Source organism: Mauremys reevesii, linkage group 24 (genome assembly GCF_016161935.1).
Source record: "Mauremys reevesii isolate NIE-2019 linkage group 24, ASM1616193v1, whole genome shotgun sequence".
NCBI classification, from domain to species: Eukaryota; Metazoa; Chordata; order Testudines; family Geoemydidae; genus Mauremys; species Mauremys reevesii.
Genome location: NC_052646.1, coordinates 4,533,858 through 4,666,426, shown reverse-complemented (window position 1 = coordinate 4,666,426; position 132,569 = coordinate 4,533,858). Strand labels below are relative to the sequence as shown.

At 52.0% G+C, this 132,569-nt stretch overlaps 6 protein-coding genes and 2 long non-coding RNA genes across 13 annotated transcripts; 4 read left to right on the top strand and 4 right to left on the bottom strand.

Moving 5' to 3' along the window:
- Positions 1-2,211: 2,211 nt before the first annotated feature.
- Positions 2,212-7,897, bottom strand: LAMTOR2 (late endosomal/lysosomal adaptor, MAPK and MTOR activator 2). 2 transcript variants are annotated; one of them, XM_039512951.1, is made up of 5 exons: positions 7,879-7,897; positions 5,320-5,412; positions 4,199-4,361; positions 3,105-3,194; positions 2,212-2,503 (listed from the first exon to the last, which is right to left on the bottom strand). In XM_039512951.1, the coding sequence occupies exons 2-5, from the start codon at positions 5,385-5,387 to the stop codon at positions 2,447-2,449; spliced, it is 378 nt and encodes a 125-aa protein (XP_039368885.1). In that variant the 5' UTR covers positions 5,388-5,412; positions 7,879-7,897; the 3' UTR covers positions 2,212-2,446. The 2 variants fall into 2 exon arrangements, with proteins under 2 accessions (XP_039368885.1, XP_039368884.1); XM_039512950.1 differs by lacking the exon at positions 7,879-7,897 and adding an exon at positions 7,161-7,283.
- Positions 7,898-9,260: 1,363 nt separating this feature from the next.
- Positions 9,261-23,997, top strand: UBQLN4 (ubiquilin 4). Of its 2 annotated transcripts, none has more exons than XM_039512948.1 (11): positions 9,261-9,425; positions 11,538-11,689; positions 14,824-15,041; positions 15,467-15,729; positions 17,130-17,288; positions 17,755-17,980; positions 18,658-18,797; positions 19,668-19,751; positions 20,218-20,333; positions 21,005-21,182; positions 22,955-23,997. In XM_039512948.1, exons 1-11 carry the CDS (start codon positions 9,261-9,263, stop codon positions 23,105-23,107), a joined length of 1,854 nt encoding a protein of 617 aa, XP_039368882.1. In that variant the 3' UTR covers positions 23,108-23,997. The 2 variants fall into 2 exon arrangements, with proteins under 2 accessions (XP_039368882.1, XP_039368883.1); XM_039512949.1 differs by lacking the exon at positions 9,261-9,425 and adding an exon at positions 10,292-10,428 and having other exon boundaries at positions 22,955-23,107.
- Positions 23,998-24,102: 105 nt separating this feature from the next.
- LOC120390350 lies at positions 24,103-35,110 on the bottom strand. 2 transcript variants are annotated; one of them, XR_005591068.1, is made up of 4 exons: positions 34,987-35,110; positions 29,563-29,757; positions 29,117-29,359; positions 24,103-26,386 (listed from the first exon to the last, which is right to left on the bottom strand). It is a non-coding gene; the product is annotated as an uncharacterized LOC120390350 (long non-coding RNA). The 2 variants fall into 2 exon arrangements; XR_005591067.1 differs by lacking the exon at positions 34,987-35,110 and adding an exon at positions 30,258-30,434.
- Positions 35,111-44,165: 9,055 nt separating this feature from the next.
- Positions 44,166-52,933, top strand: GPATCH4 (G-patch domain containing 4). 2 transcript variants are annotated; one of them, XM_039512884.1, is made up of 8 exons: positions 44,166-44,299; positions 45,450-45,624; positions 46,322-46,395; positions 47,440-47,532; positions 48,802-48,909; positions 49,998-50,101; positions 50,971-51,021; positions 51,878-52,933. In XM_039512884.1, the coding sequence occupies exons 2-8, from the start codon at positions 45,546-45,548 to the stop codon at positions 52,302-52,304; spliced, it is 936 nt and encodes a 311-aa protein (XP_039368818.1). In that variant the 5' UTR covers positions 44,166-44,299; positions 45,450-45,545; the 3' UTR covers positions 52,305-52,933. The 2 variants fall into 2 exon arrangements, with proteins under 2 accessions (XP_039368818.1, XP_039368819.1); XM_039512885.1 differs by having other exon boundaries at positions 44,251-44,363.
- A 643-nt stretch (positions 52,934-53,576) lies between these two features.
- NAXE (NAD(P)HX epimerase) lies at positions 53,577-60,928 on the bottom strand. Its single transcript, XM_039512886.1, has 6 exons — positions 60,577-60,928; positions 57,432-57,540; positions 56,798-56,908; positions 56,173-56,286; positions 55,078-55,225; positions 53,577-53,804 (listed from the first exon to the last, which is right to left on the bottom strand). The coding sequence occupies exons 1-6, from the start codon at positions 60,756-60,758 to the stop codon at positions 53,602-53,604; spliced, it is 867 nt and encodes a 288-aa protein (XP_039368820.1). The 5' UTR covers positions 60,759-60,928; the 3' UTR covers positions 53,577-53,601.
- A 55-nt stretch (positions 60,929-60,983) lies between these two features.
- LOC120390310 lies at positions 60,984-67,306 on the top strand. Its single transcript, XR_005591059.1, has 3 exons — positions 60,984-63,454; positions 66,126-66,191; positions 66,597-67,306. It is a non-coding gene; the product is annotated as an uncharacterized LOC120390310 (long non-coding RNA).
- On the bottom strand, positions 65,446-79,635 carry TTC24 (tetratricopeptide repeat domain 24). The gene is made up of 12 exons (XM_039512883.1): positions 79,452-79,635; positions 76,683-77,475; positions 75,553-75,768; positions 73,858-73,986; positions 73,411-73,532; positions 72,713-72,832; positions 71,599-71,705; positions 71,306-71,469; positions 69,646-69,799; positions 67,656-67,738; positions 66,446-66,503; positions 65,446-66,079 (listed from the first exon to the last, which is right to left on the bottom strand). The coding sequence occupies exons 2-12, from the start codon at positions 77,440-77,442 to the stop codon at positions 65,977-65,979; spliced, it is 2,016 nt and encodes a 671-aa protein (XP_039368817.1). The 5' UTR covers positions 77,443-77,475; positions 79,452-79,635; the 3' UTR covers positions 65,446-65,976.
- A 2,761-nt stretch (positions 79,636-82,396) lies between these two features.
- On the top strand, positions 82,397-123,344 carry IQGAP3 (IQ motif containing GTPase activating protein 3). 2 transcript variants are annotated; one of them, XM_039513103.1, is made up of 38 exons: positions 82,397-82,512; positions 84,607-84,694; positions 85,603-85,759; positions 88,150-88,227; positions 88,987-89,063; positions 90,795-90,862; positions 91,684-91,797; positions 92,418-92,596; positions 92,952-93,039; positions 94,523-94,686; positions 94,982-95,069; positions 96,142-96,305; positions 96,633-96,793; positions 97,473-97,597; positions 97,684-97,847; positions 98,294-98,384; positions 99,016-99,183; positions 100,028-100,170; positions 101,094-101,264; positions 101,931-102,014; positions 102,524-102,595; positions 104,326-104,395; positions 104,881-105,089; positions 105,827-105,979; positions 107,090-107,253; positions 107,944-108,168; positions 108,259-108,399; positions 109,571-109,655; positions 110,122-110,354; positions 113,387-113,519; positions 114,030-114,132; positions 115,505-115,652; positions 115,963-116,050; positions 117,073-117,285; positions 117,890-118,056; positions 118,541-118,642; positions 119,153-119,261; positions 120,251-123,344. In XM_039513103.1, the coding sequence occupies exons 1-38, from the start codon at positions 82,473-82,475 to the stop codon at positions 120,362-120,364; spliced, it is 4,941 nt and encodes a 1,646-aa protein (XP_039369037.1). In that variant the 5' UTR covers positions 82,397-82,472; the 3' UTR covers positions 120,365-123,344. The 2 variants fall into 2 exon arrangements, with proteins under 2 accessions (XP_039369037.1, XP_039369038.1); XM_039513104.1 differs by lacking the exons at positions 113,387-113,519; positions 114,030-114,132; positions 115,505-115,652; ... (1 more) ...; positions 117,073-117,285; positions 117,890-118,056.
- The last annotated feature ends 9,225 nt before the right edge of the window (positions 123,345-132,569 follow it).

Genomic DNA, 132,569 nt, shown 5'->3' with positions numbered 1-132,569 from the left:
AGCTGTGGGATAATCTGCCTCCAGCCCCTTGAAGATCTCCTTCAACTCCCTCATTGTTAGAGACTGAAGCCTTGAGGCTAAGGGTTTGCACTGTAGATGGGCTCGATCTGTCTTCACTAGTCTAATTGATCCTCTTGTGCGTGACGTTAGTCAGGCTGCTTAATGTACTAGAGCACAGTTATTAGAGTGATGACCTCACTACAAGAACCTATGTAAGCATAGTCCCTCTTTGCTAACTTCTTGCCCTCTGTATGATCTTGTGGCAGAGAGTTCCAAAGTCTAATTATACAGTGGGTTAAAGGTGGGGGGAATACTTGTGAGATTGTGGCACATAGGTCTATGTATTACAGGAATACCCAGAGGCACCAACCAAGATCTGGGCCCCAGTGTGCTAGGGTATATAGCGAAACATAGCAAGGGGTAGCCCTGCCCCAGAGCGTTTGCAATTAAAATAGAGAAGGTAGGAGGGGAAAACAGGAACAGAGAGGGGAAGTTACTTGCCCAATATCGCCCAGGCAAGTCAGTGGCAGTGCTGGGAATAGACCCCAGGACTCCCCATCCAACACTTCACCTTATGCTGGTTTCCCTGGACTCACAAAGTCGGCTTTGTGCTGGCTTTCTGCAAAGGGGCGAGTTTAGACCAAAGTGAACACCTCAGAGGCCTTAGCATGGGCAAAGCTAATTTAAAGATCCAGCCAAGTGGTGGTGGGAAAGCAGTTTGGGCTCCAGGCAGCTGTAGCCTGCACCTTGTTAAAAAAAAATGTATTAACGCCTATATCACTCAAGAGGGATGCAGCCGAAATCTGTCCCACTGGCTGAGCCGGGCTACTCCATCCAGTCACTGCTTCCGCTGGACAGAGCCTAGGATCACATGCAGGATGCCGCTCTGAGGTTGGGTGGAGGTGGAGCTCCAGATTGACAGGCCTCAGCTGTTACACCACCCTTGTCAGATTGCAGCCCCCATCCACAATGTGCTGATCCATCCATCAGCCTGTGGCTTCAGGACACAGCCTCTGTAGGAGCCCAGCCTAGGTTTAGATCAGGCCTGAGCCATGTGCCCTTGTTTGCACATCAGAACGGGAGGGTGTAGACCAGTGGTTCTCAACCAGGGGGACACGCACCCCAGGGGGTACACAGCGGTCTTGCAGGGGGTACCTCAACTCATCTAGATATTTGCCTAGTTTTACAACAGGCTACAGAAAAAGCACTAGCAAAGTCAGTGCAAACTAAAATTTCATATAGAACAGTATAAACAAGTCATTGTAAGTCCAATATTTATATTCCAAGTGATTTATTGTGTAAGTATATGGTAAAGAGGAGAAAATCAGCAATTTGTCAGCAACAGTGAGCTGTGACACTTCTGGGTTTTTATGGCTGATTTCTGTAAGCTCAGTTTTTAAGTGAGGTGAGACTTGGGGGACACAAGACAAATCAGACTCCTGAAAGGGGGACAGTCGTCTGGAAAGGGTGAGAGCCACAAGTGTAGACTAGAGCTGGTCAGGAGTTCTCAAAAATCACAAAACGCCCATTTATCAAAGACAAAATGTGGGGAAAAGGTTGATTGGGCCAAATCTCACTTCAAAAGAATTTTGAGAAGAGTTTCAGAGGGGTCAGGACGCTCCATTTTGGCTTCCCCCCCCCCCCTTGTAAATGAAAAGTTCTGTTTGAGTCAAAGTGACTGTTGCAAAAGTTGACATAGTAAAATAAATAAATAAAGGTTGAAATAGACAAAATGTTGCCATTGCCCCGATTGAAATTTGTTTGGAGATTTTTCATTCCACAGCAACTTGCAAGATTTTTTACACTTTTCCATCCCAATTTGCGATGGGAAAAAGTTTTGAATGTCACCATAGGACAGGAGACCTGTTTCTGACCCAGCTCTCGTACAGCCCTAGGCACCTCTCCTTGTCCTAACCACCCCCTCCATCCACACACTCCTTTCCCGCTCTTTTTAACCTCTCGCGTCTGGTCTACGCTAAAAACTTGAGTCAACCCAGCTGCACCCGAGTGATGTAATTAAGCCAACCTGACCCCGGCGTAGCCAGTGCTAGGTCGACTGAAGAACGCTATGACGACAGGAGAATCCTGCCCATCGGCGTACGTGGTGTCTGCTCTGCAGTGGTGCAGCGGTAGCGTTTCAAGTGTAGACAAGCCCTAGGATGAAAGTCTCCAGCCCCTTCCTCATCTGAAAGAGGCGAGACAGGACTCAAGTGTTAAATACTCAGTTTTATTTTCCTTTTTAACTATATATATAAAAAAGGCCCCCAAGTGCCCTCCACTGCAGGCAGGTAGTTTTCAGTGTGATGCCAATGCCTGGATTGCCCATGGAACCATTCACGTGCCCACTTCACCGGTTCTCCGTTGTAAGAGCTTTTGGGGGGAGGGTTCTTTGCTCCTGAGCTGCGATGGCCTCATTCATCCTCCGCTCTGCCCCGCCGTAGTTTGTTCAGGATGCTGCCACTTGCGTGAGAGGTTCTTCCAGATACTGGACAAGGGCCTGGGCCTGGGAACAGATTATTATGCAGCACAGCGAGACAAGCATTAATGAACGAGTAATAAGTTGCACTCAGCGTTGACTACAGCCGAACTGCTCAGAGGTAGGGAAATATTATCCAATTTTACAGCGGGGAAACTGAGGCAAACAGCCTGCCTGGGGGTACAGTGGCCCAGAATTGGGACTGCTGCGCTAGGTGCTGTACAAACACAAAAAAGACAACCCAGGCCCTACCCGGAAGTCACACGGATTTTGTAGGCTGTTATAAAATCTCCGCTATACACCACGGATCCCACTTTCACTAAGCTCTGGTAGTTTACAGAGGCCTTAAAATGTAAGCGCACTTTGTTCCCAAAGTTAGGCTCCCCCTTTTCTAGATTGGGGCCTTTGGGTAAAGTGAGAATGAGGCCCTTTGGTTCCCCAAAACTTCATCTAGGTTCTTCCCTCCCCCCCAAATGCCATTCTATAAACTCCCCCCGCCCCAACATCAGTTAGAGATCTGCTCATCCTATGCAGCGCTCACTAATCCACTTCTCAAACTGCAGCTACACAGCCTGCTACCAGCAGCCCCTGCCCTCCGCTCAGATGTGATCAGTCAGCTCAGCATCACCTTGGCTTTCAGCATCCCAAATCCAACGGTCTCTTTTGCATACATGCACAGCAAGAGATTCGCCACCCGGGTGATAGCAACACGGCCCTCCTGCAGAGGGGGAAGAAAAATGCATTTGATTGATAGGTTTGCAGAATTCTGCCCTCGCACCCCATGTCCCAGGGTCCATGGGTGCCCTAGAATAGCCATTGTGACCTTCTGCTTTTAGAGTCAAGATACTGAGGACATGGATTCTCTTCCCAGTTCTGCCACTGGCCTACTGGGTGACCTGAGAAACCCTCTGTAACACTGGAGACTCCAATGGGTGAGAGATCTACTGATGCCAGAGTAGATCAGAGCTAGGGACCACGTTCCTACAGCCCTGCACAAGGTGCTCAAAACGACTGTACAATGTTATCCAATCGGACTGTCCAGTCACACTTGAAAGTCTAGGTCATTCTTGAAAAGCAAGGCATTTGCTCAGAAATAAGTCCTTTCAACTGTGTGGGGGCGGGGAGAGGGGAATGGCAACCTTCGTAAAGTTTTGGCTTTAGATAACTTGCATTCTTATAGCACAGTGATTCTCAAACTATTGTACTGGTGACCCCTTTCACACAGCAAGCCTCTGAGTGCGACCCCCCCTTATAAATTAAAAACACTTTTTAAATATATTTAAGACCACTATAAATGCTGGATGCAAAGCAGGGTTTGGGGTGGAGGCTGACAGCTCACAACCCCCCCATGTAATAACCTCATGACCCCCCTGAGGGGTCCCGACCCCCAGTTTGAGAACCCTTGTTATAGCACCTTCCATTATAGGATCTCGGAGCACTTAATTTCAACCTCCACCCCACCCCATGACGCAGCTATTAGCCTTGTTTTACACCTGGGGAAACTGAGGCAGAAAGAGGCAGTTGCCCAATGTGAGTCGGTGGCAGAGCTGGGAACAGGAGTCTGTAGTCTTGTGTTCCAGTTCCACACTTGTTTCAGGGATCTATGGGTTAAACTGGGAGGAGCAGAGACCTGCAGCAGCATTCCTCCCCTCCTGCAGAGAAACTCAGCCTTCCTTGCCCCATTCCTCCCTCCCTCCCAACCCCTCCCCGCCCCCCATATACCATGCAGTCCATAAGGATGAATTTCAGATTGTCCTCGTTGAAAGCCTGGTGACCGTTCTTGTCATAGGCCACCCAAATGTTACTGGCAATGGCCGCAGTGACCCTGGCGTCTGTGTCTCCATAACCAGAATAAGCGAGCAGAGACCCCTCATTGTTCAGAAGCCTACAAAGGAGAAAGGAGGAGAATTTGAGCCAAACGCCCACAGGGCTTTACACCATGTCTGCTTAGGCATGGACTTTATTCATAGGGGTTTTTATGATGCTCCATCGCCTTAGTACCCGATCAGACAGATCATGCCCTGCCCTCCTGACACCCCCTCTGAGGCAGGTCTCACTCTCATTTTACTGAGAAGGAATCTGAGGCTCAAGGTGAAGTGACATGCCCAAGGTTAGATGGGGAGGCAGTGGCAGAGCTTTTCCTTTATCCACCAAACCATCCTTCCTCTCTAGCAGGGGTGCTCTTTTTCCATGGGTGCAGCTACTAGGAAGAAGGAGTTAAGGGGGAATGGACCCCCCCAATTTTTTACCATCTAGTGGATATTTCTCTGGATTCAGCCACAGCACTTGTGCAAGCTCAGGATTCCCCACCCCCAGTTCTCATGTGTCTGGAGCTCTGCCCGCTCTCAAACTCCAGCCCTGTCTACAGTGGGAAAGGGCGTATTAAACACCATATTTACACAGATCCCACTGTTACCTTCTCCCATTTCTTTGCACTGGTGTAGCTGCCCTCATGCAAACTCCCACCATGACTGGCCTAAACAAGGAACACAGGCGACTGCCATGCGATGATACTGCAACGGTGTCCCTCAACAGGGAGAATACTAGTAATCTGTTCCCCAAGCCCCCTCCCCACGATGCCTTTTGGTGGAGGGGTGTGTATTCCTTATTGGGGTGCACCGGGCTCCTCCCCACTTCTTTCAGGTAGGTTGTATTGCACAATTCCTTGGGGGGGGGTGTCACCGAGTGTGTGTGTGTGGGGGGGGAGATGGGGAGACCATTTGCACCCAGAGGGCACTAATCCTTAGCGGGACCACTGATCTGGCCACAATACTTTAGCATGAGGGCTCCCTGACCCATACCCAGCCACCCCACACTCCTCCCCCAAATACCTTTATACTCACAGGGTGCTCTGGACCCCTCCAGTGTTGGCCTGGCTCAGGACCTGGGTAAGGGCCTTGGGGCGCAGCATGGTCGCAGCAGACCCTCTCTCCTCCCTGCAGTGGTGGAAACACACAGCTCAGAGAGCCTACTTCCCCATCAGCTGATCAACCCAGGCGGGGGACCTCAGCCCAGAGCATGCTGGGAGTTGTAGTTCCTGCCCAGTTCTTTGCCTAGTCAGGCCCATGTGGAAGGACATGGCATTTCATTCACACAGATTGCTGTGTAATTTCTCTGTACGTCACACACATAGACAGTTTGTGCTGTACACCAAAGGAGCCCAATCCTTAGCAGTTCGCAGAACAGTATGTGACCTCCTGTAATCTCACTACAGGAAACAAACATAGCATTTACTGACAGACACGCTACAAATAGAACAGGAGTACTTGTGGCACCTTAAAGACTAAAAATTTGTTAGTCTTTAAGGTGCCACAAGTACTCCTGTTCTTTTTGCGGATACAGACTAACACGGCTGCTACTCTGAAACGCTACAAATAGTTAACACTGTGATCACGGAGGCAACTCACGCTATTTGTTTTTTAAAAACAAAAAACAAAACAACCACCATCCCCAGCCCCTGGAGTCAGGTGAATCTCAGCTTTTATTAAAACAAAGTTTCTAGCCTTCATGTTTGCAGCATAGCAAATCCCAAGCATTTAAAAAAGAAAAAGAAAGAAAAACTCATAGGCCAGACCCCGAGAAGTTATAATAGATTTTGGGTTCTTTTTATTTGCTTTCTGTATTTTGAGCCTTTAGGAACACCCAGGTCACATTTTCAAGGTTTTTTCCAGAACCAGGAGATCCATATCTATGTGTGATTCTAACGTGACTCCAGGAGCTTGCACCAAATATGGTGAGGCTTATGATTAAAAAAAACACAACAAAAACCAACCCCTACAGTTTGGTAACATTGCAGTTGCAGAGAAAAACTTACAAGCATGACAGCTAAAGACTCGGGGAAAAAAATACATGTTATTTTTGCAAGAGCTTGTGCTTAAGCCAATCTCATGGCTGGGGGGGGGGCTAACTCATGATTTCAATCATTTGGGGGTAACATTGCTGCCTCATCCATGCCATTTTCCCTACTGCTGTCCCATCAGTTTATAATTTTCCCCACTACTACCCCAGGTACTCCAAAATCCTGTGGGACCAATGGGAGAAAAGCCTAGGTGGCTGGATGAGTTAACTGGGAAACAGTTATAACTTTTGTCTTCTTAGCACTGCACCTTTTAACAGCAGAGAATTCTGGATCTATGCAAGGGCATCTGTCAATCTATGAGGCAGCAGGTTACTGCTGGTCACATTTCTTGCAAAATGTAGAGGTACAGCAGTTTTCACTCCACCACCATGATCACAGGGGGGGGGGGGGGGAAAGAGGATAAAAATGCAGTGGCCCTTCTTCAGGTTTCCAGAGGCACACACATCCCATTTTATACTCCAATGATGACTTTTTTCTTTTTAAAAAAAATAGAAGAGCTCAGCTGAGCTGGACACAGACACACATTACAGTAACACCTCAGAGCTTCAATCGTGGAGCAGGATCGATGCTGCAGCACCCCAAAGACTTTATGATTTACATAAGTCTAGCTATAAGTATCCCAGCAGAAGCTAGCCACTTTGACAAAGTCTGCCCCCAATCAAGAGAGCTGAATATCAGGGGATTGGGGTGGGGAGGAAGGGGAACTAGCTTCACACAAACTCTGCTTTAACAACATTGTACCCACAATATAACTACCTTTGTAGCACAGGTATCCCCTAAAATCAAGAATCAAATAACTAATTAAGTCACTTTCACACTACTTACATTAAGAGACTCATTTTCTATCAAACTACTATGATCACCCTCCTACTTCAGCTTTCCACAGGAGCACCTCACAGCAGGGCTTTTTATGGTTCCTCTACAACAGCAAACTAGTGTGAGTATGTGGGAGGAGCCTCTAAACCCTCCCTCTGATAGGCTTTATAGCTAATTAGAGTGGGACTTCGGGATTCCCTGCTCTGCTATAGACTTCCTGGGTGACCTTGGGCAAATCATTTAATCTTTCTGTGCCTCAGTTCCCCATGTGTAAAAACTGGGGACAACTGCCCTGCCCTGCCCTGCCCTGCCTTACAGGGGGTTATTTACAGGATAAATACACTATAACTTGGGAGGGACCCCGATACTAAGGCAGTGGGGCCAATGGGCCATGTAAGTACCCTAGATAGATCCACACATTAGAAGAAACAGCTGAGCTCTTGTCTTTACCTGCTGCTCAGCCCCAGGCCAACTGCCCCATTGTTGCGGTGACTGAAATATGGGTACCAGCATTGCTATGGTAGACATGTCCTACAAGGGCAACTTGTATTTCTCTCTGTGTTTTTGTTTCCATCTCAGCAAACCTACGGGTGGATCTTGAATAATAATAAAATGCTATCCCTTGCTGAGACCCCTAGGCCTGGCCCACAACAGCAGGATGAACAGCCATCATTAGCCACCCGCGCAGCTCTGGAAATGGACACTGTAGTACAGACAGGGCTCTCACCACACTTAATTCACACTTTTCCTTCTCACTGCAGATGCCCATTCCCAGCTACCAGTCAGAACTGTCCTCTCCTATCTGTTCCTTCCCAGCTGCCACGGATCCCTCTGATCCCGACATTCCATCCCCAGCTACCATGGAACCCTCTGATCCCGACATTCCATCCCCAGCTACCACGGAACCCTCTGATCCCAACATTCCGTCCCCGCTACAACGGAACCCTCTGAACCCAACAATCCGTCCCTGCTACCACAGAACCCTCTGATCCGGACATTCCATCCCCAGCTACCACGGAACCCTCTGATCCCAACATTCCGTTCCCGCTACCACGGAACCCTCTGATTCCGACATTCCATCCCTGCTACCACAGAACCCTCTTATCCCAACATTCTGTCCGTGCTACCATGGAACCCTCTGATCTCCACATTCCATCCCCAGCTACCACGGAACCCTCTGATCCCAACATTCCGTCCCCGCTACAACGGAACCCTCTGAACCCAACAATCCGTCCCTGCTACCACAGAACCCTCTGATCCGGACATTCCATCCCCAGCTACCACGGAACCCTCTGATCCCAACATTCCGTTCCCGCTACCACGGAACCCTCTGATTCCGACATTCCATCCCTGCTACCATGGAACCCTGTGATCTCCACATTCCATCCCCAGCTACCACGGAACCCTCTGATTCCGACATTCCATCCCTGCTACCACAGAACCCTCTTATCCCAACATTCTGTCCGTGCTACCATGGAACCCTCTAGCCATAGGTGCTGGAACTAGGGGGGCTGGCTGCTGGAGGTGCTGCTGTACCCCCTGGCTTGAAGTGGTCTCATTATATACAGGGTTTACAGTTTGGTTCAGTGGCTCTCAGCACCCCCAGTGTACAAATTGTTCCCGCAGCCCCGTCCCTAGCTGCCAGGGAACCCTCTGATCCCAGCATTCAGCGCTTCTCCTGTTAAAGGGACATCACCCAACCTATTCTGCCGGCTGTCAGAATAGGAACCCAAAGGAAAGAATGGCACACGGTCTACCCCACCGCCGCCCCAGTTACCCTCTCCTGCCCCGAGTCCTTCCCCCACCCTGCACCGTGAGTCTACCCCTCCCTCCCCCTGCAGCTCCCACTCCGGTCCGAACCTTCCGTGGCTCGCCCAGCACGGCAGTTCCCTCCCTGGTCCACCGCCCCGTGGGGCTCCCTCCCTGCCTCCCCTGTTGCCCCCACTGAGATCCCGCCACGGTCCGCTCCCTCCCCGACCCGTCTGCAGTTCCCCGCCTAGCCGCGTGGGGGCGCTGTGAGTCGGGCGCTCTCCCCCTGCAGCGGCCGGGCGCCGCTCTCCCCACGCCGGCTGCCCCCAGGCTGGCTGGCTGGCGGGGCGGGCGGCGAAGATGGCGGAGCTGAGCGGCGGCGGCGGCGGCGGCCCGGGCCCCGGCGGGGAGGGCGAGGCGGAGCTGGGCGGCTCCGGGCCCGGGGGGCTCCTCATCCGGGTCACGGTGAAGACCCCCAAGGACAAGGAGGAGATCGTCATCGGGGACGGCGCCTCCGTGCGGGAGGTGGGGCCGGGCCGGGGCCGGGGGGGTGAGACTGGCCTGGGGGCTGCGGGAGGGCGTGCAGCGGGGCTGCGGGCGGGAGGGGGGCCGGGCCGGGGCTGCGGGCGGGAGGGGCCGGGCCGGGGGCTGCGGGGGTGAGACTGGCCTGGGGCTGCGGGGGGGGGGCGTGCGGCGGGGGCTGCGGGCGGGAGGTGGGGCCGGGCCGGGGCTGCGGGAGGGGGCGTGCGGCAGGGCCGGGGTTGCTGCGGGCGGGAAGTGGGACCGGGCCGGGGGCTGCGGGAGGGGGGCGTGCGGCGGGGGTTGCGGCTGGGAAGTGGGGCCGGGCCGGGGGCGGTGTGGGGGGGTGAGACTGGGCTGGGGGGGGGCGTGCGGCGGGGCCGGGGGCTGAGTTTGGGGGCGGGGTCCGCAGGCGGGTAGTGGGGCTGGTGGGGGGCTGCGGGCGGGCGGGGGGTGCAGCCGGGGTGGGTTGGGGCCGGAGGGGAGTGAGGCTGGGGACAGATTTCTCTGGGCGGGAGGGTAAAGGGCCTGGGGCGTGTGAAACGGGGGAGCATTTGGGGAAAGTGAAAGGGCTGATGGGGGCGGGATTGGGAGTGGGGCGGGAGTGGGGGGTCTGGATCAGGAGAGGTTTGGGTGGGGGGACGGGAGAGAAGGGGATGGACTGAGACATGGGTTGTGGGTACTTGTAATGCGGGTGCCAGCAAGGCCCCCTGAGTGGAATCGCAGCTTGGGCGGCGGGGGGTCCCCTGGGCTGGGGAGTGGGGGTTGGAGGAGAGTGGCTGGGGTTCTGCTGGGACTGGGGGCGGACGGGGTTTTAGGGCACAGAAGCACAGGTTGTGAAAGGATTTAAAAGGCACATCCGGTGTTGCAGGAACATGTGGTCATGGCCACCAGGGCAAAGTATCCCTGGTGCTGCTTGTGGCAGCAGAGGCCATGGTTGGATGCTGGTGTAGGATATGGCGGCTGAGCTGACGGTGTCGTGGATGTGATGACTGTAGCAGAGTCCTTGGTATTAGAATTAGACACTTCTGGTCCCTTTGAGGCCACCACTTCCCCACATTCAATTCCTAGCAGCCCCTGAGTACAAACAAGGCATTAAGTGAATGTGGCATTCAGAGGAGGGTGTGAGGGATGCGTTTTTAGCTGTGTGCCCTGGAAGGCCTCAGGCTTCAGAGCTGTATGTTTGCTGGAGTTGAGTGCAGGGGCTGGGCGCCAGTGGCTTTTTGAATTTTGAGAACAACCCTTTCCCTTGCGAAGTCTTCCCCCATGGTCTGTGGCTACCAAAAAGCAAAGCTGAGGAATGCCCGCTGGCTGCATTAGCCGGGCAGGGGATAATCCCACTCCGTCCCAAAGAGTAGCTGTCAGGTAGTGTTATACAATATGGCACGCCAGAAAGGAATATGATGGTGGAAGTTAGACCTAAGAAAGACCATTTAGTCTGTTTCCCCTGGCTCATGCAGCGTTGTTCCCTGGTGTCTAGCCCTGTTTTAAAATCACTCAAGAGCTGGGTTTCCCTTTATGAAATTCAAATGAGCAGAGAGACAAAAACGTTGTAGACATTCAGCGGATAAGCAATGTCTTTGGATGAGATCAAAAAGAGACAACTGGCCTGGCTTTGTTAGCCCTCGTTTCTGTTTGAGGTAATTGCACTGTGGCTCCCTCCCTGCCCTTTCCCCAAACCTGAGCTGCGCTCCCCAAGTGGATACTGTTAAACAGCTCGGACAGAGGCACTATAGAAACGTCAGCTGTTGGGAGTGTCTGTGTAGTGAGTGTGATGTTCTGCTGCAGACACTTAGACATTTTAAAATCGCTGCTTTCATTCCTTTGCCTGCAAAAGAGAATTATAAAGTTCCTGGAGGATAGGTCCGTCAATGGCTATTAGTCAAGATGGTCAGGGATGCAACCCCATGCTCTGTGTCTTCAGACTCTAACTGCCAGAAGTTGGGAGTGGACGAAGGGGATGGATCACATGATAATTGCCCTGTTCTGTTCATTCTCTCTGAAGTATCTGGCATCGGTCGCTGTCCGAAGACGCGATACTGGGCTAGATGGACCATTCTGTATGACCCAGTGTGGCTTTTCTTACGTTCTTAAATCGCCTTGTTGTCTGTTTTCCAGTTCAAAGAAGAGATTTCCAGGCGGTTTAAAGCCAAACAGGATCAGCTGGTTCTGATCTTTGCTGGAAAGATCCTGAAGGATGGAGACACTTTGAATCAACACGGGATCAAAGACGGGCTGACTGTGCATTTGGTCATTAAGACCCCACAGAAGTAAGAAATCATTCCTTCCTGGTGCTTTCAGAAACTTACTTTGTAAAGAAAGTATGTTAGGAAGGCAGTGTTTTGTCCAGTGGCTAAAGCAGGGTACTGGGAGTCAAAACTCCTGGGTTCAATTTCTGGCTCTATGGTGGTGCTTGTTAGGACTTCTGGGTTCCGTTCCCCTTTCTCACACGAGTGTAAATCACGTAACCTGTTTTTGCCTCATTTTAACCATCTGTAGAATGGTTATTACTGCTACTTGGGGTTTGAGCGTTCGTCACTATAATTATTATGTAGAGCTTTACATTTGAAAAGAATTTACGATTGACAAGCATTAGAGTTAATGCTTGCGCCAACCCAGGCAAGTAGGTATCATCCCCATTTTACAGCTGGAGAGACTGACAGAGGTTGTGACTTTCCTAAAGCCAGACATATTGTCAGCACTGATGGCAAGGACCAGACCCCAGCTCTCCTGACTCCAGTTCCTTGACCTTTAGTTCATGCTGTCTCAAGTGCTTTGAGATCCGTTGATGAAAGACATGCAGTGAGTACAAAGCTTTATCCACAGTACATAGTTTGGGGAGGTAAGAAACATGTAGGAAAATCAACATTTCAGATGCCACCAGAGGAAACTTAAGTAAATGTCCTAGATGTCAAATGGTTCCAAGAGCAGTTGCTGCATTTTAGATGTGAACACGTGTTGTTGCTTTCTCGGTGCCCTTCGCAACAATTTCCTGGGTTCCCATTGCTGCCTGAGCAGCTGTGTGCTGGTGAACAAACCGGGCTGCGTGTCTTTGTGAAGCTGCACTGCCCCCTTGGGAGTCCTTGCTCACTGGCTCATTAAAGATCAATGTTTTTTGAAAAGAAGCCCGGGTATTGTCAGTCATTGCAGAAGGCCCGTATGCCAAATTCTGCATTTCTGTGTGTAGTGGTAGGTTGATGCCGTTTAGTGCTGTCTTTGCAGTGCTCACAAACTATTTCAGAGGGTGCAGTAAACATCTGGCCAGTGTCATTCATTTTATTCTGTGCGATGGTCATTGGTAAAGGTGCTGTAGTGCTTGCAAACATGACAGCTTCTTCCTGTGCAGAGCGGATCAAGTGATCTGTGTCCAACTACCCCCCTTCCTTTTTCTTTAAACTTCCTATTTCCCATCCGCTTTGCTTCCTACCCTGCCCTGCCTCCCTCTGAGTGAGAGCTGACGGTTCCTACCCTCCCACCAGCCTTGAGCTTGCTACCCGGGGAGTTATGCATCTAGCTCTGCTTCTGCTAGGTCTCTGAATCCAGTGTTTTATAACAGCTGGCTAGGCGCACTCTGCGTCAGTTGCTTTTGTTTGAGTGGTGGGAGGTGAAATGCCTAATAAACAGAGGTAGATGGTAGCACAGGGAGCTTTTGGAGGGCTGTGTGGAGAAGGACTCTACAGATAGTTTATCCTTAAGGAGATATCCAGCTAGTTGGGCATTCTTTAAAAGACAGTGGCTGTCTCTGCAAGCTTCAAGCCTCTGATCTCTAAAAGGAGGATGAGTCCAGATTACCCTTTCCTGGCCTGATCACTCCCCTCCCCCATTCTCAAATGTTCCCAGAATATTTTTGTCTTTAAAAAAAAAAAAACTGCATTCTTTTTTGCTCAGCTCAAGTGGCATTATTTGCCATCCACATGATTGAGTCACTTCCCAGCATACCTTGTTAAAGAACAAGGCAGCAGCAGCTGGAAATCTAGTCAATTTCAGAAAGTTCAAAGTAGTTTCAGGTTTGGCCCTGCATCCCCTAGTTGATTTTTGTGCCTTTGTAGATTTTCCAATTTTCAGAGACATTTCTTTCTCCTGCTGCTGTTAAAGACCCAAACAAAGAGGGGACACCAGACACAGAGCACAGTCAAATGCGCAAAGCCAAGCAGTAGTGAACCCTTTCCCCCTAATCTTGTAGTTATAACCGTAGTCCTGCAAACACTTGTGCATCTTAACTGTAGCCTTGACTTCAGCAGGTTCGCTCATGTGCTTAAAGTTAAACGTGTGTATAAGTGTTTGTGTAATTCACTGGTGAGTGTATGTTCCAGGTCCCCATTTGTGCCAGTCCACAGAGGATATGGCTTGTTACAGCCCCCTGTTTTTACAGAGCGTTAGCTCAAGCTGTAGCAGCTCATGCTTTTAGCTCTGCTGGTCCCTGGTTCAGTCCCTGGAGTGTCAGCCAAGATTGTGGCTGTCACATGTGCAGAATGGGGGCTGTAGTTATCTTCAGTTGTTTTTAACCCGCATAGTAGGGTAAAGAGAAGATCAGACAGTATAAATTGACTGTGTCTATTTAGCAATCAAAATGCTGGTAACTAAACAATGTAATATTAAACATTGACGTTTGTGACTCGTTAAACCAAAATGGGAAACAAACTAGAGAATATTTACTATTAGAGATGTTGCCAGAGTTCAGTGTGTGTATATATACACACTAAAAACCAAATTCTTTCCTTGATAAAGACTTCAGTTATTGAAACTGAAATTATTTTTCAAATTAACGTCAGTGACATATTTGCTTTTGCCCAGCCTGGAGAATGAAGATGAGATAATTGTGCTTGTTTGTAATTCACTATCAGTTGAAACCTCTAGTCCAATAATGTTGGGGTTGTAAACGCTCCAGGGAAGTTGAAAAAGAAAAACATGGGGGGAAAATCATGGTTCTAGGCTACCCGTTCAGGTTGGCTCTACAGATGGAAGGCATTACAGAAAAGCAAATGATTATTGCAGTAAGCATGGTTTAACCTGCTGAGGTTTCTAATGAGGCAGCAGGAGGCTTTTCCTGGTTGGAATGAACTCTGCTGCAGGGTATTATTGAGGCAAATAGCTTAGCATGATTCAAGAAGGGGTTAGACGTCATTCAGAATAAGACTAGTGCCTCCATTACACTGGCCAGGGATGTTGTAGAAGATCATGGCAGGAGCCTTGTCACCAGCTGGAGGTGGGGGGGATTTGAAAGCACACACACAGGGCTGGATGGAAGCATCCAGAGCAGATGTCCCATTGATCTGACATGGATATTCCGAAGTTCCTCTTAGGAGCTGCAGGTGGTGCTATTTAGATTAAAAAATAATAATAATAATAATAATAATAATTACTGAGCCCGAGGTGTGACCTGTTTTGTTTTGTTTTTTGGTAGGGTTCAAGATCCTGCGGCTGCTTCTGCCCCTGCCCCTGCCGCTCCTGCTGCCACCGCCGTCCCCACTACAACCCCTTCCTCTCCCGCTGCACCACCTCAGCCTTCCACCTCCAGCAGCGCCCTCTCTGACGCTGAGAGCAGCAGCAGGCGGAGCAGCGGTGCAGGGACCACGGCAGGTGCCGGAGATGGAGCACCCAGCAACGCTGCATCCATCCTCTGTAGGTGACAACTTTGGTTTCTTGGCATCCCAGTGCCTATTCTGTGAAGGGAGAGTTGCCCAGTGGTTAAAGAAAGGGGGGCACGCATTAGGGTTTCTGGGTCCTATTCTTGAGTCTGCCACTTGCTGGGTGACCTTGGGCAAGTCAGTTCTCCGCTCTGTGCCTCAGTGTCCCCATCTGTAAAATGGAGCTAATAGTACTGCCCTCCTTTATAAAGCACCTGGAGTTCTGTGGATAAGAAGCTTTCTGTCAGAGCTGGCTATTGCAGAACTGGAAGGTGGTGGTATTAGTAATGAAGTATCATTGGGTTGCAGTGGATAGAATTCAGCCAACCTCCCCACCCCCACCCCACCCTCTTTCTTTCCGGTTGCAGATAACTGCACTAACTGGCATGCATCTCTCTCCATGTCTTGTTCCCTCTCCAGCTGGCTTTGGTGGTGTCACCGGGCTCGGCAGCCTCGGGATGGGCTCTGCCAATTTCATGGAGCTCCAGCAGCAGATGCAACGGCAGCTGATGTCCAACCCAGAGATGCTTTCGCAGATTATGGAGAACCCCCTCGTGCAGAACATGATGTCCAACCCTGACCTCATGAGACAGATGATCATGGCCAATCCCCAAATGCAGCAACTGATGGAACGAAACCCTGAGATAAGCCACATGCTGAACAACCCTGAGCTCATGAGACAGGTGGGTGAGAGTTTACAGCTGAGAGCCTGTTTCAGGTGTCTCAGAGATCATCAGCGCGGACTCCCCAGCTTCTCGCTTCTCACTTCTCTTTGCTCCCATCAGTGTCCGTTCTGTAAAGGGAGCGAGCGGAGTCCAGAGCCAGTTGATTCAGAGATCAGATTCTTTAGCTACCTGCTGCAGGCTCCTCCCAGACACACAGTGGTCTGTGTGTAAACTCATGTATGTTGTGTGTACCACAGTCATGCACCCATGTGCTTCCAATCCTTCTACCCATGTCAGTGCTGCTGAACAGATCACATGCATAGGGGCAAAAAGGATCTAGAGTGTTCTATTGCAGGACCAGAAGCAAAAGGCGTCACTTTCCATAGGAATTAGAGATGGCAGAGAAAGATCTCATGGTCCATCTCCCACTGCCAGTGTAGGATTGTTCTCTACAGTGTGTTCTTCGGGGCTGTTCGTTTCATTATTTCTAAGTATTTTTATTACCATAGTGCCTACAAGCCCAGTCCTGGATCAGAACCCTCTCATACTAGGTGATACTTAGATTGTCTTTTGGTCTGTGCTTGTGTATTAGACAAGAGACAACAGATGGAATCAGGCGGGAGCACCAGGAAGCAATGAGAACTCTAGTTTTAAATACAGCAAGTGACAAGACTTCCATCATGTCCCTTGGGAGAAGAAGAGATCTCGTTGTCGGCAAATGTTTCTTGATATTCGGCCCGATGTTTTCTATGCCCAATTTCAGTCTGTTACTCCTAGTCTTACCCCTGCTTGGGCCACGCTAACCAATTCTTAGCTTCCAAACTCCCAGTCAATTGTCGCTGTGTGTTAGTTGGACTAAATCGTCTTGTGACTGACCTGTTCTTTGAGTTGGAGCTGGGCTTTCCCCAGAAAGGCAGAACCTATCTGAGATCTGGAGGACCTGTCGGAGGTCTGGAGCTACAAGATGGTTTTATTTTTACTGAGATGTGATGGAATCGTTTTCTCGTCAACCCTTGGACAGTTTTCAAATGCAGTCCATCCTGGGGGTGTTAGCCAGGCGTTTGGGCAGAGGTGACTTGATCTTGCATAGAAACTACATGATCCTAACCAGCTGAATTGAGATTGTAAAGAAAGGAAGGCATCGGAGCTTAGCAGCGATAGCAGGGAACTTGAGGGGTTAGGATCCTGGGTTCTCTTCCCTTGCTGTGCATTATCTTGGACAAATGATTTCCACTCTCTGTCTGTAAAATGGGTTTATTTATGCTTTTCTCCCAGGAGGTCGAGACTTATTTTTTTTCAGTGCTTGGATGTAGAACAGTGGTGGTACTGCTGGGGGCGGTGCCACCCATAGTTCAAGCCACTAGAATCTTTTGTGGTGTAAATGGGCCTGATCTCCCCAAATTTTCTCCTTCCCCCAGACAATGGAATTGGCCCGCAACCCCGCCATGATGCAGGAGATGATGCGGAACCAGGATCGAGCTCTGAGTAACCTAGAGAGCATCCCAGGAGGATACAACGCCCTGCGCCGGATGTACACCGACATCCAGGAGCCCATGTTTAGCGCAGCTAGGGAGCAGGTATGGAGCACTCCTGCTCCAGTTGGGGTAGATTGGTGGGTCTTATCCCCCCCGCCTGCAGGTGGTGGTAGAGCTCATTTGTCCAGCTGTCTGTATGGTCTGGTGCAGATTCCTCAGCAGGGAAACTGCACAGAGGGTGGCGCAAGTCCTGGTGTGTGATCTGTGCCCGTGTGTTCCATTGACTGGTTCAGGCACTAGTCTAAGACTTGAGAGACCTGGGTTCAGTTCCCTGCTTGCCACAGACTCCCTGTATGACCTTGGACAAGTCACGTAGCCTCTTTGTGCCTCAGTGAAAGCCGGGTATAACAGCACCGTCCCGTGAGGCTGAACGCATTAAAGCTTGTGAAACGCTTTGAGCACTGCTGGTGAGAAGGGCTATATAAGAGCCTGGTATTCTTGTGCGGTGGTGGGTTTAGTCTGCTCCGGTCCTTTACGGGGTCTGATTCAGCGATCTCTCTCTTTCTAGTTTGGCAACAATCCTTTCTCATCCTTGGCTGGGAACTCCGACAGCTCGAGCTCCCAGCCTTTACGGACGGAAAATAGAGAGCCTTTACCCAACCCCTGGAGCCCCACGCCGCCCGCCTCCCAAGCCCAGGTTCCCAGCAGCGAAGGGAGTACCGGATCAACGGCAACCCAGAGCACACCCACTGTATCCAATCCCTTTGGGATCAACGCTGCCAACCTGGGGACCGGTACGTACCCGGCAGCGAGGCGCCGGTGACAGGACAGACCGGTCAGATGTAGATAGCATCAGATTACTTCTAGCATTCGTATGTTTGCTGTAGCGGCCGCGTTCATCAGATTGGCCATTCTGGCCCTGTGGCAAACTAGAATGGGTTATTCCTCCTGTGCCTGCCCAAGGGCTGCACTGGGGTTCTCCACGGGCACAGGATGAGACAGGTAGCAGCTGTAGGGGGGAGCCCATGGAGACAAAGTACTCCCTGCCTAGCCACTCAAGATGGAGCATTGCATGCTGGGATTTGTAGTCTCCCTGGGCTGCTGCTGTTTAAGATGAGAGCATTTCCATGTGTTGGTCTAGTCCATCCTTGGCTTATTTACTTACCCAGCCTGAAAAGGGTTAACCGCTACTCTGCCGGATTTCCTCTCCAGCATCCACACCCCCTTGTCCCACTGGAAAATCTCAAATGGTCAGGAGCACATGTTGACTTGCCCTCTGACCCTTTCTCTTACGAAGAGCAGCTGGTGAGAAATGAACATCGAGATTGCTCGGTGTTGCTGTATGCTCCACCTTCTACCAACATTAAATTCAGACACGGCCTCCATCTTCTGTGTGTTTCGTGCTCGATTTTAGCTCCTGCGTTAGCTGCGATCAGGCTTGTAAGTTTTGCTCTCTCCTGTGTTGCTGCAGGGATGTTTAACAGCCCAGAGATGCAAGGTCTCCTGCAGCAGATTTCAGAAAACCCCCAGTTGATGCAAAACATGATCTCTGCCCCTTACATGCGCAGTATGATGCAGACTCTCTCCCAGAACCCAGACTTCGCAGCACAGGTAAAAACGTAGCAGCATCTTCCTCTGTCACAAACAAGCCCGGGACCCAGCACAGGTGCAGACGTTCTGTCACCATAGCATGAGACGTTGCTCATTTTAAGGAAGCAGAGTTCTGATAGACCAGGCTCGGAGCTCTGTTGTGCTTCTTAGTAGCATGAGCCCAACCACGGGACTGAGATCCCAAACGAATGAAGTCCTCTGCATATCCACACAGTGTGTACCACCTGGGCAGAGGGAGGGCAGGCACCAGCCGGACTGTGCTGTCTTCCTGACCTGGGAAGGATGAGAGGGGGAATTCAGATTCCAATGGCCCATTCAGTCCTCAGCCCCTCTGCTCAGACGGCCAGAAAAGGTGAGGTCAGCCAGTGCCAGTAGCTATTGTGAGTCAGATGCACATGCCCGCCGTGAACCTGGCTTGAGAGCCACCAACTCTCCTGGGTGACAGCTTCCCGCGGCTGCCATGCTGGGCTGTATTTCAACTTGGATCAGGGTGAGGGTGGGGAAGGCTGTGTATCTCAGCACCCCGGGAGCCGTGCAGTCATCTCTAAAGGAATGGGAGGTGGAGGGTCTTCACTGAAAAGCACTTCCACCCCTTCTGCTGGCTGCACCTCCCATTCATCTCTGATGGCAGGATCAGGCTGTCAATTCCTGTTGGAAGTGGAACATACCAAAGCCACCGGTGGCAAGGGGTGTTAAGGACCCAGTTAGACTCATAGACTTTAAGGTCAGAAGGGACCATTATGATCATCTAGTCTGACCTCCTGCACAATGCAGGCAGGCCACATGTTAACATGTTCTTCTATGGAACTAGGCCGTGAAGAGAGTTTAATAACCCCATTGACTCATGCTGTGTGTGCTGTCTCCTGGCAGATGATGGTAAACGTCCCACTCTTTGCCGGGAACCCGCAGCTTCAGGAGCAGCTACGGCTTCAGCTCCCCGTCTTTCTGCAGCAGGTAAGGAGCCTTGTCCCTCGCTCTGCGCTGGCCATCCTGTGGTCCAGAACTGTTCCATGGCTTTTGCAGCGGGGGAAGCCTTTGGTCCTTCAGCCAAAGGCTCGCAGGAGGTGCACAGTCCTATCGGTAAAAGCAGCAGAGTGTCCTGTGGCACCTTATAGACTAACAGACGTTTTGGAGCATGAGCATGAGTCCTATTGGGGTGGACTGTGATGCTGAAGGAACAGAGACTTTGCCTTGGTAGGTGATGCAACTAAGGCGTTGAGAGCTGACGGAGAAATGGATCCAGGAATCCACTCTCTTGCTGTAACTACTAGATCCTGGTGTGTCCCATTGGATGATCCCTAGAGCTCATGTTTAAAGGGCTTTGTCTGGCCAGGGCCCTCCTGCCTCTAATGCAAATCTTTGACTGAAGGAAACTCTGAATCTTTGGTAACTGTTGAATTTTACCTTCCTTGTTTCCAAGATGCAGAACCCAGACTCCCTCTCAATCCTGACGAACCCCAGAGCCATGCAGGCTCTCCTCCAGATCCAGCAGGGACTCCAGACGCTGCAAACGGAGGCCCCGGGACTAGTGCCAAGGTAACGAGGCCTTAGATCAGACTCAGACCTGCAAAACCTGTCGGGCAGGTCTGCCTTGGGGGAGGAGTGACAAATCCCCAGCTACTTTCCAGCACAGCTGTGTGCAGCCTTTCTGCTTGCTCACACTTGCTGAGGGCTCCCCCTGCAGTTCTCTTCCAGGAATTACAAGAGCCCCCTTCTGGTCTGCAGTTCAGAGTACTTAATATCGCCCGAATTTAGCACTGGGGAAAGGTTTGAGATGCACAGCCCTGGAGACAGATAGGCACATCGGGGCAAACAATCCTGCCAGCGCCCCTTAGTCCTTCCCTAGGGTGAGGATTCCCTGTATGGGCGAGGGGGGAGTGCAGTATTCACAGCCCTTTTAGTTCTTATCTTCTGCCTAGATTGCCAACAAGGGAACCCGATAATCCCAGTTCTGCATGATCTAGTGATGTAGGTACCTGCTCGGTAGGGCCAGGACTGGGACCGACCGGCTCGTTTCACAGAGGCCTTGGAACAGCCGTCCCATGGTAATGGCAGCCAGTTGCTCCTGCCCTTGGCTGGATTCGAACTGGTGACCTAGAAAAGGCTCCACACCCTGTTATTAGAATGCTTGTACCATGCAATCCGAGAGACAGGCAGGAGCGACCTTGTAGCATCTCCTGCAGCGAGCGTTCTGCTTTCATTCTCAGCCTCGGTTCCTTTGGAATGCCTCGAATCCCCCCACCCTCCGCAGGAGGAAGCACAATCCCAGAGAACCCTGTATCCTCCTCTTCGACGCCTGCCAGTGCCTCTCCAGCAGGGGGCAGTAACCCCCAACAGCAGCTCATGCAGCAGATGATCCAACTCTTGGCCGGAGGAAACTCTCAAGTATGTAATATGCAACCTGGTTGTGCCCCTGCAGCTGGGATTCTCCCAGTATCATACGATCGGCAAGGCATCCTAAGCCAGGTGCTTATTAGTTCCACCCATTACAGCAAGCTGCATGGTAAATATTGTGGGAGATTGGGAGCCAAACTGCAATACTCCCTGTGAACATTGACCCAATAATAGTCCTTTGAATACTGCATGCAGATGTCACCCCATCTCAAAAAAGATGTTATTGGAATTGGAAAAGGTTCAGAAAAGGGCAACAAAAATTAAGGGTATGGAACGGCTTCTGTATGAGGAGCGATTAATAAGACTGGGACTTCCCAGCTTGGAAAAGAGACACTAAGGGGGAATATGACAGGTCTATAGAATTATGACTGGTGTGGAGAAAGTAAATAAGGAAGTGCTATTTGCTCCTTCTCATAACACAAGAACTAGGGGTTCTCAAAAGGTTTAAAACGAACAAAAGCAAGTGTTTTTTCACACAACGCACAGTCGACCTGTGGAACTCCTTGCCAGAGGATGCTGTGAAGGCCAAGACTATAACAGGGTTCAAAAAAGCACTAGATAAGCTCATGGAGGACAGGTCCATCAATGGCCATTAGCCCAGGTGGACAGGGATGGTGTCCCTAGCCTCTGTTTGCCAGAAGCTCAGAATGGACGACAGGGGATGATTCACTTGATGATTCCCTGTTCTGTTCATTCCCTCTGGGGCACCTTGCATTGGCCACTGTCGGAAAACAGGATACTGGGCTAGATGGACCTTTGGTCTGACCCAATATGGCCGTTCTTATGTTCCCTAGCTCTTATCAGCCATAGATCTCAAAGCACTTCACAAAACAGTTCAGGATCACTACCCTCATTTTATAGATGGGGAACCGGAGGCACGGAGAGGAGTAGCTTGCCCAGGGTCACCCAGCAAGTGAGTGGCAGATCCGGGAAAAGCACCCAAGTCTCCTGAGCCCCATTCCTGTGCCCTGTCCACTAGGCCACACTGCCCAGTACCACAGCATCATGCTAGGAGGCGCGACGCCACTGGCGGTGCCATCTTTCTGAAAACGGCTCATACCGTGGCATCTTTTACAGGAATCGGGGGTGTTGTTGGTCACATCCCATCTGGAGACTGTGAGTGCCCACAGCAAGTTTTTCTTGGGCATGGTATTCCCCATCCAACACTGTGCCCTATGAAATGTGCCAGCCCAGAAGTGGCTGTATTTCGGCTGGAGCAAAGAGATTTTAGCATGTGACGATTACATGCCTATTGATCGTGGGAAGGAGCTTGGCCTGGTGACTCAGGCACCAGCCTGGAATTCAGGAGCCCTGGGTTCTCCTCCCAGTTCTGTCACCCAGGCACTGTGGGCAAGTCACTTCTTCTCTCTGTGCCTCGAGGGTGGATTGGGGTGGTGAGGCAAACTCGCCTCTGTCAAAGTGCTTTGAGATCCTCTAATGAAAAGCATCAAATAATGACCAAGGGTTTGCTACCCACTGGAAAGGGTTGGACCATATATACACCTACATCTATCAAGGTTACTTGTAGAGTCCAGTGATGAGGGTTGTACAAACCTCTGTTAATTCTTAATAGATTTTAACTGGCCCAGATCCTCAGCTCCCAGGCATGAGTGCAACTCCATTGCCTTCATCTGAGCTACTCTTGGGAGCTGGCCCCTTGACTTCAGTGGAGCTACTCCCATTTACACCAGCTGGGCATCTGGCCCTCTCTCTGTAGTGTTCTCTGTCCCAGTCTAAGATCTTTGATTCCCTTCCCCTGGCAGGTGCAGAGCCCCGAAGTGCGATTCCAACAGCAGCTGGAGCAGCTGAACGCTATGGGCTTCATTAACCGCGAGGCTAACCTCCAAGCGCTCATCGCCACCGGTGGAGACATCAACGCAGCTATTGAGAGACTGCTGGGCTCCCAGCCTTCTTAAACTCAGTCATGCTGTCCCACAGTCATCAAACACACACACACACAGGGGCCTTTCAGGAAGACCCACCATCGTTTTCATATCCTCTGACAGCTGCCCATGTATTTAAAACAAACAAACAAAGATACAGCTTCACCCCGACATTCCTACTAAGTTAAGATTTCATGTTGAAATGCTCTTTAACTGGCTTGTGTGTGGATCCCGATTCTCAGCAAGTGGCCACAGAGACTTCAGATGTGTATTTTTCCTAAATATGCCCTCTGTATCTCAGACACTCTTCCCTCTCTAGATGGTAGAGGCGATACTTCTAGTTACTTACCTGAATGATTGTGTTTGAGTAGTTTGATTTTAACTGTACGTTATTCCTCCCCATTCCTCCAGGCAAATATTTAAACCTAGGCTGAGTTTTTCTCCCCAGCGTCTTATCAGGAATGGATCAAAAGAGAGACTGAAATGACTTGGATGTTTCTGATGTCATTTGTCTTCAAATACTCCCATCAGACGCACTGGGCGTGATTTTCATTTACTCCACTATGGAAGTGTGTAAAGGGGGACATAACATTGGGTGTAAATTACATTTGCTTTGAGCCCCCTCCCCCCACCCCCCCATGCTGCCAGAGTGGTGTAAATGTGCCTTGATGTGATTGAGAATCAGGCCCATCCTCGTATTTTATTTTATTTTATTATTTTCAACCCAAGTTTTGGAAGTAGTGTCCCCTGCCTGCCAAGGGGAACTTTCGAGAAGCAGTTTTCTGTCCAGACACTACAGTTCTCTCGCACTGTGGCGTTACGGGGGTGGTGGCTCTTGTGTCTCTGCTGTCTGGTTTTTAAAAGTGTAAAAGCAAAATGGGGAGGAAAAAAAATTAACAAAGATCTTTCTCTCCACTGGAAAATGTTGAAAGTCCTCGTTCTTCTGTGTTTGTACATCTGCTCTCTAATTCAGGGGTACTCAAACCTCACAATGAGTCCACCCTCCTGAGGACCAGCGAGGTAGCTTCCCAGGAGCCAATACAGCTACGTCATTTGCATCTAAATTTGCATACCACTCTTACTGAAAAGAAATGAACTCAACCATCTGTCTCCCCTTGCGCCACGTATTTTCCTGGATGGCTGCATTTACCCTTTGGGACCCTGTGGCCCTTGAGTGACCTGCGGTTGATCAGATTTTTTCCCCCTGCCCTTATCCTGCAGATGGTGCAGACCATTGGCCTGTCTTTGTGGGCACCCTTGCTCTAGTTGTGGCATGAAGCTTTTTGATGCTGGCTGAGATGCACCAGGAAACCCATGCTGGCAACTTGACTAATGTCAGATGCTAGGGGTGACTTGTTAGAAACCTCCCATGTACTTAGAGCTCTGAGAGTGTGTACGACTTGTTAGCATCTCCTCTCTAGCAGGGTTACCTCATGTTTCATTTGACCACTTCTCTCCATTGACCTGATCCAAAGCTCACCAAAGGCCAGCGGCACTCTTTCCACTGACTTCAATAGGCTGTGGGTCAGAACTCCTGGTAGGAAGCTGAACCACCACCCAACGAGTGCCTCTCTTGTCTAGCTTCCTCCGGGGCTGGGGCGATCCTGAAGAGTACAGGTGGTTGGTCAGTTCCATACACAGATGATTAACCTCAGGATCGCAAAGCAACCCACTGGGCTGTGTTGTGATTGATCACAGACTGTTGACTTGGCCTTCAGCTGTTTGGAAGTTAGCACAGGCACTTGCTCTCGGCTTCATATTTGGTGGTGGACATGTATCAAGTCAGCTCTCTTATGGGGGGTGTGGGATGGTGAGTGATCCTGAGCTTTCCCTGATTCCTTCGCTTCTATTAAACCATTCCAGGCGAGTCCATCTCCGTTAGTCCGATGAGGGTATCCTACATCCTTTTGTCAGAGTGTAGCTGGGGCAGTGGCTGCTGGGAGAGAAGGAGAGAGAGGAAAAAGGAGGTTGCGTGTGTGATGGGGACAGAGATGCTGCCTCTTTTGCCACAGCATGTGCCCTATGGAGGCAGTGTGGACTGGGATTTAGGAGGCTTAGGTTCTAATCCTGACTCTGCCAAAGGTCTGCTGAGTGACTGGGCAAACCACTTCACCCCTCTCTGCCTTGGTTTCCCCACATGTAAAGGAGCTTGGAGATCTAAGGATACTAGTGCTATATAAAGGCAAGGTGGTGAAATTACTGCCCAGGAAGGTGAGGAGAGGAGAGTTCTCGTAATACTCTTGGTCAGCCCCCTTAGCAGCTCTGTGTTGGCTCGGAAGGCTGCCTGCGCAGTCCTTGGAGGGATTTTCTGCTCTGCCAGCGATCTAGCCTAGGAATGGGGCAGACTTCCTGAGGCAAGACAGGCCTCTTAACTGCGGGGAGCTCTGATCACTCAGCGCTGGGTTTACGTCCTCTCTGCTTGAGCCAGCGGATGCAAAGGAGCATATGCCTGCAGGATTTGAGGAAGGTGAGTGAGGGCAAGATATACTGGATGAGAGGATAAGGGGGGATAGAGGGAACTTAAATTCATCTAGTTTCAGGTGGATGATTAGAAGCAGGGAAGTATGTGCTGCAGAATCTCTTGCCTCAGATGTTTGCTCCAGAAGTGGACTGCTCTTGAAAACAAAATAGTCCCTATTTTTTATAGAGCCAAAGATTGCCTTAAGCCTCTGCAGCCACATCTTTGTGCATCTGCAGACAGCCTGAAACAGAGGTGCGAGCTGCCTCCGTGCATCTCCGTTGCAGTGTTGATTCTGAAGTCTAATGATTACATGTCAGCGCTGTTAAGTGTTTCGCTGCTGATCTCTTTAACAAGATGGTTCTGCTATTTATCCAGTTAAAGCCAAAAGTCCTAATTATCCCATGTCCAGCTGCCAACATCAGTCTAGGCCTCTTCCTAGTTTACCACGCTAAGCTGCACTGATGTACATCGTGTCTACGCAAGGGTTTTGCCGTGGTACAACTGCAGTAGTCTAGAATCTGAGTGTGGTTATAGTCTTGGTTTCCTGAAATCCCTAGGCCGTCTGTAAGCATAGATCCAAATTCTGGCAGGGTCAAGCCTAGCTTTGTATCATTTTTAGACAGATAAATTGAGTTCTACGTGGGTCGTGTGGAGGGGCCAGCGAGTTAGGGATGAAGTGGGAGCAATATATTTACTCTGTTTTTTGTTTGTTTGACCACTGGATGTCTCTGAATGCTACAGGGCAGGGTGGGTGGTCTCTGGTAAGCAGAGACATAGCTGGGGCTCGAGCTGCGTAGAAACCACGTGTTGTGTCTATAGCAGAGTTGATTGGAAACAGGTCTATTTCCCCCCTGTGGAATAATTTAGACAAAAATGAACATTATTTTTGGTTGAAAATTTTTGGTTGAAACCGTTCTGTTTGAATGTTCTTTAGGAAACCCCAAACATTTAATCGAAAACGTTTCCTGCACACACTTCTGTTTGGACAAAACTGTTGTTTTCCACTGGTAAAAAACATTGCTACAGGACAACTTTTTGACCGGCTGTAGGCTGGAGCTTGTACAATTTTTTTCTAACAGAGCCCTCCTATGTCCCAAGCCAGCGATCTGTCCCACTTCCCCAGGGGTTCAATCTCCACCGCCCAGGCAGACCTTGATGGCTCTTTGCTGGTTTAAGCAGAAAACACAAATCTCCCGTCTCTCCCTGACTGCGAAATCTGCCATCACATCAGCAGGAAGCCATCACTCACTCGTTGCAGGCCCAGCAACCAAGCTGCCAAAATACAGATAATAGGGCAGCTCGCTATCTCCCTTTGCAGCCCCTGTTTGCGTCCTGTGTTAGCTTACCGGCTTTCCAGTTTCTGGTGGCTAATTTGGCAAGGCTCCCATCCCCTGCGCTCCTCTTCCTGCTGCTCAGCAGGTGCATTTACTTGTCCAACACAACAGCACCACCACCGCACAGTGTTACTTGTCCCTTCAGCAACACAAAGGTTGGTCTTTGGCAGCCATGGTAGGCTGAGACAGGCCAACAGGTTTCCTCCATGCTGGACCGTGCTTGTCAAGTATGCGCACACGGCATCTAAGCCGGGGTGCACCGCAACGCAGGCGTGTCCAAGTGTTGGGGGTGGGCAAGCCCTGGGGGCTGCGTGGGCTGTATTCGCCGTTCGTGTGTTTGGGCAGGGACAGAGTGCAGGGGAAAGAAGGTTATGTCACGCCACCTTTGCACGCTCAGAGTCGCGGCCTTTGCAGGATCCTCCTTGAAGCTTAACATGTTCTGGTTCTCTATGGTCTCCAGGAAGCAGAACTAGCTACAGTACAGTGCACCCCGGCTACTGGGGCTGGGAGCAGGGAGCGTGCAGAGCACCTCCACCACTTCGGAAGGCCCCCTGTGCAGGGGGATTCTGGGCCAATTTCTCCCTACTTTTATGCCTGAGTTTAGCTGAGATCCAGACCCTCTATCCACTGGACAGGGGTGGCCCAGGCAGTGGTCATGAAAGATTTCCCCCATGCCAGCAAATCTTATCCGTGACCTCTCTGAGATGAGAAGAGATTTCAGTTCCATGGCCCATTCCGTCCTGGTCCTCTACTGGAGGCTCCTTGGGAGGCATGGATGCTTTCCCACTAGGGACCAGACTGAGCCTAAGAGAAACTACTAGCCCAGGATCCCACAGCTGGGAAGAGGATGCAGAGATGCACGGATCCAAGGGGCCCCTTGTCTGATCCCTTCCCAGTCTCTGGGGTCGTGCACAACACATGGCTTATCAATGGAGCAAGAGCTACTGCTAAGCACGTGCGTTCTATATTTGGGTCTTGCTGACAATCTGAGAACAGGCGAGGCCTCTAGGACACAGCAGCTGCACCTGGCCTCTCTGGAGAAGCCAGCGTGGCCTCACCTTTAATTAGCTGATGCTTTCAAGGAGGCCGCTTTGAAGAAGGGAGCTTCTTAGTAAGACTGAAGCCACTCAAGGGAGCTAGAATCAGCCTTAACGCTCAATAATGTGCTATTCTAGGGGCCTTTCTTAAAGGAACAATTACGTTCTTTCTATTTTTCCTTCCCATAGGAGCTGATCCTAAAGTGTTGCCTGCTGCCCTGAGTTCTGTTGTTAATGCCCATCAGACTTTACTCAGGTAAATAGATTTAATTCCCTTAAACCTGATTATACTTAATACAAAGAGAATTTCCCTAAAGTTGTTTGTGTGTTGGGAACACGAGGGTTGCTAAACCTGATCAGAGCTATTGTGCTACTAATCCAGTTGCCTGAAGCCGGATTCTCAGCTGATGTAAATAAGCATATTTCCAGCTGTTTCAGAGAGAGGTTGAAAGCTAGAAGTTGCATTAAAAAATCGTAAGTGTTTTCAGCAGAAGAACCTTCTGAATGAAACATACATTTCCTGGAAAATCCATCCAGTTTCGTAGGAAATGTTTCAAGGAATTGTCTGATGTAAATGACTTTTATTTCAGTTTTTCACTGAAAAGTTTAGTTTAGCTTTTTCAGTCCCCCACATTTCTCTTTTTTTTGAGGAAAGCCCCCCTCCCCCAAGCCTAAATTAAAAACTTTCCATTTGAAGCAACCCCCCCCCCCTCCCCCGCTTGTTTCAAATGGCTTCTGGACAGGGGCAGACTTTTTAATCATTACAGACCTGGGTTCCTGATGTAAAGGCTCTGTAGGCCATTCCCATCTCCCTGCACCATGTGGCTTCCCCTGCATGGACTTCACAGTTGGCTAGCTTAGATCTGTGCTGAAAGTCATAGGAATTGCTGAATCAGACCCGGGATCCACCTAGCCTGTCTCCAGCCATGGTCAGCACCAGAGGCTTCAGAGAACCCTGCAGTGGTAGGCTGATCGCCACCCCAGGAAAGTCCCTTCCTAACCGTATTGGTTAGAAGTTGATTCGTGGCCTGAAGCAGGACAGTTTATTGCCCTTCTAAGTTGCTTTGGTTTTTTTTTTAACGCCTGCTGTTATAACTCGGGCAGTTCTGGTTAGTCCTATAAATATCCAATCGTTAGCTGAATCCCTGTGGCGATCAGTTCACAGGCTGTGTGTTTTCCTACTGCTAAAAGAAGAACAGTATAGATTCACCTCTCCTCCTCATGCTGCTGGGTCCCAGGGAAGGTATCATGGATGGATTCTTGGAGGCCAGTCCTGGGGCTGTGAGGAGACTGGGATTTGTTGTTCGCTTCCCTGACACCGGAAACAACAAAATCACAAGTCTTCCAGACCGACCCAGAAACAAGCGTCGCGAGGATCTGGAATGAGAAGCATCTTCCCCTTGGAAAGATCTCGCCGGGTCACTTGGCTCAGGGACGTCACATTAACGAGAATCTGAAAGAGATACAGAGAATGAGAGCCGTGTTCTACAGAAGCTGCTTTTATTAGCATATTGCCGGGCTGGTTCTAGGTCTCCCAGCGCCTGGTGATAAGGAGACAGTTGGAGACCCTGGGCTTTTAGTCTCATTTTTATGAAGGCCCCTTTTACACCATTCTAGCTGTAAGATGTGTGCAAATTAATTACTAAATAGACCTACCAGGGCTTTACTGTGAGAATCAGCTCCTGGTGCTCCTATCCCCTCTAGGTGGGAGCCCCTCGCAAAGCGCCTGGGCTACAGGCATCCTCCCAGTGGCGGTGAAGTTACGAGACACTTATTTAAGAGTTTGTCCACCTTGATCGTCCTCCTGGGCTCTGAGGGAATAAGTGTGTTGAGATCCTCAGATGAAATGTCCTAGCAAAGGACAAAATTGTTATTCGAGAAGAAATCCAAGCCCTCTGCTCCGGACAGAGTCTGATCCCCCTCTGTCACAGCACCCAGGTTTCAAATACTCCCATGGTTAGGAGTATTCTGCACGGGCGAGATCTGTTCTGTGGATTGGAACGGCAGATCTAGATTCAGTTTCAGACCCTGGATGCCCTTAGGTTTGAATGTGGGGTTCCGGTTTGGAATTGTTGCTGCAAATGACCCTCTCTGAGGTGTTTGTTCTTTGTGATCTGACCACCGTAAACCATGCCACAGTCAGGTGGGGCCTCCTGAGAGAGAAGCTGCTCTGTGAGGGTGGTGGCTGCCATCTTGGCTGACTCACCGGGGATTGAACCAGGCACCTCGAGAGCTAAAAGCAGGAGCTGCTACAGCTTGAGCTAAAGAGCTGTGATTTCTTAGCAGCTGCTATAACCGACCCCTCTCCTCTGTGGCTTGGGACCAGAGCGGGATCTGTAACGCACGTTCACCTGTGGATTGTGCTAGCAGAAGATAAAGTGTCGAGGATGGAGGGGAAGAGGATCTGACCTAATAGGGATCATTGTGAACCCCCCACGCACACAGGAAGTGAAGTGTTATCAGCAAATCCTCTTGATCCCTTTATTTGGGACCCAGGGAAGAACATGCTGCCATTCTCTGCACAGAGACCTTGGCCTTCTCCCGTTGTCAAGGCAACCACCACAATCAAAATGGCCTCGCCTGTCTTGGTCATTCTTGTTGTGCTGCCTGGCGGCCAGTTTCCTAGGGTGGAGAGAGAATGGTGCTTGTTGGGGGGTGGGGTGGGGGAGACTTTGCATCCCTCAGCCCCTCTTGGCACCATGGAGGGTCAGCGCCCCAGCCCAGATGATGGGCCTTTTACATTTCGCCCCAAAACCCAGCCTGAGCCCTGGCCTCTATGCTAAATCGGTGCGAGCTATTTCACGGGCCGTTCTGAGCTAACCGACTGAACGCCGCGCAGGGACAGGAAAATGGAAGCTGCTTGCCTCCAATTTTTTAAAAATATTTAACAGATTTCTCGTTTACTTAATAATTGACCAAAAAAAAAAAAAGGGAGGAAAACATGCCCCACGTCGGATGGAAGTATGGTCTATGATACTGTGGAAGTCAGGACTCCTGGGTTCCTTTCCTCACTCTGGGAGAGCATTTAGTGGCTGGAGGTGGGACTGGGATTTTATAGGGACAGTCCCGATTTCTGGGTCTTTTTCTTATATAGGCTCCTATTACCCCCCTACCCTCTGTCCCGATTTTTCACATTTGCTGTCTGATAACTACTAGGTTTTTGTTCCCAGGTCTCATGGGGAGTTTAGTCTAGTGGTTGGAGGTGGTGGGGACAATGGTAATCAAACTGTTGATCCAGTCCTGTCCCTAAAATGATTGACACCAGCTAGGTTTCTAGCCCTTTATTCCTTCCAGGCATTTGGGACATCTCAGTGACAGAAGCTTCTGTATCTTGGTCCTTGATGTAACTCTTTACTTCCTTTGTTCTTCAGAAACCCCCCCTCCTTCTCTTCCTCCCCTATGAACAAGCTGGGGTTGGTTTTTAGGGGCTAGGGCAAGGTGCCGGATTCAAAACGCAGGCAGCTGAATCCCTCTGTTTAGCCACAGAACAGGGATGCACCAAACTCATTACAGGCCACCGAACGACGATCAGATTTGAGTGAGACGCCTTCCATCCAGTTTTGCTAAGGCCAAGGCTGTGTACCATCTTCTGATGATGAGCCAGGTTGGACACCTGCCTGCCAGAGCGCAGACTAGCATCTTCAGCTCATATAGGCCGCTTAGTGATATTTGTATTGTCTCGTGGACTAGCTGTCAGGACTCCTGGGTTCTATTCCCAAATGTTGAAGTGTTGGCTCATGTTTAGGACACAGGTCTGAGTCAGGACCCCTTGTTTCTTCCCCAGCTGCTGACGAGTGTGGCCTAGAGGTTAGACCAGGGGAATTAGGCTGCAGGACTCCTGGGTTCTGCACTAAACTCTGGGAGGAAATGTTGCCTGCTGGTGAGAATGGGACAGAGAGCCTGGGTTCTAGTCCCAGTTCTGCCATTGTCTTGGTATATGCCCTTAGGTTAGACACTTCCTCCCCCCTGTCGCTGCCTCAGTTTCCCCACCTGTATAGCAAGGGTCATAATACCCACCTTTACGAAAGGCTTCGGTCTCCCATGGAAAGGCGTTAGTTAAATTCTAGGGATGATGGTTGTTATAGGGACAGCTGGAAGAAGGAACTTAGCCAGTCCTGGCTCCTTCTCAAAGGTTATTTTGTTTTTATCTTAGCAGACAGAGCAGATAGCGAAGAAATATGAAAGAGTCAAGGATGTTGCCCCGATGGATGCTGGGCTGAAAGCTCAGCTTGGAGACAACGCGAGGGAAATGCTTTTAATTATTAAGTGCTGGGTGGAAGAGGAGGCGGCAGACAGGGGGAGATGGGACTGGACAGATCAAAGGATGTAGCAACAAGTCAAACCCCCCGAGGGCACCAGGCCATCGGGAAAGGCGCCTCACATGCTAATTCAAGGGGGCTGAGAGGCTTGTCCCAGTTAACAACTTTTAGGGTCCCCTGGATCTGACAGGAGAAATCAAAGCAGCTGTGTTAACCTGAGAGCTGCATTAGGGCTTGGATGGCTTGTTCGGATGACAATCAGTGCTGAGCAGTGGTGCAAGGTGCTGGATTAAGCATGGGAGTGCATCTGTCGTGTGGCGCAGTGTGTGAAGAGGGCCAGGGAAGGGAAGCAATGTAGAACGGGCGGGTCTGATTCTTTGCTGTGCTGCCCCCTGTTCTGTCATTTACGCCAATGCAAACTGAGAGAAAAATGAAGCTATTCTGGTTCGGGGAGGGGGAATTCTGGCTCCGCTGAAGTCAATGACAAAATGCCCACTGCTCACAAGGTCAGATCCATATGGATAATTTAGTTTTTAAACTCCCTTGGCAAAGGGGATGGTGATCAAGAGACGGCAAAAGAATTGGTTTTCTATCAGGTAGATTTTGGGGGATTGGTGGATGCCTGGGGGATGGGGCAAGGACCGTGTCTTTGTTCTGGGTCTGTATAACGCCGGGCACTGTGGGGTGCGGGTCCACGACTGGAGCTGCTAGACACTATGGTAATAGAAATAATATATCCTAATGAAGGACCTAATTAACACTGGCAATTTCTGAAACAAGGAGGCCAAATCATCAGCTGGTATAAACCAGTGTTGTTCCTTTCAGGTCAATAGGGCTATGCTGATTTACACCAAATCTAGCCCCAAATCTCTATAGGGTCCAACCACCAGCTAGAGAGGTAACAACTGCACCACTTGTCCAGGCTGAGGTTCAAGTGACAATGGTTTTGATGGCCGGGAAACCTATTCCTCGTCCACATTACAAAACTGCTCCAGAGTGTCTAGGACTCATGTAGTTTCCAGGACTCCAGGTCAGGATCGGGCTATGTTGGCAGAATTGTGGCGGGGGGAGCCCAGGCCTGGAATAGCAGAAGGGCTGGGGGTTGAAACTGAGAAAAACTGATAGAACTGAGTGGGTGGGAGGAGAGGGAGTTCAGGTCTCAAGTAGCACATCCTACCCCTGCTCTGGGTCCCGGTTTCAATGACACTGACGCAAAAGCCAGAGCAACTCCAGTGAGGTCCACGGTGTCAAGCTAGAATTGCTGCTGGAGTCTCTGGGTACATCTACACTGGAATAAAAGACCCCCAGCTGGCCTGGATCAGCTGACTCAGGCTTGAGCTGCTGGGCTAAAAATTGCTCTGTAGATGTTCAAGTGCGGGCTGGAGCCAGGGCTCTGGGACCCTCCCGCCTCATGAGGTCCCTGAGCTTGGGCTCCTGCCCAACCCCAAAGGTCTACACAGAAATTTTGCAACCTTGCGAGCCCAAGTCAGCTGACCCAGGCCACTCTCGGGTGTTTAATTGCTACATACACGGACCCCCTGAGATCAGAATCTGGCCCTGGACCGTGTACAGCTGTGAAGGCACCGTTAGAGAGGAGAGGGGTCTCTGACATTCACTAACCCTACGCTGGTGCAAAGTGAGTGTGAAATCCCACTGAATCCGAAAGGGCGGCGTTTGCCCTTGGGCTGGTGTAAATGATTGCATAGGGCGCAGGGCAGGAGAGAATCAGGTCCTTCATCTTCCAGACAGATGGGAAGACACCTTTGATTCTATGCGCGCGCACACAGAGAGAGACAACACACAGTCTCTCCCTCTCCCCTCACCTTCTCTGCACACATCTGCAGACACTTTCTCGCAAACCCAAACCATGGGCCTGATTCTCATTTGCACCAACACTGCCTTTGCACCACTCTGGCAATGCAGAGAGCCCTTAGAATGGGCATACGTTACGGTGACACATGCTTTCAGGCCCTTTGATACTGCCAGGGCCATGTAAAAGGGCTTTGGTGTAAATGTAGATTAGCCCAATCCCACAAATACGCAGGCGCACAATCTCATTCACCGTCTCCCACAGACGGACTGTCTCTCACACAAGCGCTGTCTCTCTCTCTCTCGTGTACACACACACAGTCTGATTAGCTTCTCACTTACTCCGGTGGAAATCAAGAACTTCGCCTGAAGCCAGTGGAGTTACAGTCGGGGGGTACTTGAGATCAGAATCTCACCCAGGGCACACAAACTGCCCCTCACAACACACGTTCTGTCTCTTACACACACATACACACACACACACACATTGCCTCTCACAAGTTCTGACTCTTACACACAGACACACACTGCCTCACTCAACGTGTGTTCTGTCTCTTACACACACACACACACTGCCTCACATGTTCTCTCTTACACACACACACACACACACACACACACACACACACTGCCTCACACAACACATGTTCTGTCTCTTACAAATACACAGACTGCCTCATTCAACATGTGTTCTCTCTTACACACACACACACTGCCTCACAAGACGTTCCGTCTCTTACACACACACAGATTGCCTCACACACATGTTCTCTCTCGCTCGCTCGCTCTCTCACACACAGACTGCCTCACACAACACATTCTCTAATACACACACAGACTGCCTCATACAACATGTTCTCTCTTACACAGACTCACACAACACATGTTCTCTCTCTTACGCGCACACACACACACACACACACCTTTGCCTTGTAGTTTGCTAGCAGGTTCGTTCCCCTGTCAGGATGACTCAAAGTGGAACTGATCAGACAGAGAGTTCAAAGCCACTTACCCACCAGGCTGGTCTGTGTCCATCCCGTTTTGTTCCTTGTTGCCCCCAAAAGCTGCAGCACCTTCAGCACCCAGCCCCTCTCAGTTCACGAAGAAGGGGACTCTGGGCGCCTAGAAACAAGATTGACCCCTCCCTTCCCAAAATCCTGCACAGCCCCCTGCCCCCCTCCAGCCGACACCCGCCGAGAGGGAGCTCTGAGCCTCAGCCGCCTTGTGTGTGTGGGCGAACCCCAGGCAGAGCTCGGGGGGGAATCTTATATCAAGACCGTTCTCCGAATAGGCTGGCCTTGGTGACAGCTTGAGTGGCAGCCTTGGGAAGGGGATGGAGCTGTCTTCATCCGCGAGAGGGAGGGAGGCAGGCAGGGGTGGGGGCTTGTCATCCACGCGAGTGATGTCATCTTGAGCACTGATGCAGCCCCTTCCTCCCCCTGCCCAAAAAAGAGAGACCTTTCCCACTGCACCTGCCTGATAGCTGGGGCACTTCTGGGGTGGGGGGGTTGGGTTAGAGGGGCCTGATCCTGCGAGCCAGCGCGGGAAGCGGGGTGTTCGCTTTGCCAGGGAAGGAGCAAACATCCCTCCTCCAGGGAACTCTTTGCGCCTCAGGTCAGATTCTCAGCCGGCGCCAATGGGTGTAACGGTGTGGGGCATTGCCAGGGCTGTGCCCCTTTACGCCAGCTGAGGAGATGGCCTGCTGCCTTCCGTAGCACGTCGTGTTCTCCTTGTTCCTCCACCCCCACCTGCCTAGTCTGCACAGTGATGTTCTGGATCGGCCCGTGCTCGAGACGGTTTCAGGGGCAGGACTGGGTCAGGACTCGGGGAGACCTGCCCACCAGCTCACGTCGCTGTCCCAGTGCTTCCGAGGGACGAGGTGCCTGTATGTGCAAAGGATTCTGGGTGGGGGGAATGTTTGTGCCTATGGCTTAAAGACCCCGAGGTGGTGGATTAAACCCATCTCCCCAAGGCCCCCCCCCCCACCTGCAGCAGATGCCGTTGCGATGAACGCTGCCTCGGTCGGGAAGCAGAACAATCCCATCCCTCGGCAACACGGGCGAGAGAGAGAGCTGGATTTCTCAGGGCACGCCCGCCCCCCCCCACCACCCGCTGCAAAAGGGTCTGAAAGTGCAGTACCCGCACCTTCCCACCAGCGCAGGCAGCACAGGCTGGAAACCTAGTTGACATGAGCCACTGCACTGGCCTACTTAAAGGAGTGCAACCCCTTCCCCCCTCGTGTGGACCTGGCATATCGGTATAAAGGTGCTTATATCTGTCTGGGAAGCTATAATGGTATAAGGCACCTGATATAATGGTGTTCACACTAGAGCAGGGGTTCTCAAACTGCGGGTCGGGTCCCCTCAGGGGGGCGTGAGGTTATTACATGGGAGGGTCGCGAGCAGCCTCCACCCTAAACCCCACTTTTCCTCCAGCATTTATAATGGTGTTAAATATATAAAAAAGTGTTTTCAATTTATAAGGGAGGGGAGTCGCACTCAGAGGCTTGCTACGTGACAGGGGTCACCACTGCAAGAGTTTGAGAACCGCTGCACTAGAGGTTGTACTGGTATAACTGTATCAGTAGAAAAATCACACCCCCTAACTGACATAGCTATAGTGAGATCAAATGTGTGTGCTGAGCAGGGCTGAGTGTAAATGCTTTGCTGGCTCCAGGGTAGGAGAAGGAGCAGATTTGCTCTGGATCACTAGCAAGAAAGACTTGCATAATAGTCAACTGGCGTCCTGGGTTCTATTCCCAGCCCTGGGAGGGGAGTGTGACATAGTGGTGAAGGCATGTGGGAGCCAGAACTCCGGGCTTCTATGTTCAGGTCTGGGGGAGAAGCATGATTAGGGTGACCAGACACCAAGTATGAAAATTTGGGGCAGAGTGTGGGGGGTAATAGGCACCTATATAAGAAAAATCCCCAAATAGCAGGACTGTCCCTATAAAATCAGGACCTCTGGTCACCCTAAATGTGATCTAGTGGTTGCAGCAGAAGCCTAGGTGGTCAGGATTCTTCAAGTCATTTCTCAGCTCCTGAGAGAAATGGGGGTCTAGTGGTTGCAGTGGGGTCGGAGTGTCAGGACGCCTGGGTTCTAAAGCCTTAAAGGGGAGGGTGCTCTGGTGGGTAGGGTGTAGGGCTTGGAACCAGGGGTCCTGGGCTTCCACCTGGAAAGAGTATGGTCTTGTTTTTACAGGGGTGGGGGGAACTGGAACTCTTGCGTTCCATTCCTGGCTCTGGGAGAATACCAGCGACCTGCTCTGTGAGCGTGAGTGCTCAGAGCTCCTGGCGGGGAAGGGCAGATGTTCAGAGTCATGCCATTTCTCAGGCTGGAAAAAAAAAAAATCTCCTGAACCAACATAAAAGCAGCCTGACAAGTGAGATAAACCCAGCCTTGTGGTCTAAAAATATTGCCCCTTTATCAAGTCCTGCAGTCAGGAATCCCAGATAGCTGATGGCAGAGGGACCCTTGCACGGCAAAGGGCCTTGACAGATCATGTGCCTGATTGAGGCAAAGTCCCACCGCCCCGCTCAGGCTGCGCCTGCATTAGAGGAAACGTGTGTGGAGTGTAACAGCGTCCGTGCTGTTACTCGGGTCTGGGGGAGCTCCCACGGGCACTGATTCTCATTTACACCGAGGCCCTTTTGCATTACTCTGGCCCTGGGAGTCACACCCCCGTTCAGGCCCCCTTTACACTGCCAGCGCAAAGGCACCTCAGTGCTAATGAGAGGTATTTAGACACCTAAATGCCATTGGGGTTCTAACTTGTCATGTCGATGCACCCGCTGGGGAGTGTGCGCTACAGTCCCAGTTTGTGCCGGGTGTGTCTGTTACAGCCCCATCTTGGGACCTGGTCACGGACTCGCAGGTTGTGCCCACTCTTGGCTCCGTGGGGGGTGCCACAGCCCTTCTCGGGGGGCCCACTCTCTCCCGGGGTCAGGCCCCACCACCTCCTGGAGCCGCACCTCTCTGAGCCTGAGCACGCCTGTCTCTGGCGTGGCCCCCTCAGGGAGTGCCCTCGCTCTGGACCCCCGGGGCCTCCACCCCCAAAGGGGTTGATGCAACCTTGTTCTCTAGACAGGAGCGACTCTCAGCCAGTGTAAAACAGGAGGGTTTATTGAGTGTTGAACCCAGCACAGAAAACGATCAGGGCCTCAGGCCTGGCCTCCCTCAGCACAGCACATCCCAGTCTCCCCTGCATCCAGGTGGGCTCTGCCTGCTCCCCGTCTCCAGCCCAGAGCCCCCCTGCTTCCCAGCTGGGCATCTGAGATCACCGGCCCCACGTCCTGCCTCTGTCCATTGTCTTCTGTCTAGGGAAACAGGGTCGTCTGGGCCTCCTCTCCTCTCCACCCTCCTCTGGCTGGAACCGGCTGGTCAGGTCACTGGGGTCCTCTCTCCGCAGCCCATTTTCCTCTCCCTGGCCAGAACTGGCTGCGACTCCTGAGCTGGGTCTCCGGGTCACCAGTCACGGGGGTATCCATCCTCCAGGCCATTGGCCAGGGTCCCAAGTTCCCTCTCCGGTCCTCTGTAACAACAAACTCCCTCTCCCCTCACCTCGTTAAACCAGTAACACTGAGGGAAACTGAGTCCCACCCCCTCAGCAGACAAACCATTGGAAAAACACAGAAAAACAAACCCCCCACTTTGTCACAGGCCTTCAGCGGCCTTTCACTCTGCAGGTCCCTGGTTCAATCTCTGGTATGTTGGCCAAGTTGGCAGCCGAACCGTGGGGTATGACACACTGCACCAGTGCAAATCAGGGCTCTCACTGACTGGCATCACACCAGCGCAGCACATGAACCCCAGGGATTTGCATCTGTGTCACTCATCATCTCAGTGATGTTCCCTAATATAGACAGGGCCTTAGGAACACCCCTGGGCTGGAACTGAAAACATGCTGCTAGCAAAGCAACTTTGCCCCTGCTTTTCATTTACCCGAAGGCCCTTCGTCCCACTCTGGCAGCATAAAGGGGCCTGGAAGTGTGTGAAAATTGTGGTTCTTACTGGCTTGTTATTGTAAGGTTGTGAGTGAGCCCTGGGGTGCATGCATGAGTTTTGTTCAGTGTACGGTTGCTTGTCAGCATCAGACGACGACGTGAGTTTGTTATGGTAGGGCTACTCAGGGAGGCTGAATTGAGCAGGCTAATTTGTTATTGTGGAGTCGCTCATTTGTTATTGTGGAGACGGAGGTGTGTGCACTGGTTTGTTTATTGTAGGGTTGCTGATAATGAGCGAAGGGACTGTGACCATTATTTTTCATTATGAAAAACAACTTCAAAGCATTGGTTTAAACAGCGTTGCCTCGCTCCTCTCTCTCTCCACACACACACACACACACACACACACACACACACACACACACACACACACACACACACACACACACACACACACACACACACACGAATAAGATTTACAAGGACTTTGTAAACAAGTGGGAAAAGCAGACAGGTCAGATTTTAGCCTGTTTTAAGGAAAATGTCCCTTTAAACACCTCAGCTTCTGCTTAACTATATTATTTTGCCGTTCCCCAGGGATAAGTTGCTAACCCTGTCATGCATCCGAATCCTGAGTCACTTGCATGATGGAAAGAAAAGAAGCAATTTGATGGCAGTCACTGTATCTCAGCCCGGAGATTCTTCTGTGCTCCAGAGAGTTGTCTCTTAGCAATAGGGCCTGAGTGCATTGGTTCTGCTTCATTCAGTCCCCAGTGGCAAATGATTGAGCTTGTATTTCTTAAAAGGTGAAATGGGGGGAGAGCTTTGGAGAAGAAATTTGTTTAGAAGTAATTATGAAGCTGGTTTTACCTAAGGATTAGCAGGGTTTGCTATTGATAATGGAAGGTTCCCCACCCCCATTCCAAAGTGTTTCCCATTTCACAGGTGAGGAAACTGAGGCACAGAGCAGCAGTGTGATTTGTCCAAGGTCATGCAGCAAGCCAGTGTCAAAGGTGGGACTAAACTGCTCTAGCCACTAGGCTGTATTCCCCTCCTTGAACTAGGAATAGAACCCAAGAATCCTGACTGTGGGGGGAGGGAGTGTCATCTACTGGATGGAGGCTGCGGGTCAGGACGCCTGGGTTCTTTTCCTAGCTCTGCCCGTGACTTGCTGGGGGATGGCTGTGAACCCCCAGTTTTGGAAGAGGTGGGAATCCAAACCCATCTGTGAACTTGACAGGTGACTCTGACCCCTTTGGGATGCTTGAGGTCCCCTCGCCAGCACCGAGCTCTGAGCTTTGCCCACAAAATCCCCTTTCTCCAAGCCTCCACAAACCCTGCTTTGGGCTGACAGCTACTGTCTCTCCAAAGGGGTTTAATTAGCGGCCAGGATATTAGCAGCTCATTAGTGGTTTTCACTAGTGTTCATGGCAGCTGTCGCCATGACACCCAAACAAGGGTGGCAGAGTCAGTGGACAGCTTAAATAAATGAAGTATAAAAAAACAACCTGCTCCCCCTTTCACTCTGCCCATGGCTCATTAGCCTGAGAGCTCATTTCCTGCTCGTAATAAGGAAGAAATGGCTTCATGGAGCGCCCTGAGGGCCCGGTGAAATAGAGGTGAGAGCATCTCATTAACATAGCATGGTGGGAAGGGATAGGGGTGTGTGTCTGTGTGTCTGTGTGTACCCTTCTCTTGGCAATCACCTTTGCATTCCTCTGTGTCAGACTCCGACACTGCTAGTCAGGTGGCTCCTGCTCGTGGGTGGCAGATTGCCAGCTTGGGTTGGGTTCCTGGCCGAGGGGTGGGGGCATATGTAGAACCTTGTGGGTACTTCACCTGCTTCTGGAGCATCCAGCACTGGCTGGGGTTGGGTTCAGGACACGAGATGAAATGGACCAGTCTAGATGGTCTGTTCTGGGCTAGACTGGATGGACCGATCTAGACGACATATTCTAGGTAGTATTTTCTGGACTAGTTCACCTGAATGAGATGAATTGTTCTAGATGCCCATTCTAGACTGCCCCAGACTTGAAGGGTGGTTCTAAGTAGCCTTGTTCTAGGCAGCTCCAAACTAGAAGGAGAACGCTACTAGGCTAGGTGGACTGTTCTAGATGGCCTTTTCTGACTGGATTAGCGGCGTTGTTCTGGATGACCTATTCTAGATTGTTCTGGACTAGAGAGAAAGTTCTAGATAGTCTGTGCTGGCATAGCAGTTTCTGTATTTCTTGTTACCTTGCCAGTACCTCAGCCATGATACTGAATTGCCTTTAGAGGATTCTCTGACACACAACACAGCCAGTGAGCAATCTGGAGTCGTCTTTCAGTTTTGCCTTTCACTGGAGGGCAGAGGGGTCAAAGTGCTGGAGCTGGCGCCAGGACCATTGGGTTCTATTCCTGGTTCCAATGTGGATTCACAGGGTGGCCTTGAGCAAATTGCTTCACCTTGCCGTGTCTCAGTTCCCCAAGCTGTAAAATGGGGCTAAGGATGCCTACCTCCTTGGTAAAGCACTTGGAGATCCACATATGAAAAGAGCTGCACATTACAATTATGAAGTGCTTTGAGATCCTGAGAGGGAAGACGCTAGAAAAGTGCAGGGTGTGATAATTAATCATGCAAAGGACACTCATTAGGGCCTCAGGAGATTCCAGGGGATTTAGCAGACCCTACCAATGCCGTTACTGAAGAATATCAGACTGGCATTAGTTTAATTCCATTTTTATTATAGTCTTTTTGTAATAGGGAGCCCAAATAGCTGAATCATTGCATTGTTATGAGTTGTTATTTGTATTGTGGTGTTGCTTCGGAGCTCCAGTCATGCACCAGGAGCCCATGGTGCTAGGTATAAACATAGAACAAAACAGTCCCTGTCCAAAAGAGCTTCCAATTTAAGTACGAGACAAGAGACAACAGCTGGATAGAGACAGCTCAATGAGGGAGCGCAAGGAAACAGTGAGACAGTTTTGGTCAGCAAGAGACGCTGGGGTCTCAGCCCAGGAGCAGCCTAACCGGCATCAAGTTTTTTCTAGGCAATGCTCTTAGTGCGGCATTGTCGTTTGCTCATAGCTCGTAACGAGGGGGATGGAGGGGCAGGGGTAGGTAATTCTCCCAGCGCTGGTGGAGTCTTATTGGTCTCCTGTTATATCACCTTATTCCAAGTCCTCTAAAGGGGACCTACTTCTCATTGAAATGTTGGATGGGGAAGGAATGACGGGACTGGGGCAGGGAAGGGCTGAGCCCTGCAGTGGAAATATTGGGGAAGGGACATCTATGTCCACCACCCCCACAATAGTCACCCATGTTCCTTTAAGTTGCTCAGACATGGGCACTCTTCCCGCCCCGGAAGTACTCCTTGCAGGTGGGCTGCATGCCATCCCAGCCCCTTGGTGCCTGGATGGACCAGGCTGGGGTGAAGGCCAAATCATTGTTCACTCTCCTTTAATGCAATTCCCCTAGGTGCTCCAGGGCCCACGATGAGTTAGCACCTTTCATAAAGAGCGCTGATCAGATTAGTGCTCTGCGGATGGAGTGCGACCTAATTCTTTAATCCAGATGAAAATTAGAATGAGACGCCCTAGACCATTAAAGTCTCAGAGAGATGCAGAAATTCTCATGATGTCAATGGGCCAGCTCCCCCAGTGGTGTAAATGGGCATAGCTCCATGGGTGTGGAATGGGCCAGAGCCCCAAATGGTGTAAATCAGCATACTCCATTGAAATTAAGGGGGCTGTGACAATTTAAACCAACTGAGGATCTCTCCCAACGTGACTGACATGATTTTTACCATCAATCTGTACGCGTCTGTTGAAACTACGGAGCTACACCAGGAAGGATGGTTAGCTTGAGAGGATGGGGTGGACACCAGTTCCTCCTGCCTTTGATTAAGGTAGCATTTGGAATCTGGGGCCAAAGCCACAGTTTATGGAGGGAGGGATAGCTCAGTGGTTTGAGTATTGGCCTGCTAAACCCAGGATTGTGAGTTCAATCCTTGAGGGGGCCACTTAGGGATCTGGGGCAAAATCAGTACTTGGTCCTACTAGTGAAGGCAGGGGGCTGGACCCAATGACCTCTCAGGGTCCCTTCCAGCTCTATGAGATAGGTACATCTCCATATAGTATTATTTTTTATTTGGTGTAAATCAGCAGCACTTCAGTGGAGTGACATTGATTTACACCAGGGGGCAGGGGAATCTGGTTAATTAATTCCAATGCAACTAGGCTGATTTACCCTGGGTGGGGGGCGGAATCTGGCCATCTTTCCTTAGGTACAGTCGCATGAAGAAACAAACATCCTCAGGCTGACAGGGGCCAAGTGCCATGTGACGGTCGCCATGGTAACAGAAAGCTTTCTGACAGGGTCTGTCTCTGGGTGATGCAATCCAGCGCTGGGGGTTTTGTTCTGTAATAGCAATGCTTTTAACGGCATACAGTGGTTGCAAGGGGGGAGGCATTTCTCTGCCAGCCCCCTCGGCAGCGATCCGAGCTCCTTGTTGTGGTGTTGTCGTGGTATTGCGTGTCCCTTTACAATTGTGCCTCCTTCCAGCCTTTCAAAGGCAACGAGATAACAGGCGAGGTGGCAGAATAACTCAGATGGGAAGGTCACTTGATTCTAGACAGGTTGAGAGGGGATGGGGCAGGAGGGAGGATAGGTGAGGGGAGAGGAGAGGGTGGAGGGGGATAAGCCGCAGCTTCATATTAACCTATTGCAGCATTGCGCATGGACCACAACCACAGAACAAAGCCAGGCCCTGCCTCAGCTTCCGGTCCAAGTAGCAACATGCAAGCAGATGTGGCTCACTGCCCAGGCATCTCGGCCTCCTCGTTCAACTCAGCAAAATGCCACTTGCTCTTCGTGGGACATTTTTAAAAAAACCTTTCTTCCAAAATTGCCTGTGAAACAGCCCCCTCCCCTGCTCCTTTGCCACTGGCAAAAGGGAAAACAAACCAAAGCCACGCCAGGCTTTGTGGGAGGACGGTGTACGTCGATCTGTTTTGTATTTTGGTTTTACGCTGCAAAAAACCAAACCAATCCAAGTGAAACAACAATAAAGGGTTTTTTTTTTCTGGGGAAGTGGGGGGAGGACACAAGTTTTCCCTCAATGTTTTATGGGAAATTTTCCACAGTGACTAGTTGCACTGGGACCACATCAGCTGGGGCAATGGGATCCATGATGCAGGGGAGGTGGGGGTGGAAGGAACATGCTTTGCAGGGCGAGATCCCTGGAGGATTCAAACTCTATGGTTTAGACACGAAGGGCAATTTCTTCTCTATGGTTCATCGCAAACCTAGAGCGGCGAGGGGGGGAGGTTTTACTTCCGGGAAGATGGCGGCCTCCATGCAGAGCTGGGCATGTGTCTGTGGGGAAGGAATCCGGGTTAACAGTGAGTGGCTGCGTAGGGGGAGCCGAGGGGGCTGGGGACATCGGGGGCCCCTGGAGCGCTGAAGGTGGGGGCTGGATTAGAGGCTGGGGTGGAGAGCTGAAGGTGGGGGCTGGAGAGGGCTGGATGGGGAGCTGGGGTGGAGAGCTGAAGGTGGGGGCTGGAGAGGGCTGGATGGGGGCTGGAGAGCTGAAGGTCGGGGGCTGGAGAGAGCTGGATGGGGAGCTGGGGGCTGGAGAGCTGAAGGTGGGGGCTGGATGGGGGCTGGAGAGCTGAAGGTGGGGGCTGGAGAGAGCTGGATGGGGGCTGGAGAGCTGAAGGTGGGGGCTGGATGGGGGCTGGAGAGCTGAAGGTGGGGGCTGAGAGAGCTGGATGGGGCAGGGGCTGGAGAGCTGAAGGTGGGGGCTGGAGAGGGCTGGATGGGGGCTGGAGAGCTGAAGGTGGGGGCTGGAGAGGGCTGGATGGGGGCTGAGAGCTGAAGGTGGGGGCTGGAGAGGGCTGGATGGGGAGCTGGGGAGCTGGAGAGCTGAAGGTGGGGGCTGGATGGGGGCTGGAGGGCTGGATGGGGAGCGGGGGCTGGAGAGCTGAAGGGGCTGGATGGGAAGTTGAAGAGCTGAGGGTGGGGGCTGGGGATCTCTGGGGTGGGGTTGGATGGGAATCCGGGGGGCTGGGGAACTGGCATTGTTGGGGACAGAGAGCTAGTGGGGGTCTATAGGGGGTCGGCGGGAGGGGGGTGCAAAGGTTTGGGTGCTGTACTTGGCTCCCCTAGTCTTGCTTTCCCTGGATTTGATCTCCCATTTGGAACAGGACAGATCAATTTTGATGGGCTGTGGCCAACTGTTCACGTGGGATGGGGGGCACTGGGTAGGACAGGTGTTGCCCTTCTGGTTTCTTGCAAAGAACCCATTACAGAGGAGGTCAGTATCATTGTCCCCATTTTACAGATGGGGAAACTGAGGCCCGGGGAAGTGAAATGACTTGCCCATGGTCACACAGTAGGCTAGTGGTGGAATTGGGAATAGAGCCCAGGTTTTCTGAGTCCTGGTCCACTAGGCCACACTGCCTCTAGGCTTATAGGCCATTGGCAATGGGTGCTGCTCAATGCAAAAGGTCATTTCAGCATGTGTAATTATGCGCCATCTTCCTATGATAGAGTGATGCACAGGGAGGCCTGGAAGCTGCACAGGGAGGCCTGGAAGCTGCAGGGTTCAGGTAGCATCAAGCTTTAGAATAGCAACCTGACTCCATCATGAACGGCTCTCCCAAGAATAAGACCAGAGGGATGAAGTTTGCAGAGCAGCAGTTACAGAGACACGGCTGGAAACAAGGTACGGACTTGACACATCCAAAAACCAGGTGCACAGAATGATGATTGATCTGGAGGAGGTGGATCGGGAGCTCCTTTGTTTCCTGTCTCTCAATACAATTGAAACATGGCACATTCAAAACTGATACATGCAAATAACTTGTTCATACAACATGCCATTGGACTGCAGAACTCCTTACCACAAGATCATTGAGGCCCAGATTCAATGAAGGATTGAGGGTGTATGTAGACAATAAGAATGGCCAAAATTATAATCATGCTTCAGGGTTTAAGACAGTCTTTGACTTATGAGGGTCAGGAGGAAACCTTGCCCAGGAACAGGTTATCCCAACAGTGCAGGGTTTCTTGCACTCTCCTCTGAAGCAGCTGCTGCTGGCCACTGTTGGGCACAGAACACTGGGCTAGGAGGATCTCAGTGCAGATCCAATCTGGTGATGCTTGTGCTCACAATTTTGTGTCTCTTGGCTGCACTGGGTTTTCCATTTCCGTGCAAGGGGCCTGTTGGAGCTTTGTTCCTTTCTAGTGCCTGAACAATGTAAGAGGTTTATGGTTCTGCTGCTGGTTAGTCTTTCAGCTTAAGAAGCTGGGGCTTGTGTTTTTTGGATCAAGAGGTTGTGGGTTCAGTCCCCACCTACGACCCCTCCAGGAGCCATTAATGTGAGGGAAGTCCTGCATTTATCTTGCTGTGCTCTCTCTAGGCAAAGGGCTGGGGAAGCGAGAGAACGGCATCTCTGAAGCCATCAAGGTGAAAGTGAAATGCGACACAGCTGGGGTAAGGAAGACCTGGGTCTGTACAAGCAAAACTTATCATCAGTACCTCTAGGCCAGGGGTAGGCAACCTATGGCACACGAGCTGATTTTCAGTGGCACTCACACTGCCCAGGTCCTGGCCACCAGTCCAGGAGGCTCTGCATTTTAATTTAATTTTAAATGAAGTTTCTTAAACATTTTAAAAACCGTATTTACTTTAAATACAATAATAGTTTAGTTATATATTATAGACTTGTAGAAAGAGACCATCTAAAAATGTTAAAATGTATGACTGGCACGCGAAACCTTAAATTAGAGTGAATAAATGAAGACTCAGCACACCACTTCTGAAAGGTTGCTGACCCCTGCTCTAGGCTGTATAATGCGGTGCCCCCTTGGCCTTATACGTAGGTGGAGTTCTCTGGGGGCTGGATGACTCTGGGGACTGCGAATAGGCTGTTTAGATCCTGCTCGTTTGCCATCTGGCTGCTCCTTGGGCCTGCATGGAATGAGGTTGATGGGTCTCAGCCCAGTTCCTAGTGGGGAAGGTCTGTTGAAATTGTGGGTTTCTTATTTTTTCTCCCCTGCAAGATTTATTTTGGGGTGTGGGGGCGATTGAGGCAATGAAGGCCCCCTCTGGGCCCCCTTTATTTCTGTCTTTCAAAGACTCTCCTTGCCATACCCGATGCCGTTCCATCAGCGCTGCTTCTGGATTGGCAAAAGAGAATCAGCTGCTCCTTCTCTCTGCTGCCTTCCCTCCCAGAGCTGGTTCCGCTGCCGTGGCCGCTCCCCCAGTCCCTGCTAGGCCAACAGATGAGGTTGGCTTTAAACTGGCTTCCCCCTGGGCTGAGCTGTTCCACCCCATTGCCAGCCCAGAGCCCTCCCTTGCACACGCATACGCCTCAAGCTCCTTGAATGTCCCACACTTGCAAAAGCTCTTTGCTTTGTAAATAAAGGGGGGCCTAGAGCCGGACTGGGTTGGGAAGGATCCCGACAGCTGGGTTGGATCAGCAGATCCTGATGGGGAGCATGGCAGGGTTTTTTAACCCTTTCTTTTCCAACCCAGGTGGGTCACGACCCAGCAGAGCAGTTCACTTTCCATTGGTGGGATCACCTCTTCAACAAGTCGGCTGCGAACATCTCGGTGGAGGCTGGGCAGGTAAAGGGGGCGATTAGGGGTTGGCAGGATAAGAGAGGGCTGGACATCTTGATCTATGTGCTCAGAGCTAGATGGGATTGACTAAGAGCGGCCGACGCAAGGCTACAGACGTGGTTGTATAGGAGACGCCCTCCCAGAACAAAGCCGGACCCTGCTCACTTCTCCAAAAACGCTTTGGGTGTTTTCCCTGGCCAAAGCTGTAATGAATAGAGCTCCTGGAACTCGCCGCTCAGTGTGGCCAGTCCTCTGACGTTAGGTGTCTGTTACAGCCCCCTGCTACGGAGCCTGGCTCCTTAGCTCAATCTGGAGTGACTTGTGATTTTCGCTCGGGAGATCCCTGGTTCAGTACTGGTGGTGACTGTCACATATGTTCTTAAGGACCATGCGTCATGGGCCTGATCTGACGAGACGCTGGGCTTTACAAAGGGGATCAGTATAGTCATCCTTTTTTTAAGGATGGGGAAACTGAGGCACAGAGAGGTGCTGTGATTTGTCCAGGGTCATAGTGCCAGAGCTGGGAGTGTAGGAGCTGGGAGTCCTGAGGCTCCACCTGTACCTTAACCACAAGACCATCCTTGGACCAGTCATCAGGAAAAACATTCCAGTTGATTATTTCTTTCCTTTCTGCTCACTGGTCCAAGGGTCTCACGTGGAAAGGTACTGGGCTGGGTGGCAGGACACCAGCTTTCTCTTTTGGCCGCAGCTCGGACATGGTGTTCTCCCTCTGGGAAACTGAGGCACGCAATCTCTAAAACAGAGCCGATGATACCGAGCCACCTTGGCAAAGTGATTTGAGATTGAACACTCTCTTTTGCCGTGATGCTAACAGAAAAACTCCAGAACCGTTAGGCAGCCAGTGTCCATCTTACTGAGTGGCATTGTCTCCTGGCTCCCCCCTCTTCCCCCCATGTGAGTGTATCCACTGGTCATCTCCTGTCTCGTACTTAGATTGGAAGCTCTTTGGGACGGAGACTGTTTCTTTGTTCTGTGTTTGTACAGCACCTAGCACCATGGGGCCCTGGGCCCCTAGGCAGTACTGCAATACAGATACGAATACAAACACCTGTCAGGAACGGTCTGGTTATGACATAGTCCTGCCGGGAGTGCAGGGGATGGGACTAGATGCCCTCTTGAGGTCCCGTCCAGTCCTGCACTTCTACGGTTCTATGATTAACAGTATGTAAGTGTGAAATATGGAGCAGTAATTAAACTAACTAGCGGCTGTTGTGAGGCCTGGCTGATCACACGATGCCTGTTTAAATCTTCCAGGATGGCGTCCAAATGAAAAAGCTCTCTGAGCAAGATGGGGAGATCAGCAACAAGAAGCCCCGGAAAGCACCCAGTGCCAGAAGCATGCTGTACGGCCGCTTTGTGAAGGTAATAGGGCGGGCGGGTCGGTGTTCGGGATTCCCCTTCGCTGCAGACAGGCTCCTGCGCTGTCGGCTATAACGTCTTGCATTTCTGTAGTGCCTTCTGTCCTGAAAGATCCCACCACTACACACATGCTTCAGCCGCTGCTGAACTGCAGCCACCTCTGGAGTGAAACGAGCCAGCTATCCGGCAGTGCATAGGGACGCTGCGCAGGGATTGCCCACCCAGTGTTGAAATGCAGCCCCCTCTGGGGTGGAGTGTGGTAGCGTATAAGGATGCAGCATAGGGTTCGCTCACTGAGCTCTGAAATGCCGCTGCCTCTGGGGTAAAACAGGGCAGAAGTCTGACAGCACATAGCAACGGTGCACAGGGATCATGCTCCCTGTGCTGAAATGCAGTTGACTCTGGGGTCTGACCTCCTGGCTAACCCAGGCCAGAGAACTGCCCCAAAGTCATTGCCAGGGCAGATCTTCTGGAAAAAAACATCCCATCTTGATTTAAAAACTGCCAGTGATGGAGAATCTACCACGCCCCTTGGTAAATCGTCCCAGTGGGTAATGACTCTCTCTGTTCAAAAGGTACATTTCCAGTCTGAGCTTGTGGAGCTGCAGCTTCCAGCCGTTGGCTCATCTTAGACCTTCCTCTGCTAGATGGAAGAGCCCATGATTACGTATTTGTTCCCCATGTAAATTGTGATCAAGTCACCCCTTGCCCTTCTCTCTATTACACGAAATAGGTAGACTCAAGCAGCTCAGTCACATATGGGACATTTTCTAATCCTCTAATCATTCTTGCGGCTCTTCTCCGAACCCGCTCCAATTTCTCACCACCCTTCTTGAATTGTGCATAGATGTGGGGATGGGGAAACCGAGGCCTAGAAAGAGACCATCACCTGTGTCCAAGAGAGGCAGAGCTGGGGATAGAACCCAGGAGTCCTGACTTTCAGTCTAATCTGCAACGCTGCCTCTCTGGACTAATGCAACCCCTACTCCCCCAGCCTCCCACTAGCTTTCCCTACACCTGCAGCACGGACCGTGGGGTGGGGGGGGTGTCTCCAGCGCGGTGATTTCTGACTGTACCTGTCTCCGTCCCAGGCAGCCACGCTGACGGCAGGAGGGGAGGAGCCAACGGAGCAGGTTTCCACCTCTGAGAGCAGCGAGGACGAGGAGGAGAAACTGGACCTGTCTAGTGCTAGGAAGTAAGTGCCCAGCCGGGCGTGGGGGCAGGGAGCGGCTGTTCTGAGCCTCTGGGCTGGGCCACATGCTAAAGGCATCAGCCACAGGACACATCTCTGCTCAGCGGGCCAGATCCTGTGAGAACAGACTGGACCCCAAGGAGGTTGGGGGCGGGACAGTCCTACTCTGTGATCCGATTCTGCAGAAGTCCCTGTGACTGCTGTGGCATCCCATGGCTAGCTGATCTCCCTTGTCTTAGAGCTGTCGTTCCCCCCGTGTCTGTCCCCAGCAGTGCAGCGGGAGTCCTTGTGCCGCATGCAAGGGGGGGGAGGTCTTCCCACCCCGACTTGGCGGCGAGCTCAGGGTTTGCCTGGGGACTGAACCATTTCTCCGGGGGAGCGGAGGACTTGGCTTCTCGGTGGCCCCCTAGGAACGAAATGGCCAGTTCTCCCCTCCTCGCCGGGACTTGCAAGCACCATGAGGTGCAGGTGGGCAGCTGTCCCTTTCTGTCCCATGCCCCATGCAGTAGGGGCGGGGTGGGACAGTGCGAGCCCCTGGGCCCGCTGAATAGAACAGCATGGGGAGCATGCCGTGTTTACCCCCATCCCAGCTCTGCTGGCAGCTGCAGTGGGGCGGCCTTCCCCACCCGCCAGCCAGCCTCCGACTAATTCATTCAGTCCTGGGGACAACTGGAAAACAGGGAACGCCTGGTTTCCACTGGGGGACTCTCTCCCTTGCTGTTGCCTTACGCATATCGCAGGCGGCGGTGTCCTAAGCTGCTCCCTCCCCTGGGATATACAGCTCGGCCTACAGAAGCTCTGCAGCGCACGACCCCTCTGCAGTTAGCACCCCAGGGATCCCTGCTGCAAACCGTCTTGTCTCTCTCCCCCAGGCTGACGGATGAGGAGCTGGTCCGAGCCTGCGGCGGCCGCACCGCGCACAAGTAAGTGGGCGGAAAGACATGGCTAGTGTCAGCTTGGAACGCCACCTCCTCCCCCTTCCCCCTGTTGCACCAGGATCCCTTCCAGCCCCGGTGCCTTCCATTTATCCAGTGTGGTGGTGGGGGAGTTCCACTGAATGACCTGCCTTTCCTGCAGCTCAGGTGGACTTTTAAGGGTCCTGGACTATAGCCTCCCGGGCTGGGGGACTATCCAGAGCAGGCTGAGCTGGGGGGGTGGTTCTGTTTGATTCCACATCTCAGGAACCCGTCCCCACCTCTGAGTGGGGTGGGAGTGTGGGGCTGGAGCTCAGACCCTGTGCGCTGCCCCCTGGTGGCATATTGCCCCAGCTCCCTGCTAATGAGGAGGCCCTGCCAGCATGACCTGTTCTAACCCATCTGACACTTCAACACACAGAATCTCAGGGTTGGAAGGGACCTCAGGAGGTATCTAGTCCAACCCCCTGCTCAAAGCAGGACCAATCCTCAGACAGATCTTTGCCCCAGTCCCTAAATGGCCCCCTCAAGGATTGAACTCACAACCGTGGATTTAGCAGGCCAGTGCTCAATAGCCACTGAGCTAGCCCTCCTGCTTTGCTAGCCCGACCTGGGGCATAGCTGGAGTCCAGTTCAGGTCCAAGGAAGGCGGGGGTGGCTGCCACAAGCACTAGAAAACAGGCTAGTCCCCAGCATCCTGAGGCAGCCAGTATCCAGCTGAGTCTGTCAGATGCAACTGTAGCGGAAGCGGGGAGGATACATTGCAGGGCTGACTTACGAGAGGGCGGTCGCAGGTCTCCCAGGCCTAGGCACGATCTCGTCTCAGGCTGTCATTAACCTGCCCTGTCTGGTGCGTTCTTGCCAGGGGAGCCCGTCACGGTCTGACCATGAGTGCCAAGCTGGCCCGGCTCGAGGAGCAAGAGCGCGCCTTCCTGGCTAAGTACAGCCAGAAGGAGGCGCCGAGAGGCGGCGCCCCAGGGCATCAGCAGGAGGCAGTGGCGGGTGCCTCAGCCCCCGAAAGCAGCAACCCGGCTGAGAGGCGGCAGAAAGCCAAGAAGAAAAAGCGGAAGAGAGCCAAGGAGAGGGGAGGGGGTGCCGAGGAGGAGGAGGAGAGGCGGGCCAGGAAGAGGAGGAAGAAGAAAGAGAAGAAGGAAGTGGCGGAGGGTTTGGAGAGCGAGGTGCCGGACTCAAGGGAGCAGCCCGAGGGGAGGATGGACCAGGACAGTCCCAGGGAAAGGACCAAAAAGAAGAAAAAGAGGAAGGTGCAGCGAGCGAGGGCTCATCCTGTTTGAGGGGGGTGCCACCCGCAGGCCTGCTATGGCCCGCTGCACATTCACCTGCGGGGCCTCTTCCCAGTCACTCAGCAACCACTCTTAGCCCCCTTTGGCTGCAGGGGTTAACGGGCCCGCCCTCTTACCCAAGGGGGCCGCTCTGCACGCAGGTACCTGGGTGGAAAGACATGGCTAGTGTCCGACTGCTGGAAAAGAGCCACGGGGGAGTTTATAGCCGGGGTGGGGGTTTTTTCTCCGCCGGGATCTAACCCTGATGTTGCTGGAGCTCAGCCGGAAGCAGATGCTCTTAGGGCTTGTTCACAGAGCAGGTTACTGCATGAGGCACTTTTAGTGCATTGCAGCAGCATCCACACGGGATGTTACTGTGCAGCAGCTTCACCGCACAGTAACGGCTGTGTAGACAAACCCTTTGACCTCAGACGAGGCGAAGCGAGGAGGAGACGAAAAATACCACTCTCAGCACTGAGCACGGCTCTGCCTTGCAAGGGAATCAGCTGATCACGCCACTTGTGAATACCTCAATTCTCCAGCTTTTGCATCGTTAGAAATCCCATTTCTGGCTGTTGCTTCCCATCAGCGGTTGCAACATCAGTAATGGCGGTGGGAGTTTTGCTGCAGACTTCACGGGGCCAGGGTTTCACCCACGGTATGTTTGCAGCATGGGTCAGTTGCATAAGAATGGATGGGAAGGGGGGGAAGGAAAGGCCAATTCAGAGAGATTTTTAGTGTCAATAAATCTTTTATTGCAGAGAAAAAAAAGGTGATTTTATATACACATCAGAGGTGGCTACAGCTGGAAAGCCCATGGAACGCAGGCCCTTCCGTGTATATTTTACTCTATTAAACGGAGTTAGCGTCAGAGCTCCCTTCCTAGACCCACCTGTAACTCCCAACAAATACACCCTCACCCTTAATGAACTTTAACCCTTCGGTTCTGATCCAAAGCCCACGGAAAGCCTCCCGCCGACTGCAAAGGGCATTGGGTCAGACCAAGCACAATCCCCAGCACCCGTGTGCCGACCATAGCTGGCTTTGCACGCGCCAGGCAGAGCTATGCCGGGGATTTCCTAGCACCAAACAAGGTGCTGAGCGCCCCCACCCGTCAGATCAGCGCAAGTCAAAGGCGCTTTGCCTTACTTGTGCAGCACAGCTAGCCCCCACCCCTACTAACCAGCAACGCCCCCCCTCCAACGCCCAATTGATTCAGTCAAACACTGGGCAGAACTTGTCTCTGCTTTGCCATCCAATCCCCCCTCTCCTTCAGATTTTGGATAAAGCCAATCCTGCCTGGCCCTGGCTAGGGTAACTGCAGGACGCAGTCAGTCTCGGGGTAGGGCGGCAGATTAAGTGAGTATTTTTGCTGCAGAGCCATTGGCACAAACCTGCCCCCCAGGAAGTGATAGCGGCCAGCAAAATGCTGCGCAGCCTTCTTGGGGGCAGTGAGAGAAATGAGCATGTCGGGCTGGATGCCGTCGGGGCTGCCTTTCTCCACGTCCCAGCCTGAAAAAAACCAAGGGGGAGCCAGTTAGCCAAGTAAGCCCCACTCCAGGCAAACTCCCTCCCATGTCTGAAGAGCTTCCCTGACGTGACTTGTAAGAGCGTTACTAGTTCTCCATGAAATACGCACGGCTCAATTCTCCGCTCGCCAATCTACAGTGGTGGAACAACTCCCAGAATGTCTCTTCTGTGCATTACGGGAGCAGCTAGAAACCCCTGCTGAGATCAGGGCCCCACTGTGCTAGGTGCTGCGGGGGGGGAGGGGGGGGGAGGATTTACCCCTATTTTATAGCTGGGGAATTGAGGCACGGAGAGATCTGCCCACGGTCACATGGAGCTGGGACTTGGGAGCCTGCTTTTCCTGAGTCGCAGTTCAGCACAGTAACCTCACGCTGACGAACAAGACAGCTGACAAAGCAAATACCAGCTGAACGCAACAAAGCCAGCTTGTGAATTCACTCACAGGGCACAAGCCGGCAACGGTCAAGAAGGAATTCTCACTTTCCCTACCCTACCAGCACTGCCCACTGACCAAGCGTGTTATAGACTCATAGACTTTAAGGTCAGAAGGGACTATTATGATCATCTAGTCTGACCTCCTGCACAACGCAGGCCACAGAATCTCACCCACCCACTCCTGTAACAAACCCCTAACCTATGTCTGAGTTACTGAAGTCCTCAAATTGTGGTTTGAAGACCTCAAGCTGCAGAGAATCCTCCAGCAAGTGACCCATGCCCCACGCTGCAGAGGAAGGGGAAAAACCTCCAGGGCCTCTGCCAATCTGCCCTGGAGGAAAATTCCTTCCCAAATATGGTGATCGGTTAAACCCTGAGCGTGTGGGCAAGACTCACCAGCCAGACACCCAGGAAAGAATTCTCTGTAGTAACTCAGATCCCACCTCATCTAACATCCCATCACAGACCACTGGGCATACTTACCTGCTGATAATCAAAGATCAATTGCCAAATTAATTGCTAAAATTAGGCTATCCCATCATACCATCCCCTGAAGCCTCAGGCACTGGCCCCAGCTGGGGATTGGGATTTGGCTGGCCCAGTGAGTTTAAATCAATAGTACAAATCTTCACAGCAGAAGCCTGGGATAACCCAGCAGGTCTGCTGCTGTCCCGACCAGTGACATTCTGCAAAGCTCAGCATGTCACCACGACCTTAGAGGCCCACTAGGAACATCACAACCCTGCTGATGCAGCCAATGTGATCGAGAGAAAAGTTAACGGATGCCAAAGGGTCCGGACAGCGCCGGAACGGAACGAACCGGAGGGGATATCGATGCTGGCGATGGGGACGGTGACTTGCTCCAAGGTCCTGAGGATGCTGCCGAAAGGTTCCCGCACGGCTCCCTTGAAGCTGAATCCGAAAATAGCATCCACCACCAAGCCATACAGCTCATCAATCAGCATGGCCTGCAGGCAAACGGGTCAGGAGCTTAAAACAGCAGGATCCCACCCTCCCCGGCACATGCACACTACAGAGCATATCTAGGCAAGGAACATCAAGTTCCAGCATCTCCAGCGGGGACAGATCCTGGTCTCAGACTGGCGTAAATCTGGAGTAACTGCATGGACTTACACTGGGGGGGGCTGAGCTCAAGCCAGGTAAATCCGGGGTGACAAGCTAAATACAAAAGGCCTTATTCTAACCTCACGTGTGTAAAGCAGGAGTCGCTCCACTGCCGTTAGACTGGCGTACGGGAGAGGAGGATCAAGCCCAGTATCTTTGTAGGAGGAGAACACGGCTACACCAGTCTAAACGCACCGACTTCAGTGGAGTGACTCCTGATTTACACCAGCGTAACAGAGCAGACTGCGGCCTAGTCATTTACACACCCCCTCCCTGTTCTCCAGATAATTCGGTGGCAGCACCAGGCACATTTGTCAGGGATACAGGGGACGCCCAGCACGCTGCGGCGATAAGCACCACAGAGATGCCCACGAGCAAGTAATAAACCCACGTTGCTCATTTCCACTGTAACTGGATTTATTGGTACTGCAGTGGTGCCTGAAAGCCCTGTCATGGAGCAGCTCCCCAGCGTGTTAGGTGCTGTAGAAACCCAGGACAAAGAGATGCTCCGTCCTGTAGCCTTTCCCCTTTGATACCTCACTTCCCCTTCTTCCTTGAGATCCCAAAGCACTTGGTGAATATTAATGACAGGAAGTCAGACTAGGCCATCGCAATAGGCTTCAGAATCGAAGCTGGACGAGGAAATCAACCCTTGCTCTGCGTCTGGCACATGAGCCTCTCTCCCCTATTTTGTGCAGTGAGGCGTAGACAACCGAAACCATGAAATGGACCAAGACAGCATGAAAGTAACAATGCTGGATATTCTAGGCCTACCGGCCACGCGCCCTACCTCTGACGGGAACTCCGAGAGAAAGGGAATGTCCATCTTCTGGCACTGAGTCGTCAACCCTTCAAACAGAGCTTTGCTGGGCCGCTTGGGGTAATGCACGCTCGGCTCGTAGCCCTGCAGGGACAGAACAATTCCAAGCGACGCCCCAGTGTGGGCTGATCCCCAGCACAGACCCATAGCTAGTGTCACCTGCCTGGGGCTTGGATGTATCAGGTCAAACAAACACCACACACTTCAGTCTCCTCTCTGTCCCTATGGTTCCCCTAAGCGCCTCCTCTCTCCTAGTTCCCTCTCCCGTCCAGAGCTACACCCTTGTGCCCAGGGCCGACCAAGCATCCCGGTGCACAGTGCGTCGGCAGAACTTCACCCAGGGCTGCTCGCTGAAAAATCCGTATGCGAGGAAGGGAGGCTGGTCCGTCCGAAAGGAACGGGCCCCCTAAGGAACATCTCAGCCGAAGAGCTAAGAGCTGAATGGAGCAGGGAGGTTCCCAGGCATCGTCTGGCTCACTCCTGCAGGAACGTATACGCGTGCAGGACGCTTGTTCGGCTGCTGCCTTTGCTGTATCTGCTCTGGGCAGAGCGGACTTGAGCTCCAGGGCTGGCACATTTTGCCAGCATTACTCACAAACATCTTCAGGTGCCTGGCACAGACCAAGCCGTCCCCTCCGTTATTCCCTGGGCCACAGACGATCAGCACCGCGGGTGGGCTTTTGGTGAAGGAGCTGGGCGGATAGGCCTGCCGGGGGGGGGAAAGGAGGAGAACAGGCTTCAGTTAAACAGCACAACAGGCCATTCGTAGGAAGAGTTAGGGGTAGCAGGGATCGGAGCCCTATAACCGACCACAGAGAGATGTGCCAATAACGCCACCTCCAAGGTATCTGTGCTGCTTGCCAAAAGCCCGGATAACGATGCACCCTGCCATGCTGCCTAGCTGGCAGCCTCCACCCCAGAGGTGGCTGCATTACAGTGGCCTGCATGCACATGTGTGTGAGAGAGGGAGAGATGATCCTGCTGTGTATAGTCTCGTGCTCTGGGATGGCAGATACAGCCTTATAAACCTGGGAAGCTGCTTCCCAGGCCAAACTGCTCTAAGAACCTCATTTACAACCCTGGGTCGATCACTTGCAGGAGCTGCAAGGGGCCACGCCGCTACCTTCAGGGCCTGCACAGAGCTCCCTCCCCTCCCTGGACGGTCCTGGCTGGATCGGGACGGGCGGGGCTCCCCGAGAGCAGGGGGAGCCCAGGTGTGCAGTGCTCACCTTGGCAATGGCCGTCGCACAGCTCAGCCCCGCCAGCTCCATGAGTTGGTCGACGCTGAACTTGTAGTCCGTGAAGAGCTCCTGATCGATGGCTTGTGCTTCCTCCTGGCTGAGAGGAGACGCAAAGGACATGAGCCACCGGGCGTGTGTGATTGAAGGACTCGTCTTTGCTGCCGTTAGCACAGGTGCTGCTTCTCAGCAGCTAACAGGACCACCCGGCTCACACCGCCACTCGAGAGCAGCTAGTCCTCCAGTACCGTCCCGCAGTGCCCCCCGTGCAGCCCGAAAGGACAGGCAGGATCCCCCACAAGGCACTGGGAAGGAATTCAGAGAGCAGCTCAGCTCCCTGCAGCACTAAGGAGCCCAGCAGACTTTGCCTCACCCATGAGCGAGCAGTGCCCGTGTGGGCACCGCCATGCCAGGGTTATTTGGCACTGTGGCTGTTCTCACTCGAGCGAGGCTGACTCGAGAGGAGTCGCAGATCACTCCAGCTCAGGGGTCGGAAACCTCTGAGAAGTGGTGTGCCAAGTCGAAGTTAATTTAAGGTTTCGCATGCCAGTAATACATTGTGCATTTACAGGGGCTGGCGGACAGAAGCCCAGACTGGCAGTGGGCTGAGCGGGGCCAGCGGCCAGGACCCCGGCTGGCAGGGGCCGGTAGACAGAGCCCCAGACCAGCAGTGTGGGTGGCAGATGGAACCCCCGACAGTCTGGGGTTCTGTCCGCCAGCTCCTGCCAGCCGGGGTCCTGGCCGCCGGCCCCGCTCAGCCCGCTGCTGGCCCAGGGTTCTGTGCATCCAGGCAGGCGGCAGGCTGAGGGAGCAGCTGCCGGGACCCCAGCTGGCACCAGAGTGCCACTAAAAATCAGCTCGCGGGCCGCAGGTTGCCGACCCCTGCTCCAGCTACTTCTGCCGTGAAGCCAGGCCGTAAGTTACACATGTAACAGCTCCACCATCCCAATCACCGCAAGTATCATCCACCATCCCAGGCTCACTCGCAATCTCTCCTGGTTTACATCCTGCCTGTCTTCCTCAGGATCTCCACCATCAAACGTCTTGACACTGCTGGGGTGTGCCTAGCGCAGGGGTTCTCAAACTTTGGTAGTGGTGACCCCTTTCACATAGCAGGTCTCTGAGTGCGATCCCATTTATAAATTAAAAACACTTTAATATATTAACACCATTATAAATGCTGGAGGCAAAGCGGGATTTGGGGTGGAGGCTGACAGCTCGCGACCCCCTGAGGGCTCCTGACCCCCAGTTTGAGAACCCCTGGCCTAGCGTTTCCCGACTGGCTCTTGCTGAGATCAGAGGCCCGTAGGAATAACAGAGCTGGTTGGAAATCTTCCAACAGAACGTTTTTCTGTTGGGAAAAATGTTGGTTCGGAGACACCGGAGTATTCTGGGGGAATGTACCGACGGTGATATTTTGCCTGGGAAGTGATCAAAGCGTTTCCTTTGAACTTTCATATGAAAACGTACAAATTGAATCACATGTTTGTGGGAACACGAACTGTTTCAAGGAGAGCCACAGGAAATCTTTTGGAATATTTCATTTTGCAAAACAAGGCCAAGATTTCTATTTGGGTTAAAAACAAAGTCTTGGCATTTCCCGCGGGTATTGACCGATTCTAATTAACAACCCCCGCGTGAACACAGACGTCTGTTTCCTTCACGGGACGCCAGATTTCCCACGCCAGATCAGAGCACTGATTCCCCAACCCTCCTGGAGTATTGCACCTCCAGCCTGACCGTGTCCTGATCACTGATCCAGCCATTCCGGCCACCTGGCTCTGGCCCTGCCAGCCCTGACCACTCGACTCTCTGGAGATCGGATCGACGGGCCCGGCATCCCGGCCCTGGCAACAGTCGCGCTTCAGACGTGTGTCGAATCCCGTCCTAACCCTGCCAAGAGCCAGGTGCTGCTCCGGTTACCCGGATGCTCAGCTTTTACGTTCCCTTTCATAACAGGGATAAGCTGCTCCAGGGAGCCACTCTCTCAGGGGGCATCGCCGCCTCAGGTGACGAAGGCACCCAAAGGTCAGACGGGCTAGACGAGGCCGCCTCTTTACCCCCAGTGCTGAAGCCAGGCCACTGATCTGCAGGAGCTTTAGTGCCTCAGAGCTGGGAGTTCGTTTTACCAAACTGTAAAAGCAAAGTCAAAGGCAATTTAAGAAGGCCGGGAGCAGGGGTTACTTGGGGCCCAGGGGTGAGGACGGAGAGAGAATCACGCTGCACAGGTACAAACAGGGGTGTTTTCTTCCCCTGAGTCTCCATATTTTAAATTAGTTTTAAGACTTTTTCTCTCCACCCAGCAACCACCTATGACACCCCCTCCCCCTCCTCTCAGTCGCTGACAAATGGGCTATTCCCCCTCTCCGAAAAGTGCCCCAGGTCCCTGCAGAATCCCCACTATCCTCCCTCCTTTCCCCATCCCCTGCAGTACAACCACCTCCCTCAGCTCCTCTCCTGGTGCCCGGCAGCCCCCTCCCCCTCCGGCCCCATTTCCCCTCTGCTCTGCTGCAGCCCCCATTTCCCCTCCCCCTTCTCCCCTCCAGCCCCATTTCCCCTCTGCTCTGCCGCAGCCCCTCCCCTACTGCCCCCATTTCTCCTCCCCTGCAGCTCCCTCCCCTCCAGCCCCATTTCCCCTCTCCTCCCCTCAGCCCCCACCCCTGCAGCCCCTATTTCTCCTCCCCTCCAGCCCCCATTTCCCCTCCCCTCCCCTCCAGCCCCATTTCCCTCTCCTCTGCTGCAGCCCCTCCCCTACAGCCCCCATTTCTCCTCCTGGCTCCTCCAGCCCCCTTCCCCTCCAGCCCCATTTCCCTCTCCTCCCCTACAGCCCCTCCCCTACAGCCCCATTTCCCCTCTGCTCTGCTGCAGCCCCATTTCCCCTCCCCTGCAGCCCCCATTTCCTCTCCTCTGCCGCAGCCCCTCCCCTCCAGCCCCATTTCTCCTCCAGCCCCTCCCTTACAGCCCCTCATTTCTCCCCTCCCGGCTCCCCTACAGCCCCCTTCCCTACACCCCCATTTCCTAGCTCCTCCCAGCAGCCCTCCCGATTTTCCTCCCAGCCCCTGCAGCCCCCATTCCCCAGCCCCGCCTCTTTGCAGCCCCGCAGGCTCCTCCCCGTGGCGGGGCAGGCCCGGGGTACCTGAGGTACGTGACCCCGCTGCGCCCCGGGCTCTGCATGGCGCTGCTGCTGCGCTCCCGGCCTGCGCCCCAGATCCCCGCGGAGGCCCCGCCGGACCGGGCAGCGCCCCCGCCCGCCGCCACCAGCCGGGGGCCCGAAGAGACCAGCAGGCCGAGCCCCAGCAGCGCCCTGAGCCCGGACATCCAGCTCCGGCTGCAGCCGCCCAGCCTCGCTCCGCTCCGCTCCGCCCCGGAGCGCACGGAGCAGGCGCTGCGCACAGGCGCCCCGGCGTGGGGGTGGATCCCGGAGCCTGGGCTGGGCACTGGGCAGGGAGTCGGGACTGGAGCCGGGCCTTCCTCCGGCTCTCTGCACCCCCGCGGCGGTGCAACCCCCCCTCTGGGACCATGCAGCCCCCTCGGGCTCTGCAAAGCTCGCTGAAGAGACAGGCCCCGCCGGCAGCGCCTGACTCTGCCTCTGAATCCACCAGCCCCTCTGAATATACCAGCCTCTCCGCCTCTGAATCTACCAGCCCCTCTGAATATACCAGCCTCTCAGCCTCTGAATCTACCAGCCCCTCTGAATATACCAGCCTCTCAGCCTCTGAATCTACCAGCCCCTCTGAATTTACTGGCCCCTCAACCTCTGAATCTACCAGCCCCTCTGAATATACCAGCCTCTCAGCCTCTGAATATACCAGCCCTTCATCCTCTGAATATACCAGCCCTTCTGAATATACCAACCCCTCCTCAGCCTCTGAATATAGCAGCCCTTCTGACTATACCAGCCTCTCAGCCTCTGAATATACCAGTCCCTCAACCTCAGCACATGGATATACTTCTGAATATACCAGTTCCTTTGCCTCTGGATATGCAAGCTCCCCTGCTGCCAGGAATACAAACACGCCTGAATATGCAAGCCCTGGTCTCTCTGGGTATGCAACCTCTGGATATGGGAGCCCTGCTGCCCGTGGATACAAAAACCGCTCCACAACTGGCAATGCAAATGTCTCTGGCTATGCAGACCCTACAGCATCTGGCCATGCAAGCTTCCCTGCCTCTGGATATTCTAAGCCTCTGGATATGGGAAATCCACCTGAATATGGGAACCGGTCCAGCCTAGACTATGAAACCCCTACAAAACACACAGGGCTTGTGAGGCTCAGCACTTGTAGTGACCTCAGAAGGTGCAAGGGGGATTGTATGTGCTGGAGCGATAAGAAAAAGCCATAAAGACCCAATGGAATATACGTGTGACCCTTTAAAGGGCAGGTGTCTTACGGCTTGGCATTGTGTGTGTGCTTAAACTCGGGTATGACTCAGACTGCGACCTTCTGAGCAAATGAAAAAATATTTCTCGTGAGCCTGATTGACATGTTAAAGGGGACATTGTCAGGGTTACAAAAGTGATGCAGTAAATAAAAGCCACAAATATCCTATAGTTGGGTGCCAGTAATGCTTAAGTTTATTAAAACAGAGTTGTAAAACCATCTAATTCACTCTCCACCGCAGATGTGGTTTGCTTTATTTTCCTGCTCTTCACTCATCAGGGCAAATGGAAACAGACTAAGGCCTTGTTGCTGCAGGCAGATCCTATGGTGGTGAGGTTGTGCATGGATGGATCTAACTATTATCATTTGTATCAAGATACCACATAGAGGCCCTGACTAAGATCAGGGCTGCATTGTGTTGGGTGCTCGCTAGATGCATAGTCAGAGACGCACCGTGGCCCACTCTTCCCATTTTACAGAAGGGAGCTGAAACAGAGAGATTAAGTGATTTTCCCAAGGTCACCCAGGAAGACAGTGTCAGAGCCAGGCCTTGAACCTACATCACCTGAGTCCCAGGTCAACCTCTTAATCACAAGGTTAGGATTTGGCTTTAGGAGACCATCTCTGCAACTTGTTTTGTGCAGGACACCTTTGTGATGTCAGTGGGACTCCAGATCTACTGGGACCCCATATCAGGGGCTTAGTCAGTTTCACTTGTTTCTAGCCAGTGTCTTGTCAGTTTCACCTCTCTGCCTGCCACCTGCTGTAGGAAAAGGCTGCTGTGTTTGAGTTGCAGGGACTGTTCACGTCCAAGCACAATAGAAGTTATACGAATAAAAATAAATTCTATGTTAATTTAGGTTTTAGAAAACTTTTTTTTTTTAAACAACCCTCGTATTTATGTGAGTGACAGTGAGATGACAGGGCCTGATTTACTGAAACCAACTGGCTTCAATGGACTGTTTTGGTTCAGGTATGAAATCACACCTTGCGATGACCCAAGAACTAATAACCTGAATCCGAACCTTCTGGAACCTTTGAGGGTGAGAGGGTTCAAAACTCCCAATTCCGTGGTTTCTAACCACCACTAAACCACATAGAGTGAAACTCCTTCGTTCTAGGAGAGGGATCCTTTAATCATGGCCTTAGGAGAGAACTCAAGTGAGGATGTTCCCTCTTCAAAGCCATGAGCCTACAAGCATGTGTGGGACTTTATTCTTGTGAGTAGTCCCATTAAAGTCCATGGGATTGTCCATGCAAGTAAAATCACACACATGTTTAAGCGTTTGCAGGACTGGGGTCTTTATTGCAGGAAGTGTTACGGTTCTTAAACAAGTCAATGAGCGGTTAGACCCTGTAGCGGGGCAGTCACTCCGCTCCGGCTCAGAAAGAGTTCAAAGCCAGCCCTTGGAGTGGGCTGGGGCTGAAAGCAGCCGAGGGAGGCTGATTGGATTGGCAGCTGCAGGTGTGGCCACACCCAATTAGGGTCCAGCTGGCCCTGATAAAAGGGCTGGGAGCTAGGTAGGGGGAGTCTTAGTCCAGTAGTGGAGTGGGAAGGACCTGGCTAGAGAAGGGTATCTTGAACAGAGCAGTGCTGGGGAAGGATAGGCTGAGCTGGGGAACTCTGGCCAGGTGAGTCACCAGGCTAAAGGGGCCTGTGGTGGTATGGAGGCTGCAGGGGTGCGGCCAGGAAAAGGCAGCAGGTCCAACCCTCTTGCCAATGATGAGCAGCCATTTCAGACTACAGTCTTCCCCTGAGAAAAGGGGCTGGATGAATGCTGGCAGTTGGGCACTGAGGCAAGGTGGGCTTTGGGGAATTGAGGGTTCCCCAGGGAGGGGAGGATTCCTTAGTGTGGGGGCACTGCTGTGGGGCAGTACCCCAGAGAAGGGGCACCGTGGGCCAAGAGGAAGGTGGGGCCTGAACTAAAGGGTGATACCTGAAGAAAGAGAGAAGCAGGCAGCAGCAAGTGAGACACTGGCCAGCAGGAGGTGCTCTGAAGCTGAAAGAGCTAATTCCTAGACCAACCAGCAGGAGGTTCTGTGCCAGCGAGTGCACCACCATGCTACAGAGCCTGATGCACCATCATCCTGCATCATGTGCAATCATTCACCCCAGTGCAAAGCAGATGGAAAAACACTATCAGATCAGCTAAGGGAAGATTTTACTCTGCTATTTTCTCTGTGGGTAAAACTTGCCCCTGTGCAAAGGGCCATGTACCTAAGGGGGTTAAGTAGGATGCAAGTGGTGCATAGATCCCAAGCACAGGACTTGGTAGTGCATCGATCCCACGCATGGGGGTGAATTTCACCTGGATTTAGTACTTCATAGATCCCATGCACAGAAGTGTATTTTGTACGGATTTTGTGGTGCACAGATCTCACACGCAGGGGGTGCACCTCACCTCTGGTGAGCGCTTGTAGTGTGCAGGGTGCCAAGTAACATCCAGCAGAAAGGGGGACATACAAAAGTTGTGACACCTTTGTACAAAATACAGATTTATTTATAATAATAGTTTACAGCAAGAAACGGCAACCAAGAGAATGTGAATTTAAAGCAGATGTTGCTGTGAATGCCACTTTGAGAATGAAAAAAGAGCTGTTGCTAACTTTATTATTCATGTTACGGTCACAGCTCAAGGCTCCAACTGAGATCAGAGGCCCATTGTGCTAGGAGCTGTACATACACATGGTGAGACACAGCCCCTGCCCCGAGGAGCTCACAATCTAAGGCCCTCATCCTGCACCTCTACTTGTTTATATTGGACCAAACCCCAGGGTCCTCACTCAGTGGAGTGTCCCACTGAGGTTTTTCCTGAGTAAGGACTGCAGGATTTGGTTACTCTATTGGTAACAGTTTCCACTGAGTATCCAAGAATGAGATACCACCTCCTTCCTCGTGGGCATCTGTTCCACCCTCTGATCCTTTACCCTAGTCCCTTTATCTAGTGCTAGTGGTGCCTTGACTCGGAAGGAAGGCTTCACAATCCCATCTGGGGATCCTAGTGCGTGGCCTAAGAGTGGTGTACCCAAAATAGAGGAGTGCGTTATGCTCTTATGAGTGTGGGTCTCTGTCTCCTTGAAGTAGCTGACCCAGAGAAGTGGTTAAGAGTCTACTACAGCTGCCAGCTAAGGGAGTCACTCCTTTAGCTCAAGTGCTGAAGGCTCATGATTTCAGGGCCTGATCTTAAGCCAGTGGAAGTCTGCACTGGCCCTACTGTGATCCAGGAAACGGGTTGGGGGTGGGTGGGTCATGAAATCAGCAGCCCTTGGCTTTCCATAGTCCAGTGACCAAGGGCCAAACTCAGAGGTGGTGTAAATTAGACGATCTCACACTAACCGGGGCTTCCTTATATCCATTATCCAGGAGCATCTTGGTGTATCTTACATGCAGCAGAGGTTCCAGACAGGAGAGATCATTGTTATTTACAACAGAGTGACACTTGGGCAATAAGTGGAACCTAGCCAAGGTGCCTCTGAAGCAGACCCCTTCTATATAGTAAAATACAGCACCCCATTGAAGAGCAGCTTACAGCCAAACTATTGCAAAGCAACGTACGGTGATGACTGATTGCCAGTTATTTGTACAGTGCGCAGAGTCAAACAGCAGTAGAGAGGGAGAGGAAAAAGGCAAGAAAGGAGGGAGGAAAGCTATATTTGCATTTTATTATTTGTAAGCCATAGCACCCAGGAGCCCCAGTCATGGATCCTGACCCCATGGTGCGAGGAGTTGTACAAAATGATGGTCCCTGCCCCAAAGAGTTTATCATCTAAACTTGCATCGTGGATTTTTAATGTCAGGAAGGACCACTGTGGTCCTCTAGTCTGGCTAATACACGGCTGGAGGATTGCACTCAGCCACCCCTATGCTGAGCCCAACAACTTGTGGACAGACATCGTGTCTCGGTCGAAATGAGCTGGGGATTCGGCAAGATGGAGGTTGCTCCAGAGGGCGAGGGGTGCAGAGGAGAAGGCCCTTGCACCAGTGGTGGAGGGACAGAGAGGAGGACGGTGCCTTGAAGAGGTTGGGGGGGAAGTCTGTGGAGGGCTTTGTAGACAGAGAAGGGTAAACGTGCCCTGTACTCTGCTATGACACAATGTCTAAGCATCCCTGGTTTACTCAGAGCAGAGCAAAGCCGAGCCTCTGTAATTTACCATCACATGAGCGTGCACATTATGGACTCGAACCTGCGTCTCCTTTGCTGTGGCCAAGGCTCTGGTCTCTCGCCGGGGAGACATCCAGCTGGGTTGGCAGCAGCTCTAGGAGGGGAGCAAACACGAGGGGAGCAATTAATGTTGTTTTTAGGTGTTCCAGCTGTGACACAGGGCGAGGAGTTGCAGTGACGCCTCACGCCGCCGGGGGATCAGACAGGTGAGCTGGCTGGGCAGCGGATTCCACTATCTAGCCATTCTAGCTTCTCTTTCCAAGTTCCCACCGCTAGGCCACACTTCTTCCAGCTCTACTCAGTACCTGAGCAATGGTCTTATTTCCCCGCTGGGGTGCTGCAGAGAAGTTGGTGGGGCGAATTCAGTGCATGATCCCAACCCAACTCCCAATGGACCTACTCCCAACAAATGATCCCACCTCCATGGCTTGGGAACTGTTCCCACTGCAGCATCACCTACCGCTCCAGGGTCCTTGTTCTCAGTCGGAGGGTTTCATAGTCGTGAGGGCCTGTGAAATCTGATGGAAAAGAGCAACACTCAGCAACGCCCCGAGTGGAAACATTTATTTCCAGTCGATACAAAATATTGGCCGTTTGCTTGTATTTTACAGCTCGGTTTCCGTGGAAGACAATGGAGTTATACCAAGCATGAACCTGGCCTGATAAACATAGGAACAACCGAATGGATCACTCCCAACGTCCACCTAGTCCAATCCTGTCTGTGACAGTGGCCAGCCGCATGGTCAGAGGAAGGTGTAAGAACCTTCCATTTCTTTAGATCTTCAGAGCAAGCCTGTCTGCCTGTCTGGAAGAGACGCGTTAGCCAAACCCAAGTTCTTGGGCTCAGTTCTGCGGTGACTGGGTGGAATTTAAAGGCCTGTGTTATATGATCTGACCTTAAACTCTATGAATTAAACTCTGTGCAACCTCTGCAGTAGGCAGATGGGGGATTATCTGTCCCCTACGTAGATCTCATGCTGATTTTTAATAGGTCTCAGCTTCAGCCCTGGAGCATGAGAGATTCCTTCCAGAATTTGCTGTCATTAATTATGAAAGCTCCGTCTACTCCTGATACCCACATAAATGTCCAATCCCTGATACACACTTAATACAAACCAGTGGATCATGTCTAATGACCACATACAGCCCCCATGGCCTGTTTCAAGGACTTATTCAGAAATAAGAGAACCCAGGTCTCTTGTCACCCAGTTCAGCGCTCTATCCACTGCACTGTGCTGCCTCTGATTTCATAGCATACTACGCACACTTTGTATACGTGTGCATGCAGAACTGCCACCCCCAAGTGTTCAAAATGCATCAGCCCCCCTAAAATAATGACATTTAAAATAGTAATAATTAAAAATAAATGTTAGGGTTGTTTTTATTTAGTCTGGGGTATTTTTATCTTCTAGTATTACTCAATTCATGTTTTCAAAGCTTTTCTTTGCAATTACAAGGGCTAGAACCATTTAAAAATAACCCTGAGAGCTGAGAGTCTCATGCAATCACCTGACTCCAGCAGCTGGGGCTTGAAGAAAAACCCCAAATATCATAAGACTCACAGAGCTTTGGACATGCTGCAAAGGACAGCACAAAGTGCAGGCCGATGGGGAATCAGTACCTAGCATTGCTTTCTTTATACGGCATCAATATTTTGTTTTCCTGCTTACTTTTCGATGAATGATGGAGTCTCCCATTCTGCAGGCAGTTGTAGTAGAAAGGATCCGGGTGCAGGTAAGTGTTGTTCAAATTGCTAGGCGAACAAAGCAAAGGCACTTTGATATGACAGTGACAGGATAATCAGACACATGACAGGCTAAATTAGAGTCTGAATTTTCATTTACACTAGGGCCTCTTTACGTTGCTGTGGCGATGAGGAGTCACACCTAGATCTTCATGTCTAATTCATAAACAAAAAGACTCCGTAGAACCCAAGCTACGGTTGCTCTCATTGGTCAGTTCTCATTTTCCAAACCCTACAAAATTCAGAAATACCAAGCCAAGGTTTAATTGTTAATTTCTCTATGTAATGAAACATCAAGATTCATGTATTTTCCCTTCACTAAATCACACCCCAGCCATGACTCCAATCAGAATACCAATGACCATTATTTTTACACCTGCTTGGAGTTAATATTATGTATCTTTTATCTAATAGGATGTGTAATTTTAGCTAATATCAATTCTAATTATTTTTATACCTGTTTTAGCCTTTCATTTTGAGTCTTATAAGGGTGGGAACTACCAGTGCTTAAAGTGGGCTGAAAAAAGTGTGTGTGGGGGGGTCTATTATTGTCTGGGAGCACCCACTTTGGTAAAATGGTGCTTGAAGTGCACCACATGGCGACCCTGCTCAATTATTATTTTCTGGCTGGGTCTGTGACCCCTCTGACCCTCTCCCCACACATGTTAAGCAATAGTAACTACTATATAAGAATCATATTGTAATATAGTATTTTTCCATGGGATGGGTGATCTAGGCATTTGCTGCCCCCTACTGGAGGCCCCACTGCCTTCGTGCAAGCCCCTCGAAGAAGGCCTCCTTTTGAAGAAAAAGAGCAGTGAATTCAGACCTCCAAGAACTGCCTAGAGCGGCCACCCAGGGTCAGTTGCTGGCAGGACCAACCAGAATTGGTCCTCCACTGGCTAGAAAGGCCAGGAGCAGGCAAAAGCCAATCAGAGCCCAGCATGGAAGAGAAAAAGGGCTGGTTGCTTCTAGGGGAACTGGGACAGGGAAGGCAGGATCTCACCTGGTTTTTTTAACCCAAGAAACCAGTCCCAAGATAGGCCCCTGCCCATCTTCCTAGTCATCCTTTCCCTGGCCATTGGAGAGTGCTGCTCCCCACAGTGAGGATAGTTCTTCACGCAGCGCACAGTCAACTTGTGGAACTCCTTGCCTGAGGAGGTTGTGAAGGCTAGGACTATAACAATGTTTAAAAGGGGACTGGATAAATTCATGGTGGCTAAGTCCATAAATGGCTGTTAGCCAGGATGGGTAAGAATGGTGTCCCTAGCCTCTGTTCGTCAGAGGATGGAGATGGATGGCAGGAGAGAGATCACTTGATCATTGCCTGTTAGGTTCACTCCCTCTGGGGCACCTGGCATTGGCCACTGTCGGTAGACAGATACTGGGCTAGATGGACCTTTGGTCTGACCCGGTACGGCCTTTCTTATGTTCTTATAGAACCCAGGAGTCCAGACTCCTCGTCCACTGCAGTAACTAGCAGACAACACTGGGGCTACCTTTGACTTCACCATTTCGGTTGGGCCCCTGAAGGGCTCTAGTTCTTATGTTATGAAATTAAAGGCCAGGCGGCCACCTTGAGTTAGACGTTGATTTACTGCTGTTAAATTAAGGCACGCTTGCTTCGCAAGATGGCTCAGGTGAACCCAGGACAAGTGTATCTACAATTATGTATAACTTAGGTTAACCTACAATGTGGACGCTAAACTTTGTGTCTCTCTGAGAGCCTGTCAAGGCCCCCTCAGTCTTCATGTGAAATTTGTATCCTGATACAACAGCACTGAGCGTCTTTATGGTTACATCACTTCGTGATGCAACGTCCCCGTCCACCATCAGTGTCACAACTTCATGCTGAACAATTTCCTAGGGCACTTTTACCAGCCAGCACCTATTTTGAGTCTCTCTCTTTTACCCACCTATTAGCCTGGGGCTGGTTGTGATATTCTGGAGCCATGAGAGCGCTGCTGAGCTCCTCGCAGCGATTGTGTGCTAGCACCGGGTGGCAGCGTGGGTCTCTGTGATCTAGCGTGGATCCTTCCACCAGGACTGTTGTCTGAGCAGCACCCACCGCTTCAAAGAAGAAGTTTAAATGGTTAGGTAATAATTATAATTAATAATACAATGCCTATCTGATATATTGCATTTTTCATCAGCCGATCTCAAAGCGCCTTATGAAAGAGGTCAGTATCATCCCCATTGTACTGATGGGGAAACTGAGGCACAGAGCGGGGAAGTGATTTGCCCAAGGTCACCCAGCAGGCCAGTAGCAGAGCTGGTAACAGAACCCAGGAATCCTGTGCCTAAGGCCCTGGATTTGGGACTCAGGAGAGCTGGGTACAAATCCTGGCTCTGACACGAACTCCGGGTGTGACCTTGAGAAAGTCCCTTCTATTTCTCGGTGCTGTAACTTGCCATTTGTAAAACGGAGATAATCCTTTGAGAGACAAGGTGGGTGAGCAAATAACTTTTATTGGCCCAACTTTGGTTGGGGAGAGAGAGAGAAGCTTTCGAGCCACGCAGAGCTCTTCTTCAGGGCTGGGAAAGGAACGCCGAGCATCACAGGTGGAACAGATTTGCTTAGCGTAAGTAGTTAGCTCATATTGTAAGGGATCATGCAAGGCAGAGTGGCCCATTAAAACTTCTGCAGCCACAGGATAAAAAGAGGGGCTTAGTGGGTTACAGATGGTTGCAATAAGCCATAAATCCAGTGTCTAATACAAGAACTAGGGGTCACCAAATGAAATTAATAGGCAGCAGGTTTAAAACAAATAAAAAAGAGTTCTCTTCTTCACGCTTGTTGAACCTCTCCTGAGGAGGGGTTGTGCTAGGGTATACTATAAATGTTTAAAAAAGGACTGATAAATTCATCATGGCTAAAAGTCCAATAATGGCTATTAGCCAGAATGGTAAAGAATGGTGGTGTCCCTAGCTCTGAGGATGGAGATGATGGGAGAGAGAGAGATCAGAGAGATCATGCCTGTTTGGTTTCACTCAGGGGGCCTCTTGGGCACCTGGCATTGGTAGACAGATACTGAGAGAGATATGGGGGTTTGGGACCCCCACCTTGACCTTTCTTATGTTCTTATGTTCTTATGTCTCTGTTCAGTCCATGATTTTCCGTGTCGAGCAGAGTCAGGAATTTAAGCTCCCAGGCTCGTCTTTTGAAAGTGTTGGGCAGGTTTCCTTTGAGAATGAGATCTGATAGTGACAGAGAGCGAGCGCTCTATATCTGTGAGGCTGGGAGGACCTTTCCCAGACCTGAGGAAGAGCTCTGGGTAAGCTCGAAAGCTGGTCTCTCTCACCACCAGCCGCTGGTCCCATAAAAGCTCTTACCTCCCCCACCTTGTCTCTCTACCATCCTGGGACCAACCCGGGTACCACTACACTCCATATAATAATCCTCTGTCAGTGAGATATACATCCTTCTGGGCTGGGACTGCATGTGCAGCAGTGGGCAGGTCAGACTAGATGATCATGCTGGTCCCTTTTGAAATTCAAGTCGATGAGAACAGGGCTTAGGGACCTTGACACGTTGCTGTCGTACCAAACGTTATTCCAATCCGCCCAGCCTCTTACCTGAAGCCCTGTAACTTGGTCCCTGCAGAGGCTGCCTCCCGGTGTGCTGTGAGTCACCCCGGGCCCTTCGCTGCGGAGAAGGTCTCCCATGCATTGAAGCACCCAGCACAGACTCGTATTGCTCCTCTGTGGTCTCTGCCGGGGGGATGTGCTTCACGAAGGACCTGTTATAGCCACAGAGAAGAAGGTTGACTTTCTGGTTAAGGTACTGACCGCGTCCAACAAGATGGGAAAGGAAGGGGAATGACCCCCCACAGTGATTGGTGTCATGTTGTCCATGCTGCCCTACTTACGAATTGCTTCCCTGGTGCAATGGCTGGGGCCTGTTCCCATGCCCCTGCTGCAGGGCTGTGGAAAACCGGACCTGACTGGAGGTCTGTAACGTCCCAGGAAAGTGTTTCTGCGCAGAGAGAGAGAGAGAATCAGTGCCTGGAAACAACAGCATTGGGAGTGATAGAAAGATCCACCTCAATGGGATGGATAGATAGATAGATAGACGGGTGTGTATGTAAATAGATAGATGTGTGTCGAAAGGATAGATAGATAGACAGGTGTGTAGATAGATAGATGTGTGTCGATAGGATGGATGGATAGATGGATAGATAGACAGGTGTATGTGTGTCGATAGGATGGATGGATAGATAGACGGGTGTGTGTGTAGATAGATGTGTGTCGATAGGATGGATGGATAGATGGATAGATAGACAGGTGTGTGTGTAGATAGATGTGTGTCGATAGGATGGATGGATAGATAGACGGGTGTGTGTGTAGATAGATGTGTGTCGATAGGATGGATGGATGGATAGACGGGTGTGTGTGTAGACAGATGGATGGATGCATAGATAGATAGACGAGTATGTGTGTCGACGGATGGATGGATAGATAGACGGGTGTGTATGTAGATAGATAGATGTGTGTCGATAGGATGGATGGATGGATAGATAGACGAGTGTGTATGTAGATAGATAGATGTGTATAGGGATAGATAGATGTGTGTCGATAGGATGGATGGATGGATAGATAGACGGGTGTGTATGTAGATAGATAGATGTGTATAGGGATAGATAGATGTGTGTCGATAGGATAGACTGACCGATCTCAGGTAAAGCAAACAAACCTCTTTTCCTTGTTTAGTGATACAGAGCAGATTGGTCACCTGAGCTGTATTGTCTCTTGCTGTGCCCTTATGTCTTAGCTGTGCCCCGCCTGGAGGTTTTCAGGGGGCTGTTTTGGCCAACGTTATGAAGCCACCGCAGCATACGGAGCCTTTGTGCATTTGAGAACCAAGCCTCAAGAACGTGCCAGGGTCAGCCATGCAGACCCACCAGGGACCGACGGCTGCTCTAAACACCCTGTGCCGTCTGATTTCGGTCCCCAGAGGCCAAGGGGGAGCCGTTCATTACTCACCAGTGGTGCAGCCGCGGCGATCCCGCCCCCGTGGGAGAAGCGGCTGTTCAGGGAGAGCTGGTACTGGATGGCATCCGTGAGCTTGTTCACGATCCGCTCCTGGGCGGTTTCGGGGACGTCCTGCTGGGAAGAGAGAGGGCCCTGTTAGACCGAACAGGGAGAAGGGGTGGCCGGTGCTACAATCCCGCACGTGGGCCTGGGTCGCCAGTCTGACCGAATCGGGGCACGGTCGTGCTTTTGAACCGCTTGCCCCCCCCCCAACGTTGCTTTCCTAGCAGGGATCCCAAATTAAACGGGAAGCGTTCGGATGAACGAATCATAGCCTAGATCGCCCAGGCCTGAGGCTCTCCAAGAACTTTACGAGCCTAATAAAAGCCTCAGACCCTCCCCCACTGATCAATCTGGTCAGTATCATTATTTCCATTGTACCCCGGGAGGGGAGGGGAGGTCACTGGCGGTGGGGATTGGACCCCAGGACCTCAAAGCACGAGCCAGAGCTAAAAGACCCTGCTCCATTTGCGAAGCTGTAGCGGGCTTGTCCTCCCAGCCATCACTTGAGGAGGAGAGACCCGCTCATTACGAGGGCGCAGACACCCCGAATTGCACAGCCAGGGCCTTAGTCCTGACAGACGGTGGCCACTGGCTTTAGGGTCAGGCTTGGTGGGGTGTGGATTGGTCTACGCACCCAGACGCCTTACCCGGCACTTCGAGAGCAACGTTAGTGCCTCCTTGTAATGCAGGATCGCCTTCTCGGGGTCTCCTAGGTGGAAGCGGGCTGCTCCTAGCCCTTCACAAGCCTGCCACTGCCCAGGGAGGTCATCTGGACGCAGACGGGGAGACAGGGTCAGAAGACAGAGCAGTGGGGTCAGACGTCATCCCAGCATTCCCTTGCGCTGTGCCAGCCCATTCCTGCAGTGCCGACTCCGAGGGAAGAGCAGCACCTCCCCAGCTGCTTTTAGCTTCCTTGGCGGCCTCCCACCCAAGGGCTGATCCAGCCTGCATCTGCTTAGCTTGGGAGGGCTGCTTAGATAACAGAACTGAGCGGTGCAGGCTGTTACCACGCCCCCAACACGCTCCTAGGGAGAAAAACCTGCCCACGGGCTAGGGATGGCGAACGCCCCATCCTGAGCCGCGGGTCCCCTTACCCGAATCCTTGAAGGCCTGCATGGCGTGCAGATAGTTCTCCCCCGCAGCCTCATGGTCCCCCAGCTGGCTGAATGCATAGGCCAAGTTGCCAAAACACTGACCTTGAGCCTTTCTGTTCCCCAGCATACCTGGAAACAGACAAACACATCCCCTTTCAGAGCCGGTGCCGCGCCGGGTACGTCCACACTGCAATCGGGAGGTGTGCCTGCAGCTCCTATGGGCACACCTGAACTAGCTTTGATCTAGCCAGCTCAAGGAACATTACAGGCTGTGCGCTGGAGCATGCTGCACCCTGGGCATAAGCTTTCATGGGTAAAAAATCCACTTCTTCAGATGCATGGAGAAGCGGGTTTTTTTACCCACGAAAGCTTATGCCCTAATAAATCTGTTAGTCTTTAAGGTGCCACCGGACGACTCATTGTTTCACTAGGCATCCCAGGGTCCCCTGCGCCACCGTTTGGCACAGGGCCTTGTGGGACTTTTTTGCAGTGTATTTGCAGCTGCCACCAAGAGGCAAACCAAAGTATCTCCTATTTCATACTAAACGCTGGCTTTCACCTTTGTGTGTTACAATGAAAAATCCCTTTTGTAAATGAGTCTGTCTGAGCCTCCATATGGGGAACAGTGGCTCACCAAGTCAGTTAATTAATAAGCTAGCTTGAAGTTAAGTATTATTCGTCATGAGTGAAGTATTCTTCCAGTAATCTAATCAACTAAAGAAGCTGCTGATTGAAAAACTGCCAGGTCTTACAAGAAGTCCACCAGTCCTGAAACATCTTTGGAAGCTAAAGCATGAAGTACATTAAAAAAAAAAGGCTCTATATTTCCCTCAACAGAAACAGCACCACTTTGCTGGCTCAAAGCGAAAATTATTTAACCCCAATTGTCTGAAGAACATATTTTAAAGTTTCTTATTGTGGGATAGCAACCCTCCCCATGGGAAATTGTGGGAGCTTGAGGTCAAGTTCCCATAATTCCCTTTGCTCCATCCCAAGGGTACTTTTTTAAAAATCACAATGCCTATTTAACTTGTGGAACTCACCGCTACAGGACAGTGAGGACACGATTTTAACAAGGACTAGGCATTTATCAGCCATGATTACATTAGATAAGATAAAGAAATTATTTGGGTTATAAACGCTCATGCTTCAGCATACGGGTCTCATCACTAACTGAATGGGCTAAGAGGAGACTTTCTGGTTATTCTATAATTGTCCACTAGGGGTTTTTTTCGTCTTCCTCTGAAAAAGTGGGTCCTAGCCATGGGTCAGATCCCCTGTGGCAATTTATGTGTTCCTAAGATGTTCTAACTGCCATCATCAATGCACCAGAGACCATCAATGCTGCATCAGCTCGGAAGTGCTGTGAGCGTCTGTTGTGTCCCACTGTCTGCATGTCAAAGAGAAAGGCACATGGGTGGAGGAGAAGGGTGCTGTTTAATTTGGGGTATCCAAGACGGGTGACATTCCTCTCCATGCTGAATCAGTAGCCGGGGGTCCGTGCTGTTAATGGATGGAAGACAAAATGTTATTGGTCTCCTTCCTCTTTTTATAGTCTAGCCCCCCTGAAAGGTTCTAGACTGAGAGGCCCAGAGATCAAAATTCTCCCTTTAGTGTTCGCGAAAGGTTTTAGATGGAGAGTCCCAGAGCCTTCAATTCCAGCGCCCTGCGTTCTCCAGCCCTGCTGCCACCTACCGTGCAGCAAAGCCGCTCTCTGGTGGAACCCCAGAGCCACGCCAAAGTTCTCCAAGGTGTTGTGGGCGGCGCCCAGGTTCTGCAGCACCACGGCTTCCTTGCGCCGGTCTGCCTGGTCGGCTTGGCAGAGCGGGAGGGCTTTCTCGAAGCTTTCGGCTGCCAGGGAGAAGACCTTGAGCTGGGCGTAACTGAGGCCCATGTCGTTGTAGACCTTGCCTGTAGAGTGAGAGAGAACTGGGTTGTGGTCGGTCCTGGGTTCCCAGATGAAAGGTCGGAAGACAAGAGAAAGGAGCAAGAACTCAGACTTCAAATGCATGACTAAGTGAGCAGCATAAACCAAATGACCTTATCGGAGCAGTTAGAGTCAGGAACAACCGACTAGTCCATCCCACAGGGAGGCCGCTGGATTGTTCCTCAAACATCCCTGATTACCCATCATTGGAGCTACTCTACCCAGGGCCCATTGGGTCCTCTGCTGAAAGGAGACAGCTAACGTCAACTTCGTTGGGGGCTTTTGTGATGTGGTGAGTGGCCTGTGGAGCACTCGGACCCACCAAGCCCTGTTGGGTAGAGGCCCCCCAAGCAGCTACTCCCTTCTCGTCTCTTCTGGTCTATATGCTGCTGGTTGGACTGCAGTGGTTTTCACTCCTGACCAACCTTGTTATTCTTTCCATATGAAAAGAGCCACTGTGTACTTTTGGCCTAAACAACTTTGGTTTTAGACAAAGGGAGAGAGAAATAGAGAGAGAGAGAGAGAAGGTGCAGGCACAGGGTGTGTGTTTCCTTCACAACAAGCTGCATCTGGACGGGACACAAAGCGGCAGCAGAGTGCTCCTAGGAATTTACTGTGCCATACAAAGGAAACCACTTTCACACCAGCTGCACAGATCCATACCAGGTTTGATCCCTAGACTGAGGCCTCCATGAGGGAGAGCACAGCATGTGTGTCTCCTCTGAAACATGCTGCGCTTCAAGGGACACAAAATGGCACCTGCCTCCAGCTAGGTTCCTAGGAATGTAAAAGTGCCTTACAAAGAAAGGACAGGGCCGTGCACTACAGGCTTGTTATAGGCTTGAATCACGGAGCTGCAGCTCGCCTGGCTTGGTAGTCCCAAGTCACCCAGCCTTACCCAGCAAGACTTTGTTTGGGATGTTCTCACACAGCAGCTGGCATTTGTTCAGCACCTCAATGATCTCCCCTGCCCCGTACCACCGGCTCTGCAGCATGTAATTACTGGCCTCAGCCAGGGCCACCACGGCACCTTCTAGCTTCTCAGCTGCGGTGTAGGCCTGCCCAGCTTCCTGAAAACACTGGGCTGCCCGCGAAGGGTCCTGCATCCCCAAGTAACAGTAGCCCATCTTCATATAGGCGCCGGCCTGGTTGCCAGCCTGGGCTGGGCAGTAGTGACCCAAGGCCTTGCGGAAATGCTCCAGGGCCTTGGGGAAGTCCTGTAGCCCCTCATGGGCCACCCCGATGTTAAAGTAAAGGTCTCCCAAGTGCTCCCCAGCCTCCCCCTCCTTGGGCTGGGACTTGAGTAGGAACTCCAGGCCCTTTTCTGGCTTCCCGGTCTCCACGTAGGCCGCCCCCAGGTTGAAAGCACAGGCCTTCTGGACCTGCGCGCTCGGGGTTTCCAATGACAAGAGAAAGGCCTTCTTGAAGCAAGCCAAGGCTTCCTGAGCCTCCCCAAGCAACAGGGCCTGGTGGCCTGCCTTGGTGAGGCCTTCAATCTCAGCTTGGCTCTTCAGAGGCTTGTCTCCTCCTTCCCCTGCCTCTGCAGGGGCCTTGTCCTTCTCCTTCCATTTCTTCTTCTTCTTCTTGGAGGCCAGAGGTGCGGGGAGATCTGGGTCCACAGGGAGAGCTTCTGACCCAGTGGATTCTACCGAAGCCATCGACAGTTCTGGTGATGATGGGACATGGAGGGCCTGCAGAAGACAAGAGGAGGGGGTCACACAGATGGGTCCATACGGGGACTGATCCAACATGGGAGTCTTCCCACTGACTACAACGGCTGTTGAATCAGACCCAAAAGTAACATTAGGTTAGCCTCTAGTCAGGCCACTGCTCCGGTCCACCATTATCCCCCCCACATCCGCGGGGGATATTTCATTGCACGGCTGCGATCACCAGCATTTCCTTGCAGGCAACCGCTCCCACAAGCAGCACGTGAGCAGGGAAAGGTCCAACATGAGCCAATGGCCAGAAGTTGAAGCTAGACAAACTGGAAATCAGGTGTAAATTTTTGACAGTGAGGGTCATTAGCCACGGGAACAATTTACCAAGGGTCGTGGTGGATTCCCCATCGCTGACCATTTTAAAATCAAGACTGGATGTTTTCCTAAAAGCTCTGCTCTAGGACTTATTTTGAGGAAGTTCTCTGGCCTGTGGTACGCAGGAGGGCAGAGAAGATGATCACAATGGTCCCTTCTGGAATCTACACATCGATCTATACAAGGGTGCAGATTTAACACCAAGCTCCAAGAGCAGCCAACGTCTAATTCATGGGAGATGGGAGGAATTTTTCCCAGGCGTGGGGACATGGCACGAAGGGGGGACTATCCCATAGCAGCCTTCTGCTGGCTCCCTCTAAAGCCGTTGGGATTAGAGACAGGATAGTGGCCTAGATGGACCACGGGTCTGATCAATTCCTAAGTTCCTAGCCATGATGGCTAATATTTTGTCATGCACCACTCTGCTGCTGCTGTATATGGGGCCAAATGCAGCCCCTGGGATACTTGATGTATTTCTGAAAGCGCCTGCTCCTAGAGTCAGGTGATGACATGCATCCAACGAAGTGGGTATTCACCCACGAAAGCTCGTGCTCCAATACGTCTGTTAGTCTATAAGGTGCCACAGGACTCTTTGCTGTGATGACACGACAATCTCAGCTTTCACTCTCTCAAAAATAATTAAGTTTCTAGCTCTTGCGGTTGAAGAGAAAAAGCTTGAAAACGTGACCTGGGCTATTAAACTATTAAAAAAAAAAATAATCCCAAAGGGAACTAAAAAGAGCCTAAAATGTATTATTATTTAAAATCTCATGATTTCGGGGGAGGCTTTTGAATGCTTGGGGTTGGTCTTATTGCTGTTAAATCAGCAGAGTTTACACCGCGGCTGAGTTATCCATGCATGGGATCTGGGGTCACTGGGTGCCGTGTTAGCATTTCCTGCCTATCCATGTGTGGCGTAGCTGAGCTAGGGTGGCTGCAGGGACGTCCCAACTTTGACGCTTTTAAAATTTCGATCAGACCTGCAAGAATCCCACTGACCTGGCAGGGCTCAGGCACCAGGGTGACTGGGAAACGTGTCCAAGTGGGGTTAACAACAGCATTTAAGGGGCTGGGAGATAAATTAAAAGAACTAAATATACCTAGATTGGCTAGATGAAGACTCAAATGGAGAGACAACGGTGACTGTTTACACTCTGCTCTGGGCCTCATTCTCATTCGCATTACAGCCCCTGTACACTGCTCCAGCAGCGTGAAGGGGCTTAAAGTGGGGGCAACTCTTTACACTGCCAAAGTGATGTAAAGAGGCCTTAGTGTAAATGAGAATCAGACCCCTAATTATACAGAACATCAACATTCGGAGTTCCTTAATGTCTCTGCTCCCTCCACAGATTCCTACTTGAATCAGGGTGAGGAGGGGACATGGAGGGCCTGCGAAAGACAAGAGGAGGAGTGTAGCTAATGGCACAGTAGCTGAGGGAATATAGCCTGCTGGTTAATAGTCCTGCCTCTGCCACTGACTTGCCAGGTGACGTTGGGTGAGTCACTTAACTTTGCTGGGGTAGATTTTCAAAGTCACAGCTCCCATTGGATTTAGGTGCCTAAATGCCATGAAAAATCTCCCTCTCAGTTTTCCCAGTTGCAAACCAGGAACAATCCATAACATTACTTACCTAATGCTTCATGACTGTTTGCAGAGCGCACCCAAGATCTTAGATGGCAGGTGCAGATCACGGTTCTGATGCCAAAACGCCGGTGGTCTCAAAGAAGCATCATGACTGGTTCTCAGGAATGGCTATGGCACCTTGAAATCATCCTTAGGCCAGGCTGCTTCAATGCCCAACCTTGCAACACCCCGGAAAGTTGAAGCTGTGTGCTCTGATCATACCAGCTCCCCGTGAATTGCACTCAAGCCTGCAACAGGCTGCTTGTTCCTCTGAGTGTTAAGAAAGCGCTAGGGAAATGAGCGAAACCCAGGCAGGGGCACCTGCATGGTTCTATTGAGCTCTGGGGTTCTTCCTCCCGGGAATGCTTTCCCATGATGGCCCTTAGGGGTCTGGTTTCTTCTCAATCACCTTCTGATTGCTTGAGACACATTAGGCCGCCCCATGGCAACCGGCTGCAACAATGCTGGGCCCTCCCCTGCTGGGGCATGTCACCTGATGGATGGTTAAATTGGCCTCTCAGGGCTCTCAGTTGGGGTGGGTGTTTATGAATCACTCTTTATGGATGTTAAAGGAATAAAAGTTGGTTGAATAAAATCGGGACGTCTGGTCACCCTTTCTTCATGACCCATTCAGTCTTGGAGCCTCTAGTAAGGTGGACAGTAAAAGGAGCCTGTTAGTAACAATGAGGTGGCTGGTTTTGTGGATGGCTGAGACCCATCAAACTCACTGCACATAAGCAACCGATTTGCCATCAGATGCTGCTGCTCCCCCTGCATTTCTGTGGGAGTTTTAGCCAGCCCCAGCTGTTGTTCTGGTGCCACTGGCGGGGAGCTGGCAGCTCTTCTCCTGAGACACCATCCGCTGCATATCTCTGTCTCCTGCCACTGTCAAAGGGCATTAAGAGATTTGCACACCAGTCAAGCTATGTGATCATGTGTATTACATTAGCACCTAGAAACTCCAACTGAAATCAGGGCCCCATTGGGCAAGGCACAGCACTGTCTGTAAACACAGTGAGAGACAGGTTCCTGGACCAAAGAGCTTATGCTCTATAAGACATGACACAGGGTTGGTGGGGAAACTGAGGCACGGAGCTGCAGTGAGTTGGCCAAGGTCACCCGGCAAGTAATTGGCAGAGTCAGGAACAGACACGAAATCTCCAGAGCCCCAGGCCACTGGACCACACTGCGTTTCAGTCTTAATTGTAGGGCTGTTCTCTTCTCCTTCCTTAGTTCTGGCACCCTGACTTCCAGCACTGGGCAGGGTGCGTGGGGGTTAGGGGTATACCCACAGCCCTTGCAGCTGCTGGGTAATTTAGTGTGCAAGCCAACAGGATTAGCACGGGTCACTTCATCAGTGGCTTTTGCAGAGTGTTTTGTAAAACAAAGGAGGCCAACTCCTCGCTCCAGCTCATTCAGATCGGGACATGATGCATGACAGGTGCTGAAGACATGCCCCTTTCCAAGTAGCTGCAGAGAATCACAGGCCAGAGTTAGCCCTGGTGTAACTCCCCGGGCTCCAGTGGAAGTGATCCCAGGGACGGATCTGGCCCTGCATTCCGCATTGTTCCAGGGCATGGTTGCATGAACAGCACAAAACAACCTGACAAAGCGGCACAATCACCTGCCTCCACTGACAACATCGGAGCCCTTTGGGGTGTATTAAGAGAGTGAACATAACACCCTGCCATTCTCACTTGTGTGCCTCAGTCATTAATTAATTAAACCTCACAACACCCTTGGGAAGTAGGTGAAGGCTGCAAGGAACTGGCTAGCATGTGCGGTCTGCTGCCCTCTACTGGGTGGAATCAGAAGGGCTCTGTTGTGTGTCACAGGCCCTATACTGCTAAGAGTTAATGAAGATTCTCTTGTAGTTAAAGTGGCAGGGAACTGTGTGCTTGGAACAGAGGGGGCACATGTTTCAGTTCTGTGTCACTCCCTCTGGGGCACCTGGCATTGGCCACTGTCGGTAGACAGATACTGGGCTAGATGGACCTTTGGTCTGACCCGGTACGGCCTTTCTTATGTTCTTATGTTCCTGCAAACTTCTGAATGACCCCTATGGGTGCAGCATTACTGACAGCTTTGAAGAATTGTCAGTGACTATGATACCGTCTCATCCTTCCCATTTCACAGATGGGAAAACTGAGGCACAGAAAGGGAAAGAGAATTGCCCACAGTCAGATAGTGAGTCAGTCCCAAAATCCAGGAGTCCTGACTTTCAAGACCCCACTCTTCTCCCACTGGTGGGGACAGAACCCAGGAGTCCTGCTGCCTATTCTTCCTGCTCCAGCCACTAGATCTCCTTCTTCTCTATTGGTTTATATTAGGGGTGCAGATGTCAGAGGCTGGGGGAGAGAGAGGTCTCTATTCCCCACTAATGTAAGGGCTGTTTTGCAGGGGACTCAAACACCAGTGAGAGATGCAGTGGCAGCCCCCCCATTCCCTACACACTACAGGGCTACTGGGAGTGGGGGCTGGGACGGTCTCGTTGCCCCTTTCTAGCACTTACCCTCCTCCCCTCCCCACCTCCCACATCCTATGGGCTGCAGTGCATGGGGCAGGGAGGGGCAGTGGGGACAAGGGGTAGATGTGGAGCCTGGTTTGTGGAGCCAGGCATCAGATGAGCCCCGGGGTGGGGGGAGTGCAAAACTACCCCCACCCCCAGGCTGTACCCCATGCCCAGGGTACCCCCAGGCTGTGCCCTGGGACCTCCCTGTCCAGAGGACCCCCCCAACTGTGCCCAGGAACCCCCTGTGTCATGGGGAACTCCCCACCCCACTGTGTCCACGGAACCCCCTGTGTCTAGGGTAACTCCCCACCCCACTGTGTCCAGGGGAACCTCCCAGGGCAGTGCTCAGTGCCCAAGAAACCCCTCCCCCCTCTGTGCCCACCCCCCAGGACTACATTCCCCAGCCTGCCCCGCGGCTCAGCCACGTGTCCTGGAGCAGCTGGGGGAGGACTGGAGGCGGCGGGAGATTCAAATCCCGACTCCCGAGCCGGGTGGAGCCGAGCCGGGCGGAGCGCGATGGAGCCGGCGGCGGAGTCCGGGCCGGCCCGGACGGGCTGTGAGTGAGACCGGGCGGGCAGGGGGGTTGCTGGGACGGACGGACAGACATTGGTGTGGGGCAGGGGAGGAGAGGGGGCAAGCAGCCAGGCTGATGGACGGGAGCAGTGGAGGGCTGCAGACAGGAAGGGGTGCGGTGGAAGGGGGCAGCCAGGCTGGGGGACAGACTGAGGGGCTGCAGACAGGAAGGGGTGCGGTGGAAGGGGGCAGCTAGGCTGGGGGACAGACTGATGGACAGGAGCTGGGGGGGGGTTGCTGGGAGGGACAGACGGACATTGGTGTGGGGCAGGGTAGGAGAGGGGACAAGCAGCCAGGCTGATGGACAGCAGCGGTGGGGAGCTGCAGACAGGAAGGGGTGCGGTGGAAGGGGCGGACAGACAGACACCCGGGAGTGGCTGGTGGGGGCGGACAATGGGTTGGAGATGGGGTGGGGGGACCGATGGGTGTAGGGATATGTGGTCCCGACCCTGGGGCAGACAAGGGACAGGTCTGGGCATGCAGGAGGGGGCAGGTGGGGTAGGGGCCAGTGACCGGACTGTAGATAGGGCACAGATAATTGGGGTGCTCAGGGATTGGTGCCAGATGGAGAGACAGACAGGCAGGCAGGCTGGGATCAGACAGAGAGCTGGGTTTGGGCCAGCCAGCCAGTGGTGTGTGGGCAGGGCTTGAGAGGGCCGACAGGATAAATAGCGTCCAGGATGGACAATCAAAGGAATCTGGCTGTGAGGGGAAGAGTGCTGGCCCTGAGATGGATGGACAGACAGAGTGATGGTTGCCAGTTAGGGCACAGTTTGTGGGTCTTGTTGGGTGATTCCTGTTTCTCCTTTAGAGTCAGGCGATGATCTAGTGGTCACTTTGGAACCCACAGTCAACTCCTTCCTCTGCAACAGACCCCCTGTGTGACCTTGGGCAAGTCACTTAGTTGCTCTGAGCCTCCGTTTTCCCCATCTGTAAAATGGGGACAATATCACTCCCTGGGGGTGATGGGAGAATAAGTATTGTGAGGTGCCTGAATGCTATGGTAACGGGGCCAAAAGGAGAGGAGCGTAGGGGTAATATTTTGTGGGTAGGATGTCAGTGAGGGCAGAGCCCTTTCAGATAGTAGCCAATACACAGCAGGAGACGGGAGGGAAGGGCTGGCAAGATTTCTAGGGAATATGGATTTTAGAGAGTGTGTATGTGTCTGATTTTGTCTCTAGGAAGCTTTGAACACACAAGGCGTGTGTGAGTGCAAAAACTACAAATCTGGCTGAAGACGTTTTAAATATGACCTATTGACTGAGTACAACAGGGACTTGTTAACCCAGCATGCTCTCTCTCTCTTTTGGCTGGCCATGCAGCGAGGGAAGGGAAAACCAGATCTGTTTACATGTGAAAAAGAAAGTAGACAGCCAGAGCATAATAGCCGTTAGATGGAAAGGGTTATTAAGTCATGTGATAGTCCATCCCCCCTCTAGTAACGTACAACTGTTCTCTTCATCAACGTTACAACATCGCCTCAGCCAGCTTGTGATTCATAACTGTAGATGAAGTCACTTCAGTTGGTGTTTTCCATGGTGGGAATGGAAGTTTGTGGCTTTTAATTTCTGCTAACGCTCATCTAGTCAGGACATGGCGCTGGGGCAGAGTCTGCTGCTGTGGCCGCCGAAACATAAAATTCATACTGTTTTTGGTATTAAAAAGTAATTTTGCATAAATCTAAGAGCTGAAATGGGAGAGTGTGGTTAGAAATACATATTTAACAACTCAGATTTTTGGCAAACGCATTTGTTTATTGCAACTGACTGTTTTAAAAAATTGTCCTTCACCACTGATGCTGTGGTTCTGTCTTGCATTTCCTTCAATGTGGACAGTGAGAAGAGACAGGTTGACTTCACTTTCAGGTTCTTGTGCATTAGCACAGTGGTGCAAAATATGTGCAGCAAACAACGCAGGAGATGTTGAGAGGCCATTGGCATTGGAAATCCTGGGAATATTTTTACCAAGTTTTCTGAAATCTTAATTGAAATATTTTAATTAATTATTATTATTGTTTTAACAAAACCTAAACTCTTGTCCATGCTTGACCTGGTATCGTCTCTCTCGAATTGCCCAGATGAGCGTCTCACCGCCGACGAGATGGATGAGCAGAGGAGACAGAATGTCGCCTATCAATATCTCTGTCGCTTAGAGGAAGCGAAACGGTGAGCGAGCATTCCCATAGGAAGGATGACTGATTCATGAGAGGGGCCCTGTAGGGGTTATGTTAACCTACCTTAACTGTCTCCTGCATAACAGGTTTTGCCTTCTAAATCAAACACCGGTGTTGGGACTTCTGAAGTCACTCCTTTCCCCCCCAATGCTGGCATGCATGGGCTGATCTGTGTTTCTTGACAAGTGGGTTGTGACCCCTAGGAGAGGGGGAAGGGACATGAAAGGCAATGGGCGGGGGGGAGTGGGGAGGAGTAACTGAAAACTGCTTACAATAAAGCAAAGAAAATCTTGCACACCCTGACCCTTCAAGGTTGTCTTCGCTGACAGTCTTTCAAAACACACACACACACACACACACACACACACACACACACACACACACACACACACACACACACACACGATAGGCTTATAGGGATCAGCAATATCCTTTTTTTACTCTGGCTTTTATAGGAAATATAAAGAGGTGGGGGGTGGGATATGACACTTCTTTTTGCCTGTAAATAAAGGGTGGCCGGCCTGAAAAGCCAGAGGCAATGTTGTTAGACTACCAGTAAACAGTAAGTGGAAGCAAAGGGCTCTGAGCATGGGCTCAGGCACAAGTGGATTCCTGACTGCTGCATTTTCCACTTACCTTGGCCAGGCCAAGCCACCTCTGTGCCTTGCTGCCTCCTGTTTGTAAAATGCAGAAACCCAGGAGGAAAAAGCACTGTCTGAACAGATGCAAAATATTTTTTTCATCGTTACACATCTCAGTATCCTGAAGCCCAACCCGGTGGCTATGCTGTGTCTGGAACACCAGTAGGGTTGGTGGGAGACCTGCATTTGATGTGGTAGCAGCGTACTGGTCTTGTAAAAACAACTGTCTCCCTAACCGGTTTTCCGTCTTTTGTTCCAGATGGATGGAGGCTTGTTTGAACGAGGAGCTGGCCTCCCCTACGGAGCTGGAGGAGAGCTTACGGAACGGGGTCGTCCTCGCCAAGCTGGGACACTGCTTTGCACCAGACGTCGTCCCGCTGAAAAAGATTTATGACCGTGAGCAGACGCGCTACGAGGTAAAGGAGTCGGGTGACGGGATTTGCTTGGGTTAGAGGGAGGGAGTTTGAGATTGGGACTTTTGGAGACCTGGGTTCCAATCCTGGCTTGTTGTGTCACTTTGGGCAAAGAACTTAAACCGCTGGCACCTCCGAACTGGAGCTGATGGGAACTGCCATTGCTCAGCACTTGTGCAAACCAGATCCTCTCTGAAGGAAATGCTGGGAGTGAAACTGATGAGAGGCATGAATGAAACGGACCAGCCTATGTTCACTTAATAATCTGAATAACGCCCCCCTCTAAATTAAAGGGGGTGTTGTGAAGGTTAATTAGTGCCTATCCAGCTCTATAAAGTGCTGGGTAGCACTATCAATCCATGTAGAGGGGGTATAGATCAGTAGAAGACCATTTCTCTTCAGATCAAGAGATTCCCTGGTTGAAACTTGTGCCGCCACCAAAGATTTTTTTTTTTTTTTTTTTTAGATGCTCAAATACTGTGGTGATGGGTGGCAGAATAAAACCTTCAGAGCTCAGCTTTAGAAATGCTGGCCAGGGGACTCAACTGGATAACTGCATGTGGGGATGCAAGTGCCCACAGCTTGTCACTCTGTGTCCCTTGTATAAGGTAGAAATTTACCCCTCTAAGAGGCCAGTGCAAACGCTAACGAGCCGCTTAAATCTTCAAAATGGGGCTTTAAAATCTTGAAGTTTCAAAATCTTGGGAATCTTGGGAGTTTCAAAAGCCTGCCACGCTGGCTTAACTCTGCACCTGTGCAAGTCAATGCTGATGAAAATCCCACCTTAAGCACATCAGCTTTTTTGCTAGCTTTCTGTAAAGGGGTGAATTTCAACCCATTCATGCACAGAAGACTTTACACTGCCAGAGTGCTATAAAAAGCCGGGGGGGTGGGGCGGGGGGAGATTGGTGTGAATGAGAATTAAGGGCCCTAATAGGTTTAACCTAAATCCACTCTGCTAGGTCCAATGACTTTCTCTTAAACGCTCAGTTTCTCTGAACACAGCAACATTTTAGCCACAGTATGGAACTGGCATGTGAGATGCTGCCTGTGTTGGATGTGTGACAGGTTGGTTATACTTGACCTAAAACGGAATTTATTTTACTATAGCAATTAATTTATTTGCTGACACAGCGGCATGTGGGTTCCATCCTCCTTTTGTAAGCATCCCATCCCTGCTCCAAATTAAGTTATTAAATCTCTGCACGTTGTTCCAGACATGTAGCGTGACTGGGAATCCAGGCAGGAAAAAAGGCTCCTTTTTAAAGGTTGTTGGTGATTCATTCTAGACCCTGAGGGCCTTTTGAAGTCCCCTTCTATTTCCAACATATCAAAGACTGTCTTGGATGAATGCAGCCCGTGTGTCTATTTCTGATACATGATGTGATGGTGCATAAAACATAAGGAATCCAGAGCTGTAGGGGCCGATCCTGTTCCCACTGAAATCAATGGGAAAATCTTTATTGGGTAGATGCTTTTGAATCTGTTCGTATCCTCTTAGATTAACTACCCCTGCTGCATGAACGAAGGCTCTCGTTTTGCAAAGACTTAAGCACATGCTTAATTTGACTCCTGTGAGCAGAGTTATTCAGGTGTGTGAGTCTCTGGCCGATCTGGCCCTATATGAATGTTTGTAAAATTGTTTGAAAAGCAGAACATTTAAAAAGAAAATGAAATTAACACGTTAGTCTCTGATCCTGCAATGCAACCGATCGGTTGATTTTGATGGGTTATTTACTGTGACTAAAGTTAAGCCCTTTTTGCGGGTAAGGACTATTGTTATCTTCTTTTTGTTGCGTGTTTGTCTCGTGCCTAGCACAATGGGTCCTTGGCTGAAGCACCTATGTGCTACTGCAGTACGTACAAACAAATAAGTCTGTGCAGGATTGGGGCCTTCGCTCGATTGATGCGATTCAGTGTGAACAAGAAATCCTTTTAATTCTAGGTGGTGATACTGGTGTGTGCTGCAAGACCTGCCTGATTTCCTTGCGGGTCTCAAATGGCTCATGTGCCAAATCTTTGCTATGCTGTGTCTATGAGTAAGCTGAGCGCCGCATGACGCTGGCGTTGCATCAGCCTCTCCTGCGTCAAAGGTGGATGGATGGGTGATCTTTTTTTGGGGTGGGCTTCCGACAGAGCTCGCTCCAGACCTCGTCCATGCAGAGCTGACGGTTAATCAGGGTCACCGCTGCATTGCTCGTGGCCTGGGCTGGCTTAAATGGGTTTGGAAGAACAAGATGTAGCTGGTGCATTCGGTTCGGTGTCCAGGACCAGCGTCATCGGAGGAAGGCGCAAGAAACCCCCTAGTGGGCAACAATGGCATAACACACCCAAAACGGAAGGGTCATTCTAACCCCGTGTTTAATCTCTCCTCCTTTTTTTTTTTCCCCCAGGCAACTGGACTTCATTTTCGACACACGGATAATATCAACCACTGGCGCGAGGCCATGGCCCACCTGGGGCTTCCTACGGTAATGTATTAGCATCAGCGTGTCCGGGCCAAAAGCAGAGCCCGGAAAAGATGAGACGTGCTTTCTGCTTTGATTAAAAACACAGAGCCCCTTTGCGTAAGCGGGAGCCGCTCGAGTGATTCCACCCAGCCGGGTGTATCATCAACACCTTGTGGAGTCAAAGGCAGCTGGTCAGGCTAATGAAATCTTCATTTGAAACCCTGTGGACGTGAAGGAACCTTCCTTTTGTCTCCTGCCCAGCAGGGGCGTAAGACTTTCTAGGGCGCAGTCAGGTCTGCATGAGCGATCCCTTCTCCCTCTGTGAGTTGCAGTGACCCGAGAGTGAAACTCGTGGAAGGAGGGGGTGTTAAGGGGTTGCTGCATTAATAGTAGAAGTCTAGACGGCTGTAAAATCCTGCCAGATGCTCGACAGAGTGGTCTGTTGAATCACGTTCTCCCCATGGGACCATGTGGAAGCTGTTCCCCACACGGATCAGCATTGGCCCTCTATGTCAGCAAAGACTGTAATGATAATCCCTAGCGCTTCTCAGCTTCAGGTCTTCAAAGCACTTTACATAGGAGATCGGTATCACTGTCACCATTTTACAGATGGGAAAACTGAGAGGCAGGTCAAGGTCACCCAGTAGGTCAGGGCAGAACGGGGAATCAAACCCGGGTCTTTTGAGTCTCCGGCCCATGTCTAGCCCCTTGGCTATAGTGTGCTGCTAAATAGTTAAAGCTAATTGGCACTTACATGGGTGCTGTCTGTATTGCCAACAGATCTTTCACCCGGAGACAACAGACATCTACGACAAGAAGAACATGCCACGGGTGGTCTATTGCATTCATGCTCTGAGGTGAGTGAGAAATCCAGGATGTAACGCGTAAACGGGTTGCGTGTCTCTGGGATTTTAGGTAGGGCCCTACCAAATTCACGGTCCATTTTGGTCAATTTCATGGTCACGGGATTTTAAAAATGGTAAATTTCATGATTTCAGCTATTTAAATTTGAAATTTCACAGTATTCTAATTGTAGGGGTCCTGACCCAAAAAGGAATTGTTGGAAGGGAGGGGGGTTGCCAGGTTATTGTAGGGGAGAGGCGTTGCGGTACTGCTACCGCCGCTTCTGCCGCTGCCTTCAGACTTGGGCAGCAGGAGGGGGCAGCTGCTGGCCGGGAGCCCAGCTCTGAAGGCAGCGCTGCCGCCCGCAGCAGCACAGACGTAAGGGTGGCCTGGCACGGTATGGTATTGTCACCCTTCTGCGCTGCTGCTGGCAGGGCACTGCCTTCAGAGCTGAGCGTCTGGCCACCGGCCACCGCTCTCTGGCCACCCAGCTCTGAAGGCAGCGTAGAAATAAACATGGCAATACCGCGGCTCCCCTAAAATAACCTTGCAATCCCCTCTGCAACTCCCTTATGGATCAGAACCCCCAATTTGAGAAACGCTGGTCTCCCCCGTGAAATCTGTATAGTGTAGGGTAAAAGCACACGCAAGACCAGATTTCACGATCCGTGACGTGTTTTTCATGGCTGTGGATTTGGTGGATTTCCTAGTTAGAGGAACTGAGGAGGTTTTTTTGCCTGTGGATTTTAATCAATGATACTTGCGCCCTCTGGTGGCTGTTGTATGTTTATCTCCTGAGGCCAGTAATTCTCAGATTTGGGTCCCGATCCTTAAACTCCCATGCGCATGTTTAACGCCATGTCTGATAGATGACTCCCACGCATATCAAGTGAGGGCATGTGTGTGTGTCTGTGGGATCTGCGTGACTGGATTTAGGTATCCAATTCTATGCTTACGTCCCCTGTTTGTTTGTTTTTTAAATTTGTTCCCCAAAGGTATTTTGCTGCAGCTCCCATTGGGTGCAGGGTGGGGTGCTCAGTGCCTCTGACAATCCGGCCATTTTCTCTAGGTGCCCAGTCTTAGGCACCCAAGTTTGAAAATATTAGGCCTAGGTTTTCAAACGCACACAGAGAGGCCTGCCACAGACTCTAAATGCCGTGACAAAATGTTATAAATATAATCCACGCAAAATATGGGGCATGGAGGGGTGCCCCATGCCCATAAAGCCATTGGGTCTGGGCTGTTTCAGAGCAGAGGGGTGGACTGATCCCAAAGCTGAGGGGAGAACACCCTGACAGCGTCCCCCTCTCTCTTTTAAGCCAAGGGGGGGTTCTGACTGAACACATGTGACTGGTAGAGGGAGGGGGAGATGGGGTCCAGTTTATTTAGCACTTCTAAGGTCAAAGCAACTACCTCAGTCTCTCTGGAAGGCAGCAGACAGCTAGTCTGGGTCACAGAGTGCTGGTGTCTATGCTTTACAAAGGGTATCGTCCCTGTTTTACAGATGGGGAAACTGAGGCCCAGGAAGGGATGTGACTTGCCTGAGGTCATACAGCGAGCCAGTCACAGAGCTGGCATTGCAGAACTGTGATCTCCCAGTTCTGTGTTCTAATGACCAGACCACAGAGCTTACTGGGTCATCTACTGTATGGTTTAAAAACCCTGTAGTGTGTGTGTTACTGTTTGTCAGGAAAAAACTGGATTGTTAAATTCATCCATGAAGTGTGTTTGTTTTAAATTTTCAGTTTATACTTGTTTAAGCTGGGGCTGGCTCCACAGATCCAGGATTTATACGGGAAAGTGAACTTTACAGGTATGGGATGGTAAAGGACAAATCTGGGCTAGTTTCTGGGGGTTTCCTGGTTAACTCTAGCTGATCTGTATTTACTGCTTGTATCTCTGGAATTGTTCCGCAGAGGGGATGCTTCAGCAGGCTTTTTATTTATAAGGAGCTTTCTTTAAACTCAGATAGAAAATTGACTTTTTTTTGTATCTCAGTAGCTAACTAAAGAGATCAGTAGCCTCTGTGCCAGGAGCTGTATGTACACATGTTAAGAGACCGTTCCTGCCCTGAACTGTCTAAATAGACATGACGGGCAAAGTGTGGGAGAGAAAACAGAAGCCCAGGTAGGGGGAAGTGACTTGCCCAAGGTCACAGGGTAGATCAGTGGCAAAGGTGGGAATAAAATCCAGGTGTCCTGACTCCAGGCCTGCCCACTGGACCACACTCTCTCATTTGGGATGTATGTACCCAATTCAGCCCTGTTGACATTAGACACACAAACACATCCTGCTGCTGGCTGCGTTAGCTTTTCCCTTTTGGGACACTGAATGTCTCTTTACCGTATGGCCCTGATCCTGCACCGGATCCCTGTGCACATGTACAGCTCCAGTGAAGCCTGTGGCACCGCATAGGGGGCTCCTGGTGCGGATTAACTTGCTGATGTCCATTGACATCACCTGCCGTTTAGGGTGGGGGTTCAGTCTCTGTACAGTGCCTGGCATCCCCGGGGCCCGTTCCTGCTTGGGGCCTCTGCTTGCCATCCTCACGGTACACAGAAATGTCAGCAGGAGTGTGGTGCCGGGCCCGCCCAAACGGGCGTGTACTCGCTGACTGGGCTTGCTCTGTTCCAGAGGAGGAAATTAACAACATGAAGCGGGAGCTGGAGAAATACGGCCTGCAGATGCCAGCCTTCAGCAAGATCGGCGGGATTCTCGCCAGCGAGCTCTCCGTGGATGAGGCAGCAGGTGATTTTACTCCCTAGGATAACGCGTGATGGTGGTTTTTCCTGCAGCGGCGCTTGTCGGAGTCCCTCCCTGGGGTCTTTTGTCTTAATCCAGCTCTGTAAACCTGAATGTGTTTGGCCTCTTTATGGGGCAGGCTCATGTTGGTCTAGCCGTCAGCAGAGCACCACCGTCAGTGGCTGTGGCCTAGTGGTTAGCGAACCACAGGGCTAATGGTTGTCAAGGGAGAGTTAGGTGCATGCTGCTTAGACCCCTGACTCCAGGAGAGTGGATCCTGCCTGTGGATCACAACCTTGCCTCCAGTCCGGGAGAGGGGTGGGACCCGTCAGCATCTCCCATTAGCTACCTTAGGCACCTCCCTGCCTAGCGCGCTGGCTTGTGTGGATCCCGGTCCCAGGTGCCCCTCTCTCCCCCTGCATTGTATAGAGAGCAACCGCCTAACCCAGGGTTTGTGGGTTCTGGTGACTGTTTTTTCAAGCCCCCTAAAAGCCAGGAGTTGCAACGCTGTGTCACTGTGTAGATCCGGGCCACAGATAAATGGAAAGTCTCAAAGCCTGTCGCTCCAGCCTCTGACCACACGATGCTCTTCTGTCTCTCTCTCTCTCTTGCCGCGCCTGGTCTAGTCCATGCCGCTGTCCTCGCCATCAACGAAGCCGTGGAGAGGGGGGTGGTGGAGCAGACCATGGCGGCCCTGCACAATCCCAGCGCCATGCTGCTCAACTTGCGAGAGAACCTCGCTGCCGTTTACCAGGAGATGCTGTTCCAGGTGAAGATGGAGAAAGCTGGCAATGCCAGGAACCGGGTAAGGGCAGAGCACTCAGTGAAAGGAGGAGCTCCGTTACCTGGTGGTAGTGGTAGGTTCTTATCCTAAACGTGGCCCACAGTGGTGTGAAGTGCATCATGATTAGGGGAGGCTCCTCGCGCTTTGACACCTAAAGTTCAGGGCTCGAGTCGTCTTCGAAATGGATCGAGGGCAAACGCAGGGTGGATTTCTCTGCAGCCAGGAAAGCAAGTGGAGGGCTGGCCTAAAGCTGGCTGACCTGGCCACAGGAGGAACGTTGGGTGGGCAGAGCTGGTGGATATGGGGGTGCATTTGGAGAAAAGCGGGGTGCATCTAGGTGAAGATGTGCAATGGTGGGTGGCTTTTCCCTCTTCAGTACCTGCAGGAGAGCCCGGAAAGCGAGGATATTTACGACCGGTGTCTGACTCAGGCGGAAATACAAGGGAACATCAACAAAGTCAACGGTGAGCAAAGCAACGTGCCCCCCCACCCAAGAGCTGCTGGAGTAGATATGCTGCTTACTGAGCACGTCCCCTTGGCGTGGGAGATCTGCCCAACACTAACTAGCTCTCCCAAAAGGCTTTGTTTCATGTGAGACCCAGGCTGGGTTTTTCAGAGCAGAGGCTGTGCCCCCACTACTTGTTTTCAGAGTCCTGATCAAGAGCAATAGGCAGGGAATCTCTCCCTCCCCATTATGGGGCAAAGGGTTTCATTTCAGGAGCAGCCAGAGGTTCTCCACATGGTTCCTTCGCTAACTTCCCCTGGCACAAAGGGAATCCCTGAAGCAGGTAACCTGGGTAAACTCCTTTATAAGAGCTTGTCTACCCAGGGAATCGCTAGGCCTGATTGACTGCAGGGGCGGAGATGCTCCTAATCCAGGATGAGTGCCTTTTATTGTATAAATAATAATATATGGAGATATACCTCTCATAGAACTGGAAGGGACCTTGAAAGGTTATTGAATCCAGCCCCCTGCCTTCACTAGTAGGACTAAGTACTGATTTTGCCCCAGATCCCTAAATGGCCCCCTCAGGGATTGACCTCACAACCTGGGTTTAGCAGGCCAATGCTAAACCCTCCTGCTCCTATGGGGCTTTTGTGTGGTCACTGTGAATTAGTTTAACTCCGTTTTGGAAGTGGATTAATCAGGAATAGCTAATCCACTTTAAATTTACAACCTTATTCCGGATTGTCTTTCGTGTGTAGACAATGCATTGCCCCTGTGTGGGTGGCTGGTAGCGGGTATCGAACCCCAGACCTCTGGATTTTTGAAGCACAAGCCTCTAATGCATGAGCAGCTCTGTTGGCTGAAGCTGGGGCAGGCTCATGTTGGTCTAGTCATCAGTAGAGGTCAAAAGCACCACCATCAGTGGGTGTGGCCTAGTGGTTAGCGTACGAGACTGGGATGCCTTAGACCTGGGTTCTAGTCTCTGCTCTGCCACCACACTGCTGGGTGACCTTGGAGAAGGCACTCTCCTCCCCCTCCCCGTGCCTCAGTTTCCCCATTTGTACAATGGGGATCAAGATACTGCCCTCCTTGGCGAAGAGCTTTGAGCTCTGCTGATAAGAGCGGTTTTTAACTTTCGTTGCGGGTATGCTAGAAAATCAAAGCTCGTGGGTCATCAGTAGGGGGCAGAGAGTCGCTCCATCAGCTGGCAGCAGTAGCAGGCTCTTCTCTGTGAGCCAGCTGCTATGAGGGGACAGGATGGAGCTAGCATATTGCACACACATCAACCAGCCCTTTCAAAACGGGTTCCTCGACAAAGGACCGTTCACGGAACAGCTGACGTTCCAAGCCAGCCTGCTGGGTAAGTGGAGCCCAATCCTGAGCCGATCCCCTGCCCTTTTAAATCCTCCCTCACCAAATGACGCTGAGTCCAGGGCTCCATGGTACCAAGCGCCCCAAGCTAGTGGCTCTCTAGCGGTGTCTCCGTGCCTCTCTTCTAGTGCATGGAGCGCTGGAATACGTGGACGATGCTCTGGAGAGGCAGGACCCTCCGGCTCTGTGCCGGGCCCTGCAGGATCCCGTCCTGGCCCTGCGTGGTGTGCAGCGGGAAAACGCAGCCTGGTACTTGGATCAGCTGAGTACCGACCGGGAGCAGAAAGCGCTGGTAAGGCCCAGCAGGGGAAGGAGCGGGGAGGAAAATTGCAGGGACAAGAAGCAGGTGATGCTGTGGGATCGGGCCCTAGCAGTCCAGACACCCTGTGCTGGGTCGGGTCTGGATCAAGTGAAAGCCCCAGGCTCTAAAGGTTTCCTGTGACACACGGACATTCAGGAAGCCCTGCAGCCGATCTGCATGTGAGCGGCTTCCCTTGGAGGGATGGCGGGCGTGGTCCCGGGAGGGGCGCAGGCTGGCTGGGCCGGTCTCCCTGGTGTGCAAGCTCCTGCTGCTTTCCTCCTCGCAGGAGCTGGGCTACGTGGACCTGCTGGAGCAGGAGGAGGTGCAGGCGGGGGTCTACGCAGCCAATGAGAAGGGAGATCAGGAACACGCCAGTAAGTCATGCCACGTCCCCCATGCAGCGAAGGGGACAGCCAGGGTCGCTGTCTGAGGCCAGATCCAGGCTTCTCGGCCTCTTCCTGATGCAGCTGGGCCTTGCTCCAGTTCCTAGTGACCCACGCCGCAACCCCCCTGTAACTGGCACCTTTGCTGGCCGCCTCGCCAGAGAGGCCAATGAATCGTTGAGAGATGCCTGCCCCGCAGGGACTCCCTGTCTCTGTTCACTTGCTGCATTTGCTCCCTCTCGTGTGTCGGAAATGCTAACGCTTTAGTGCCCCAGCCGCAGAGGGTCTGAACGTCACGCTTGGCATCTGGCTATGCCCAGGCTGCTATAGGGGCCGGGCATGTACCAGTGGGTAGGCAGAAGGGAGGTAGCTTGCATCACCTCTGGGAACTGCTGGGGCTTGGGCCATCCTTAACTTCTGTCCCTGCTTGGGGGGCACTTTGCCTGGCCCAATGGACCCATCCTGCCCCTGCCCTGCAATGCTGCACTGCTGCCAAGGCAGCAAAGAGCCGCTGGGGCCAGTCCTGTGCCTGGGCAGAGGGTGTCACGCCTGCCCTGAGTCCCCCTGTGCAGCTCAAAATGCACGTGGTACGGAAGAGTTAACGGACCGTCAGCATGGGGCACATGGCGTCTGGGTTGCAAAGCAGATTTCAGGCAGCCTGGGCCCCAGATCTCCGCCATCAGATGCCCCCGTTGTCCCAAAGTCAACACCCCACGATTATCGCCGCTGAATGGAACCGGGCAGGGCAATTCCTCAGTAGCCCAGAGCCGGGGCTCCAGGAGACCCGTGTCTTCGCCGGCGGGATCGCAGCAGTGCTGCCCCTAACTCGGCTCCCGTCCGTACACGCAGCTCTCTGGCTCGAGTTCAGCCGGGCTACAGACTCCAGCGGCCGGGGTGGGGGGAAGCTGGAGCTCGCCACGCGGCGGAGATGCAGTCGCTCCGTGCCGCTGGAGCGTTCTTTTTTGCAGCGTGGTGGCTCCCGCGCAAGCGGCGTGAACTCGATTTGAGCCCCGAGTTCCGCCCCCCGCAGTTAATTTGCCTCCTTTGTCCCGCGGGCGCGCAGTGAGGCAGGCCGTGAGCCGCATCAACGCTTCGATCCGCCGGGGGGAGGCGACGGAGACGGCGCGAGAACTGATGAGCCCCGAGGCCCAGCTGCCCGAGGCGTTTCCCTTCGCCGCCCAGCTGTACCAGCACGAGCTGTTTCTGCTACAGCAACACCATCCGCAGGTGAGGAGAGGGCGGCGTCTCCGGGGTTGGGGAGAGGAGGAGCGGTGACAGAGGCTGTCGGACAGTCGGCTCTTTGCTGCCATCCTGGGGGCCACCTTCACAATGGGGGAATCGCTACGGCTCATTGGCCTGGTGCTAAAAGCCCTGGGCTGGTGCTCTGGAAATCTGGGTTCAATCTCTGCCACAGACAGCATGGGACAAGTCTCTCTGTGCCTCAGTTTCCCCTACTGTAAATGGATTCACATTGGGTGCTGTAGGAATTGGGGGGCAGAAAAGGATCATCGTTGTGTGTGTCCGTTCTCCCTCCCTCCCTCCCAACTTCTGCAGGGTGAGTTGGGGCAGGAGGAACTGTACGTTGCAGTGGAGATGCTCTCGGCCGTGGCGCTGATCGACCGGGCGCTAGAAGCTGGGGACGTCTATGGATTCTGGAGTAGCCTGGTCAGCCCTGCCCTGGGCCTGTCTGATATCGAGGATGCAAACGCGCAGCGGTAATTGGGTGGATTTCTGTGGGAATGACGCCCCGTGTAACGATTCCAGCGGAGTGAATTGGCCGTGAATGAGTTAAAAGGCTTTGTGGTATTTAAAAATGGCAGAGCCAGGCCTCTGATAGTTGTGAGGTGGGTCGAGTTGGGTGGGAGGTTTCTGAGGCTGTGAAACAGGACCTGCAGGAACCCACGACCTGAAGGGTTAAACTCTGTCCGTAACTTGGTTCTGTTACCAGAGGTCATCTGGGGCTGACTGCAGATCTCCCCAGCAGCCTGCAGGAGCCACCGCTTGGACCCAGCTTCTTGCTGGTCAGGTGGCAAGAGAGGGATCTGTTGCTGGAGGAGAAAACAATGTTGGTCTTATGTTAAGAAAGTTAGCGGTGAATTTGTGCATGGAAGTCAGGACTCCTGGGTTCTATTCCTGCCTGTGGCAGGAGGGGTGGAAGTCTGGGTGGCCAAAGCCGGGACTAAGAGTCGGAACTGCTGGGTTCCAGTCTTAGCTATGTTATTGGCTCAACGCGTGACTGTCACCGCTCTGTGCCTCAGTTTCCCCATTTTGGAAACCAAGAGACTGCCTCCTGCGGCGGGGCGTTTTGACATTTTCTAACAGCGTTTTTCAGACCCTTGGATGCGGGACCTTTCAGTCCTGTGCTAAGCGCTGGCTCTGTCTTTCCCCTTTCAGCTATTTTGACGACTTGTTGAAACTGAAGCGCCGGTCTGGGAAAGCCGGGGTTGCGTTCCTGAGCTGGAACGACATCCAGGCCTGCGTGAACAGCGCCAACGTGGCGGTGCAAGACGAAAACGACCGTAAGTGGCTTTTATACCTGAGCCTTGGGCTCCGTGAGCTGTACTGGGCTCTGAATCACCGGCTGTCTTTGTTCTTCGTGGCACAGAGATCCTCGCCGTCAGACTGATCAACGAGGCGCTGGCGCAGGACGACCCGGAGAAGACGCTCACTGCTCTGCTGCTGCCCTCTGCCGGGTTCTCTGCCGTGACGCTCCCAGGAGCGAGGCGTTACCACGATGTGCTGACCGCCGCGCTAAGGCAGAAAGCCCAGGTAGGACCGTTGGCGTTGCGCCGCCGAGAGCAGCTGGCTGGGGAAGGGGTGGAAAGTCTGTTGCTTGGGACACATTAAAACCAGCGTGTGGCAGAGAACGATCCAGCTTGATAGACGTGAGGGACGGGGGAGAACTGTCATTCTGGGTTAAGGATTCACACTCCTGGGTTAGAAGCCCAAAGCCACCATGCAACATGGGGAATTTCTGCCTTTTTTCTTTCCAGGCTCTTGCCTGCGTCTTGCTCCGCCTGGTTCCAAAAGGTCCCGTTGCATTTTCCAGAAGAGCCCTGGGGCCTTTAAGCCAAATTCCTCCCACTCCGTTAAATGTTGTTTTTGCCGGCCGCCCCTTCCCCAGAGGTGGCTGCATCTCCGTGACGGAAGCACCGCCTCTGCGTGTGTTTTGTAAAGATTCCCCAGCTCATCACTTTTTGCCTCCCGTCTCCTAGGTGACCGGAGATGATGGAGCAGCTCTCTGGTGGGAGGAGATCCAGCAAGGGGTTTCCAAGGCCAATCAGGACACCGAGGCAGCCAGGAGACGTAAGGGCTCGGAAGCTAACTTGGAGCAGGTTCAAGCTGGATTCCCCTGCGTGCCAAGAAATGCAGAATGGGGAGAGACTCTCTTGCCCGGTGGTGCTTGTCTTTCCACCCTCCCTGAATATCCAGGGCTTGCGAGATGCTCTCCTCTGAGGTCTCAAGGTGCCGGCCCCAGGGATCAGGGTAGGCCCTGCGAGATGAGCTGGGCTCGGGAGTTCTGGGATGCTGACCCATAAGACGCAGCAGTGAACACCGCTGAATGCTGTGCCAGAGGCGATCCTTCCGAGACGTCCGGCTTCTCCCCTGATCCTCCAATTGCAATCTGACTTGGAGCAGCCCCTAGGAACCTGTACGCTGTACCCTCTGGAATCCACATTCCCCGGGGGCGTAAAGGGTTAATCCCCTTCTCCAAAGCTTCATGCCACTGGCTGCTAACTACGCACTGGGAATGGCTGGTGCGAAGGTGAACTGGGCTGCCGATGAAGCAGGAACTCGGCTGTTGGAAGCTTGGAGGCCACTGGCCGTGGTCACCTCCTTCCAGGCAGGCCTGGACCAAGCTGGGCTCGCTGGGGGGGTGTGGATGAATGGACCCTCTTCCTTTTCTAACCCCTTCCTTCCCCGTCTCCTCCCGCAGTGGCTCTCGGCATTGCTGCCATCAACCAGGCCATAAAAGAAGGGAAGCCGGCTCAGACGGCGCGCGTGCTGCGTAACCCGGACGTCTCCCTGCGCGGCATCGTGGCAGAATGTGCAGGGGGCTACCAGGCAGAGCTCGCCGCCCTCCTGGCTGCCAAGGGACAAGCGGGTAAAAGCCCCGGACTCCTCTGACCTTGAAAACGGCGGGGGTGGGGCTGAATCGCCAGCTGGTAGCATTGGTTAGCCTCCAACATCCAGAGCTCTTTGGGGCAGGGAGCATTCTGTGTCCGTACAGCACCTAGCGCCGCAGGCCCAGGTCCGTGACTGGGACCCCGAGGGGCTACCGCAATCCCGATCAGTAACCCCCCATTTCCACGCACCCCACAGGAAAGACATGGCCGACCCTAAAGCTCTGACTGCCACAAGCCAAGAGGGGAAGACTGGGTGGTCTTGCTAGCTGCCCGGGTTTGTAGGCTCCCCCCGAAGCTCTGGTACCAGCTGCTGTTGGACACAGGATCCTGGGCTAGCCGGACCATCGGGCTGACCCAGTATGAGCAGTTGTGGGGACGTCCGCCAGGGGAGGCTGAACGTTCAGTCACGCAGCCGGGACAGGAAGACAGAGGTTAGATGGTATGTTGGTATCAAGCTGCTCATGGAGGAGGAGGATGGGTGACGGCGAGGGGAGAAATAGGACAGGCCAGGTGTCAAAACGAGAGAGGGGGCTGGCAGATAGTTGCTATAGGCAGGGCATCCGATGCGAGGGAGAAGGCTCTTGCTCTGGATGTATGTGGGGAGCGCAGGGAGTTGAAAGCCGAACTCTGAAGCTGGGGACGGGGCTATAGAGAGCTGCCTAAATGTTCCACCAGCTGAGCCTTGGTTTCAAAACCTGATCGGAGGCCACTGAAATCCATTTTGCTGCTGGATCGGTTTAACCCTACGGCTGCCTCTCCTCTTGCCCTGTCTGTCTGTTAACGCTCTCCTTCCCCTAATCCTGTCCCAACGACAACGCTCAGGGAACGCCAAACACCACTGGGTCAGACACCAGCTGAAAGACGGCAGCGTGTATTACTTCAGCCTGCAGAGCTTCGAAGGCAGCTGGGAGCGGCCGCGTGACTGTGTCCTTAACTCCACCCACCTCAGCCGGGAGGAAATCCAGGTGAGGGGCAGTCGCTAGGGGCTGTGATCAAAGCCCTCGTGGCTGGAGGAGTGCTGAAGAGTCTGGCTTGCGGCTGCTGGGCCCTGGATGTTGATACGCGAGGCGTCCAGGCGAACGCGCTGTGTGGTAAACGCTCTGGCTGCATCCGTGGTTCTAGCCCGTTATTCCACTGGGACATGTCGGAGCGCTTCAGAGATGTTCATAACAAAGCCATTAGTTCTCCAGCCCTCCAGAGGCTTGCAAGAGAGATTGGGTCATACCACTGGAAGCAACAATCCCAGCTCTTAAACATCCGGCTCATGGGAGTTGCCAGACTGGATGAGACCTGGGGTCCATCTAGCCCAGTGACCTATCTCCAGCAGCGGTGCCAGCTGCTTCAGAGAGAGGTGCAAGAATCCCGCTGTTACAGGATAACCTGCCCTAGGGAGATGTTTCCTCCTGACCCCGTTAGAGATTATCTCATGACCTGGAGCATGAGGGTTTCTAGTGCTTCCAAAAGCCGAGGGATATTTTTATGCACTCTCCAGCCGTAGGATTATCCAGTCCTGTCACTGAATCCTGCTAGCATTCAGACGCCCCCGGGTTACGCAAACCTGACTTATGCAAAATTCAAGTTTTGCATAAGTCGGGGAGGGTCTGTATGTACTTTTGGATGTAATGCACTGGCAAAGTGTGGTTCTGTCTCCCTCTATTGGCTGAACTGAGTAAGAAGCTTATGAGTCTGTCCCTACCTCTGAGCTGATTGGATCTGGTCCTTCAGCTCAAAACAGCAGCGGATTGTGCTTTTTAGGTCCAGATGGCCTGGGTTCAACCCCAGCTGCTGACCCCGCTGGGGGTGTTCCCTTCTCATTGGTGGATGGTGTACGTGCGTCTGACGCATACAAAGTCCTTCCTGAACTGATCTGTGTCTACTATCTCTGCAGTCGACGATCACAGGAGTGACTGCGGCCCACGATCGGGAACGCCTCTGGGAATCCAACGCAGGATTCGTCGTGAGGCTGCAGGCCCGCGTGAGGGGCTACCTTGTCCGCCAGGAATTCGTGGCCCGCAGACATCTGTTGCAGGAGCAGTTACCAGCTGTTATCAAAATTCAAGTGAGGAGCGCTGCCAGACTGCCGAGCCGATCACACGCTGACGGGCACGACATCATTTATATAGCGCTGGGTCTTCAGGGTGTAGTACAGGCATCCTGACCACTTCCCATATTACCCCCTATTTACAGAGAGGAGAACACCTTTTATTAGTCATCCTGTCTATTATGGTAGGGCCTCGGGACCGGACAAGAACGGGGCACCTGTGCGCTAGGTGCTGTACGGGGTGCTAACCAGGCCCTGCCTCAGAGCTTGCCACCTGAGAAGACACACCCAGGGGAGGGGTTAGGGTGGAACGTACAAGCAGAATCAGCAATGCAGTGGCCACAGTTAAAGCCTGTATTTTTTCCATAGCCGCCTCTCTCTTTGGGGGCTTGCAGCTTGGGTTTTCGGAGGGGGTGTCAGCCCTGGTTTCATAGGCTCTGTTGAAGACTAACCGAGGCAGGGTGAGCTGAGGAGCAGGGGTTGTTGAGAGTATTCTGTGCTCTCCTAGGACAGCTTGTGCTGCCAGCGGCTGGCAGAGGAGTGAGGATTTCCTGCTATGGGCACGGACCAGGACTTCCCATGCTGGAATCTGGTGCCTTGGGTCACCCCAGAAATGTCGCGCTGTACTTGATTGGTGTGTGTGATTGATTGATTGATTGATTGATTTTCTCTTGGGGTATCCAGTCATGCTGGAGAGGATACAGACAGCGCAGAGCTTACCTGCAAAGATTACGGTACTTGCAAAAAACCAGAGATGCTGTGATAAAGGTACTGGAGTCTTGTCTGTTTCTGTAATCCCACCCCCCCAACCACGCCCTGCTCCTCTGTTTTCTAGTAGCAACACCATCCTATTTGCAGCTATTTTCCCCGTCTAGAGATGGGAATCCCTGTGGAGGTGCAGCCACCTCTGGGGTGGAATGTAGCAGCTGTTTCACAGCAACAAGAATATGTTCTTCACTTCTGTCCTAAGTCACTGCATCTAGTTGCGGGGGGAGACTTAGGGAGGCAGGACATAGCTTCCCAAACTGGATGTTGACCCCAGATGGGTGACACCCAAAATTCTTGCAGAGAGCGCTACAACGGTCAAGAATCGTGGCATTATCTGTGATCAGAAAAGACACCCGCGGGAGCCCAGCGCCCCCTAGTGCTGTGTAGATGGAATAAGGGAGCCTAAGTGAAATGGATCAAATAGTTGTCTCGGAGACGACCCTCCAAGGCTTCCTGTGTCCTGTTAAAATGGCCAGAACCGCCTCTCCTCTTCTGTTCCCTCCTCTCAGATCCAGGCATACGTGAGGATGTGGCGAGCTCGTAAAAGGTACCGGGAACGGCTGCGCTACTTCAGGAAGAACGTGAGTGGCTGATCCGTGAGCGCAAGTGAAAATATAACCCCAGAGGCTATGAAAAGAGCCTCTTGCAAATGGGCTGAGGGTACGCCCACCCCTGAAGCGGGAGAGAGGGGGGTGATTCCCCCCCCCCAGCTCAAGGAGACGTACTTGAGCTAGCGTGCGCTTAAAAATAGACCCCGGTGGGCGGTCCAGCTATCCCGAGCGCGCACCGATCAGAGATGCTAGGTGTGTGCTCAGGATGCCTCGCCCATGCTACTGTGGCTACGTGCTGTTTTTAGCAAGCGAGTTTGCTGAGAGCTGGCGCGAGTGTGTTACATCCCCACCTCGAAGTGTAAACGTACCCTGAGAGTCCTTAGACCCTCTTCTTCCTCTGCCTGAGGGAGACACTCAGATCCTCTTGTATCTTGTGCTGGAGCAAACAGGAGCCCTCTTAAAGTGAATCAGCAAAATAACAGTGTGGCGTTCCAGCTTGGGACCTGGGGATGAGGGAGGAGCTTTGTGTTTCTAGGTCGGGGGCTAGAATATGCCCCTAGGTTGCAAGATTTCTATGTAAGTATGCACCTGAAATGTACAAATCTGCAGGAAAGGGACCTGATGAAGAGGAAGGGGTGGGGACGTGTCGTGGACCTCTGGACCTGATTTGTCAGTGCCTAGTGATCTTGGGTGCCGGATGAGAGCCACTTCAAGAAGGCTGATTTTTCAGACAGGACTGAGTGCATTGTTTTGAGAATGGTGTTGGAATTGCGAGCTGCATGTGTGCGTTGAGTTGTGTGGTCCCTTAATTCCTGGCCCTGCTTGCAGACTAGGGGGTTTTTGAGTAAGTGTTTGATCAGAAGAGCTGGTAAAGAACCAGTTTAAAGCAAAGTGGGGTGAATGGTGCCTCGTCGCCTTAGGGAGCAGTCTGTTTTCTCTCTCTCTGTTTTTGGTTTCTTGTGTGTTTATCGTTCTGAATTCTAAGAAATAAAGTTGTGACATTGCAACCTCCTAGCTAAAGGATTTAGGTTTTTAATCTAACTTCTGTGTGTGTGAACATCACACCGAGCACTCGCCTTCTGCAAATCAAACCCCTTTAAGATCTCTCAGGTGTGGCACCCAAGGTCGCTAAGCCCTTTTGAAAGTTTGGGGTAAAGGGGTGTGGGGTAGAGAAGTCTGTTGCCTGCGAAAATTGAGAAGCTGAGTGTCTGGAGTTCATTTAGCCTGTTGCCAAATGTAGCGGCTCCTGAAGAAAGCAACAGCCAGTAAGACCCAGGGTAAAATTTTCAAAAGCATCTAAGTGATTGTGGCTCCTAAGTCCTGTTGACTTAGATGCTTTTGGAAATTTTACCCTAAGCACTCTGCAAACAAATAAACCCTTGCAAATCCCCTGTGAGCCAGGAAGAGAATAAACCCACTTCACAGATGAAGGGGAAATTGAGGCAGAGGGTGGGTCAATGACTTGCTCAAAGCACACAACCTCTCATCTAGGAATAGAACCCAGGAGTCCTGACTCCCTGCCCCATGCTCAGACCATTTCCCCAGGTATCTGGCTAGGAGTTCACTGTCTAGAAGGATCCCAGTGAGTACGCTCCCTCTGCCTGACACCCCAGCTAATCAGTTTGCTGGTTGCATGGTTGTGTGTGTGTGTGTGTGTGTGTGTATAATATATATATATATATTTCTTTCTTTTTACATTTGCTGCCTGCTATAGGGATGCTTTAGGAAACATCCCTCTTCCCTTTTGTTTGTCTTGGCAGATTAATGCTGTAATTAAAATCCAGGCTTTTGTGAGAGCTAACAAGGCCCGTGGGGATTACAGGATGTTGGGTAAGTGCCTGTCTGTCTAGTGTGTGTGGTTTTTTTTGTTTTTTTTTAATACAGCTGTGGCTTTAATTAATCGCAAGGATGTTGCCTTCTCATTACCATTCCTACACTTCGGGTATGGGCTGAAGCCCCTTTTGCAGTCCCTGTGGTCTCTGCACAGCACCAGACTATGCCAGCCCCTGGTGTAAAGTAGAGCAGCCTCTGGGCTGCTCTAACTTCAGGCCGTGTTTCCTAAGGGAGCTTGGAATCAACAAATAGCCACATAGCAGCATGCTCTGGCTTCACCTCCTATCCATGCCCATGCTGAGAGCGGGCGCAGAGCCCTTGCACTAGCTCCACGCCAGCTGGGGAGGCCCCGGTGCAGGGGGCATTCTTGGTTCCCATTCCCACCCACTTTTTAAGGCCCCTTTATGCTGGCCCTGAGCGTGACAAGCCCTCGGTAGCCATTTAACCGCGTTCAAGGGAGATTTCCCTCTGTCCCCTGCCAGTCTACGCCAGGAACCCGCCACTGAGCATCGTCCGGCGCTTCGCCCACCTGCTGGAGCAGAGCCAGCACGACTTCTGGGAGGAGTCGGAGCTGCTGAAGCTGCGGGAGGAGGTGGTGAAGAGGATCCGCTCCAACCAGCAGCTGGAGAGCGACCTCAACCTTATGGACATCAAGATCGGGCTTCTGGTTAAGAACAGGATCACGCTGCAGGTCTGGGGGTCATGGGGCGGCAGGGGGAGCTCAGCTCTCATGGCTTTTCCTCCACTAATCCTACTTTCCCATTCAGGGGCCAGGCTCTGCTCTCTGTCACGCCAGTGTGATTCTGGAGTCACTCCCCTGGACTGGACTAAAACTGGGGGTCCTAAATCCCCTAGGCTCCTTTTTTATGTGCCTGTTTGTGCCTCTGGAAAACCTCCTCCCGTATCCAGCCCTGGTGTAGGCATGGAGCTATGCCTGTTTGTCCCTTCACGCTTATCTCAGTTCAGGGCAACTGAACCTGTATTTCTGCTCTGTAATCGACCAAGGGCACCCGGCTTGCCAGTCGTCCCCTCTCAGGTGGAGATCTGGTGCTACGCACGAAGTCCCGCTGCCTGCTGTTGAGGTCGGCAGCACCTTGCTGATTTACACGAGGCCTGTTGGGGAGCAGGGAGCCTGCCAACTGAATGCAGAGCGAGCCAGGCCTCAGCCATGCGTGTGGAGCTGGTGGGTGTGGTTTTATGAGGGGTGAATTTCCCTGTGGTGTGTAAATGGCAAAACTGCGTGACTCCCAAGGCCCAAAGGGGTAGAATTTTCCCAGAGGATTTAGGAGCACAATTCCCATTGCAAATCCAATGAGACCTGTGCTCCCAAGTCACTCGGTCTCACCTATGTCAATGGGGTGGATGCTCCTAAATCACCGAGGCGCTCCTGCTACCCTCCCCCTTATCTGCTCGCCTGCCCCATGACAGGAGGTGGTTTCCCACTGCAAGAAGCTGACGAAGAAGAACAAAGAGCAGCTGTCGAACCTGATGGCCATCGACAAGCAGAAGGGGTTGAAGTCGCTCAGCAAGGAGAAGCGCCAGAAGCTGGAGGCCTATCAGCACCTCTTCTACCTGCTGCAGGTGAGCTGGGTGTGGGGGGGCCGCTTTGTTACTGGGGGTGGTGGGAACAGTCTGCTTCCCCTCCCACCCCACCCACCTGGTCACGTGCCTGCTGCCTCGGTTTCCCTGGGGGGACTGCATGTGGGCTCAGGGAGTCCGCGCACAACCCCGTCTTCAAGGCATGGGGTTACCAACAGGTCGGCATCAGATCAAATGGAAACCCTGGATTCTGCTGCCTTGGCCTTTCCTAAAGCCACACCCAGCGGAGGCAGCGGCTGCTGCAAGTGTCATCTTCTCGCTGATGCAGGAGCGGGCGGTGGTAACCCCATGCCATTGCAGGGACCTGGGCACTGCTGGCACCGGGGGCTCTTGATCCAACAGTCCCTTCTGGTCCTACGCTGTGTGCAGACTCCCTCCCCAGCTCCTTCCTCTCCCCTGGGGGCTCCTTTCTCTGTCTGGACCAGCTCCCTCCTTAAAAGGAAGCACCACCGCTGAGCTACCGTCACAGGATGCTGTGTCACCTGCCCCAGCCAGGCCCAGGGACGTGTGTGTGCACCCCAGGGGGCTGCGACGCTGGGATCTGCTCATTAGTTTTCCTGCGATGGGCGTTAATTTGTTATCTAGTGTTACGGTAGCGCCTAGAGGCCATAACCGATCAGGGCCCCATTGTTCCAGGCCTGCATGTGAACGGAGCAAGAGACAAAGAGCTTTGTCTAATCAAGTATCAGAGGGGTAGCCGTGTTAGTCTGGTTCTGTAAATGCAGCAAAGAATCCTGTGGCACCTTATAGACTAACAGACGTTTTGCAGCATGAGCTTTCGTGGGTGAATACCCACTTCTTCTTGCATCCGAAGAAGTGGGTATTCACCCACGAAAGCTCATGCTGCAAAACGTCTGTTAGTCTACAAGGTGCCACAGGATTCTTTGCTGCTTTTGTCTAATCAAGCAAGACAAAGGATGGGAGGGCACGGAGAGGGGAAGTGACTTGCCCGAGGTCGCCCAGCAGAGCTGCAAGGAGAAGCCAGGTCTCCTGACTCCCTGTCCAGGGCTATATTCACCAGACCACGCCGACTGTTCCAGCCCTCAGACCCCAGGGTAGCTCTCCTCTTTAACGCCTCTTCTCTGTCCGCAGACCCACCCTGTGTACCTGGCTAAGCTGATTTTCCAGATGCCCCAGAACAAGTCGACCAAGTTCATGGAATCGGTGGTCTTCACACTCTACAACTACGCGTCCAACCCCAGAGAGGCCTACCTGCTCCTTCAGCTCTTCAAAACCGCCCTGCAGGAGGAGATCAGGTAAGTGCTACGGGCACGTACCATCGGCTAGGGAGGCCAAGACCGGGGCTTGAAGGCCTGTCTGTCTTAAGGAGCTGGCGGTCTGTCTCTTCCCTGCATTCAGATGAAACCGTCTCGGTTGGATGCCTCTGGTATTCCTAGAACCCTCTGAGACACGTGGATGCTCCCTAGCTGTCAGTGCAAGGACGCGGGCTAGGTTCTGGTGCCCATCCCCCTTGCCTGCAATCAGGTGTGAGATTGCACCATGTGTAGACAGACCCGAGCTGGCTTTCATCTCCGTCGCCTGGGCATCGACAGCAGCGAAGCTGCAGCAGAACGGCTGCACGAGCCGGCCCGAGACCTCGGGCGTGCGCTCAGGCAGCGAACCCGTGCGGCCGTGGCTTCGCTGCTCTTGGTGCCCAAGTTAGCGCAGGTGCGTCTACACGTGCTGCAGTTACACCTCTGGGTTTAGTGCAGCCAGGCCTTTAGAGTCTGAGCACCAAATTCTCTGAGGGGCGTGGACACCCCCCTTGGACTAATCTATACACACAGGAGGGAGGCAGTGGTACCAGGCGGCCGGCTGATTCCACAGCTTGGCAGATTCCTAAGGCACAGTAATTGTGCTGCTTGTCTTTAGTGGCTATTGGTGCTGCTGCACCTTGGAGCCCAGATCAGAGTTTTGTCCTTTCTCACCCCGCCCCCCCCATCCAGGTCTAAAGTCGACCAGCTCCGTGACATCCTAACGGGGAACCCCACCGTGATCCGGCTGGTGGTGAGCTTTTACCGGAACGCCCGCGGGCAGAACGCCTTGCGCCAGATCCTGGGCAGCCCCGTGCAGGAGGTTCTGCAGGACAAAACCCTCAGCGTCCGCACCAACCCCGTGGACATCTACAAGGCCTGGATCAACCAGCTGGAGTCTCAGAGCGGACAAAAGAGGTCAGGCCCCGCCCAGGCCCAGCCTCGCCACAGAGGCCACGTTGGCTTGCCCGGTGCTGACGCTTAAGGGTGTCTTTCTTCTGTCCGCAGCAAGCTCCCGTATGATGTTAGCCCCGAGCAGGCTCTGAGCCACCCCGAGGTTCAGCGTCGGCTGGACATCTCCATCCGCAACCTCCTGGCGGTGACGGACAAGTTCCTCTCTGCCATCACCTCTTCCGTGGAGAAAATTCCGTAGGTAGCCCTGGGCCTGTCTGTTACAGCCGGTGAGGCAGTGTGGCCTACTGGAGAGGGTACTGGGCTGGGAGCTAGAGTTTTACTCCTAGCCCCCGACTTGCTGTATGACCTGGAGTGAGTCATGTCGCTGCTCTGTGCCTCAGTTTCCCCATGTGTAAAGCAGGGATGACAGTCCCGACCTTCCTCCATGGAGCGCTCAGACCTGCAGAGGAAAGGGTTCTTTGTGCTAGTTTAATTAATTAATGCCAAAGGTGCTTTCAAGGAAGAACGTATCTAGCGAGCCTTGTGGGAGGCATCTCTTGCTGCAGGTGTCGTCTCGCTGATGCAGAAGTGGGGTGTGGGTCTGTTCTGACTCATTTGCCTTTCCTGGAGTGCGACTCTCCTTTCTGCAGTTCACATCCTGGTAATGGAGGGGGAGCATTTCCTTCAGAGAAGGAGTGGGATCTAGCGGTTCAAATGTGGGACTGGGAGTTGGAGAGACCTGGGCTTCCTCCTTGCCCAACCTTGGGCAAATCATGCCTCGGTTTTCCCCCACCCCCAATTTGTAAAATGGAGATAATACTTTGGGTAATACTCTGCACCTCCATACGCAAGAGGGTGGTGCCATGGAGATGACCTAAGAGACAGCAGAGGGCTTTGAGAGCTCTCGGAGAGGCTCGCCGGGTGGCGTATGGCACCACAGGCTGGCCTGACGTGCGGGAAGATGCCCCCAAAGAGCTTACACTGTCATTTAGGCAAGGTCTGGCCCAGGGAGAGCCGGGCCTGGCTTGGGGCTTTGTTGGCAGTGGAGACATCACTTGTACCAAGTCGCTGTGTTTGTTGCAGTGCCGGGGCACCCCAGTCATGGCCCAGGACCCCACGGTGCTAGGTGCTGCACAAACACAGACCAAAGACACCAACGCGCTTTGGAGCAGATTTTTAATGGGGAGGGTAATTGGCCATTAGAACAACTGGGCTAGGGATGCGGTGGATTTCCCCCAGTGGCTCAAGACTGGAAAGCTTTCCCGCAGATCTGCTGTCCTGGGCTGGATTCAGGAGCCATTGGGAGAGGTTGTGTAGGGGGCCAGACTAGATGATCGTTAACAGGCTCTGGCCTTAGCACATGTGAATCTAAGCCTGCTGGTTGACCTCTGCCCACGTGATGAGCCTCTTCTCTGATTTCTCTTAGCTACGGGATGCGTTACGTGGCCAAAGTCCTAAAGACGTCCCTGGCTGAGAAATTCCCAGACGCCGGCGAGGAGGATATCTGCAAGGTGCGTAGAGGACGTAGATAGCTGGGCAAGGTGACAGCAGCAAGGTCTCTGCAGCTGGCTGCCTCTAAACATCAAGACTAGAGAGGCGTTGGATAGTCGTCCTGCCCTCCCTCTAGTATCCCGTCAGAGGGGCAGCGTGGCCTAGGGGATCTGGATTCCAGTTATACCCTGTGGCCTTGGGCAAGTCACATGCCTGCTCTGTGCTTCCATTTCCCCATCTGTGTAAGAGGGATAATCCTAGGGTAATAAGCTGGCTAGAGTGTGTGCACTGCTGCCCCCTGTGGGTTGCAATCAGAACTCCTGAACTGTGTTTCATAGGCCCCGTACTGTAAAGCTGTACAGGAAACTACCAATGTGTTATAACCTGGAACAAACATTTAGGCAGCATCCAGACAAGACAAGAGCCCAATAAGAGCAAGGCATCATTAGTAATAATATTTCCCTTTCTCTGCTCCCTGCACTCTAGATTGTTGGGAACCTGCTCTATTACCGTTTCATGAACCCGGCCGTGGTGGCTCCGGACGGCTTCGATATCGTTGATATCTCTGCCGGTGTGGCCCTGCACCCGGAGCACCGGCGCAACCTGGGCTCCATTGCCAAGATCCTGCAGCACGCGGCGGCCAATAAGATGTTTGAGGGGGAAAACGGCCATCTGCGGGTGGTGAACCAGTACCTGGAAGAAACCCACTCTAAGTTCAGGTTAGTGCCATGCGGTGGCAGTTGTAGCCACGGTCCCATTGCGCTAGGTGCTGTACGTACGTTTAGTGAGACTGCTCCGATCCCCTAAAGAGTTTAATTGAAACAAACAAGGCCGACATGAGCTATTATTCATCCCTCTTTCGCAAATGGGGAAACTGAGGTACAAGGCGACTTGCTGAGTCTCCTGCAGGGAGTCAGTGGCAGCGCTGGGAACAGAATCCAGGTCTCAAATTCTAAGCTAAGGTCTCAACCACAAGGCCAGGCTTCCTCTGGCTAGTGCTGCTGCAAAGCTGGGGTAACAGCAAAGCTTAATTGAGTTTTGAGAGCAGCCGCTGCCTTAGCTAGGGACATGGGTGGAAAAGAGGATTTACACTTAGAAACTGGCCAGAACTGGCCCTTTGTTCTGTGTTTTTACAGCAGGCAGCACCGTGGGGTGCTGGTCCGTGGCTCAGGCTTCAAGGCACTTTGACAATACAAGTAATTAGGGGAGTGATTTTTAAACAGATCTAGCTACACCAGTAAAAGCATAGTGTGGACGCTGTTATACCAGAATGCCTGTACAGTAGAACCTCAGGGTTACGAACACCTCGGGAATGTTTGCAACTCGGAACAAAACGGGATGGTTGTTCCTTTCCAAAGTTTACAACTACACATTGACTTAATACAGCTTTGAAATGTTACTAGGCAGAGGAAAAATGCTGCTTTCCCTTTAATTTTTTTAGTCGTTTACGTTTAGCACAATGCTGTACTGTATTTTCTTTTTTGGGGTCTCTGCTGTTGCCTGATTGTATCCTTTCAGTACCAAATGTGGGGTGTGGTTGACTGGTCAGTTTGTAACTTTGGGGTTTGTAACTCCGAGGTTCTATTGTACTTAGATCGGCATAATTTATGTTAGCTCCCCGAACCTGCACGACTCTCCAGTCTATGCTCCTTTCTACTGGTAACTGTATCCATCCTAGGTGGGGTTGTATCACTTTCAATAGGCCCAGTACAATGAAAGCGACAAAACGTTCCTAGTGTAGACAAGGCCTTGGTCTGATCCCAGTTCAGCTCTAAATTAATACAGACACACACAGTGCGAGATCCCATTGCAATGATGCCTCCTCTGTGCTGTCCAATTTAAACTGTCCCTGAAGAGTCAAAACTCTATGCAACTCTTCCCCCCGCCCCTTCTTCTCCCCTGTCCTCTGTCATTTCTAGCATTTGGCAACAGTTGAGAGTAATTAGCATGGGCCCCTCGGTACATCAGGTTTCAATAAGCAGATCAGAGTAAAAACGAATGTGCAATGATTAAACAGCATTCCTGGCACTCCCCTCGGCCCCAGTGAATAAATTAGTCCGTAATTAAAAACCTTTTAGGCACTTAGAAGAATGCATGTGTTTGCTTCTCCACCTTGTTCTCGGGGGGACAGCTGATGGACTTGGCTAATGCAGTAGTTTGTGAAGCAGAAGAGAAGTGGCAGAGGGTCTATCTGTACGGGGAGCAGCACGGAGCTCCTGGCCTAGGCTGAGGCCTGAAATTGACCAGGGTCGTCAGGGCTGATTGACTGTTTGTATCACAGCGTCACTTAGGGGGCTCAGTCCTGAACAAGCCCCCACGGTGCCCGGTGTCGCGCGGATACAGAACGAAATGACCGTCCCTGCCCCAAAGAGCGTCAGATCTCTAGGGTTTGCTGGAAGGGGCCCGATCCTGTGAGGTGCTCAGTCAGCACCCTCCATTCCATGACTCCAGTGGGGGACTGAGGGAAGATGGCACTAGAAGTGGGAGCTGTGTGTTCTTAAAGGGGCAGGAGAGGGTGATGCAGGACATGGTAACGCAAGAGCGCTCCTGCCTTTCACGCCTAGTTGCTTGGTGAGTTCTAGCCTGTTTGGGTGCTCAGAAGCACTTGCTGCTGGCTAATGCATCACAGAAACCCCCATGGAGGCGGTAAGTTGATACCGTGCACCCTCGCTATAGCGAACCCCTGGGGAGCCAAACCATTTGTTCATTAGAGCCAGGGGCTTGTTCTAGGGAAAGAGTCCTGCTGGGAGGTGTGGGAGGGACTGTGGTGCCCAGCAACAGGAGCTACTCTGGCCCTGGGGCAGCAGCAGGCTCAAGGTACGATCCAGGAACCAGGTTCTCTTAGCCCAAGATTTGTACAGACCCTCCCCGACTTACGCACGCGCTCCGCTCCGATACGCCTTGCGTCACTCGAATTTTGTGTGAGTCGGCAACGTATACCCGACCATTACGCCAAAAAACCCACCCGAAACAACCCCCCCCCATCTCTAGCTTACGGAACTTTTTCCGGAAGTGCGGATTTGCGCAAGGCGGGTTTGCGTAACCCGGGGGGCGTCTGTACTTGTGAAGGGCGTCATGCCCCGGGTGTACTGTACCGTACTATACTGCAATCAGAGGGCGTGTAGACAGTCCGGAGCTAGTGCGAGTAACAATAGCAGTAACGCTGCAGCTAATCCGCTGTGTTCCCCGGGTGGACCTGTACAACTCCTGCTACCCAGGCTTCACTGCTGTTTTTACTTGAGCTAGCGAGATCCAAGCGAGCTCGGGTATGTCTACATGTGCTGCACTCACACCTTTGATTGCAGTGTAGACCTCCCCTGTGCAAGCCCCCAGCCAAACGTACCGTACGGCATGATGGGTGCATAGCCTGCAGCCAGGAACGCCGCACTCGCCAGCCTGGGATCCAGCTAGCCCGGGATCATGTCTCGAAGTGCGACCTGGGCCACAGGAAGACGCGAAAAACCACGTAGCTTTGGGATAAGCTGCTGCATGCTCAGCAGCTGTTGCTTCCCGTCACTGGATCAATAAAACATTGCAGTGAAATTTCCTACAGTATCATTCCTGCTTTACCCCCCTGAGGATACAGAAGACAGAGGCCCGGGCTGCGATGTGGCATTCTCTCTACTGAGGCTGCCCAACACAGGCAGGTCCTGTGGTTCTCTCTAGTTCCCCAGCCTGTTCCCTACTCGCCCTAAATCCTGGACTGGATTCAGCAGTCACGGAAGGGATACTTCCCCCCATTTCCCCCTAGGAAGTTCATCTGTGCTGCCTGTTCCGTCCCTGAGCCGGAAGAAAGGTTTAATGTGGATGAGTACTCGGAGATGGTAGCTGTGGCCAAGCCGGTCATCTACATCACAGCGGGGGAGCTCATTAACACCCACAAGGTAAAGGGGCCCGAAACCTACTGTCCGGAAAGGATTCTGCGTCTGCCTTGCACCCGTTGCCGCGGTCGGGAGGGGAAGGAGGGCTCACGCTGGTGCCCATCACCATAAAGGACTCAAACCTTGGACCTGGCAACCCAACTAGTACCTGCGACAAGTGCTGGGGGTGGGGTCGGAAAACAAACCCATTTGCCCCCTCTCCCCACCCGGGTCTGGTCAGCTCTGCTCCTGCCCGTGGGCTCAGCGAGGCAGTGGCTGCGTGCCCTGCTCCTGCCAGTTACTGCCACCTCGCCGCGTCGGGACGGTGCCGAGGCGTCTCAGCGTGCTCTTTTCTGAACCGCTCTCTAATTCTGCAATCTCCTTTTTTGACGTGGGGTGAGCGGTGCACATGCCGTATTCCAGACAAGGCATTGGTTTATATAATGGTGGGGCGCTTGCTGTCTGGAATACGGTTTTTAATCTCATTCCTTCTGTGCTCTCCACCTCGCTCATGGTTTCGCTCTGGTGATGTAGCTGTTACTAGAGCATCAGGACTCCATTTCGCCCGATCACAAGGACCCTCTGCACGAGCTTCTGGAAGACCTTGATGAGCTGCCTACCGTCCAGTCTCTAATAGGTACGTGCAGACCCCTTGTAAGTTTCAAGCACACTCCTCCCCTCGTGTCTTCTTTCAAGTGAACATATATTGCCCGTTACCACCTCTGAAAGTAGCCTGGCGAAATTCCATTCACCTGGGCCAAGTAATTTCCTTTGTTAGGTGAGTAACTAGTGTTGCCACCTCCTTGGGTTTTTGTTTTTCCCTTAAAGCCTCAACCCCTGCAGTCATGCGACTGATAGAACCTCCACTCACGTTCTTTTTAGAAAACCAAGTTTCTAGTCCTCGTAGTTGCAGGAAAAAGCTTGAAAACATGACCTGTGTGCATTATGATCGGGGGGGTGGGGGTGGAGAAAGGCAAAGAGAACCCTATTTATATGTTAGATCTCCTCCTGATTTTTTTTTTTTAAGCCCATCTTGTGGGTTTTTTGACTGCGTGGGGTGGGCAGTACTGTCGCATCCATTTGTTTCTCATCCTTATGATCAAGTTGGGAGGGTCCATTACTTATTTCTATGATGCTCGGGGTTATTACGTTTCCTCCTTTTGAGCTGGGAGGATTGCTAATTAGCAAGGAATAAGATGGCACCAGGTACCACTCAGTGGGATGGTTTCAGAGTGGTAGCCGTGTTAGTCTGTATCAGGCAAAAGAATGAGGAGTCCTCGTGGCACCTTAGAGACTAACAAATTTATTTGGGCATAAGCTTTCGTGGGCTAAAACCCACTTCATCGGATGCATGCAGTGGAAAATACAGTACATACACACACACACACACACACACACACACACACACGAAAAAATGGGTGTTGCCATACTAACTATAACGAAAGTAATCAGTTAAGGTGGGCTATTATCGGCAGGAGGAAAAAAAACTTTTGTAGTGATAATCAGGATGGCCCATTTCCAATAGTTGACAAGAAGGCGTGAGTAACAATAGGGGAAAAAATTAGCATGGGGAAATAGTTTTACTTTGTGTAATGGCCCATCCACTCCCAGTCTTCATTCAAGCCTAATTTAATGGTGTCCAGTTTGTAAATTAATTCTAATTCATCAGTTTCTCGTTGGCGTCTGTTTTGAAGTTGTTGTTTTTTTGTTGGAGTATTGCGACTTTTCGGTCTGTAATCGAGTGACCAGGGAGGTTGAAGTGTTCTCCGACTGGTTTTTGAATGTTATAATTCTTGACGTCTGATTTTGATGTGGGATGGTTTATTGATCAAAGCCTCAGGTTAGCAAGCAGAAGCACAGAGGGGCTCGGATTGATTTACCCTGCAAACAGCAGTGGCAGGGTGCCGTGTAGAACCCAGATCTCTTCCCCCCCGCCCCCCCCGGCTCTGATCACCCCTCTCCCTGATGAATGACCGAGTAGCTACTCCCGGCTTTCTTTGGCCTTGCAGGCGAGAGCGCGCCGAATCCAGGCGATGGCAGCCCCGAGCAAGCGCTGGCCCAGCTCGGGAAGCAGGAGGTCTCGCTCACCCTCACCAACAAGTTCGATGCAGTGGAGGCCAGTAGCGAGGAGGCGGATACAAGGAGCTTGCTGCTGAGGTGAGAGCGGCCCTCTGAACGTGGCAATCCAGCATCCAGCGAGTCCGTGGTGCGTCCTTCTTTGAAAGGGACCCTGTGGCCCAAGGAATTCAGTGAAGCTTTTCTGACACTCAGAAGCCAAGCCAGTAAAGGGCCATCTTGGTCTGGAGTCCTGGTTTTGCTCTGATATGTTTAAATGTCCTGGTAGTGGCATTTGCAAGGAAATCTTCCATTGTTTGGCTCATCGCCTTGCAGCTAACTAGCTCAACCCACCCCCCATCCTCCGCAGCCACCAAAAGGGGTAACTTGTGCTCCGTTTCTTTTGTTTTAGCACCAAACAGATGCTAGTGGACGTGATCCAGTCCCAGCCGGGGGATTCCCTCTTGGAGATCTTATGGACACCTGCATCAGAGGATCAGGTGGGGTGGAGAATAGCAGAGAGGGGTTGGCCAGCAGTGGGGGATGTTGGGGGCTGGGTGAATCGCAGGCCTGTCTTAAACAGGAGGTGTTTGTTAAAGACAACCGCTACACATAACAAACAGGCTTTCACCCAGCTTGAGTCCCAGCTTTGCTTCCTTTGTTTACCAGGGGCTAACACCCTGCCTAGAGCTTGCTACAGCACACAGTGCCATCTACTGGCTGACATATATACTGCAAGCACACATCATTGCAAAGGGGAGGAGCTTCACTAGAGCATATAGCACAGGTGTGGCTGCCCCATCGCGCCCCCTGCTAGTCGTGTGTGGTGGTGCTGCAGGCACTCCCGGCCTAAATTTCCTCCTCCAAGGTGGGCCCCTTCAGCCTTCCCCACACAAGCTGGAGTTGATGCCCTGACTTAGCCCTCCAGCCAAGTCACCGACTAAAACTTAACCCCTTCCGGGGTAACAAGTCCAAACAAAAGCTGCTTCTGCCCCACTTGGGCTTTCCTTCAGCCTGCCCTCTGGGCTCCCTATCTGCTCTGGGATAGAGCCGAGTCTCCTGCTTCTTCCACACCCTATCAGGGCCTTCTCCAGGAGCCCAGCATGGTCTCTGCCCTCTCCTGAGGCCCAGCTGTTTATCGGGCTGTCACCAGAGCTCAGCTAATCCCACTTAGGCTGGAAGGCAGCTAATTATGGCTCAGGGGCAAATAATTGAACCGGGCTGGCCAGTGGCCTCCTGGCCTTTGAAAGGGGCAGGCCAGCCTGTGACAATCGCACCCTGGCGCAGGAGCATTGTCGGGTCCTTCGGCCCACCTGTGCCCCACCCCGTCTGAGAAGCTGGAGTTCACTCTGCTCAGGGAGGAGGCGTAGCTCTCTCTGGCCTGAGGCTCGTGCGTGTGTGCGGTTGCTGGGGGGCTGACTTCCTGGGCTCTCCCCGTGGCCTCCAAGTCTCGAAACCTGCTTCTGGGGATGCTCCCACAGGTGCCATGTTGATGGAAGAAATGTTCCCCCTCTCTCTCTAGGAAGCCTTCCATCACCACCAGATGCACAGACGAGCCCTGCGCAAGGCCCAGACCCCGGACAGGTTGAAACGCAACCGCTCCCTGGCTGGCAACAGCCAGCTCTCCATGGAAGAGAAGAAGCGGAAAGTCATCCGGAACCTGCGGCGCTTGGAGAGCCTGGGGGTGGTGGACTCGGCCAATCAGTACCAGGAGATCATCAACGAGATGGCCAAGGTACCACGCCCTGCAGCCTGCCCCGGCTTAGAGAACCTAGGAGAAGGCCAGGGGACTGGCAACAGGCTCAATAACAGGATAAGCCGAAGGTGTTGGATGCACAGAGTCCATTAATACTGGAAGGGCTCAGTTCAGATGGGAGCCAAATTAATCGCTAGGGTGGACAGACAGACAGAGGGCTCCAGCAGACAGACAGACTCCCTGTGTGACCTTGGATGAGGATTAAAGACACTGATTGTGCAGTGCTCAGATGTGACAATAACGGAGTTCACGTTCGATACTGATCTGTCCAACAGAGCTACTAGGGGCAGCTAGTGGTGGAGGGGGCGGAGGCGTTCGGGGCCGAATGGAATTGTTCAGTGGGCCAGATCCGGCCCGTAGGCGGCCACTCGGAACGTTCCTGTAAGTGCCTGAAAGGGAATCTGATGCTTTAAGCCGCGTGGTCCTTATCTTGTTCCCAGAATCCGACTGGCGTTCAGCTTGCGGTCAGCTATGTAACCACGCAGGAGTCGCCGTGATTCTCACTTCGGTAAACTGGCACAAGGCAAGGGGTTTTCCAGCTGTTTGTTTGTTTTTTGTTTTTTCATCCCTGCCCGTGCTCCAGGATATTCGCAATCAGCGGCGTTACCGGCAGCACCGCAAGGGGGAGCTAGTGAAACTGCGGCAGACCCTCCGCGGCCTCAACTCCAAGACCTCGTTTTATGAGGAGCAAATCGACTATTACAATCAGTACATCCGGACGTGTCTGGACAACCTGGCTGCCAGCAGCAAGTACGTTGGGCTATGTATGGGCCGGAAAAGAGCTCAAAGCTGTAACTGCCAACCCTTACGCAGGATAAGCCAGAGGGTAACTGAATGTCATGCTTCATGGCGGGAGCTGATCAGGGGTCAGGAAGGAATTCTTCCCCACTCTGTATGTAGCATTACATCCCTTTTCAGTTAACCTCATAAGCCTTCTTGCTAGTTGGCCGCCTCTGCTCATCCAGCACTTACTTCCTCTCTTGGCTCAAGAGCCTTCTCCCCTGCATCCCTTTAATCTGGAAACCCCTCTGTGCCTCTCCTCACCTCACTGACTTCCCCCCTCCGGCCCCACTGGAGATCTGACTTGTAGGTCCAGATCTGTGAGTCGGATGAGTCAGCGTAAGCGACTCTCTGCGTTTATCGCGTACCAGGCAGGCTGCTGCGTGACCTCATTTCAGCCCCCGGCGTTCTCTGCGTCTAACCCCCCCCCCACCCCAATTCCTTTTCTTTTAAGGCTCAACGGGAAAAGCAAGAAGCAGCAGTCGCTGCACTACACGGCGGCGCGGCTCTTTGAGAAGGGCGTATTGCTGGAGATAGAAGACCTGCCTGTCAGCCAGTAAGTGGCCTCACCACCACCAGTGCTGCTCCGGTCTGAAAGCTGCCCCAGTCCAACAGCCACTCAGTTAGCTGCCCGTGTGATAAGACCTGGTCATCTCAGCCTGGCTCTGCTCACTTCCCCTTTGCTGACAGTCTCAGCCTAGAGGCTGTGAGTCAGAGGGGCCTCGGGCAGGGCAGTATAAGAGGGAAAATTATTCGAGCTGGCCAAAAAATGAGCAATTGAGATGATCTCACGTGCTTTCTTCCTCCAAGTCTGGTTGTTAGAATATACTCCTTGTGAAGCAGAGTATAATCTATCCCACTGTACAACAGCAAACAGAGTGAAGGCTACGGAGCTGATCAGCGGCAGAAGGTGGGACTAGAACCCAGGAGTCCTGATTCCCAGCCCCCCACCCCTCCCATAACCATTAAGCAACACTCCCCTTCCAGAACGGGACTAGAACCCAGGCGTCCGGGCGCTGCTGTCTCAGCCTTTCCGTTGCCCTCGTTTAACTCTCTCCCCTTCCAGGTTCCGGAACGTGATTTTCGACATCATTCCGTGTGGGGAAGCCGGCAAGTTCCAGGTGAAGGCCAAATTTATGGGGATCGACATGGAGAAGTTCCAGCTCCACTATCAGGTAGGGAACCAGCCCTGGTGCCTTCGCCCATGGGGATGCTTCTGTGCTGAGCATAACCGCAGCACAGAACAGAGGTGGAATCAATGCACCAAGCTGTGGTTGGAGTTCAGAGGTGACACAGCTACATTGTAACTCTGGCCGTCCAAGAGGTATGCATTACGTAGACCCCTAAGGGTTAATGTCATGGTTGGAGCAGGGGACTGGATAGAACCCAGGAGTCCTGGCTTAGGCCACATGCTCTACCCACTAGACCACACTCCCTTCCCAAGCCAGGAACATAAATTAGGGTTCGGCTCCTGATAGGGGAGAGCAGTCTGGTGCTTGGAGCAGGAGACCTGTAATCTCCCTAGTTCTATTCTTGACAGTGCAGCTAGCTTGCGCCATAGACTGTGACGTACCTTCTCCGCTGGGCGCCAGTATCCCCGGGAATGCAAACCCAGCAGGCAGTTAGCTTTAACACCCCCAGGGGGATCCCAGCCAGCGTGCTCTGGATAGCGAGGCTGATGAGATGTCTGCCTAGAATCCTTAATTTATACCAGAGTAAACACCTCTAGGGAGGAAGAGTGCTTGGAGCAGGGAACTGGTTGATAAGATTCCTGGGTTCTCTAATCCCAGCTCTGGAAGGGAGCGTGATCTAGTGGTTAAAGCAGGGGGGCCAGGACTCCTGGGTTCTATATTCCCAGCTTTGTCACTGACTCTCTGTGCACGTTCCTTCCCCCCTGCCTCAGTTTCCCCATCTGTAAAATGGGGGAATAATCCCTACCGCTGGCGGGGGTGTTGGGACACTGAGCGTTCATCCACTGCTCAGAGAGCCTGGGATGCAGCTGGCTATAGAATCCCAGCATGATGTGCCAACAGCAGCTCAGAAGGAGCTGAGGGAAGGATCCAGAGCTCCTGGAAGTCGAGGGAAAGATTCTCCCTTGACCACCAGGGGCGTTGGCTTGGGCTCTACCAAAGACCTGTCACCAGTGGGACTTTCTCCCTCCCAGGACCTGCTGCAGCTGCAGTACGAAGGTGTGGCCGTCATGAAGCTCTTCGACAAGGCCAAAGTCAACGTCAACCTGCTCATTTTCCTCCTCAACAAGAAGTTCTTCAGGAAGTAGCTGGGGGGTGGGATGGGGGGAGGGAGGGAACCTGCCAAAGAGATTTCAGGGACAGAATCCGGCTTCTGAACGGTACCTTGCCAAGGAGAGGGGAAGACTACGGAGCCCGGAGCCGTTGCCGTTAACTCTCCCGTGCCCAGAACTGGCACACTCGAGCTCTTCTACATCAAGCTGTATCTTGTTGCCTTGGGGGTTAAATCTGGATCCCAGCATACACGTGGGGGGTGAGGGGGAGATGCTTGTGCCTCCTCTATTCAGGGGCTGGTGCATGCTCTGGCAGAGGGCAGAGCACCCCTTACAGCTGCCCTTTTTGTTGCAATGGTCCCTAGGGGGCTTTGCAGTGGTCTAGAATGACTGGTGTGCAAGTCTGCCCCATCTGCAGCTGGGGGGCTTATGGCTGATCTGCGGTCCCTTTTCGGCAATCGAGCCGGTGCCCCAGGGTCTGATTCCTCAGTGCCTTATCCATGCTGCTGCTGCTTTGACTAGATAGGAAACACTATTACTCCGAGCTGCCGCACACTTCCTACGAACAAGGCGATTGTTTATTTTATTTTGTGTGTTTTTAACTAGGCTGCGACTTTACGCATTGAGTTGCAGAGCTCCAGCTTATCCCTTCTCAGCCACGCGAGCGCGAGGTTGGACATTCTTTCACGCTCCCACCCCCAACGTGGGTGAAACCAGCGAGAGACGTGTGAGAGCTCTTGCTCCGCACCGCCGCGTGCAAACGATCCACGTACCACGCGTGGGTCCTCTCCCAGGCGGGGTCTCTGCTGAACCGCAGCGGATCAGGCTCAGGCCTAGTTGAACAGCTGGTATTGGACTACTCTTAGCACAAGGCATGGGGTGTGTGTGTGTGGGGGGGGGTTAGCAGTCTCTGTGGCTTTTTAATGGATATTTAACCCTTTTTTTACACTAGTATTTTTAGATGTTTGAGGTCTGAGTTTAGTTCTCTCAGGTCACTTTGCCAGTGGCTGTTTAAGGACACTGAGGGTTTGTAGGCTGCAGATTCGATCTTTCTTTTTTTTTTTTAAAAGATACATTGATTGGAATTATTTTTTCCCTACCCCAGCAAAAAAAAACCCCAGCTACCTCTGTTTTCTCAATCAGAATTAGCCTGCCCCTAGACAAAGAAAAATCCCATAAACCCACCAGTGCTGGCCACCCTACAATAATAAACACTGTGTGTGGGCTGCCTGAGACCCATGGGCAGCCCTACAATAATAAAGCAGTGTGCAATAGAGAGCAGCTGAACCCTAATTAAGGCCACTCACTTCATTTTAAAGTCTCCAAGGGGTTCCAGTGGGGAAAAATGGATCAACATAGCGCAGCTCACCAATTGCAATCTGTCATACAGTGCAGGGCAAGGGGGTGTGGTCATGTCAAAATTAGGGGAGACCTCAAGGGTGTGATTTGTTTGTTTAAATCTTGATGTTCTCTGGGTGGTGTGTAGCCCTGGCAAATGGAAGGAATTGGGTGGGGGGATGAATCACTGTCCATCTTGGAAGGACAGGAAAGAGGGTAAACGCGAGTGGTTAACATCTGACAGAGGCGACTCTGGAATGAATAATCCCCAGGGGCCAGGAAGGGAAGTACAAACCACGACCTCGGTCTTGCGCGACACTCCTGCATGTGTTTAAGCACAAGTGCTGCTATTGATTTGAACGGAGGGCGGGAGTCGGGTGCCTGCTCACCCCAGTCATGGCCCAGCACTCTGGTGCTAGGCACCGTCAAAATGCAAAGACAGCCCCTGCCCCCGAGCGTTTTCAATCAAAAGTGCCACAAGAGTGAGTCGGTGCTTGAAGCTGAGCGCGCGCGTTTGTGGGAGCAGGGGCAAGGATGGCTGATGCCTGTACTAAAAAGCCCCCCTCTTTCTTGCCACCTTATTTACTCTGAATTTTTCTTTTAAATAACTTTGAGAACCCCATTAAGACGCTAATGAAACCTGCCACCCTAGCACCAGTAACGCTGCGCTGCCTGGGCCGAGGCATGTACTGAGAACGCTTACAAGTGCCTGGTCTGGTCAGGCACCACAACCAGCCAGTGAATCCTTGAAATTACTTGTGTTTATAATATTGCGTCACGGGTGGGCAGGACACTTCACAGGGCTCGTCTTCGCAGCAGAGTGAATTCGAGTTCTGGCCCCAGCTCAGATTCCGTCCACGCATGCGCACGCCCCCTTTAACTCAGGTCGGCTGGCTCATGAGCTGCAGCTCGATTTGAGCCCGACACGTCAGCAGCCACACTGGAGCGAGGCTAGCTCGAGAGGCGTGACCCGAGTCTGCAGCGAAGACATCACCATAGATAAGGCAGTGTGGTTCAGTGCCCTGGCAGCCAGGAGACTAGGGTTCTATCCACAGCTCTGCCATGGACCGGCTTGGATGTGCCTCAGTTTCACTCTGTGTAAAACAGGGATAATATAATCATACCTACTTCATTGTATAGGTAATCATTTAACATCCACCCGTCTCTGCCCAACCGATCTTAGACTAGATACATAACTCTTAGGATGCTGGTGTTTTCTGTACTGCTTGCCAAGGCATACTGCTGGCCAGATCCTCATCTGATGCAAATTGGCAATGGAGCATGGCTGACTTACACCAGCTGAGGCTCTGACCCAGCAGGTATAAGGGTGCAGCCTTCAAAAGGCAAGAGAAATTCCCTGAGTTTGGCATTCATGGTAACAACGGACAATGGCTTTAGCAGCTGCCGAAAATTTAGCTAAAAATCCAGCATCGGTGATGAACCTCTTTTTCTCCTTTGCTGATACAATGACACCTACTGGCCTAAGAGACTATTGCCTTTTAAAATACATTTCAGCTTCAACTTTTAGGATGAGTATGAATCTGGGACAGTGAGTTGGCATTAGCTTTACAAAGCAGTTTTATACCAATTAGCCTTTTATTTTTTTCCTAATGGCATCATGATTTTGCAGAAGCTGGGTAGTGAGGTGTTATTAAATCATATATCGTTTTTAAAAGGACTAGGAGTTCTGGTCGATCAAACTGAGTATGATCTAACAATGTGTAATGGTGGAATTGCAAAAAAGGCAAATATTATTCTGGGGCATATTGACAGGAGTGTCGTATATAACACACAGGAGGTAACTATCCCACTCTACGTAGCATGAGTGAGGCCTCAGCTGGGGTCCTGTGTCCTGATCTAGGCACTGCACTTCAGGAAAGACGTGGATACATTGGAGAGAATCCAGAAGAAGCAACACAAATGATCAAAGGTTTAGAAAACCTGACCTATGAGGAAAGGCTAAAAAACCTGGGCATATTTAGTCTTGAGAATAGAAGACTGAGGGGAAGGGATCAGTCTTCAGATATGATCAGAGCGATGTATGATCAGAGTGGCCAATTGATCTCCACATGTACTGAAGGTAGGACAAGAACTAATGGGCTTAATCTGCAGTAAAGGAGATTTAGGTTAGCTAGTAGGAAAAAAGTCTCAGGTGTACTTCATCCATGATCATCTCGCTTGGCTGTTTCATAACCACCTCAGCTGTTAGATTTATACTACACTCCAGCTGAAGACAGAGCCAGCTCTAAACTTAGGACTCCTGGATGTCCTTTGTGCCGGGAGCTGTACATACATATGGTCAGAGACAATCCCTGCCCTATAGAGCTTTGGCCAGGTCTGCACTAAGGTATAGCTCTGCCAGTGCACTATCCTGCCAAAGTGCTCCTAGTGTGGACGCAGCCTGTACTAGCAAACCTGCACAATTAGCAATATCGCTTATTCCACCCCACCGCTGAGTGAAACAAGCATGGTTTTGCCAGTGTAACTGGATCGGCACTCGGGCTTTCTGCCGGCTCAGCCGTGTGGATCAGAAATCACTCTGGATTGCCACTGTTACGTCAGCAGAAGGCTGTAGTGTAGACATGGCCTCAGTCTAAATAGGCAAGATAGACAAAAGTTGAGAGAAAGGGATGGTTTATCTCCAGGATGCAGATGGGGAGCCAACGTATGTTTACACAGCCCCCAGCAGCGACTCGGTCCACAGACTTGGGTTCACACTAGTGCTCAAAAACTAACTATGTAGGCAACACTTCAAAGTTGGAGCCCAGGGGCTGAAGCTCCCTGGGCTTCCTAGCCTGATCCCCAACCTGAGCTGTTTTTAGAGCGCTAGCCCCAGGCGGCTGAGGCAGACATAGCCAGAGTGACTGGGCTTGATTCTCTCTTGCCCTGATCCTCAGAGCCCTTTTTCGCCCAGCCAGAAGGAGTGTAAAATGCTACCCTGCTGTAGCAATGTACACCCTCTGCCAGGCAACAGAATTGAGCCTGCTTTCACTCAAGAAGCTAAGACTTAGAGACCCCGCTCTGAGTCCCGATCCTGCACCTTAAACCGCTAGGCTCTCCAATTAGGAGGGTGCGGTGGGGATTTACGCTCAGAAATTCTGCCAGTTCCATAAGGCTGCAGCCTTGCAGGGCCTGAGTCGTGTTCCCTTGACGATGCCGGGGCAGCGCAAAGAAGTCTTAAGGCGGCTGTAAATCAGTCACCCTCGTGGTTGTGAGGCTAAGCGCACTGAAGATTGCAAGGTGCTTGGGTACTATGTTACTGGAAGGCAGATCAATACCAAAGACACTTAAAGGGGCCTTAATATAAATGAGGCTTGTGCTAGAAGGGCTCACGGACCTGGCCAAATGCAAGCTCTCCTACGGCGAAGCGCCGTCAGGATTCTGCCTGCGTGGCCCAAACGGGAGCTGCTCGCTCATCCAGCCTGGCTGCTGCGCTCCTCGCTATTTATAGTAAGAGCTGATGCTATTTGGAATCCGTTCTAAAACATAGCGTCATTAGGGATTGAGCTAAACCCGTCGCCGCTGCTGCTGCTTTCCGTGCAATGATACATGTTGGATTTAGACTTCCGACCAGCCCAATGGCCGGAAAAGGCCTAAAACATCCAACATTTCGGGGGCTGTTTCAGTTGGTTTTTAACCCAAACCAAAGGCCATGGGACGTGCTTTTTGTCTAGTGATGTTGCAGTCAACCAATTGCCAGCTGTTCTATTAGGCCCAATCCTGCAGGGTGCTGAGTGCGCTGGCCCTGATTCGGGAAAGCTAAGCGTGTGCTTAACTGCTAAGCAGGTGACTAATCCCATTGAAGTGAATGGGGCTATTGGCCATGCTTAATGGGGGCTAAAGTGCTCTGAACTGTCAAGGATCCAGCCCCCAAATAGGCCTGATCCGGCCAGGTTTGCACATGCTCCATTCCCTTGAGACCAGACCCTGCTCCTCTTTGCATTGGAGTAAACCAAGAATAACTGCAGAAGTCAGCAGCATTTCACTGCTAGAGGAGAAAAAAATGGTGAGCAGAACTGGGTTGGCAGACGTCAGTAGGGAGAGGGAGCGCTGGGGATCGCTCAGAACGGGGTCCTAAAGAGAAATCCTGATAGCAATCAAGGACCTGACCTTCATTTACACTCAGGCCCCCTTCGCACCCCTGTGGCAGCAAAGGGAGCTTCAAATGAGTCTAAATTACAGTTGAGGCCTGATATTTTAACTGTAACTTTTACTGAATCCAAGCCTCCATTACCTGGCTGGTGCAGCACAAAGGGGCCCTGTGTGTGAATGAGGATCAGACCCTCACACCTATACATTTACTCATGTAACTCACCTTACGGTGTCGTCTTGCTGCTCTGGGTTATTCTCTCACAGAGGGGTTAAGTGGGGCACTGTAAATCTGTCTGTCTTGGAGCTCTGTTCCTGCAGTGTCCCTGGGAGGAATTTTTGTCTGTTTTCTGTCTTTTTGTTTTTGTCATTCAATTGCCGTACATAGTGTGTTAATCCTGCCTCTCCAGGCTTGTGCCGGGTGTATTCAAATCTCCATGGCTTCTCTGTGCCCACGCCTCACTCGGTTTATTCTAAATAAACATCTATATGTGGACAAAACAGTAGTTAAGTTGTCCTTGATACAGATCAACTCTGGAGCAGGAGGCAGCGTGGTGTAGTGGACAGAGCACAGCACTTGGAGTCAGGAGACCTGGATTCTATTTCTGCCACTGGCCTGGTGGGTGACGCTGGGTGGGTGACACTCCTGACTTCCCTGCTCTGTGCCTCCATTCCTGTCTTATAACCTAAATAGATAAGATGGCCAAAGGGGAAACAATCTGTATCAGTGATACTCAGACCTCAGTGATTTCAGGTGCCGAATAAATGATCAACATTACCCAAAAGAGCCGCAGTAGTGTGAATGCATTGTTTCATTTACTATTTATTTTTATATATATATAATACACACAAACACACACATATATACAGCAAAATGACTGACCAAATATTATTATTTTATCAACTACACTTGTTTAATAACATAGTAAAAGCATCCTGATTGGTTAATGACTTAGATTGGTTAACAATTAAATCACACAGTCTTTTAATATGTGCTACAAAGAGCTGCAGGAGACACATTCACGAGCCACTTCCAGCTCCCGCGCCTCAGTCTGAGCATCACTGATCTAGACAGACAGCGCCTGGCGCAGCAGGACTGTGATCCTAAAATGAGGCATCTAGATACTACTTTAAGTAACAATAAGGGCCAAATTCTGCCTCTGGTCTATGCATGTAAATCTGAGTGGGTTGAACAGGCGAAACATGCGTGTTTCCAGGGCCACTCAAAGTGCAAGGAGACTGGGCGAATGCTTTTCAATCTACTCTTACCAAAAATGACCCAAGCTTGATCTCGAAATGCCGCAAACAAACACTTTTCTATTGTGACAAAGTCAGGCCGGAGGGCTGCAGGAGGGTCCTAGAAGGCCGATATGTTAGCACAAGAATGTTAAAGGCCCTTTTTCCTACAAGCTGAGAAGGGGTTACCTCAGGTCAGTTAGGGCCACCTGAATCCAATTAAGGGCTGCCTGAGGCCTTTAAAAAACCCCTCCGCTGGGGAGAGCAAAGGGGAAGAGAGAGCCAGGGCTGTGGCAGCTGGGAAAGAAGTGGTTTCCAGGCTGAGATGCTGCCCTCCTCCTCAGAGGGGAACAGCTAAACCCCAGGAAAGACAGACACCCCAGGACAAGCAACAGGGCGCCACCTTGCCCCAGCGGAGAGGCAGGAAAAGGTATCTATCCCCATTTGTTTTTGTGTTTACAAAACTGTTTCCTTTTTGTATGGTGGAGGATTATCCCTTAGGCCAACCCTGAGAACAGCCAAAGGAGCACAGAAGGGGAAGGTAAACACTGCCCCCAGGGGGGCTGATTTACTCCCAGACCCACCATTGCCAGAGGGGGAAGGGCTGAGTCTGGCGACATGAAGGAGGTGCCTTGCCATGATATTTATACAGCAGCATCTTCATGTCTAGAGGGATCTCAAAGCACTAGGTGTAGAGGTCAAAAATCATTTGACTCTCTTGTGAAATGCAGCCACTGCTGGGGTGAAGCGCATCTGTTGTTCCACAGCAACGTACAATTCTTCACTTGGAGCAGCTCTGTCCAATTCAAACCACAAGATGAAATCTCTTAAAGCAAGAGAAATGTAATTACCCTCATGGGATTCTGGCCAATGTAAAGGCACTGCGCTCCCTCTGCTTTTATGAAGAGTGAAATAGGATAAGTGGCTTCTAATTCTCACATTGCCCCCGGCCGTCACAGCTCAGTGTGAGGAGCACCATCTCTTGCAAAGCATGCCTTAGCCTGCGCTTACACAATGAGATACCGTATATAATTTATGGCTGAGAGGTTAAAAAGCAGCCTGGCCTACAGGCAGGAAGGCTGGTACTGGGGTGAAAGCACAGGGTTTGGCCTGGCAAGATGTGGCTTCAATCCCTGACTCTGTTACAGCCTCATTGTGCTGGGCAACTCACTTAACCTCTGTGCTCTATTCCTCATCTGTAACATGGGGATAATGTCACCCCCTGTGTTTAGATTGAACATTCTTTGGGGGCAGGAACTCTCTTCCCCCTTGGTGTATGTACAGCACCGAGCACAGTGAGACCCCCCAGCTCAATTAGGGTTGCTTCTCTATGAAGCCAGGCGTTTCCAAAAAGGAGGAGTGATATCTTCCCTCCCCCCACCAGGTGCCCAATCTCTTTAAAGGGGCCTGATTTCTGCCCTCTGACAATCCAGCCCCATGGAGGCTGCTCCAAAATAGCTGTTGGCGAACCTCAGCTGAAGTTAATGATCGGGCAGCGGGGGCTGCTGGCCAGCTGGATGACTGTCTGTAGCTAGGTGGTGTTCACGTGGGCAGGGCTTTGCTATTCGGGCTGTTGTGTAGTTTGAAGTGTGGACAAGCGGGCAAGGCCTGGAGGTCACATTCTTATTTAATTTTTGTATCCACGGAAATTCCATGGAGCTGAGAAACAGGCTCCGGCAGCAAACTGCCCCCCCACCCCCATATCTCGCCTGCACCTCCCAAAGATTAATATGCATCGCAGATGACTCGGTTTATAATGAGCTAGATAATAGCAACATTAGCCCGGAATGGGCTTCATTTAAGTCGCACTGAGTCAGATGCTTAGGTATCTATTCAGCTCTTGTGCAGGGAATTTAGGCCACTTTCAGACATACTTAATTCTTACATAAATACTATGATTACATCTCATAAAGACTATGATTATATCTTTAAAAGAATAAATTTGTAGCGAGCTGCAGAAACGCTTCACGCTCTAAAATAGGAGCGAGCGGTAGTTAACCTGTTGGGTGCTGCGCCGCCAGGAGAAAGAGCCATGTGCATGAATAGTCAGGTTGGGGGCGTTATGTGGTTTTTCTTCCATTTGCGGCTCAGAAATAATAGATCCTTCTCTGAAGCACACGGTTCTCTCTTTAGTTGGAACTCTGTGTGTTTCCACTTGCCCTCAGCAACCTAAATCTTTCTGCCATCAAGACTTTCCTAAGTAACCAATGATTTTTTGGGTGTGTCAAATGGGTAGAGGCCCAGCGGGAGATCCCTTTAATAATAATAATAATACTGCTGTAAAGAGGGAGGCATTAAATCTCAAAGCTCTTTACAAAGGAGATCCAGTAGCATTTATCCCCATTCACACCTGGGGAAACTGAGGCACGGAGAGGAAAGTGAGTTGGCCAAGTTCACCCAGCAAGGGAAGGGCGGAGCCTGGAATTGAACTGCAGTCTCCGAAGTCCCAGTGTTCTATCGCTAGGCCAGACTGTCTCCTCACCCTCTGAAAATCAGGCCCCCTTGAAGTTGTCTTAATTGAATACCTAAAAAAATCACTTGTCTGCTTTGAAAATTGTGATTTAGATTTTGGTGGGAGCTTTACTCCTGAGACACTTCTATCACACTTATCCCAAGGGTGTCTGTGCATCAGAAACCTCACTCCCACCCTGTGGTTGCTCACCCTGCCCAGGCAGTAGTATTCTCTTCATTATACATCTGGGGAAACTGAGGCACAGAGCATGCAGGTCTGGTGCTCTGCTGCCAGGCACACGGTGGCAGTCATCTGCAGCAGTGCAAAGTGAATGGGGAAACACGCTACCATTTAGCTCCCTTTTCACTAGTGTAAAGATCTGCACATGTGGAGGGCAATGGTGAATTGGGACTCACGTGAGAGTCTGTGACCATGCCAGGAACCAAAACCCCATCTCTTGCATCCTAGAGCAGTGTCTTAAGCACAGGGCTCCCCCCTCAGGCCATGTATGTGTTTCAACATTGGTGTCAGAGCACAAGTCCATGGAGCAGATCCTCAGCTGATGTAAACTGGCCCCATTCCGTAGCCCGCGTCGACTCACACGACACTGGGGACTCCAACCTTAAATCTGGGAAGCCGCTGGCAATGTTTTGGGCCTGGACCTGGATGCCAGGTGACCGCTTTTGTTTCCTCCCTGCCTGCTTTAAAAAAAGGGGGTGGGGCGCCGGGCTGGAAATGTCAGCAAGCTCCCACGCCTGCACAATCTCCGGCAGCAGGTCCACTAGATGTCGTTGTAACCTGGGGAACCGCACGCCGCTGGGGGATTCTATTCTGTTGGTCTGGCGATGCTGGTCACCGGAGTTCGACAAGAATATTTCGAGTTTATATAATAATTCAGCTGTAGCGCTTGGCGGTGGGCACGTCACGCTGCCCCCATTTTTAAGGAGAGGGAAACGGAGGCACGGGGAGGGGCTGTGACTTGGCCGATTGTAACAATCTAACTAATAAGCTCTTTGGGGGAGGAGGCTGCCTTTTTTCTCTGGCTAGAGTGCTTAGCATCAGGGGTCCTGGTCTATGGGGCTCCTAGGTGCTACCTCAGTGCAAATACTAATTATTATGTGTATATAATAATACTAGCAGCGAGAGGCTGCAACCGGGATCGTGTTGTGCCAGGCGCTGTACGTGTATACTCAGAGACAAGCCCCTGTCCCAAAGAACTTCAAATCTAAATAAGTAAGGCATTAAAGAGGGATGGTGATGCATCAGGCCAGGAAATAGAACCCAGAGTCCCAGGGGCCCTGCCCTGTCCTACCTACCTGCAGCTCATAAGCCTCCTTGTTGTGCTATTCCTCATCCCCCATCTACCTCCAGGTGCTTCTCCTAGGGGCTGGAGGAGGGATCATCTTTTGGATTGTTTAGACGTTCGCGGGGGAGCAGTCAGGTGCTGGGGATAGGGAGGCAGGGCAGTTGGATGGTCACCTAGGACTTTAATATACACCTGCTCCTGGGCTGCCTGCTGTAAATTCCCACCAGACCAAGCACGGCCCCTCTACTTCCCCAGCTCGGCATACAGCGTGTCACCTCACCCGGGATGCGGCTGCCGAGTGAGACAAATCACCAGTTGCCATGCAACCCCTAGCAACAGTGTTCCTGCTCCCCAGCCCCGCTCCGTCTCCCTCGTTATTTATTATCATAATTGCCTCCGTGAGCATAAACTATTTTAAATGATGTGACAGATTGGTGCATTCTTGGGGGGTGGAGGGGGGTGGTTGTTTGTTTTAAAAGTGATGGAATGCTACCAGACACGTGAGAGCGAGGTGGTCAGGAGATGGGGCGCATGTGAAATATTTCACAGGTAACACGGTCAGATTTTCAGGATTCAGAGTTAGCCCCGCCCCCGAACGGACCATTCTGATCATTGAGTCTTAACCTGTCGGCAATCTGGGGTGGAGACTGTCTTTTTGTTCTGTGTTTGTAAAGGGCCTGGCATGGTGGGGGCTTGAGCCATGACAGAAGCCCCTAGGTGCTAACATAACACACACAACAGCAATAACTATGTACTCCCCAGATGTCAAAACACTTTACAAAAGAGGAGAGCATCCTTGTTTTACAGATAGGGGAAACTAAGGCACAGAGCGGCAAAGTGAGTTCCTCAAGGTCACCGAGCAGGTCAGTGGCAGAGCCAGGAATGGCACACTGCAGGGCTCCTGCATCCTGACCCAGTGTGCTTTCTCTCTCTCACACACACACACACACACACACACACACACGCGTGTGCACACGCACCCCAAGCCATGCAGACACTAACTGCCAATATAGCCCCATTGCACTGGGGTGGCATTACCCAGTTTACACTGGTGAAACAAGTCGCCATGGTTGAAATCCCAGAGAAGACAAGGCCTTGTAACTTGGGTCAGGGCCTTATTCTGAATGAGGCGGATGCCTGTAGGGACGCCATCTGTGTGGACTGGTTTAGCCAGCAGGTACCGCATCTCTGAGTCTCTCGGGCACATCGCGGTGAGGGCACACAGCAGCGTGTGGCTGTTAAATAGCCCTTTGGCATAAGAGGAGGAACAAGCCCCATTGTTCTCAGCCACAATTACCTCTTCTGAGCAGCCTTGATTGTTTCACATCTGAAAATCCAGATCCCTCAACACTGATGGGGAAACAAAAATCAGGGCCTGTTAGATTTAAAAGTTCAGTATGGGGGGGGGGTTGCTGCACTCCACCCCAGAGCTGGATGCCTTTCTGATGGCACTGTAACTTTGCAAAAGATGCTGAGATCCTGCTGGGAGCAGGGGTGCTGAGAGCCGCTGAACCAAACTGCAAACCCTGGATATGATGGAATCCACTTCAAGCGGGTGGGTGTGGCAGCCCCCCTAGTTTCAGCACCTATGGCTGGGAGGCGGAGGGCACTATACATGAAAGAATAATATTCTCGTTCTCTTCTGCGGGGAGCAGCTTCCTTGCGGGAGTGGGGAAAAGGACCAATCGAACGGGGGAAGCAAATAAAACGGGAATGTTTGCCGACTGTCTGCTGTGTGTTGTCGCTGTTTGTTGTGTTTCTGTGGTTGCCATGGCAATGCCAGGGAAGACATGCCAGGCTGCAGCATCCTGGGTACCAAT

What these genes read in the sequence shown, in the direction of transcription:
- LAMTOR2 (XM_039512950.1), bottom strand. An exon ending in GGAGGGGTCCAGAGCACCCT is followed by an intron (nt 4,362 to 5,319) that starts GTGAGTATAAAG and finishes TCTCCTTTGTAG; the next exon opens with GCTTCTGAACAATGAGGGGT. An exon ending in TCATCCTTATGGACTGCATG is followed by an intron (nt 3,195 to 4,198) that starts GTATATGGGGGG and finishes CCCCCTCTGCAG; the next exon opens with GAGGGCCGTGTTGCTATCAC.
- UBQLN4 (XM_039512948.1), top strand. Translation starts at nt 9,261, where the DNA reads ATGGCGGAGCTGAGCGGCGGCGGCGGCGGCGGCCCGGGCCCCGGCGGG. An exon ending in TTAGCGCAGCTAGGGAGCAG is followed by an intron (nt 17,289 to 17,754) that starts GTATGGAGCACT and finishes CTCTCTTTCTAG; the next exon opens with TTTGGCAACAATCCTTTCTC. An exon ending in GCCCCGGGACTAGTGCCAAG is followed by an intron (nt 20,334 to 21,004) that starts GTAACGAGGCCT and finishes TTTCATTCTCAG; the next exon opens with CCTCGGTTCCTTTGGAATGC.
- GPATCH4 (XM_039512884.1), top strand. Translation starts at nt 45,546, where the DNA reads ATGAACGGCTCTCCCAAGAATAAGACCAGAGGGATGAAGTTTGCAGAG. An exon ending in TGAAATGCGACACAGCTGGG is followed by an intron (nt 46,396 to 47,439) that starts GTAAGGAAGACC and finishes TTTCCAACCCAG; the next exon opens with GTGGGTCACGACCCAGCAGA. An exon ending in GGCGGCCGCACCGCGCACAA is followed by an intron (nt 51,022 to 51,877) that starts GTAAGTGGGCGG and finishes CGTTCTTGCCAG; the next exon opens with GGGAGCCCGTCACGGTCTGA.
- NAXE (XM_039512886.1), bottom strand. Translation starts at nt 60,758, where the DNA reads ATGTCCGGGCTCAGGGCGCTGCTGGGGCTCGGCCTGCTGGTCTCTTCG. An exon ending in AGCGGGGTCACGTACCTCAG is followed by an intron (nt 57,541 to 60,576) that starts GTACCCCGGGCC and finishes GTCTCCTCTCAG; the next exon opens with CCAGGAGGAAGCACAAGCCA. An exon ending in GTGCGACGGCCATTGCCAAG is followed by an intron (nt 56,909 to 57,431) that starts GTGAGCACTGCA and finishes CCCCCCCGGCAG; the next exon opens with GCCTATCCGCCCAGCTCCTT.
- TTC24 (XM_039512883.1), bottom strand. Translation starts at nt 77,442, where the DNA reads ATGGCTTCGGTAGAATCCACTGGGTCAGAAGCTCTCCCTGTGGACCCA. An exon ending in TCGCCGCGGCTGCACCACTG is followed by an intron (nt 71,706 to 72,712) that starts GTGAGTAATGAA and finishes CTCTCTGCGCAG; the next exon opens with AAACACTTTCCTGGGACGTT. An exon ending in ACTCCATCATTCATCGAAAA is followed by an intron (nt 66,504 to 67,655) that starts GTAAGCAGGAAA and finishes CTTTTCCATCAG; the next exon opens with ATTTCACAGGCCCTCACGAC.
- IQGAP3 (XM_039513103.1), top strand. Translation starts at nt 82,473, where the DNA reads ATGGAGCCGGCGGCGGAGTCCGGGCCGGCCCGGACGGGCT. An exon ending in CTGGCAATGCCAGGAACCGG is followed by an intron (nt 92,597 to 92,951) that starts GTAAGGGCAGAG and finishes TTCCCTCTTCAG; the next exon opens with TACCTGCAGGAGAGCCCGGA. An exon ending in GGCTGCCAAGGGACAAGCGG is followed by an intron (nt 99,184 to 100,027) that starts GTAAAAGCCCCG and finishes GACAACGCTCAG; the next exon opens with GGAACGCCAAACACCACTGG.